A 130389-nucleotide genomic window follows, 5' to 3' on the forward strand; every position below is an offset into this window, starting at 1 on the left:
GGGTCACAGCTTTAAGTTAACCCAACACCAAGGCCCCTGCCCTCCACTCACAGCAATCCACTCCCCCAGGGCGCCCTTCTGCAGTTATTCCCAAGTCCTCCCGGGCTGCTTCTTCAATCTTGGTGGCCAGAAAATCAGGTCAGCCAGCCGAGTGTCACCACCATAACTTTAGGCATTTTGAGCCCCTGGAGTGATGGCGTCCTCTGGCCGATGGCTCCCTGCACCAGGGCCAGGTCAGGAGGGGCTGGCACTAGCCGTGCGCACGCCCAGCAGCAGCTCCCACCTCTGCCCAGTTGCTCCCAGTGACAGCACAGTTTTCTCCCTGGCTGCCCCAGGGTACAGCTAAAGGCATCTCCAGGGTCCAGAGTAGGCACTCATGATGATCCAAAGGACATTCCCCAACGTCTCTCTCAGCCATTCAGCTGCACAGAACCTGACATGCGGAGGGGCCACAGCCAGGGCCAAATCGTCCACCAGTACGGTGGGCCCAGTGCCTGGAGCCCACAATAACTTTAAGGCCCACAAAAATGTTTTCGTTTCTCTTAAAATTGGCAGGAAAAAAATGAATAGAATCCAAACTTGATTATACTAGTCTTTATACCCACACAGTCATAAAACATAAAGTTCTTAATATTTTTTGGTGGAGGAAGGGGCCCACAAAGGCAAAAGGGCCCAGTGACAGTCCAGATTCAAGCTTTCTCATGAGAACCAGATGACCAACAACAATAATAATAACAGCTAACATTTATATAGTGCTTGCCCTATGCCAGGCACTCCTCACAATAACCCTATGAAGCTGGTACCATTTTTTAATCTCCATTCTATAGATGAGGATGTGGAAGCACAGAGAGGTTGAGTCACTAGCGCAAGGTCACACAGCTAGGAAGTACCAGCTCTAAGTTTTCCGTCCTTTGGGAATATGGTCCAACACTAAGCAAAGCACTCAACATCCCATCTTCAGCATCTGAAACAGACTAAGGTGACCTCAGTTTTCTCCAAGTACAATTGCTGATGCTGTCTTACATAAAGGACTTCAACTGGTAAATGTCTCAAAACAATGAAGTTCCCCTAAAGCTGATGCTGTCTGCACCTTCCAGAGCAGCCAGCAACCTCCCTCTCCAAAAAGGTCAGTCTCTCTGTGAACATTCCAAAAGAAAAAATATGAATGACTTTTTATCTGGTACCTCACTACCTATGCGCCTGTGCACTTGTGGCTATTTCTATATCGGGGTACATTTTGAACGTGTGGCTTGGGGCTCTGAGAGTGACTGTATTTATAATGGAATGTTTTCTATGTATGACACTGGTGTGTGTGTGTCTGTCTGTCTGCCTGTCCCTGTATGCTTGTATATGCTTGTATATCCATGGGCTTGTACACGTGACTGAGATGGGAGCCTAGACCTTGCTGTGTGTGTAAATCAGCAAATTCCCATTCACAGAAGCCCAGCTAATCATTTTCCCAAGTTGTTCAAGAGAAACTGAGGCCACAGAAGTTGCCCAAGGTCCAGGGTCCAGCAAGCCACTGACTGCGACAGAAACCAGGAGTCTTGTCTCCTGCCCCCAGAACCCTGGCAACCCCCAATACCTCCCTAGCTCAGCCTGTATCTCTTTACAATGTCAGTCCCCAGCCCAGGGTGACCCTTTGCAGAGTTTGGTGACCAACAGCTCTGGGTCTGAGGTGTGGTGGGCAGTAGTCACTGACCAGCCTCTAGAAGGCAACAGAAAGTTCTCGCAGCCTGAGACCCCCCAGACACCCCAGTTCTGAGGCCTGAGGCCATCACCCCTACACACACTCCCTCACACTACCTCTCTGCTGTTGCTTTTTCAGTCAAAACTTTATTGATTTTTAATATGACCAAAGTAACACACACTTGTTTTTAATAAGGATTTAAGCTGTAAAAACATGTGAGTTAAGAGTCCTCCTCTACCCCCAGCTCACCACCATGACCGGCAGGGTGCGTAGCGTTCTGAACTTCTTTACTAGGAAATAAGTCCTAATGGGACCAGTGGGCCCAGCTCAGGAAACAACTTCCTAGGAGCTCGAGAATGAGTCAAAAGGGGACAAAGAGGAGAAGTCGGGCCTCAGGACAAGTGGGTTTAAACCAGATGCTCCGAGAGCCAGGCTGAGCCCAAACTGCTGGGGCTCTAGCTGGAACTTCTGGTCACACATCACAAATCCAGATCTGCCCTCGACCTTGACATCCAAGTCATGGAATTTTAGGACTGAAAGGAGCCTGAGAGTCCATCTGGTCCTACCTGCCCATTTTAGAGATGGGGAGACTGACGACCTTGCTGGGAGACAACTGAGCTGGCTCCACGTAGGAACTTAGCCCACCAAGCACCTCCCAGGATGTGCCAGCACCTCAGCCTCCATTCAAAGCCTGGGGAGGAGGTGCTGGAGAGCAGGGGGTACCCCAAGACCAGACAGTATTAGTTGAATAAGGGAGAAAGAAAAGGACAGGAAGCAAACAAAGAGCTATAAAGACAGAGAAGGAAGCAGTGCATCACAGGAATTTGCGGCCCCAGACTGACGTTAGAAGCGCTGACTTCAAATCTTGGGTCTGTTGTTGCCCAGCTGTGTGACCCCGGCTTGCCCCTGACCCTCTGAGTCTCAGCTTCGTGAAGTTTAATGAGTGGACAAGACTGTCTACCGCATGTTGTTGGGAGAATTAAGTGACTGCAAGAGGTATTGAGCACGGCACCCGGCACAATAAATGACAACTAAAAAAAATGAGTCAGGCCAAGCAGTGTGGCAGGGCCCCCAAAACCTGGAAACGTCAGCTTTGCTCGGTCTCAGGATATTTGGGAAACCCATGCCTCCAGGCCAGCTCCATCTCCTGCGCAAATTAAACAGTAACCAGCCAAGGTCAGGGAAAGGGCCTTGACAGAACAGGTTCCTTCCTCCCAAGGGGTGGCTCAGCCTTGACGAGGTGGGCCCACCCTCCTCCTGCTTATAAGTGCGGGCCTGGTCACCTCGACGACCACTCGATCCTGAGCACTCACAACATGCTGGGCGTCACAGTCTTCACAGTGCTCCTGGCCTACGGTAAGCTGTGGCTTGGGGACCAGCTGCAGCCAGTGGGCTGTGAGCTTGGGCTGGCCTCCCAGGGACAAGGATGGGGTCAGGGACCCTCTGCTCTCCAGGGCTTCAGGAAAGGAGCTTTGGGGTCCCATGTGGGTTCAGCTGCTACTGACCAGCTGTGTGGCAGATGAGCCACTTGCCTGCTTGGCAACTCTGCTTCCATATCTGCAAAATGGGATTGATGATCCTCACCCCAGGGAGAGGATGAGCCATGAGGGGTGGAAAGCACCAGGGATGCAGAAGATGCCTCATCCCGGGTTACCCCGGGGGCCATCAGGGCCTACCTTTCCCAGCATTGGCATTTCTCATTTGGGGATTCTTTGCTCCCCCCACCATGCTGGTGACCTCTCAGATTGGAAATCCAGGAACTTGGCTTGAATGTCACTCTCTCTTGGCAGGACCTGGACAAGACACTTCCCCTCTCTAAAGCTCACTGGCTCTTCTGAAAAGTGAGAGCACTTAATTAAGAGTCCACCAGCTAATAACAACAGTAATAATAATTAATAATAATAATAGCTGCTCCTGTGTACCCCATGTTTGCTATGTGTCAGGAACTGTGCTAAGCCTTTGACGTTCAGGAGCCAATTTGATCCTACAACAACCTTGAGAGGCAGGGTCTGTTAATATCCCCATTTTACAGATGAGGACACCGAGGCTCAGTGATGCTCAATATCTTGCTCAAGATCACACAGCTGGTTAGTGGTAGAGCCAGAATTTGAGTCTGGGTCTTTCTCACCGCACAGCACTTGCTCTTGACTGTTCCACACAGCTCCCCAGCTATGACAGTCTGGAATTCTGTAGATTCAGGGCTCACACACCCCCACTGTGCTGTGGCCTGAAGAGGGACAGCAGGGTAAGGATGAAGGACACAGGTGTACCTGGGCACTCACACACAAGCCAGCCACTTTGGGTTTCCTTCAATGATTAAACATTCACTCTATACCAGGTCTTTTGCCCAATTCTTTTTTTTTTTTTTTTTTTTTTTTTTTGGCTGTACGCGGGCCTCTCACTGCTGTGGCCTCTCCCGTTGCGGAGCACAGGCTCCGGACGCGCAGGCCCAGTGGCCATGGCTCACGGGCCCAGCCGCTCCGCGGCATGTGGGATCCTCCCGGACCGGGGCACGAACCCGTGTCCCCTGCACCGGCAGGCGGACCCCCAACCACTGCGCCACCAGGGAAGCCCTTGCCCAATTCTTTACCTGCATCATCTAATTTAGTTCTCAGGACAAACTTACCAGGTTAGTGCTAGTCTCCCCATTTCACAGAAAGGGAAGTTGAGGCCCAGCAAACTCGATGGCTTCCCCAAAGTCATGCAGGAAAAGTCAAACCCATGTCTGCCCAGCCCCCACATGTGTGCTCTTTCCACCTGCCCCCTTCCCCAAAGCGATGCCAGCCCGGCTCACCTGTGCTCTTCCTCTCCTGTATCCCCAGCCTCCAGCTGCGGGGTCCCCATCTTCCAGCCCAACCTATCAGCCCGGGTGGTGGGCGGAGACAGCGCCGTTCCCCACAGCTGGCCCTGGCAGGTAAGCGCACTGCAGCAGGTGGGGAAGGCAAGGTGGGGGTGGGGGGGTGGGGAGCAGGTCCCTGGGGGCTGACACGTGGTCCTTCCCCATCCTCCTCCAGATCTCCCTCCAGTACCTCAAGGATGGCACGTGGAGGCACACCTGCGGTGGCACCTTGATCACCCCCAATCACGTCCTCACAGCTGCCCACTGCATCAGGTGAATGGGATGCTGCCCAGACACCCCGCCCTCGCCCGGGAACGGGAGCCTGATAAGCTGCTTTTCTTGAGCACACACTCCAGACACTGGGCTAAATAAGCTACTCACATCCAGTAACTCAGTTGTTAATTTATTCAGTCCACAAGTATTTACTGTGCGCCTACTATACGCCAGGGAACACAGCAGTGAGGACACAGTCTGTGCTCTCGGGGAGCTTATATTCTAGTGGAAGACAGAGTGACAGACCATTCAACAAGTAAATATATAACAAAGCAAGTGGTAATGAAGAAAAATAAAGCAGAAAGAGAATAAAAAGTATGAGGAGTTCTATTTTAAATGACGTGGCCGGGGGAAGATCTCTCTTGAAAGGGGATGTTTGAGCAAAGACCTGAAGGAAATAAGGGAAGACGTCATTGGTCTGGGGGTAAGGTTTCCAGGTGGAGGGGACAGCTAATGCAAAGGCCCAGGGGAGGGTGCCCACTTGGTACGTTTGAGAAATAAAGTGGAAGCCGGTATGGCAGGGGCAGTTTGTGTGAGGGGAGAGGAAGAGGCGGTTAGAGAGGAATGCAGGAGAGAGAATGCAGGCCAGCAGCAGTGAGGACTAGCTCATCTTCACAGCAGCCCTGGCAGGTGAGTTCCAAGATTATCTCCACCTTACAGGTGAGAGAACTGAGGCCGAGCCTACCCACCTAGAAGTCAAAGTGGACTTGACTCCAAGACCAGGGTCCTTACCCCGTGCCCTGGGAAGGGTCAATGGGATGAACACTCCCTTCCCCCAAACAAGTCCCACGGTGGCCCCAAAGCTGGGTCACTAAAGACCCAACTTCCCCCTCTACCCCACCGGCCAGTGGGGACAGGAGGCCACCCTGACCCGGTCCCCTTGCTCTGTCCAGCAATACCCTGACTTACCGCGTGGCCCTGGGGAAGAACAACCTGGAGGAGGAGAATGAGAAAGGCTCCGTGTACATGGGCGTGGACACCATCTTTGTCCACGAGAAGTGGAACTCCTTCCTAATTCGGTGAGTGCCCAGCTGGCCATCTCACAGCCCCCTGGGAGCAGCTCAGAAGAAGGAAGCGTCCCTGAGATGCAGCCGGAGCCTGTCCCTGGACCCCATCCTTAGCCTAAACAGCCAACAGATGATGACTTTATGCAAAATGGCAAAATGCCAAGTGGAGGTGGACACCCCTCCAATACCCATCACTGGCCAAGGGTCTCTGGAAAGTACACAGGGAATAAGGACCCTGAGGCTCCCACAGTATATTACCTGAAGTCTCTCAGCCAGAGAATGAGCCAGCACTCACCTTTACTGATGCCTACTGCATGCTCGCATTGTAATAAGCAGCTGACATGCCATCTCTTATTTAATCCTCACAACAGCCCTAGACAAGGAACCGGGGATCAGAGAGGTTAAGGTCACACAGCCCAATTCATGGCAGAACTAGAAATCAAACCAGGCTCTCTCTAGGGTTGTCCATTTTCATTCTGGCAACACGAAAACATTAAAAATTGCATTCGCAAGTGTTTTTATCGTTATGATTTCCAATTTGCTTAGCTGAATTTCAGTTGATACATAACCTTGCAGTGGTTCAGAATGCTTCTGCTCTTGTCCCCCCTCTGTTAAGCCTTTCATGATGTGAAGACACAAGGTGGCGCGGTGGGGGGAAGAAGCTACACCTACAGGAGCGGGTGATGGGGTTAGAAGGCAGATCATTGGTCCTCCGGCATCTCTGTCTGCCAGTAGGAAGCTGGAGGTCCAGGCTGTTTATGGAGGACCCCTGCTCACCCTTGGCCCGACTCCCAACTCACAGCCTGGGCCTCTTGGCATTGGCTTGGGGGACCAGGCCCTCCTGCCATTCACCACCTCCACTTTGGATTCCAGCAATGACATTGCCCTTATCAAACTGGCGGAGCCCGTGGAACTGAGTGACACCATCCAGCTAGCCTGCCTGCCAGAGGAGGGTTCCTTGCTGCCTCAGGGCTACCCCTGCTACGTCACTGGCTGGGGCCGTCTCTGGAGTGAGTATAGCCCCTGGCCAAACACGAGTGTCTTATTGGAGGAAGCAGCTCCCATGATAAGCACACCACCCACATTTGCCCACCACTTTCCTTTTGCCTTAACATTTTCACATCTTTTTAAATTTTGTAATAATGGTTAATATTTATTAAGCATATACCATGTGGCAGACACTCTAACAAGTGCATATAAAGGGTGTTATAAGGATTAAATGGACTAGAATTTGTCAAGGGCTTAGAACAGGGCTAGGCACATACTAAGTGCCACGTAAGTGACTATTAAATAAATGAAACTAACCATTTTGGGGTGGGGGATTAGATCTTATGATCTTATGTTATACCACATGCCCAAGTAAATTCCAACTGAATTAAAAGGTTAAATGCAAATAAATGAAGCTACAGAATACTTAGATGAAAATGCAGATCCTCTAAAATTTGGAAAATTTGGGGGTGAGAAAGACCTTTCAATGTGTGACACCAAAGGCAGAGAACTACAGGGAAACCACTGGCAATTAAAACCCCAGAACCCAAATTAAAGATAACTCAGTGGTTATTTCTTAAGGGTTTTCTATGGGTTGGTTCTGCCTTCCCTGCCCTTAGAGTGGTCTCTAACCCAAACAGTTCAGGACCATTGGCTCAGAGTCTCGCCTCTCAATTAAGGGCCTGTGTGTGGGTCCCTCAAAGTCTATCCAGAACTCGCCCGGTCCTGTCCCAGCCCCATCCAGCCCTCTGTTCCCTGAAGACCTGGGCCTGGGCTGGGGCTGAGGCTGCCTGGGCTGACCGCCCGGTCACCACCCGTTCTCTCTCCAGCCAACGGCCCCATCGCTGACGAGCTGCAGCAGGGCCTGCAGCGCATCGTGGATCACGCCACATGCTCCCAGAGAGACTGGTGGGGCACCAAGGTGAAGAACACCATGGTCTGCGCCGGGGGCGATGGCGTCATCTCAGCCTGCAACGTGAGTGTCGAGGCTCTGCCCCACGTCCCTAGCGCAGGTGGCCAGATGGAAGGGGGCAGTGAGGAGGGCAAAGGAGTGAGAAGTGGGGAGACGCCACACCCTCTCCCTGGGAGGAGACTGAGCCCCGGCTGGGCCTAAGAGGCTTAGGAGAAACTTGTCACGGTCCCCCTTCCCCTCCCCCACCAGTACTGTGGCCAGAGCGCGAAAGTTGAATGTGAGTCTGAGTCCGAGTCCCAGTGCCCCCACTTCATAGCTGTGTAACCTTGGGCAGGCTGTTTGATTTACCTGAACCTCAGTTTTCCCATGCATAAAATGGAGCGATAGTAAGTACAGGGCTGCTATGAGGACTGGTTGAGTCTAACACAAGTAGAAGAGACTTCGGTGAAGTCCGGGCACACGTTCCTTCATACCATCAGCTCCATCGGTCCAGGGAGACAGAAGACTCAGGGAGTCTGACACAGAAGGAAGAAACATCTAGGACAATCAGGGACTGTCCCGTTTTCAAACACACGAGCCTCTCCCCACTTCCATTTTCTTCACTTTCCCGGGTCTCCTACATGGCTCCCAGCATCCTCATCCCTCTGGGCAGCTCAGAGTCTTAGGCATGGTGACCTGAACAGCTAGGGAAACCAAGGCACAGAGAGGGTTCTCAACATCTCAAGATCACACAGCAAACCAAGACCTAGTCTGACACCCCAGGGCCCCCCAGAATAAGGCCAAGTTACCCACAAACCACATTTTCTCTGCCTCCCTCACTATGGACACGCTGAGGCCAAAACAGGGGCCACCAAGGCTGAGAGGCCAACCCGTATGCCCCGCCCTGACCCTCACCTGCTTCCCGAGCTTCCCTCTGACACCCGCCCCGTCTGGTGCAGGGGGACTCGGGCGGCCCACTAAACTGCCAGGCCAAGAACGGCTCTTGGGAGGTGCGGGGCATTGTCAGCTTCGGCTCCGGGCTGAGCTGCAACACCTTCAAGAAGCCCACGGTCTTCACCCGCGTGTCGGCCTACATCAACTGGATCGAGGAGGTGGGTGCGCCGCCGCGGCCCCCTCCTCACTACCCGCCCCTCACCCTCCCTCGCCCTTCCTTCACTCACTCCATTTACTCACTCACTCCTTCGAGAAGTTTTGATCGAGTGCTTATCGCCTGCAGCCTCGAGTCAGGGGCAGTGAAGGAGACGGCCATTCACTTCCCCACCCTTTCATCCATTGGCTTCAGCAAATACTTCTATCCCAAGCCCAGGCTCCCCACCAGTGCTCCCAGATATGAAACGTGGCCCCAGCACAGGAGAGGGGGCAGCATGGATGGCCGTCTATATTTTGAGGGTGGGGGCACAGAGCGTCACCCTGGGCTGGGGGCTTCCACCCTGGGAGCAGGAGGTATCCTGAGCTCACCTGCACAGTGGTCTGAACTGCCCAAGAGGGCCAGACCCCTCGGGCAGAGGCAAGCCTGGTTTGTCAAGGCCCAGGGCTGCCGGCCATGTTCCTACCCTCCCGGCAGAGCCTCACACCCCCCAGAGTCCCTCACTCTGTTCTCTGCTTCTCCAGAAATTACAGCTGTGATGCATCTCTGGGAGCCAAGGCCGCAAATCCCGGCGACCACAATAAACCTCCTTCCCCCTCAAGCGACCTGCGTTCTTGATTTGCGCGTCCCCTGCGGGTTCCCGGGCTCTCTAGGGGCTACCCGTTTCCATACCAGGGGTGCAATGAGAGACCCCCCTCAGCCAGGCTGGTTAGGCCTTGGAGGGAGCTGCTGGGGATGCTGGTGGAGGGGGCACCCCCAGGAAGCCGCCTGGTGCCTGAGGGAATATGAGTTAAGGACACACCCGACACCTGCCCCATCCCCGCACATCTCATAAGCCGTGAACCACCGGGCCCTGATCAGACTGCAGTGGCTTCCACACATAGTCACAGCAGGTCAGAGGTGGGAAAGCTTGCACTGCACTAGACAGGCAGGGAAGCTCAGGCCCAGAAAAGGAAAAAGCTGGGCCGGATCACAGGAGCAGACGGCCAGTGACGCACAGGCAAGAGGCTCAGGGCAGGGCCCTCTGGTCCTGAGGCCGACTGGAGGGCAAGGGGATCCAGAAAAGAGAGGGACCCAGTGTCCAGTGAGGTACATCCAAGCGGGACCCCCGACCCCTGACCATAGGGTCTCTGGTCCAGGGCGCTCCAGTCCTCCTAGGAAAGCCGTCAACTACGGCTGCCTCTGGTTGGTCCATGAATTGTCCAGTTTCCCCATCAGACTTTGGTTCCTGGAGATGAGGACCATGGCCTCCCACGATGTCCAGCTCATTCTCAAAAAAGACTTTATTTTCTCAACCAGCAATGGGGCCTACAAGGAGTCCAGCACCAGCTCAGCCATAGGAATCCAGGGATGGTCCAGACAAGATCCCTGCTCTGCAGGAGACAGACCCATAAACAGATCACTGAGTTCCCTGGTATAAGTGTGAAGGTAGGAATACAGTCCAGGAGCACGGCAAAGGGACACTTAAACCAGTGAGAGTTGGCAGGAAGAGTCCAGGACGGCTTCCTAGAGGTGGTGATGCCCAGTGTAATGTATTCTTTACCTTTGAATAGAAGGTACCAAAATACAGAAGATGCTGCTGGTTGCTTGACTCAAGCTTCATTCCCAGCCTCCTCCTTTTGTAGTTGTCTCTATCCTGGAGGCTAAAAATGCTAAATTCTTGCTGTCCCCAGGTCCCTTGCAGTTATAATATCAAAGTAACAGCTAACACTTACTGAACACTTACTCTGTGCCAGGCACCGCTCTACAGGTTTTACATGTATTACCTCACTTAATCCCCCAAACAATCCTAAGACATAGGTTATTAACATCATCCCCATTTCACAAATGAGAAAACTGAGGCTAGAGATGGTTAGTGACTTCCCAAGGTGATTTACCTGGGAGGTGATGGAGCTGGGATCCAGACTTTGTTAATCTGGCCCCAGAGCCCATGCTCTTGACCACTATGCTCTACTGCCCTGTGATGAATATGAATATGGATATGATGCCTGGAACTAAGGCAGCCTTCTTGTGGCGAAGAGAATTACAGAGACATGAGCTCAGACATCATCGAGCTGCAGATCTGATGCCAGCAACCGTTCTCTGAATGTCTAGTTATGTAAAAAATAAATAAACCTGCATTTGTTTTAACCACTGTAGTCCAGTTTTCAGTTACTTGCAGCTCAGCACAGTCCTAACTGATACCCTGGGGGATAACATAAGGGGTCCCTTTCCTGACTGAGGGAAGGCCATAAGCAAAGTCATGGTAACTGCTTGGAAGAATCTCCAAGCAGAAGGTGTTGCTAGAGCATAAGGCACAGGGCAGGGATTGGGTGACCAGTGGTCCTGGCACTGAGTAATTTTCTAGGGAGTGGTACTTTCAGTGTTGTCCCAGGCAAACTGGGATGGTCAGTCACCCTGACAGGGAGGGGCAAGAGATGTGGCTAGAGGGTGAGAAAGGCCCTTCCTGGAAAGACTTGTAGCCATGGTAGAGGGTTGTTGGGACTTTATTCTGAGGGCAGTGGGGAGCCGTAGGGTGGTTTTAGATAGAGAAGTGATCTCTGCGGTCAGATGTACACACTAAAGCATTCATCTGACAGCTATAGGGAGGGTGATTTGGAGCAGGCAAGAATGGAGGGAGGGAGGCCAGTTAGGAGGCTGCTGCAATGTTCTAGGCCAGAATTAATGGGGCCCAACCATCAAGCTGCAGATGGAAAGAAGAGATAGGTTCAGTACTTCAGTAAGAATTCAGTAATTATTTAAGAGGCATATGTGTAGTGTTGGACAGCAGCATCGCCCCCAGTGCCAAATCTATATAACTTTTGGGAATGTGACTGGATTATCAAAGCTACTTTTTATTAGCTAATAAATGGTAAAACATAAGCCACAGTTCTGTCTGTTTAACAATAGTGTAAAATTCTCAGATTCAGGGACAAGATCCACTGTTATATACAAGGGTCAATGCCTATCTGTGGTAGACAAAATAATAGCCCTCCAAACATGTCCATGCCATAGATCCCAGAACATATGAATGCATCACCTTACGTGGCAAAGGGGATTTTGCAGATGTGCTTAATTTAAGGATCCTGGGATGGGGTGATTAGCCTGGATGATCCAGGCGGGCTCCGTGGAATCACAAGAGTCCTTATAAGAGGGATTAGTCACAAGGAGATATGAGGACAGAGCAGGGGGTCAGAGTCAGAGGGAGATCTGAAGATGCGATGCTGCTGACTTTGTAGATGTTGGGAGGGGCCACAAGCCAAGGAATACAGGCAGCCTCTAGATGCTGGAAAAGGCAAGGGAAGGGATTCTCCCCTAGAGTCTCCAGAAGGAACCAGCCCTGCTTTAGCCCAGTGACACCGATGGTGGACTTCTGACCTCCAGAGCTGTAAAAAAGTACACTTTTATGTTTTCAGCACCTTATTTGTGGTAATTTGTTAAAGCAGCAATAGGAGATAAATACACCATCACTCCTCCCTTCCGGCAAAATCTAAAGTACTAGGTGGGGAGTGTAAGAGGGAGGCAAAGGAAGGGTCAGGAAGGACTCCCTGGGATCTGGCTGGGATGAGAGCAAGGATCTGTAGACTTTGTCCAAGAGGTCACAAACCAGTGGTTGGGAGACAGGGAGAGTGGGCACTTAGGCAGTGACCCTCCACCTCCACCTTCTGCCTCGGCAGGAGTTCTCCTGGCCTGGGGGCCTGAGAGCCCTCATGGCAGTGACCCACTAGAGTGCCATTGTGCGTCTAATGCAGGCACCGTGGCTAGTGTGTACTGAGCACTTGGTAATCTGTGTGCCAGGTACCATCCAAGGGTTTTATATACTCAATCTCATTTAATAATCCTGGCAACCCTGATTATTATCCCCCTTTGCAGATGAGGAACCTGAGACCCAGAGGGGTTTAAAAACTCACCCAAGGGGCTTCCCCGGTGGCACAGTGGTTGAGAGTCCGCCTGCCGATGAAGCGGACCCGGGTTTGTGCCCCGGTTCAGGAAGATCCCACATGCCACGGAGCAGCTGGGCCCGTGAGCCATGGCCGCTGAGCCTGCGCATCCAGAACCTGTGCTCCGCAACGGGAGAGGCCACAAGAGTGAGAGGCCCGCGTACCGCAAAAAAAAAAAAAAAAAAAAAACCTCACCCAATAACAATTTGATACCTATCTCTGAGTTCTTTTACAGGAACTAAGGCCCCCACCCAGGTGGAGGATGGTAACTTCAGGCTGAGCCCAAGCACGTGGACCCCACACTGGTCAGAGCCAGAAGGCTCATGATGGAGATTCCTGGAACACCACCCTGTCACCTGACCACCAACCAATCAGAGGAAAGTTACACACCTTGGAGCCCTCCCCGCAAATTTTGCCTATAAAAACTCTTCCCAAAAACCTTTGGAGAGTTCAGGCTTTTTGAGCATGGGCTGCCCATTCTCCTTGCTTGGCCCTGCAATAAACCCTTCTCTGCTCAAAAACAAAACAAAAGAAAAAGAAACCCTCACCCAAGATTGCACAGCTAGTAATGGGGCACCAGGACTTAAACCCAGATAGTCTGACTCCAGAGCCTGTGTGACTAACAACCATGTTATTCTGCCATTAATCCCGAAATCTCAAGGCCCCCCTCACACACTGATTCCTCTAGTGGCCCTGCCAGGAAAGGGTGGAGGCTGCACGTGTGCTGACAAGCTTGAGCGAAGCTGGCAATGAGCCCACGTAGACAGAAACCTAAGAGGAGAATTGTTGCTCAAAGACATTCACAAAGGCTTTTACCCACTGTATCAGCTACTTCCAGCATAATTAATAATGTTGAGTAAAAACCAACCACAAATGCTCAGTGGCATCCAATGACAAGTATTTATTGCTCACACGCTTGGGGTCAGTTGGGGTCAGTTAGGTGGCCCTGCTGATTTTGGCTGGAATCACTCATATCTCTAGGGGTCAAGTCTGGGTCTGGCTGGGGCAGCTCAGCTCCACAGGGCTCTCATCCTCCTCCCAGGAGGCCACCGCAAAGTTACATAACAAAAGGCATGGATACAGGGAGAGGTGAAGGATCAGAGCCATCCTGGCACTCTCTCACACCCCTCCCCCGTTATCTTGGACACAAATTAATAGCATAAACTATGGCAGGGCAGAAGGGAAGGCGGTCACTATACTGGAGCTCTGAACTCTGACACTGATAGGCAATGACAGCAGCTGAGTCACTTAACCTCTCAGAGCCTCAGTTTTCTCATCTGTAAAATGGCATCTCTCCTCCATTCCCTCCCTCCCTCCCTTTGGGAGCCAAAAAAATAACAGTGGCTTGTGATCGGAGGCATCATTACTACTACTGACCTCACACCTGGACCCCTGTTAGGAAATCCTCCCTCTCCCTTTTATTCCTTAGGAGAGGGAGCTTCATTCCCAGCAGGCCGTGGGGGTCAGTCCTCTGAAGCTCACTCTCATCAGGTGGGGGGCACCTATCTGCAAAGCTTCACAAGGTGATGGGCTGGGGAGCAGGTAATGGCAGAGAATAAACACAGAGCATCTTCCCAAAGCACTGATTTCCTATGAAGATTATGTGGGAAGAAAAAAATGCACATTAAAATAAACCCAGCTGTGCTATGAAATAAGCTGCAAAATTCAGATCAAGCAAGCTTTCAAGATGAAGAATGAGACTCCGGAGACATTTTTCTCTTGTGGTGACTGCTACGTGCTAGACCCCACATCATTAATCTACTGAAAACCGGAGCCTGCAAACCAAATCTATTTTGTAAATAAAGCTTTATTGGAAAACAGCTATGCCTATCAGGCTACTTTTGCACTGTAACAGCAAGGTTGAGTAGTTGCAACAGAGACCGTATGACCCACAATCCTGAAATATTTATTATCTGGTCCTTTACAGAAACAGTTTGCCAACCCCTGATCTCCTAGGATTCTTTGATGGAAAAGTTTGAAGAATTCTGTGCTATTCTGATAGCTGAGGCCTACAGGTCTAAGACTTGAAGAGTGAACATTTTATTGCACATTTATGATTCTCAGTGTTTTAAGTGAATAAACCCGTTGCTTAATTCCAACAACAATCCTAAGAGATAGATGGGATTGTTATTGTTGCATTTGGTAGGTGAAGAAATTGAGTTAAAGAGATGAAACTTGTTCTAGCCCAGGTCATCTCAAATTTTAACGTGCAGAAGAATCACCTAGGTATCTTGTTAAACTGCAGATGCTGAATCAGTAGGCCTGGGTGGGAGAGTCTGCATTTTTTTTATACTTATATATACACATACACATATATATATTTGGCTGCCCCGGGTCTTAGTTGCAGCATACGGGATCTTCGTTGCGGCATGCGGGCTCTTAGTTGTGGCATGTGGGATCTAGTTCCCTGACCAGGAATGGAACCCGGGTCCCCTGCAACGGGAGTGCAGAGTCTTAACAACTGGACCACCAGGCAAGTCCTGAGTCTGCATTTCTTTTTTTTTTTTTTTTTTTTAAGATTTTTTTTTTGATGTGGACCGTTTTTAAAGTCTTTATTGAATTTGTTACAATATTGCTTCTGTTTTATGTTTTTTGGTCGCAAGTCATGTGGGATCTTAGCTCCCCAACCAGGGATCAAACACACAGCCTCTGCATTGGAAGACGAAGTCTTAGCCACTGGACCTCCAGGGAAGCCCCCCAGAGTCTCCATTTCTAACCAGATCCTGAGCAATGCTGGTCCAGACCACTCTGTGAGTAGCGATGATCCAGACCAGAGTCCCTACCGGGAGGCACAGGGGTGCAAACCCAAGCCTCTAACCACTAAGCATATGGCTTCTCAGAGGAACCCTTATGAATGAGTCATACGCCCCGTGAGAAATTCGCATCTGCATCTCCCTGGCCCCGCTGAGACCTCAAAGACCCAGCCAAGGCTAGAACTTTACAGATTGCCTTGTTGTTCCACAACAGATCAATGGGGGACTGAGCCCCAGAGGGGGAAGTGGGCTGTAACACCCACTCTGTCTCCCAGCCTCCATTCCCCCTCCAGAAGCCTCCATTGTTATCTGGTGCTGTCCCTCCCCCGCACCTCTTTCAGGAGCCTGGAGCCCAGATCTAGAGGTGGGACTTGTGCTCCAGGCCCGGCCAATCCACCCTAGCAGCCCCTCCTCCACCACAACAATTGGTTCAGGGATGGGCATGTGACCTGAGGCAGAGCCAATCAGAGAGAGTTGCAGGACTTCTGCGGGAACTACCAGGAAGCTCTCACTCATTCCCTGATGTGTTTGAGGATGAGGGATGCGAGGCTAGAACAGCAAAATGGGGGAAGGAGGAAGAGGGGATGGTTTTGCTCTCCAGGGTACATTCGGCAATGTGTAGAGATATTTCTGGTTGTCACAACTTAAGGGAGGAGGGAAGGGACTACTGGCATCTAGCAGGTGGGGACCAGGATTCCTGCTAAATATCCTACGATGCACAGGAGCGCTCTCATAGCCAAGAACCATCACCCAAAAGGTCAATACTGCCATGGCTGAGAAACCCTGGGTCAGAGATTCTGTAGCCCTCTTGTCCCCATAGGACAACCTGGAGCTTCTACAGGCCACTTAATGGAGCCTGAGAGTGGACTCTCACAGTGGAAAGCAGAGCCAGAAGATGGAGAGAAGCCGAGTCCTAGGGACATCACCAGAGCCCTGGATCCAGCTGTGCCTGAAGTGAGCCCTGCTCCTGGACTTTTCCATCTTGTGTCCCAATGAATGACTCTTTGGCTTAAGCCTGTCTGATGAAGTTTTCTGTCACTTTCAAACCCTCCCAGCCATGTGGTGAAATAGGCCAGGCATATGTCCCTCTCACTGTTTCATTCATGGGCAGCCCCAGGCCAGAGGACCTGTGTGACTTGCCCAGGATCACACGGCAAGCCCATGGCATGCACAAAACTGGTATTTGTCCAGTGACCTCATACAGGGAAAATCTTATTTTTATAGTAAAACAAACACAGATACATGGAACAGAATGGCATAGTCACATTAATTCAAGATAACATAGGAAACTTCAGAAATAGTTTGTTGTTGTAGTGACTACTACAGATTATAAACAAGAGCCCAAACTGTTAAAGGAGTTAGGGAATGCAGTTGGGACTAGAACCCAGATATTCTGACGTCTAGTGCAACGGGATTCTGTACCCCAGCCTCCTTCACCATCCCCATATTCTTTGGGAGATTACAACATTTTCTCACGCCCATTTTCTCACCCATACAATGATCCTGCACTCAGGCCTGGATTGTTATTTAAGAAACTCAGGCCCAGGAGAGAAGTGACGTGTCCCTCCAAGCTATAATGCTCAGATCTGACTCAGTGAGGGCTTGAACTCAGATCTTAACAGATGGAGTCCACTTTCTGCTCTGCTTTTCTAGCTGGGCAAAAGGTAGAATCTGTGGTCACAGAGCAGGACTGTCTCACTAGAGCCTGGCCTGCCTGGCACCGTGCTCAGACCACAAGCAATAAGAGTGAAGCTTTAAGGCAGAGCAAGAACATCCATCAGGAACCCTCGCTCATTTTCTCCACCCTTCCCCCCAACGCCGCCAAAAACAAGGGGCTTATTGCAGTGCTAGGAGGACATTCGGAAGGCCACCTTCAGCAGCATCAAGTAAAGGGGCTTGGAAATCAGACCAACCTATGCTGGAATCCCCATTCTGCCGCTTAGAAGCTGTGTGATCTTGGGCAAGTCACCTTACCTCTCTGAACCTCAGCTTCCTCCCTTGAACTATGGGACCCTTGAGCAAGGTTTTGTAAGGCTTAGATTAGGTAAGAGATGTGAGTGCATCTGATGTATATGTTTGGTGAGTGTCAGCTTCCCTTTCTAAGAAGTTCCTGCTCTGACCCCACTTGGCAGGTGAAGAAGTTTGTACTGGAGAAGTACAAACTGTTGTCGTCTTAGGAGGAGACAATAGATACAGCCCTCCTCGGCCAGCACTCCCTCCTCCCTGTTGCTGGGACTGCCAAACCCTACCTGTGTGGGTCTGTTTTGTGCTTCTCCTAGGTAAGCACGTTCATGTTTTTCATATCCTCACCACATTGTTGCAAAACAGACTGGGCACACGTTTCTCTGCCTGGTTCACAGAAGGGCAGGCCCCAGGCCTAGAGACTTCCATGGCTTGTCCAGGGTCACACAGCAAGCCATAGCGTGGCCTAGAACAGGCTTCCTCAACCTCGGCACCACTGACGTTTAGGGTGGAATAATTCCTTGTTGTGACAGGCTGCCCGGGGCCTTATAGGATGTTTAACAGCATCTCTAGACTCTCCCCACTACATACCAGTAATACCCCATCCCCAGCCAAAAATGTCTCTGGACATTGCCAAATGTCCCCTTGGTAGGCAATACCAGCTCCATTGAGAGCCACTGGCCTAGAATGCTGTTTGCTCAGAAGCCAACCTAATCTTTTCTATGAAAACACAACTCCAAGGACCAACAACAATATTTTTCTTCTTCCCCTAACACATAACATAATCTCTTAAAAGCAGATAGAACCCATATTTCAATATCCACCTTTGGCATTTTTTCAAAGTAGTGCCAGGGTGACAGGTGGGGGAAATGGAAAAAAAATATTTGGACACAGGCCATTTTTCCATTGGGCTTTGAGAAAATCCCCATCTTGCATATTCCTAGTGTATCTCTGGCCGATAAGCTTACTCGTAAAACCAGGGCCTTAGCCAGGGCCACACATATCGAACTCCTAAAGACACACCATGATCAGGGCCCTACTGTTGTCTACATTGGTGGCTGGAGGTAAGTCCTGTCACCCAGAGGCACTTTTTCAGTCTCCTGGTGGGACTGGGGATGGGACCTCCCTGTACCCACTGGACTCAGTCCTGTGGTTATAAGAAAGCTGGAGTGAAGTTCCAAATAAGTGGGGCAAAGGGCAGGACTCTACCACCTGTGGGGATCCTTCCAGAACAGGGATTCTCTATTTGGGATTTGGGAATTCAGCAAGTGTAGGTTACATCGTTTGGGTCATTGCTACCTGGGCTCACAACCCTTTCTCTTTTTACAGCTCTCAACTGTGGGCACCCCACTTACCTGCCCAACCTGCACAGGGTGGTTGGAGGTGAAGATGTGAGAGCCAACAGCAGTCCCTGGCAGGGGAGTCCCCCAACCCCTCCACTTCTGCCCCCCTGCCCTTACCTACCTCACATCACCCCTTTGCCCTCCACCACGGGGTCTACTGCACTGGCAAAGATGAGGATTGGTGGGGACTCAGAGGGCAGGATGGGAAAATTCGCCAATAAAAAATACATTTCTGGGGCTTCCCTGGTGGCGCAGTGGTTGGGAGTCCGCCTGCCGATGCAGGGGACACGGGTTCGTGCCCCGGTCCGGGAAGATCCCACATGCCGCGGAGCGGCTGGGCCCGTGAGCCATGGCCGCTGAGCCTGCGCGTCTGGAGCCTGTGCTCTGCAACGGGAGAGGCCACAACAGTGAGAGGCCCGCGTACCGAGGAAAAAAAAAAAACATTTCTGTGCCCTTGGTCAACCTTGGGGGTGGAGGGAGAGGTGCCTTCTCCAGCCTCGATAAAGACCTGCCCTACCCCACAACCCATACACACAAATGCACAAATAGTCTTGCTCTGTTAACCAATCAGATGCTTGCTTACACATGTACTGTTATCCTATGAACCGTTCATCACCCTCTATGCAAATATTCCTTGCTTTAAGGAACCAACCAGTGCAAATTAATTCTTTTTTAGTTTTTATTTTTTTAATTTTTGGCTGCGTTGGGTCTCATTGCACGGGCTTTCTCTAGTGGCGAGCAGGGACTACTCTTCATTGCGGTGCACGGGCTTCTCCTTGCGGTGGCAGAGCACGGGCTCTAGGCTCGTGGGCTCAGTAGTTGCGGTGCACGGGCTCAGTAGTTGTGGCTCGCGGGCTCTAGAGCGCAGGCTCAGTAGTTGTGGTGCACGGGCTTGGCTGCTCCACGGCATGTGGGATCTTTCCGGACCAGGGCTTGTCCCCGTGTCTCCTGCATTGGCAGTGGATTCTTAACCACTGCACCACCAGGGAAGTCCCGCAAATTAATTCTTAACTACAGGCAAGTAGATGTTACCAATGAAAGTAAATGCTTCCTTACCTTAAAATAATCCTAGTGATATGGAGACTAAAAATTCTGGTTGGGGCACGGGTATAAATTACCAGGACCTGTTAGTGGTAGGACTCCCGAAGAAAATACGTGAGGCTTACACTGACATAAATAAATATTGTAAAATCTCTCTCATCTGACGTGATTGGGACTGAGTAATTGAAAGGTTGGTTATAGTGAAATTATTAGAAACCACACATACATTTTTTAAACATTTTATTTTAATTTAAAACTTGTAAATATATATTTGTTCACCAGTCTGTCTCGTGTAAACCACCCCCCACAACACATCATCTATAATTCCGTTTCTTTAGAGTAGAGCAATGACTGTGAGACATTCAAGAAGCCACGGGAATGGGCTCTTCCAGATTTTTATGACCTATTTTCTCAATTTTTCCGTTTTCTCGTCGATGCCTAATTTCACAGCAATTTTTCAAAAGTCAGGGTTATCTGGTCTCTTCCAAGCATTTAACTTAGTTTCCATATAAATCACAACTCACTTTTTGAACTCATGTTTCATCGGTTACATGTCTAATCAATTTACATACTTACAATACAAGCACAACTGGCATACACAGGTTTGGGAACAAAAAGGTTGAATTGGGGTAAGTGCTAGTGGTGAGTGTTCATGGCGCCCCATACAGCCGATAGTATGTTTCATGGAGGGAATGGCAACAACCGTTCCTCTTCCCCTCAATTAAGAGAGCTTCAATCGTAGATGGTGACTGATAGTTCGCAATTTATACACTTGGCTCTGTGTATTTTGCCAATTCTTTTGGCACTTCTCTCATACTCCCATAATATATTTTTTCTGGAAAGTTGGAAGAGGGATCCTATACCTCCCCCTTAAGCAGAGGTCACCCTTGTGCTGAGAACCAATCAGTGCTGCCTACCAAAATATTTCCTCATCCTCTGGACCCGCTGACACTGCTGGTACAAAAGCATCCTTGCCTTGGGAACTGATTAATGTTGGTCTTGGAAGTGGCTCTCTACACCTCCTGCTTCTGCTTCCCTGGGAGATTTTTTTATTGGGGTTGGTGGGCAGGTCAAGCAGGGTGGAGACCAGGGTGAGGCAAGCAAGGCACTCACTTTGGGGGCAAAATCTAAGGAGGCACCACAAAACTCAGTAACCAAAATGAATATTTAAATGCAATATTTTTTAAAAATCAAACTTTTTCATAACGAACAAAATATCAAAATTTTAAACAAATATAATTTGCTCTGAGTTGCCTGAGAGGTCTCTTTTGTTCCACACTCACCCCAAGATTATGATCCTAGATCATAACCCACCAGACACTTGAAAATAAAGTGCTAGGTGATTCAAAATTAAAGTAAGATGTGTAAAGTTTCCAGACAGATTGTGGAGCCAGACGATCCCTGCTCTACCACATAGTAGCTGTATGAGTGGAGCAACTCAATTTACCTTTCTCGGTGGGTAATATTAAAAATGTATAACAGCCCTTATGGCGTGGACCACATTGTAGAAATTTCTGTCGGTTGCCTTAATTTACTCATCTGTAAAATGGGAATAATAATAGTGCCTCATGGGATTGCTGTGATTATGATGTGAGCTGATTCACACTCTGAGCTCAGAACAGTGTCTAGTATATAGTAAGTGTTCAAATTATTAGACATTTAAAGTGTTAGCTATTGTAATTGTTAATCATTCCAAGAGCCCCCAACAGGCATTATGGCATTATGATCCCCATTTTCTAGACAAGGTAACTGGGGCTCAGGAAAGTTACATAATTGCCCAAAGTCACCCCGTTATCCTGGCAGAAAGTGGAGATTCAAATTTGGTTCAACCTTTGCTCTTTTGGCCACACTTAGCTACCCACAAATTATATGTTTCCATATTATTTCAAATTTTCACATCTGTAGGATGGTTTCAGCCTATTTTCAGATTTTTGGGGTGGGGACATCCTTTTAGGTGTCTTTTTAAATTTTGTCTAATTTTAAGCATTGTTTAAAAAGCCAGTTCATCTAAGGCCCCTTAATGTCAAGCAAACAAGAAAATGCCACGTGGATAACCAGAAATGAGGATGTTTGGAGAAAAGCAGGCATCATTCCTGCTTTTCCTCCATGGGAACCCTGGTCAGAGCACACAATCCTCTGCTGTCACCTCCCTCCTCTCTGCTTGGCCTTGGCAAGGACTTGAAAGGAAGGGGAAGGAGATGGGACAGTTTTGGCAGAGAACCAAGCAGTGCCAAATGCAACCGCCTTAAAGTTCCAACCCACACCTATTAAACTATCAAATCTAAATAGAAACACGTCTTTGTTTAAAGAAACATGAGGGACTACCCTGGCGGCGCAAGGGCTAAGAATCCACCTGCCAATGCAGGGGACACGGGTTCGATCCCTGGTCCAGGAAGATCCCATATGTCACAGAGCAACAAAGCGTACGCGCCACAACTACTGAGCCCACATGCTGCAACTACTGAAGCCTGCGCACCTAGAGCCCATGGTCCGCAACAAGAGAAGCCACCGCAATGAGAAGCCCACGCACCGCAATGAAGAGTAGCCCCCACTTGCCAAAACTAGAGAAAGCCCGGGCGCAGCAACTAAGACCCAATGCAGTCAAAAATAAATAAAATAAAATACATTTTTTAAAAATACAAAAATATTTTTAAAAAGTTGAGGAGCTGTAGACACTTATGTATGTTCATATTCCTATCGGTGGGTTTAGTCTTGAGGGAAAAAACTAGAGAAACAGGTGACAAGTTCTGCAGGAAAGACCAGATCCTTGCCTGGTGAGTCTACTGTCATTCATTCACTCACTCATCCATTCATTCATTTGCTGATTCACTCACTTGTTCAATTCATTAAGGACCCACCATGAGACACGTACTGTTCTAGGCACCTGGAATACAGCAGTGGGAAAAAAAATTCACAGAGCTTATATTAAAGTGGGAGAGTGAGACAACAAACAATTGAATGGGTAAATTCATAACGTCAGGCGATGATAGATACTATGATGAAGAATAAAGCAGGACCAGAGGAAAAGAGACATGTGTGTTCATATGTGTGCATACGTGTGTAAGGATGTACATGTGCACATGAGTGTGCATACTCTGTTTTAGGTAAGGTCACAGAAGGCCTCACAGGGAAGAAAACCTTGAGCACAGACCTGTAGGAAGTGAAGGAGAAAGCTATGCTAATACATAAGAGAGGAATAGTCCAGGCAGAAGGAAGAGCAAGTGCAAAGGCCCTGAGGCAGAAGTGGGCTTGGTGTATTTCCAGAACCTCGTGGAGGTCAGTGTGGCTGGAGCAGAAGGGAGTGGGCGCCTATAAGGTCAGGGAGGTCATGTAGAGACTTGTAGAGCCTTGTTCAGTTTGGGGTTTCACACTGTGAAATAGGGGGAGCCACTGGCTGTTCGAGCAGAGAAGAGATATAATCATGCTTACATTTTAAAAGGATCATTCTGGCTGCTGTGTTGAGAAATGGGGTGAGGGAGGGGCCAGGGTGAGAGCAGGGAGAATACATAGGAAGCTACAATAATAATCCAGGTGAGAGTTAAAGATGGTTGGGACCAGCAGTTGAGGTGGTAAGAGGGATGCGTTCTGTCTACATATTCTGGAAGTAGAGCAGGCGGGATTTGCTGGTAGATTAGAATGAGGCATATGAGAGAAAGAGAAGCCTCAAATTCACTGCCTAGTGTTTTGGCCTGAGCAGCAGGTACAGTGGGGTTGCCATTTACCAACATGGGAAAGCACAGACTTGGGGCGGGGGTGGAAATCAAAATTTTGGTCTACACATATTAAATTGGAGGAATATGTCCTAAAGAAATAGCTCCCAAGAAGGGAAAAACCCCAACAAGTCATGTTGCCGAAAGATGTTCAAAACAATCACTTTTTATTTATTTTATTTTTGGCTGCGTTGGGTCTTCTTTGCTGCACGCGGGCTTTCTCTAGTTGCCGCGAGCGGGGGGCTACTCTCCCTTGCGGTGCGCGGGCTTCTCATTGTCGTGGCTTCTCTTGTTGCAGAGCTTGGGCTCTAGGCGCACGGGCTTCAGTAGTTGTGGCACACACAGGCTCAGTAGTTGTGGCGCACGGGCTTAGTTGCTCCGCGGCATGTGGGATCTTCCCGGACCAGGGCTCGAATCCGTGCCCCCTGCATGGGCAGGAGGATTCTTAACCACTGTGCCACCAGGGAAGCCCAACAATTACTTTTTAATAGTGTCTTTATTTAAATTTTTGACATTTTGTTCATCAGAGATTTTTTGTGCTAATTTTCTAAAAATTATTAAAATGTTATTTATCCTGATAACTGAGTTTCTTGGTGCCCCGTTAGATTTTGCAGCTGAGGTGAGTGCCTTGCTCACCTTACCCTGGCCCCGCTCTCAGGGCTGGGAAGCTGCAGAGCAGAGAAGCCTGGTCCTTTCAGTGACCAGAGCACCTGCACTTCTTCCCAGGTCTCCCTGCAGTACAGCTCCAATGGCCAGTGGCGCCGCACCTGCGGAGGGTCTCTGATAGACCAAAACTGGGTCCTGACAGCTGCCCACTACATCACGTAAATGCTCTTCCCCAGCCTCCCAGCCCACTCACCCCACTGGCCAGTGCTCACCTCTCAGAGTTGGAGCCCAGATGGCCTGAACCACCCTGGGTAAAGGAGCCTTGCACATAACCACTTCCTTAGCCAAGAAACAAGTTCTCATCAATGTATAGTTCAGTCTGTTGGTCAGTTGATGGGCCCATACATGACATGGATTAAGTATCCCTTGCGGGGCGCTGAGGGGGACTATGGAAAGGGAGGAGGCCCATTTCCTGTCCTCTTGGGGGAACTAGGTGTGGCCTCAGGATCTGGAACTGAGTTCCCTTGAGCAACTTGAACAACTACTCCAAGCCTCAATACCATCATCACCTGCTAAAAATCAGGTAACAGAATTTAGTGTGGATTAAATGTGATGATGCATTAAAGGGGCTGGCTCTTAGTAAGTGCTCAATAAAAGTGAACTGGCACCATTATAAAGGCCCACAAGGGACAGGAAAGGTTCTGTGACATTCGTTGTTCACCTGTCCTCTTCCCTCCCTACAGCCTCTGCTTATCTCACACTGGCGGGTGCTCACTGGAGTTTCCGCTGGGTCAATGTGATGCTTTCATAGCCAGGAGAGGTCCCTTCTCCTCAGCTGATTTACAAGTTCTATGAGGCGGGTGGGGGGAAATAATAGAAGCCTGGGCATCAGGAGTCCTGGTTCTAGCTCTGAACTGTCCCTAACGAGCTGCAAGACTCTGGACCATTTACTCCCCCCTGAGCCTCAGGTTCCCCATCTAAAAATGGGAGGTGAGGGGTTAAATTCAAAGATGCCCTTGGGGCTTCCCTGGTGGCGCGGTGGTTGAGAGTCCGCCTGCCGATGCAGGGGACACGGGTTCATGCCCCGGTCCGGGAAGATCCCACATGCCGCGAAGCAGCTGGGCCCGTGAGCCATGGCCGCTGAGCCTGCGCGTCCGGAGCCTGTGCTCCGCAACGGGAGAGGCCATAACCGTGAGAGGCCCGTGTACTGCAAAAAAAAAAAAAAGATGCCCTTGAGGGTAAATGACTGCTGTTATCTCTGTATCCATCTCACTTCCCCCATAGTAACACAGAGTTTATATTATTACAACTTTTATTTTATATCATAGTTTACAGTTGGTATAATACAGTTGCAATTACTGTTTGGTCTTAGTTATTATAACTAATCGATTGCCCAGAGGGAAGGAAAACTCCCAGCGTCAACTAGTAGCTCTTGGAGCAGGCAGTGACTTGGGCCCATCCCAGCATTGGCCAGAGCCAGGCCTCCAGACAGTGCATTGATTGGGGTGTGCCTGCCCATAGGGGCCCGGAGAGAGGAAAGGACAGCCCAGAGCTTACCTTCCCCGCTTGGTCCCCTCTCCTAATTCCCCCAGGACCCACAGCGTGGTGCTGGGCCAGCACTGCCTCACCACCTATGAGCCCGGCTCGCTGGCCGTCAAGGTCTCCAAGCTTGTGGTGCAAGAGGACTGGAACTCCAACCAGCTCTCCAAAGGGTGTGTTCTGTCTGGGTGCGCTTGGGGGGTGGGTTGGCAGGGGTGCAGAGCGGGGGTGGGGCGTCTCCCAGAAGGCCGTGTGTGCAGCCCTACCCCATCCTTTGCTCCTTCTGTAGGGAGTGGGGAGGAGCTCTCGGCCCCAAAGATGCCTGGGCTGGGGTGTGACTAGGGGAGGGAGAGGCAAAGACTGTCAGAGCGACCTGGATCTCCTGCCAGTTAAGCCTGCCGCTCCCCTGTCCACCATAGGCACTCAATGACCGTGTATTTATTCTGTGCCAAGTCCTGGGGACACAGGGGTAGGTCTGCAGGTCCCACTATAAGTGGAGTCTATGAGTGCAGTAGGACACAGTCCCTCTGCTGTCCCCTACTCTGTGCTCCCTCCCAACACGCCTTTGACATTTTTCAAAGATTCCCTGATACTCTGCTGGGACAGCCTGGGGTAACACACGCAGGAAGCTGGCAAGGGGCTCAGAGCTCTGCAAAGCCCCCCAGGGATTGTTCCCCGACCTGCAGGGAGATGGCAACTCTGCTTCCCCCAACTCCTCATAGACAAGCACATACCATCCTATGTTCACCTGCCATGTCCCACGTGCCGTGCTGGGTGCTGGACGCACAGAGATGCACAGGTCACCACACCAGCTCTCAAGGAGCCCAAGGCCAGAAGTGTGGCTGGGAGGCAGTGCGGGGTGGTGGTTAAGGGTCGAGCTTCTGGAACCTGGAGGCTTAGATACGAATACTGACCGCGTGGCCCAGCACGAGTTCCTTAGCCTTTCTGTGCCTCAGTTTCCTCTTTGGTAAAATAAGGACAGTAATAGTGTCTACCTCTAGGGTTTTTGTGAGGATTAAATGAGGTAATGTATGTAAAGCACTTAGAAAAAGTCCTGGCACATGATAGAAACCATATGTGTGGGCTATTAGCAGTAGTAGTACAATAATGGTGCAATAAAGAGGTGTAAGTGCTGGGATCCATGTCTGAGCCATCAAAGTAGAGGGGAGTGGTCCCAGGAAGTGGAAAAAAGGAGGGAGAGGAAGAAGAGGAAGGGAAGGTTCTCTGCCTGTCAGAAAACTGGCAGAATCAACCCCCTCCTCCCGCCCGGTCCGCTCTCAATGTGCATTAGAGATTAATCCACATCTAATTCCCCTTCTAGCCGGAAGTTTGCAAGGGCTGGGCCATGCCTGATTCACCCCTGAATCTCCACCCCCTATCCCAGGGAGCGGGCACATGTAGAGGCAGGGAATATTTGCTGGAACATCAGACTTCTTTCATCATTACTAATCCTGAGATCCAGGTGGTATTAAACAAAATTCAGAGCCATGGGGTCACTCACGCCTTCATTCCACTGGTATCTGTTGAGCACCTACTATATGCCAGGCCCTGTTCTAGGCACCAGGAAACAACAGTGAGTGAAGCACACAAGGCCCCCAGTCCTGTGGGGTTTAGGGGACCGCCTAAACCCAAGCATCTCACTGCAGCTCAGGGGACTCCCCCTTTCTGATCACACAAGCAAGCATAAGCACTCCAGTGACCAGCAGACACTGTGCCCAGCCAGCCTGGTCTTCCACTAGGACAGGCAGGAGTGGTGGAGGTCGCCAACCCTCCAGACCCTCACAGTCCAGCCCGCCTTCCCAGTGAGCTCTCTTCCACCCCCAGGAGTTAGTTTGCACAATCACACCAACTAACACTTAGTGCTTTCCTTGTGCCAGGCACTGTGCTAGGTGTTTCCTGAGTGTTATCATATTTATTCCTCACAACAGCCCCAGGCGGGAGGTACTGTTATTATCCCCAACTCACAGATGAGGAAACCACGACCTAGGAAGTGAAGGAACTTGCCTGAAGTTACAGATGCAGAAAGTAGCATTAAATCAGGTGTGATGTGCCCAGCAGAGGCCTGATCTGAGCACATCTTCAATACACTTTCATCATCATTGTCGTCATGATTGTCATCATTGTCCCCACTTTCTGGGGACAGAAAGTTGTCTTCCCTTTTCCTGCTTCCCCATCACCTTCCCGAAACGCAGAGGTATCCATCATCCTCTCCCAATCCCCAAGAGCAGATCTGCAGTTCCAGAAGGGCCTTTAGAAAGAAGAACCCCAGCCAGCTCTTCAAATCTGCATAATTTATCCACACGCAAGGGCTCTTCTGCAGCCCAAGATGCCACTCTTGAATGGCTGCCCAGAAAGTTCACTCTGCCAAATCTTCCAGAAGACTCTGCATCACAGCCCTGGGGAGAGCAGGAGGATGTCCCGTGGCCATAACACCCTGTGATCCTTCATCCAGGCAGCCTGCTGTGGTCCAGCACCGATGATGGTGCACAGAGGATGTGGGGTGTCTGTGAGTCATGAGTCAGTCTCTGCCCCCAAAGGGACTTGTCAACTAGATGAAATACACACAGACAAGACGCTGGAAAGCCGTAAAATGACACAGAATGCGTCCAGGGAAGCCTTAAGAGATGGGGAGGAGATGGGTGGGCAGAGAGTGGAGAAGGGCCTTTTCACATACACGTGGACCCTCTATGTGTCCTGGGCTTCTTCACGGCACGGAGGTTAGGATCCAAGAACAGGAATCCTGAAGGACCAGACAGAAGCTGCATTTTCTCATGCCCTAGTCTCAGAAGTCACATGGTGTCACTTCCTCTATATCACAGTCCCCCACCCTCCAACCAGAGGGAAGAAACCCAGACCCCTCCCCTCAAAGGACAGAGTGTCAACATCACATTGCAACAAGCACTGATGGGATGGGAGATCTCATTGCAGCCATCGTGGAAGATGTAATCTGCCAATCACTAAAGGTTTCCTAGACAAGGACGTGAGACTAATGGATAAATCTGGCAGCAGAACTCAAGGTGGAAGGGTGAGTAAAGGCAAAAAGGCCTTTCAGCCTGAACATCTACTGTTTTCTAAACCAAACATAGGAAGCATACGGCTGGGACAGACATTACCAAGCAGTCATGGATTTATTTCCTTGCTGACCCTGGACAGAGCCTCAGAATCCTTGTCAACACAGCCTGCCAGGCAGCCACAAACTAATCCATCAGAGTGGACATTGCAAGACAAACCTATTTGCCCTCCCTGTTCTGTACAGTCCCCTGAAAGGCCTCAGGGGAATTTAGGGCTCCAAGCTCCACCAGGGACAAAATGCAATCCTGGGGTTTAACCACAGCTGCTCCCCAATCCCTCGTAGCCCCAACAGAAGGAAGATTCACCATCAGGCTGGCCGAGGAGGGGGTTCAGTGGTCCCCGCTGGGGCTCTGCCTCTTTACAAACCCAGGAACGACACTGCCCTGCTCAGACTGGCCAACCCCATCGCCCTGACTGACAAGATCCAGCTATGCTGCCTACCGCCCGCTGGCACCATTCTACCCAACAACTACATCTGCTATGTCACGGGCGGGGGAAGGCTGCAGAGTAAGTGGGTGCCGGGAACCCCAAGGATCCCAAGGGAGGGAAGGGAGGCAATGTCACCCTTGTCCTGTCAGGGGCTCTCTCCCCGCTCATCATCCAGGGAGTCTGGAAAAAATGGCTGCTGCCTTGGAGAAGCAGGATAGCATACATGGATAATCAAGTGGGGTTTATTCCAGGAATGCAAGGATTCTTCAATATATGCAAATCAATCAACGTGATACACCATATTAACAAATTGAAGGAGAAAAACCAGCATGATCATCTCAATAGATGCAAAGAGAGCTTTCGACAAAATTCAACATCGATTTATGATAAAAACCCTCCAGAAAGTAGGCATAGAGGGAGCTTTCCTCAACATAATAAAGGCCATATATGACAAACCCACAGCCAACATTGTCCTCAATGGTGAAAAACTGAAATCATTTCCACTAAGATCAGGAACAAGACAAGGTTGCCCACTCTCACCACTATTATTCAACATAGTTTTGGAAGTTTTAGCCACCGCAATCAGAGAAGAAAAGGAAATAAAAGGAATCCATATCGGAAAAGAAGAAGTAAAGCTGTCACTATTTGCAGATGGCATGATACTATAAATAGAGAATCCTAAAGATGCTACCAGAAAACTACTAGAGCTAGAAGGCCAGAAACTATCAAACTGTTAGAGGAAAACATAGGCAGAACACTCTATGACATAAATCACAGCAAGATCCTTTTTGACCCACCTCCTAGAGAAATGGAAATAAAAACAAAAATAAACAAATGAGACCTAGTGAAACTTCAAAGCTTTTGCACAGCAAAGGAAACCATAAACAAGACCAAAAGACAACCCTCAGAATGGGAGAAAGTATTTGCAAATGAAGCAACTGACAAAGGATTAATCTCCAAAATTTATAAGCAGCTCATGCAGCTCAATAACAAAAAAAAAAAAACAACCCAATCCAAAAATGGGCAGAAGACCTAAATAGACATTTCTCCAAAGAAGATATATAGATTGCCAACAAACACGTGAAAGAATGCTCAACATCATTAATCATTAGAGAAATGCAAATCAAAACTACAATGAGATATCATCTCACACCGGTCAGAATGGCCATCATCAAAAAAATCTAGAAACAGGGCTTCCCTGGTGGCGCAGTGGTTGAGTCCGCCTGCCGATGCAGGGGACACGGGTTCGTGCCCCGGTCCAGGAAGATCCCACATGCCACGGAGCGGCTGGGCCCGTGAGCCATGGCCGCTGAGCCTGCACGTCCGGAGGCTGTGTTCCGCAACGGGAGAGGCCACAGCAGTGAGAGGCCCGCGTACCGCAAAGAAAAAAAAAAATCTAGAAACAATAAATGCTGGAGAGGGTGTGGAGAAAAAGGAACACTCTTGCACTGCTGGTAGGAATGTGAATTGGTACAGCCACTATGGAGAACAGTATGGAGGTTCCTTAAAAAACTACAAATAGAGCTACCATATGACCCAGCAATCCCACTACTGGGCATATACCCTGAGAAAACCATAATTCAAAAAGAGTCATGTACCAAAATGTTCATTGCAGCACTATTTACAAAAGCCAAGAGATGGAAGCAACCTAAGTGTCCATCACCGGATGAATGGATAAAGATAATGTGGCACATACATACAATGGAATATTACTCAGCCATAAAAAGAAACGAAATTGAGCTATTGGTAGTGAGGTGGATGGACCTAGAGTCTGTCATACAGAGTGAAGTAAGTCAGAAAGAGAAAGACAAATACCGTATGCTAACACATATATATGGAATCTAAGAAAAAAAAATGTCATGAAGAACCTAGGGGTAAGACGGGAATAAAGACACAGACCTACTAGAGAATGGACTTGAGGATATGGGGAGGGGGAGGGGTAAGCTGTGACAACGTGAGAGCGTGGCATGGACATATATACACTACCAAACGTAAAATAGATAGCTAGTGGGAAGCAGCCGCATAGCACAGGGAGATCAGCTCAGTGCTTTGTGAGCACCTAGAGGGGTGGGATAGGGAGGGTGGGAGGGAGGGAGATGCAAGAGGGAAGAGATATGGGAACATATGTATATGTATAACTGATTCATTTTGTTATAAAGCAGAAACTAATACACCATTGTAAAGCAATTATACTCCAATAAAGATGTAAAAAAAAAAAAAAGAATTCAGACTTGCCTGGGTTCAAATCCAGCTCCCTCACTTACTTGCTATGTGACCTTTGGCACGTTACTTAATTAGCTTTTCCACACTGAAGTTTCCTCATCTGTAAAATGGGGATAAGAACAGCACCTGTATCACAGAGTTGTCAATAATCCATGGGAAGCACTTAGCCCAGCGCCTGGCACATAGTAGGTGTTGTGTGTTAATTGTTGTCACTGTCACTATGCCAGAATGAGGGTTATATTGACTACGTGACTTCTGGCACAGAAATCCCTTTTCTCTTTCTCCCCGTTTTTTGGCCATGCCACGCAGCATGTGGGATGTGGGATCTTACTTCCCCAGCCAGGGATCGAACCCATGGCCCCTGCAGTGGAAGTGCAGAGTCCTAACCACTGGACCGCCAGGGAAGTCCCCAGAAGTCCCTTTTTTTTTTTTTTTTTTTTTTTTTTTTTTGCAGTACGCGGGCCTCTCACTGTTGGGGCTTCTCCCGTTGCGGAGCACAGGCTCCGGATGCGCAGGCTCAGCGGCCATGGCTCACGGGCCTAGCCACTCTGCGGCATGTGGGATCCTCCCAGATCGGGGCACGAACCCGTGTCCCCTGCATCAGCAGGCAGACTCTCAACCACTGCACCACCAGGGAAGCCCCCCAGAAGTCCCTTTTTATGGCCCAAAGCCAGAGTCCAAAATAGCATTCACTCTGTGACCTCAGGATTCCAGAGCTCCACAAAGGTCCCTGGGACCCTCATCAGACTCTCTGCTCCCCATCTCAAAACTCATCTGTCCCACGTGCCACCTGACCTTGCTGCTCAGACCCTGGCTACATGTGGGTCTCCTTTTGACATAAGCCCTAAGGGTCAGAAATCCAATGACAGTAGACCACCAAGAAGGAACACCAAGAAGGAACCTGCCCTCCCCTTGTAAAATCACCAGAGGTTTGGAAAATTCTAGGAAGGCTCATGCAGATAAGTGGTTTTTTTTTTTTTTTTTGTCATAATGACATATATCTATAAGTGACATTTTTTTACAGAGGAACATCAACACACATACACTCAAATTAGTATCACCCTCTTGCCTGGCTTATCTGCAAAAACATGGATACATGGAAACTCAGCAGAAGTAAGGAGTGGGAAATGTATCTCATGCTTACTGAGATACAAGCCCAACCACTGGTTCATTTATCAGAAAACACCCAGGCAGAAAGTATTTCACTGGAGGCAGCAAGAGCCAGGGAAGGGTCCAAATGCTTGGCTTTATTCCCAGCTCTGTGGTCACTAGCTGTGTAACCTTAGCTTCAGTTTTCTCTTCTGTAAAATGGAAATACGGTTGGCAAAGATTAAAAGAGATGACAAAAGAGATATGAAAATGCTTATACACTTGCAAAATATAATACAGGTTAGACTAGATTTAATTAGGATGGTCTTGGGAAAGCTGCTTAACTTCTCTTGGCTTCAATGTCCCATCTGTCCCAATGTCCAAAATAGGTATAAATACTTACTGTGAGGATTAGCTTAGTATTTTGAACAGCCTAATAAAATGCAAGTGAAGAATATTATTAGTCTTTGACATGAATAGCAGCGATGATAGTAATGAAAGTGATGGTGGCAGTGTCGTTGGGAGCCATTAGGAAAGCTCTACTTTCAATGCATTCAAGTATTTTTCCCAAGCTGGGTCTCCAGATGCCAGCAGGCTCACTGTCATATTTAAGGTAAGTGGTAGAACCCATGGAGCCAGCACAGCAAAATGGAGAGTTTGTTATAAGGATTTAAGAGACTCAGTCAAGGCCAGAGACAGCCAGGTTTCAGGAACAGGAGAGAATCAGGGGCTGAAAGACTATGAGAAACTCAGGAAACCCTCTCTCAGAATTTCTTTTCTTCGTGGATCTACTTCATCCTTCTCTCCCTAGAAGAAAATGGCAGCCACTACCAACAGCTCCCAGATTTATATCCTCTCTGGCTGGGATTTCTTAGTCCCACCCCCAAATTCCCAGGAGAGGGAGCTCATTGGCTTAGCTGGGGTCAGGTGTTCACCCCTGAACCAATCAGCAGTGGCCAGAACACTACCCAATCAACTGTGAGGATACATATAGTATGGGCAAACATGGCTGCTCCCATGGCAACCCTATGGATGGAGGGAAGTAAGAGGGACCAGAAAGAAAGGGGCTGGGCATCCCACTACTCGCTTTTTCTCTTTGTCCCTGTAACACCTTCTCTCTTGTCTCATGCAGCCAGCAGAGCTCTTCCTGACATCCTGCAGCAGGGCGAGCTGCTGGCTGTGGACTCTGCCACATGCTCCCAACCTGGTTGGTGGGGCAGCACTGTGAAGACCAATATGATCTGTGCGGGGGGTGATGGTGTGACCTCCAGCTGCAGTGTGAGTGCAGGAAGTCAGGTGACCCCACACACACACCGACAAAATGAGGCTGAGGATGGGGAGAGTCTCTCAGGGTCCTAGACTCCATCCTCCCAGCTGCTGGCAAAGCACTGGGAAACAGCTTCACACATTTGAACCCTGACCTTTGTCCTTGCAGTCTCCAGAAAAGAGGTTTTGAGATTCTCCTTGTAGTAGTGTCCACCCTCTCACTGCTGGGAAGTCCTTCCTTGGGTCTCACTGAGGTCTCTCATGACTGTCATCTCTCTTATTCTTTCCTCTGTGTAGTAAGCGAGCCAAGGGGCCGTATCTGCTGGGTTAGGACCTTTCTAAGGTGATTTCAAGTTTATCTGTTGAATTAGTCCCATTCATGACCCAACGTATCCCTTCATGGTAGCTGCCACAGAGCCTTTCGGATACAGTGTCTTAACCAAAAGGACTTGCTATGTGGTGGACTTTGAAGCAGAGTGGGGACAGAGCGGGAAGGAGCTTCACGTGTCCTTCGGATCACACTGGGCCCCTACACTCTCTGCCCAGGCAGACGGGCCCCCAGGAAACTCCGTCAACGGGAGGAAATGTCCGGTGGTGATTGAGCACGTGGCATTCTAACTCTGGGACATGTCTCAGCTCCTTCACTTACTGCTCGACAGCCTCAGTCTGAGGGCTTCTGTTTTCCTCTTTGATGAAATGGGGATACTGCAACACTTACCTCATAGGTTTTGGTAAAGATTAAATGAGATAAGGCCTATAAAGTGCTTCACACCATTCCAGGCACACAGAAAGAATACATGCTGGTTCCTGTTGGTATTAGGGTGCCATCTTGAGCTGTGAGCACAAGGGCTGGCCTCCGAGAACATGGCAACCCACCGTGGAACAATATAAATGCACTGCCAACATGTAAACCACGGGGCTCTGAAGGGTAGCCCCTTCCCCTCCCCTCCCATCGTCCCACCCAAGCTCAAAGGCCCCTCCTGACACAACTCTGGCCTTCCCCAGGGGGACTCCGGCGGACCACTGAACTGCCAGGTGGCTAATGGCCAGTGGCAAGTGCACGGCATGGTCAGCTTCAGGTCCTCCCTTGGTTGCAACTAATACCACAAGCCCTCCGTCTTCACGTGGGTCTCCAACTACATGGACTGGATCAATTCGGTAAGAACCGGAGCAGCCCAGTGCCCCCCAGGCCCTGCCCTGGCCCTGGCCCCATGAGGGCCATGCCCACCTGAGTTCTGAGGACCCCCTCCCTCCTCTTGAGAGCTAGGAGGCTGCAGACCTGGGCAACCCCTGCAGGATCCCCCATAGGCCCCAAAATTTCTGTGTGAGTTGAGTGAAAAGGCACATAGAGGGTGGTCTTGTCCAAAGAGGTTGAAAATAAAGGTTACTCCTCCAGCATTAACAGCAGGTTCCCTAGGATTCATGGGGTGTTTTGGTTTTGCTTATCTTATCTACGTGTAGGTCCAGACCCCACTGCCCAATGCTATATTTATCTGCAAAGCCCAAAACCTGGTCGTTTGAGATCCTCACAGCCTTTATTATTGGAAATTAGTCATTCTAAAGGGTTCCCCAGCTGTTCTGTAGGGTGACCAATCATCTCAGTTTGCGCTGGACTGGGAAGTTGCCTGGGATGCAGGACTTTCTGTTTCAGACCAAGGCAGTCCAGGTAAATGGGGCTGAGCTGATCCCACTATGACTGTGAATGTGTCCCCAGAGAGCTTTAGCCTGTGAGCTCAAAACCAGTGCCTCACAAACTTCCACACCAGGTCAATTCTTATTTTTAAAAAACAATGAATAAACATTCATTTATAATGAAAACCAGAAAAAAAATTTATTTAAAAAAAAACCCCAAAACTGGTACCAATCTTGGGAGAAGCCATGGATACAATCAGAGGTAGGTGGCAGCAGCCAGAACAGGGAGAGTTGTCACAGGAAGGGCAGGCCTTGGTGGGGGGGACCTGGGAGAGGGCGGAGGAGGCATCGTGCCTCGTAATGGATGCTGGAGGGGAAAAGGAGGACACCGTGCCGATCGGGGGCACTTTTTTACCCACCTCCCAGCAGTGCCACCACCTGGGTTTGCTCTTCTGTAAAATGGGACTTGAACCAGACCAGGAATCATCCACTTTTTTAGGACGCAGAACAAGTCGGGGTTGTGGTGTTTGTGACAGAGCCCCCAAAGAAGGGAAAGCTGGCATCTGGTTTCATTATTTCAAGTTGAATTTACAGAGAGCTGTTTAATTAAATCAAACCCACACTCCATTATAAAATCAAATATGATGTCACAGCCATGAGCTTGCAGTCCCAGGAGGAAAACAACACTGTCAAATGGGCACTGTCAAAATAAGCAGGTGGCTGCCTCCGAGTTTTCCCATTAATACTTGAGGGCTCCTTGTTCATTTGTCTGTCTGCTGGCATTTCTCTGCCAACAAGTGGTTACAGGCACCAGAAGTTCCAGAAAAGTTTGTTGGAGAAAAAGGTAAAATCAAGAAGAGAGTGGCCATTAACTTACAAGGTTTTTTCTGTCCATTGGGGGAAAGCTCTGGTCCCCTTTTGGCAGAGGAAAACCTGAGTCCAGCTTTGGAGGTGCCCCCAGCATTTCAAAAGAGCCTGGCCAGAGACGGATTAGATGGGAGGACGCTTAGGGCCTTTTCCCAGCCAAATCCAAGGATCCTTTCCAGCCCCAGCTGCCGCGTGAGTCACCAAGCGGCTGGCCCTGGCAGCACCTTGGAGGCCCCGAGCAGGGCCAGGAGCAATTGTCCTATCTTTTGGTCCCAGCATCAGCTGTTCCCAGCCACAGACACAAGCACAACAGAGCAGGCCTCAGCCGAAAGCCTGGCCAGATGTCAGAGGGGATCAATGGGGAAAGCAAGCCTTGCGAGGCAGCCGGGCAGAGGCCCTAGGTTCCCGGGACAGCAGCCAGGGCAGGCTCACGTGCCTGTGACAGGTTCCAGGAGCAGCAGAGCCAAGCTGCCAGCTGTCCTCTGGTAGAGGCCGCCCCGGCAACTGCAGAGGGGCCAGTGGAGCCTTGCAGTGGTCCCAGCCCAGGGGCACAGCTTGGAGTTCCAAACCCAGACAAGTGACGAGCCAAGGTCAGGGGCTGGGAAGCGATAGGAGACAGGTGGCCAAGGGCATTCATCCTTTCAACAGATGTTCGCTGAATGACAGCAACACATGAATCTTCAGCATTCACCAGCTTTATTTTTATTTTTATTTTAGAAGGTCATACATACTCTTGGTAAAAATATTAAAAGCATATCAAGTGTATTAAAAGTGTATCAAGTAAAAAAGTAGACATCCCCCTTGTATGACATCTGCAGGTCTACCCCCCCAGAGATAATCATAGCCAATGGCTTGGTGTGTGGTCTTCTGGATTTATTTTGGTGCATCTATAAAATATCTATATACGTACATATAAACATACTATCTTCTAACCAAAAATAGGGTTTTACTCTCCATTACTGTTCTGCAGCTTAGTCGTTTCACTTAACACCATATCATATCATACATGTGAGCCCATGTATCTATGTCATTCTTTTGAACAGCTAAATAAAATTCCATAGTATGAATATAATGAATGAAGCTTTCATCTGTTTCCTATTTTCCACTCTCACATGGCTGCAATGAACATCCTTGGACGTATATCCTTGCACACTGATGAGAGCATCTATGCTACAGAGATAACGCAGCATCACTGGATCACGGAGTCGGCACGTTAGGATGTTTAGGAGATGCCAAACCACCTCCGAAAACGGGTTACAGCCCCACTCGCAGCACGTGATGGTGCCTTGACAACGGCAGGGATTGTTAACAATTTAGGGGCTCTCAAACCTTTTGAGAAACAAATGAAATCTACAAACATGCCCGTCCATACATTCGGCGTATAATTTTTTGAGTTCCCAGGCCCCCCGCCCTGAAGCCCAAACTGAACTCCAGGCTAAGACTCCTTTTTACAGGAAGCCCAAACAGGTCAGTGTAAAGCTGTGATGACATCTTTTCTCTGGAGCGTCATTAGAGCCCCTAGGGAGAGCTGCTTCAACGCGGGCCGCCTGATTCACACGGGCAGCGCAGAGCGGGGAGGGAGAAAGCCGGGAACCTGCAAGCAAGGCTCCGCTCTGCTGGGTTAACCTGATTATTTTCTTGTGTGTGTCCTGAAGGTGATTGAAAATAAGAAAATAACTAACCACCAGAAGTCCCCGGGACTGTTTCGGACTTGGAAAGGTCACAGGAGGAAAATAATAATAAAGTGACAACTACATGAATCACATCTTGGTGAGAGTCTTATTAGCAAATCGTCCTCATATCTAGGGCCCTGAAAGCAAGAAATAGGCTGGGGTCGAGGCAGCTTAAAGGCCTTGGAGGCGGGGGTAAGGGTGCGGGTCCTGCAGCCAGGAAGGCACCTGGAGGGATGGGCTGGACTCAGGAAGACCTGGGCCTTGCCAGGTCTCTCCATTGGTTAATTGTGTTCCCTGGACAGGTGACTTAACCTCCCCCAACACACAGCTCCCACCCCAGTCACCTTCCTGTGATGGGGTAGGGGGGAAAGTCAAAAGAAATAAGAGCTGGGGAAATGTTTCCCAAAAATCCAAAGTCCCCTTTATATAAGGAAGAATAAAGAGTTAGTGCAAAATGAGGGGGGGTGGAAATAGGTGAAAGAGAGTCCATATTCACCTAAGGTTTTGGTTTGTTTTGTTTTTAAGAACACTGCAATATAGACAAAACTTGGTAATTTTTAAAACTTCATTTAGGATTCACAGATTCTAACTCTTCAAACTCTAGTAGCCCCAAACTGCTGATCTAAAAGAGATGCTGGTCTGCTTGTCACCAAAGTTTCCTGTAGCTCAGTGGTTCTCCAGTGGGGGCCCACCAGGGAGACTTGGCAATGTCTGAAGACAGTTTTGGTTGTCACGACTCGGGGAAGGGGTGCTGCTCGCATCTAGTGGAGAGAGGCCAGGGATGCTGCTAAATGTCCCACAGTGCACAGGACGGCCCCACAACTAAGGATTCTCTGGCCCCAAATGTCAGCTGTGCTGAGGCTGAGAAGCCCTGATGTGGAGAAAACACAGGGGTCACAGGCCACAGCCACTAGCCAGGAACGGGCCCCTGGCAAAGAGCCCTGTGGTGTCCACGGCCTTCTGCTCTCCTTCCTCCATCACCGGTCATTTGGCTCCAGTTTGAAAGCTGCTAGGAGCCTGTCTGCAGCCCGGGGGGGAAACAGCAGACCTCTACAGGCTACAGAATCCTTCAATGGGTGTCAGCCACAGTTGTAGGAAAGTCCAGGCCTCAGCTGCCACCAGGGCTGGAGCAGGAAGGTTTTGGGGTGAAAGGTAAGGCAGGGTGAGAGGCCCCAGCCTCATTACGTTTTAAAGAAAAGTTTTTTCCGGAGGAAATTAAAACAGCCAGGAATCTGTTTGTAAATTCCTTTCACTGAAACAGCATTAGCAACCTGTGAAAACAAGACCACAGGGAGGCCTGTGAGTTCTCTTGACTGAAGTAAGAATTCCAAAGAAGGGCTGGGGGAGCGTCCACCAAGTCAGAATTTTATTTTATTTATTTTTATTTATTTATTTGGCTGTGCAGGTCTTAATTGTGGAATGCGGGATCTAGGTCCCTGACCAGTGATCGAACCCAGGTCCACTGCATTGGGAGCACCAAGTCTTAACCATTGGACCACCAGGGAAGTCCCCACCGAGTCAGAACTTTAAAAACAACTCTAGGGACCTCCCTGGTGGCGCAGTGGTTAAGAATCCACCTGCCAATGCAGGGGACATGAGTTCGATCCCTCGTCCAGGAAGATCCCACATGCCGTGGAGCAACTAAGCCCGTGTACCACAGCTGAGCCTGTGCTCTAGAGCCCGTGCGCCAAAACTACTGAGCCCACGTGCCACAACTACTGAAGCCCATGCACCTAGAGCCCATGCTCCGCGACAAGAGAAGCCACCGCAATGAGAAGCCCGCGCACCGCAACGAAGAGTAGCCCCCGCTGGCCGCAACTAGAGAAAGCCCGCACGCAGCAACGAAGACCCAATGAAGCCATAAGTTAATTAATTAATTAAAAAAAAAAAAAACTCTAGCTGCAGCCTCCTTGTGTGTGTGTGTGTGTGTGTGTGTGTGTGCACGTGCACACTGGACAGGGGGATGGGGGAGGGGTTAGAGAACAAGCACCTCAACTGTAAGTTTAGAAAATTCAAAATTCAGAATTTCAAAACTCAGAAATTCACAAAGTTCGAATCAGACTGAAAGGTTTCCATGAAGGAAAGTTGAGAGAAGAGACTGGGCCCCAGGAGCCGAGTGCACTGCTTAGCCCTGATGGGCCCCCAGCTGCCTCTGAGACCTGCGCATCCGCGGCCATGGCTCATGGCGCCCCCTGGAGTCGTGCTGCGTGGTGGCACTGCACCTGCTTTTCTTCTCCCCTCTGCTCAGCAAAGCTCAGAGCTGGAGCCTCCTCAGGAGGAGGTCCCAGCCCATATAGCTCCTTCTCACGGCACAAAATACCTGAACAGAGCAGGAGGGGCCCATGCGTGCTCTGAGACACTTGGAGGAAGTAACTGCTCTGAGTGGGGCCCTATCCGGCTGGCCTTCCCTGTTCTCACTGAGGCCTTCCAGAAGGGGAGACACTAAAAGGATTCATGATTCTCAAGGGTCAAGAGCAGAAGGCCGTGCAGTGGGGAAAGGGTGCAGGCCCCGCGACCTGCCTTCAGGGCCACGCACAGGCACTGGGCCATCCCACCCTGGCACTGAGGACTGGCTCCATCAGTGGGCGGGGACTGAGGTGTCAGCCTGGGACCTCAGAGGCTGGGGAAAGCAGTCTTTTGCATGATGAGCAAATGTCACTGCAGGCAGTAATTTCTCGCATTAGGAGAAGCAAAAGCACCAACTCTCAGGGCAAGCCCGGTGCAGAAGAAACCTCTGGCTTGGGCTTGGGGCCCTGCTCAGCCCCACCACCTGCCCTGGGGAGGATGACACACTGGCCCTCCCACCAGCCTCACCCTGAGCAAGAGTGTCTGAAGGTCCTCGCAGTGAGCCCACTGCTCAAAAATGCTGTCCAGGGTCTCGATGTACCAGGAGCCGCTCTTGGTATCCCTCCAGGAGACAAAACCTGCCGAAGGAGAAAGGCTGAACTTCATTGGGAAGCTGCCCCTCCCCACGTATGCAGACGGGCCCACCTCCACACTTGGACTGATGTACACAGCCAGCAGCAGCCCACATCTCTGCTCTGTCCCATCGTGATCTTATTTCATCCTCACCACTACCCTGTGACTTTGGTCATGCTTCCCATTTTCCTAACAAGGCAACCAAGGCTCGGAGAAGTCAGGTGACTCTCCCGAGGGATAAGAAAGGAAAGAAACTAACACTTGTCACACCTGCTATGTGCCAGGCACTGTGCTCAGTGGGGGAGCAGCCTCCTTGTTAAACTCACCATGACGATCCCTAAGGTACAATGAATATACCCATTTTAAAGATGAGAAGACTGAGGCAGGGCCAGGACGAGGGTGAAGCGAGTGAGGCACACCAACGCAAGAATGCATGCCTCCTTACACTTTGCATTCTAGGCACCCTGACTGCCTCGCCCTGAGCTGAGGCTCAGGGAGGTGAAGTAACTTACTCAGGGTCACAAGAGGCAGCACGAAGTCTCACACGCAGGTCTTTTCTTCACAACACAGCTGCTTCTAGGGCAGATGGGGGGACCTGCTGGCTGGAAGGACAAGCTCTCACGATCCACTCACCTGGGAAGGTGGAGTAGGACACCAAGATGTCGCTAGGTGTGGGCAAACTAGACACGGCATCCGGCTGGTCGACGGTGACTGGGCCTTCCTGGAACGGGGTAGCATCGGGCTCAGGGTCGCTGTCAGGGGTCCTGTCTTCAGGGGAAGTGGAGGCCACCTCAAACCCCTGGTCTTTCTGCTCTGCAGGAAACAGAAACAGACAACACTTGCCAGTGTAAACACCCAGACCAGAGCTCCCACTTCTTGGTGCCACCAGCCTGAGAGGCCTGATTTCCTCTGGAGCCGGGGGCCTAGTGCTGGACAAACAGGAGCAGGAAACCGAAACAGGGGCTTTACTTTTACTGTAACAAGAGTTTTCCACATTCATTAAGTAAAGCTGGGGGTGAGGGCAAGAATGCAGAAATTTTTAAAACAGCTATAAAAATAAGTTACAAGGTATACACCCAAAAGAATGGGAACCAGGTGTTCGAGCAAGAACTTGTGCAGCAATGTTCATTACATTATTCACAACAGGCAAAAGCTAGAAACCACCCACGTGTCCAGGGACAGATGAACGGATAAACAAAATGTCTATAAACATCCAATGGAATATTGTTCAGGCTTAAAAAGGAATGAAGTACTGATAGAGAAAACAGTGTGGAGGGGCCTTGAAAACACGCTAAGTGAAAGAAGCCAGACACCAAAGGCCACAGAATATGATCCCATTTATATGAAATATCCAGAAGAGGCGAATCTAGAGAGGAGAAAGCAGATTAGTTGCCAGGGGCTGGGAATGGAGTGACTGCTAACGGGTATGGAGTTTCTTCTGGGGAAAGATGAAATGTTCTAGAATTAGATGGTGATGATGGTCACTCACATTGTGAATGTACTTAATGTCACTGAATTGTACGATTTTAAATAGTTAAAAATGCTAAATTTTATGTCATTAAAAAGTCACACTTCCCTAGTGGTGCAGTGGTTGGGAATCCGCCTGCCAATGCAGGGGACATGGGTTCAATCCCTGGTCCGGGAAGATCCCACATGCTGTGGAGCAACTGAGCCCATGCACTACAACTACTGAGCCCACGGGCCACAACTACTGAAGCCCACGCGCCTAGAGCCCGTGCTCCGCAACAAGAGAAGCCACCACAATGAGAAGCCCGCGCACCGCAATGAAGAGTAGCGGCCGCTCGCCGCAACTAGAGAAAGCCCGCGCGCAGCAACGAAGACCCAACGCAGCCATTAATTAATTAATTAATTAATTAAAACAGCATATGGATTTTTTTTAAAAGTCACGTTATACAGCCTTATAAAGGAAGGAAATTCTGACACATGTTACAACATGGATGAACCCTGAGGACATTATGCTGAGCGAAATAAGCCGGTCACAGAAAGACAAATACTGCATGATTCTGCTTACATGAGGTGCCTCGAGTAACCCAATTCATAGAAACAGAAAACAGAATACTGGTTACTAGGGGCTGGAGGAATGGGGAATGGGGATTAGTGCTTAATGGGTACAGAGTTTCAGTTTTGCAAAATGAAAAGAGTTTTGGACATGGATGGTGGTGATGGCTGCACAATAACGTGAACGTACTTAATACCACTCCAGAGCTATACACTTAAAACTGCTTACCATGGTAAATTTTATGTGTATTTTATCACAAAGTTTTTAGATTAGAAAAAATTACCCCCAAAAAGGTCACAGAACAGTATATAACGTATGACCTGTTTGGCATAGATATGATGGATAAATGGACAGGAGAGAAAGAGAAAAGTCTGGAAGGAAACACCAATTGTTAACAGTGGCTCTTCTGAAGAACAAGAATGGGAGTAGGGATGGGCCCAGGACTTTGACTTTTCACCTTTATACACCTCTGAGGGCTTTGATTTTGTTTCTGTTTGTTTTTTGGTTTTTGGTTTTTGCAGTACGTGGGCCTCTCACTGTTGTGGCCTCTCCCGTTGCAGAGCACAGGCTCTGGACGTGCAGGCTCAGCGGCCATGGCTCACGGGCCCAGCCGCTCCGCGGCATGTGGGATCTTCCTGGACCGGGGCACGAACCTGTGTCCCCTGCATCGGCAGGCAGACTCTCAACCACTGCGCCACCAGGGAAGCCCTGTTTGTTTTTTTGTTTTGTTTTGTTTTTTTTCCTGTTTGTTTTTTAATGAGGATGAACTTTTTTTTTAAATAAATTTTTTTTTTTTTGGCTGCGTTGGGTCTTCGTTGCTGCGCATGGGCTTTCTCTAGTTGCGGGGAGCGGGGGGCTACTCTTCGTTGCGCTGCACGGGCTTCTCATTGCGGTGGCTTCTCTTGTTGCAGAGCACGGGCTCTAGGCGCGCAGGCTTCAGTAGTTGTGGCACAGGGGCTCAGTAGTTGTGGCTTGCAGGCTGTAGAGCGCAGGCTCAGTAGTTGTGGCACACGGGCTTAGTTGCTACGTGGCATGTGGGGTCTTCCCAGACCAGGGCTCGAACCCATGTCCCTTGCACTGGCAGGCGGATTCTTAACCACTGCACCACCAGGGAAGCCCAGCATGAACTACTTTTGATCTCATGAGTTTACTGACCAATTATTATGCACTTTGATCATTTTGTCCTTGTTGATTTTTTTTTAACCATATTTGTGGCTTCTTCCCCAAACACACATTAAATCTCATCATTATGATTCAAAACAAAACAAAGCCTGGCCATGTTGGCAGCAGCCAGAGACAACCATGGCTAATGCTTTGCTGCACCTCCTTCCAATCTTTTGTGTTTTGTTTTTACCTGCTTATTTGCAGGTTCAACTAATCATGCTTTATTCCCTTATCAGGGCATCATGAGGATTTTCCTCAGGTTACGATAAAGGCCTCTTTAAAATCATGGTTTATGACACAGACGGCAGAGACACATACACACGGAGTACCCCTGGGGTACAGAGTCCCAACACGGGCACTGAGGAAGACAGAAAATAAGAAGATGGGGGAATTCCCTGGTGGACCAGTGGTTAGGACTCCGCACTTGCACTGGCGAGGGCCCAGGTTCAACCCCTGGTTGGGGAACTTGCAAGCCAAGCGGCGCAGCCAAAAGAAAAAAGAAGATGGGATCCTGTCTGGGGAGCTAAACACCCAGACTGAAAAAACTGCCTTCAATTTACATTGAAACTTGGATTTTTTTTTTTTTATTAAAAAAAAAGGACTTCCCTGGCATTCCAGTAGTTAAGACTCCGTGCTCCCAGTGCAGGGAACACGGGTTCGATCCCTGGCTGGGGAACTAAGATCCTGCATGCTGTGTGGAGCGGCCAGAGAGATAAAATTAAAAAAAAAAAAAAGATATAAAACTGATCTCTTTTATTTTTTTGGTAGGTATACAGTTGAGGCAAGTGTCCACTATCTTACAGTGTCCCCTATGAAGACAACCCAGGGGAGAAAAATTGCCATTCTTGGCAATCCTGTCTTATGAATCCCAAATAAGGTGGATCTTATAAGCGATTCTACCTCACCCGATCTTGCCTCAGCGCTGGGAAGCACAAAGCCGGTCTGCGGGCCACCTCTAGCAAGCACGCAGAGCCTCACCAGATGCACTTCTAGACGCCAAATTTCCTCCTCTTCTTGCCTCGCATTTCTATTTCCTCCTTATTTTCTCTTTCTCTGTATTTTGTTCTACTACATCCCTTGTACTTCCTTAAGTTACCTCAAACCCTTTTATGGAAACCAAAGAAGGCATTAAGTCATAGGTAACAGGATCCATGGAGATGTTTACACCCCTGACTCAGTAGTTTCCTAAGGAAATAATTCAAGTGAAGCCAAAAGCCCTCAATACAAAGACACTGGTGGTCATGTGAGCCAAAAATTGGATACCACCGAAATGGCCAACGCTAGGGAATGGTTTAGTAAGTGATTGCCTATCACTACAATGCAAGATTATAAGCCATTTGAACAGTGAAAATGGAGACTGTGGAGACGTGGGGTGATGCTTCAGGGAAAAGGTTCAATGAGAAACGCGGACTGTGCCCCTCGGCCAAGATCCAAAGGTAAAAGGCAAAATGAGACTCCCATGTCGGGCTCGTAGGATTCTGGATGTTTCTTTTTTTAAGTTGCCATATTTTCTGCCTTTTCTGTTTTAAAACCCAAGCTGCCCCAGAGCAGTGGCAGGCCTGGAAAACGGAGGGTTAGGAGTCAGGGCAGGACTCGGGCCACACACAGCTCAGCCACAGAGTCACTGGGGCGGTGACGCTGCAGGACATGTCCTGGGATGAGTTTCTCCAAAGCAGAGCTCACTGCAGAGTACAAAGTGTTACTTCAGAAAGGAAGCAGCTGAAAAGAGCCTCAGCAAAGACAGGCAGAGGGCCGAGGGGCCTGGGGTTCCACGGGGGAGGGTTTCTGGAGCAGGCAGTTGTGACCCAGGCTCCCATGTGAGAAGGCACAGCAGTCCTGGTGGGAGAAGCAGCACCTGTCGGGCAGGTCTCTGGGCAGGAGAGCTGGAGGGTTTGTGTGGCTTCATCCACGGTGGGTAATAGCAAGGAGGGAGGGAGGTCACAGTTCACCCAGGGAAGCTGGGGTCCCATCCACAGGGGACAGAGACAGGACAAAGACGGTCCTGGAAACCCCATAATAACAACCCCAACATCTACTGACCGGACTTCCCTGGCGGTCCAGCGGTTAAGATTCCGTGCTTCCGCTGCAGGGGGCACGGGTTCGATCCCTGGTCGAGGAACTAAGATCCCATATGCCGTGCAGCGTGGCCAAAAAATAAATAAATAAATAAAACCTTAAAAAAAAAAATCTATCAACCTCTCACCCCATACAACTAAAGCTCAGAAAACTCGGTAATTTGTCTGTGGTCTCACACCTAATGCGCAGGGGACCAGGACTCTGTGCCTCTCAACTACCCTGCTGCTTCCCAAGCCTGCCAAGGGGGTCTCTTAGATCTGTGAGAGCTGGACTATGGCATAGCTGTCTCAGGTCACTGCTTCCGGTTGTTTGCTTGGTCGAGATTCTGGAATCTGTCCTAGGGGAAGTCGGACAGGGGAGGAGACCTGAGAGGGGAACCTGGGGCTGCCGCTGGGTCTGCCCGGGGAAGCAGGGTACAGCAGGGGCGGGAGCGCTTCAGTGGGGGATGCTCTAGGAAGGGCCTAAGGAGACGGGTGGGGGCTGCCTGTGAAAATGGGACGATGGGGTCTGAGAGGGGAGGATGGGGGTCAGAGGAAGACGGGGTCAGACAGGGGATGCTGGCTGTGTCTCCATCCACGTGTCACCCTCCTACAAATCTGCTGGGAAGGCCTCGCCTGTGGGTTAGGCATTTAAGCCATTGCTTTCTTCTTAAGGAGCCTTATTGATTCAAAACTCCCTGCAAGGAAGAATAACATCCCATAAGAATTCACAGTGGGAAGAGGAGCCGTTCCCTCAGCACATAAAATCCACAACCACTGTCGTACATGATTCTTCCTTTCCAGCTTCTCGGCATGATCTCTAAAGTCCTGGAGGGGTCACCCCAACATTTAGGCCACTCAGCTCTGGCTGAGTTCATCATGCTAACACTGAAGTTTCACACCAAAGTTACTGACTTTGAGGCACGTTGTTCCGTGTTGGTGCCCGCACTACCTCTTAAAGAAGGGGCGCATGACATTTAGAAGATTTTTTAATTGATTTACATTGTAACAATAGTGAATCTTAAAATAGCAACACAAGAGTCACCAAAATCCAGGGCAGACATTCAGAGACCTGTAAACAACACGACACCAGTCACCAGACACCAAACAACAGCCACTGACATTTGGGTATTTCTGTCCTCAGCTGATGGTGGCGCCACCATGTGGCAACAGCGTTAAACACAAGATCCCGCAGCAGGGAGCTAAGCAGAGACCACCACTCCAAAAGTGGCACCTTAATCACTGCGTACCAGCTTTGGAGTCCTGCTGTTGTCAGTGGATTGTTTGGTTTTGTTTTTAATGGCAGGAGTCCACATTACGTCAAACCATATTTTTATATGGTTCTATTTCAAATTCAAACAATTAGAATGCACATAAGATGCAAGCATACTGCGGGCTTTGTGCCAGGCTGGGGACCCAGCTGCAGGGCGGATGAGATTGGCTCTGCCCTCAGAGAGCTGACCAGGGGACGAGGCCATCTGAATGTAAGGAGAAAGTGCTAAGACAAGGGAAGAACGGGGGCTGCAGGAGCACAACAGCCGGCACGAACACTGACTTTCTGCAAGGAAGGAGGTGTTCAGGGAAGGCTTCCTGGAAGCGGTGACAATAAGCTGTAACCAGAAGGATGGATGATTAAGAGGTGGCCAGGAGACAAGGCAGAGGAATGGCACATAGAAAGCCTGAGGAGTAAGCCAGACCCTGGTGTCCTGGGAAGGCTGAGCAGCGCTGGGGGGGGCACAGCATGCCAGGCGGGGGAGGCGAAGAGGTCGGGCCCAGATTAAGGGCCCAGCGGCCCCGCTAAGGAGTCCAAAGAGTAACACCACAAAGACCCTCCTTCGCTGCTGAGAATGGACAGTGGGGTGGGCCCTGGCCCAGAAGACCAGCTATCTTCCCCAGAAAGCTGGCACCCCAGCTCACCCTTCAATCTGTTTTTCCTTTGATTCACAGGAGAAAGAGGGACCACGCACTTCTGAGTAAGAACATCACTTGACCACACATTCTGGATCATAAGAAGAAAGACAAACAAAGGATTTCAACCCAAGAACAGCAGTCTCTCCATCTACCTGTCATCATCACTCTGAGATAACTGCACTGGTGACAGGGGTGGGGCTCTTATGTGACACTGAGTCCTCTGGGGTCAGCAGGAGGAGGGAGGCCAGGTTTCCAGTTAGGAGAATGAACCAGGCAATGTGTTAAGTGCGTTAAGAGACACACTAGGGCTTCCCTGGTGGTGCAGTGCTTAAGAATCCGCCTGCCAATGCAGAGGATACAGGTTCGTGCCCTGGTCCAGGAATATCCCACATGCTGCGGAGCAACTAAAGCCCGTGCACCCCAACTACTGCGCCTGAGCTCTAGAGCCCTCAAGCCACAACTACTGAGCCCGTGTGCCACGACTACTGAAGCCCACGTGCCTAGAGCCCGTGCTCCGCAACAAAAGAAACCACCACAATGAGAAGCCTGCACACTGCAAGGAAGAGTAGCCCCCTCTCGCCGCAACTAGAGAAAGCCCGTGCACAGCAACGAAGACCCAATGCAGCCAAAAACAAACAAACAAACAAATAAATAATAAATTAATTTTTTTTAAAAAAAAGAGCCACACCGATTAGTATGTGAGAGATAGTAACACTAAGAGCTAGGCTCTGTTACTATCCCTATTTGCCAAGCCTTCTAGAGATTAACTGGCCCGTGACTGTGCAGGGAGCAGCTCACCCAGGATTTGACCCAGTGTTCTCCATCACTCATGGCCAAGTTACAGGCCTGGGTCATGATAGTGACATAACACAGTTCCAGTCAAATTATAAGTTCCAGGGGACAGAGACCCCACCTCTGCATCTCTACAGCCTGGTGTATACAGCAGGTGGTCAATAAACTTACTGGATGAGTCATATGACCAGAGCCTGCCCTCCTAGACAATCTCTCCCATGACTCCCCCGCCAATGTGGAATAGTATGGGACAAATCACCGTGTGCAGAAGGATATGCCTCAGGTGCCCATGTTACAGGTCACTGGTGTGCATACTTGGCATACAAGCCGACAGCTCTACGGTGTAACAATGCCCGCTTCTCTGGCATATCAGGCCAAGGGACAAGGAAGTGATATGCCTTTCAGACATCCCTGCCCCTGGAGATGCCATCATGTCCCATAATCCAGGACACATAATGTTCTCTCTTCCCTCTTTTTTTATTTTATAAGAAAACCAGGTAACGTTGAAGTAGGGCTCAGGTTTAAAATCAGGACGTAGAGCAAAACTACAAACAATCTAAATAATCCTTAAAAATTACTGAATCCCCAGAACCTAAGCCTTTGGGAATTCCAGTAGTTAATTCAGCAATGGCCTCCCTTTCTCTGCGAAAGGGGGAAGGGAGTCTGGTTGATGGAGGTCAGGGGAATGATGATAAGGAAAATGAAAGAGGTTTTCTCTCTCCTCTGCATTGTTTGTTTTTGCCAAGTCTCTGGGGTTGAAGTGACCACAGCTGAATGACCCCCTGATGCTATGGCACTGGGAGACGGAAGACGCAAACCTCTAAAGGCTGGACAGAGCTGAAGCTACTCCAGCTAGATGGAGGTGCCACACTCGGAGAGCAGTGACCATGTTTGGGACGCCCCCGGCTGCCTGGATCAACCCCGGGACATCGCGAGGAGCGATGGAGAAGGAAGTAGGCAGTGGCTGCTTCCCCACTAGACTCACAGGGGCAAGGAGGCTGAGGACCGGCCTACCTCCGCCACAGGCCTGGATGAAGAAGAGCTTGGGCTTCCCTCCCAAGCTGGGGCAGCCAGTTCCATTGAAGATGTTCACAATTCTCTCGACAGACACGAGATATCCATCCACGCCATAAACAGCGCCCGGGAACTGGAGGTGGCTTGCCTAGAAAACCATGAATCCTGGTGACAAACCAAGGAAGTCAGGGTGGGAATCCAACAGCCTGTTCAGAGGCTTTGTGGGGGCCAAGCATTTAGAAGGTCCCACCCAGGGGCACAAGGCTGAGTTACAGCAGGTTGGTTCCGGGCAGCCCCTGGCCCACCTCTACTCCTGGGGTCTGAAACTCACATGCCTATAAGCACCAGATAGCCTAACTCGAGGACACTGGGCAGCTACCTCCAGATTGGCTGCTCTCAAAGTGTGGTCCCTGAAGCAGCAGCATCAACATCACCTGGGAACTTGTAAGACATACAAATTCCTGGGCCCCACCCAGACTTCCTAAATCAGAATCCCTTGTAGTGGGACCAGCAATCTGGTCCTTCAGGCACCTCTCTTGCAGTGAAATGCTGAGAACTGCTATTCTAGACGAATTCATCTCAAACTTTATGTGCACGGGCATCTCATTAAGGTGCAGGCTCTGAATGAGAGTCCTCATTCTCAAGAGCTGCCAGGTGATGCCCAGGCTGCCAGTCTAGGGGCCACACTGTGAATTAAAGAACCAAACGGGCAGCCCCTGCCCTGCCAAAGGCCAGAGCTTTGCTCCATGAGGATGCTGGCCTGATAAGGTCAGACCTTTGTGGCTTTTCAAGAGAAGCCGGAAATCCTGATTTTTGTGCTAAAGTTGCCAGTTTTGAAAACACTGTGCAACCCATGGGGTTGTTACCTCTGTTCTTTCCAACCCCTCAACTCAAAAGATGGGGAAACTGAGGCCCAGGAAAGGGGAGGGGCGTGGCCACAATGACCCAGCACATTAGCGGCCAAGCCCAGAGTGGGTTCCAGTGTCCCGACTCCCAGCCAGCAGCAAACGGCCCAGAACAACACCAAGCAGGACCGAGGCAGGAACTGGGAGCTCTTACGAGCTGAGCCCAACTCTGAACAAAATCCAGCTTGTCTTTTCCTGCCTCTCCCAGACAGCTTCTCCCAGGGACACCGTGCCACCCAGGAGGAGCATCGACTCCTCAGAGGGCAAATGGCTCCCGAGAAAACAACAGGAGGTGGACAGGGCCCCGCGGCTCTTCCTACAGGGCCAGGGTGTCTTGGACACAGGAGAGGACGGGGCTCTGCACAGCCTCTCAGGGCAGCCTTCCCAGGCACCTGCCCAAGGAGGTGAGGCCGCCTACCTGACAGCCATGAGAGAGGATGACCACCGCGCAGCAGTCCAGAGCACTGTGGTCCCGCCGCGCCAGCTCCACCAAAGCCTGGACCATTTGCTACAAGAGAGGGCTGAAGGTGAGCCAGACCGCTGACGGATCAGGTCCTTGTCCTGGGCCTGCCCCCTGCTCCCAGGGCCAATAGTGAAGTAATGACAGTCACAGCAATCACAATAGCCACCATGCTTGGGGAAGAGATGCTGGGCTAGGCACCCTTTATTTACTCCTACAATGACCCTCGGAGGTGAGCATGGTTCTCGCTGTCTAGACAAAGAAGCTAAGGCTTGGGAGTCACACAGGTAGTGGGAGAGCCAGTCCTCAACCCGGGTCTCTGAGCCTGAAGCTTGCACGGTAACCACTGAACCATACTGCCTCTCACAGTCCTACAGACCGAAGGGCTCGCCTTGGGGAGTCATTTGTTTCCAGCGTCCCTCGCAGGACACTACCCCGCCCATCCCCCATCTCTCTCTGTGCACAGGGACCATACCTTGGCAGTCAGGTCACACTTCACCTCCACCACGAAATGCAGCAAGCGGAAGCGTTGCTGCATCCTCTCACAGTCAATACCGGAGCCCGTGCGGGTCCTGAGCCCCGACTCGTGGCAGAAGTTCACGTTGTTGATAATGAGGCAGTGTCCACAGGGCTCTGCGTTCAGGACATATGCCTGCCCAAGCACGGGGACCAATGTAAACCGGGGTCTCGTTGCACTCCTCGGGAGAGAAGGCGACCCCCTGGGTTTCACTCGTGGGGTAGACAGTCTAGAGAGGTAGGACAGAGCAGGCAGTCTGCCTCCCTCTGAAGGAGGGGTCTGGGATCTACACCCAGCATTCCAGACTGCGCAGCAGACTAGGGTGCGTACCAGCTGTGTGACAGATGAACAGCTAAACTTGGGACCGAAGATTAGCTCCCATCGCAGTATTCAGGGATGAGAGCTGCTAGCTTAGAAATCCAACTCCCCTAGACATTCATCCCCAAAGGACCTAGAGGTCACCCAGTCCAGGGGAGCACCTGAGAATCGTGTGGTCAGCTCTGCCAGCAGACTCTCGCCCGGGCCACCCTGGAGAGTCTGAGGCCGCTTCCTCCAGAGGTTCAACATTCCCCTAGTAATTCTCTCTCACAGCAGCCTGTTCTTTTTGTTTATGGTACTTAACAGTATTTATACTTATATATTTCTTTGTGTGACTAGCCTCTGCTAGGCTGATGGCTCCATGAGGGCTAGAAACTCGAGTGGTCTGTTCCCAGGTGTCCTAGCACGAAGCCCAGGGCTGACACACAGGAGTCACACAATAAATGCTGTGACTAAGACAGAGACTGACTTGGTCGGGGGTGGCTGCTGCAGCCGATTCTGATGCCCACCCTCGTTAGATCTAAACTTCACACGCGAGGAAAGAGCAGAGTTAGACAATCTGCTGCAGGAAGAGCTGTACCAGGGCCAGGGTGCTGTAGGGGGCCTGGGACTGGGACCCTCCCTCCAGCTGGGCTGAGTTCCCTGGGCTCCTGACACAGCTGCAGGAAGGATCTGGGAAGTGGAGAGCAGAAGAACCCAAAGCCAACACAACTGGCCCCAAATCACATGATGACTTACCAAGTCGGCATTTCCCTTGGCTCTGTCCTGAGCACCTGGAAAGAGAGAAAGAAGGAAAATTTGAATGTCGGGGTCCAACAGGGGAAGGGCAAGGGACACTGTGAGGACAGCTCCCACAGAAACACAGAGAAGCAGAAACTCAGGAACCCTCAGGAACTGCTGGTGAGAGCCAAGTGGCACAGCCACCTTGGGGAACTGTTTAGAAGTTTCCAATAAAGTTAAACACACACCTACTCTCTGACCGGCAACTCCACTCCCAGGTACATACCCAAGAGAAATGAGCACAATGGGCACAAAAAGACTTGCCCATGAATGATCACCGAAGACTTATTCATAATCCCCAAACTAGAAACAACCCAAATGTCCATCAACAAGTTGATGGGGGGACTTCCCTGGTGGTCCAGTGGGTAAGACTCCATACTACCAATGCAGGGGGCCCGGGTTCAATCCCTGCTCGGGGAAGCAGATACTGCATGCATGCCACAACTAAGAAGTCCACATGCCGCAACTAAGAAGCCTGCATGCCACAACTAAAGATCCCACATGCCACAAGAAGATCCTGTGTGCCACAACTAAGACCCGGCACAGCCAAAATTAATTAACTAATTAAAAATGATAAGTAAGTACTAGGGATGTAATGTACAACATGATAAAGATGGTTAATGCTGCTGTATGTCACAAATAAAAGTTGTTAAAAGACTAAAAAATAAAAAAATAAAAACAAGTTGATGGGTAAGCAAACTGTGATACAGCCATACAAAGGGATACCACAGAGCCTAAAAAGGAATGAGTTACATGCGACACCACGGATAACCACAAAAACACCAGGCCAAGTAAAAAAAAAAGCCAGCAGAGTATATATGGTGTGATTCCATTTATGTGAAATTCTAGAACAGAAAGACATAAGGAAGCTCCAGGTCTCCTCCCTCTCTGTGGAATCCATGGAGCCCAGCACACAGTAGGTCCTCAGGAAATAGTTGAAGAATGAATAAATAAGTAAAGATGGTCATTTTTCCTTCAGTATCAAAAGAGTTTTCATTCCAACTAGCAAGAAGTCAACTGGCCACCAGCCTACAAGGTTACGGGACTTCTTTTTTAAACAAATAGAACACATTGACCATCTCCAAGTCACATTGGAGACTATTCTCATGATCCAACTATGGTGCCATTCATTGCTCAGAGTGGGCCTGGACCTTGTTGGGAACTATTCTTTTGCCAGTTTAAAAGTCATGCCAGAAATGCATTTACATTCCATCTTTTAAATTAGAAATGGTTTTACCTAGCCTGAAGACTCCTATTAGACCACAGACTTAATTCTTTAACAACTGCTCATTTCCAAAATTCCACTGCACCCCAAAAATATACCATTATCTACAACTGAAAAAATGTATTCATCTCCTGAATTAGCAGTAATGATCCCTAAAGTGAGAGAGTAACATCATCAAAATGGCAGAATAAGAGTTTTCTACCACCTTCCCCCTCCCAAAGAACACCAATTTTCACAATCACCCATGGACAAGAGTGCCTTTGTGGAAGTCCAAGAGTCCAGCAGAGAAGTTCCAGTACACGATTGGTGCAAAAATCCAATTATATAGGACACATTGAAGAGTAAAGACTGGAGGAGGTTACGCCTTCTTCAAATGCAAAGACAGCGAACTAAGACTTTGAGGAACATGAAAAATCAAGGAAACAAGATACCACCAAAAGAATACAATAGTTTCCCACAGTAACTGATCCCAAAGAAATGGAAATCTATGATTTGCCCAATAAAGAATTCAAAATTGTTTTAGGGAAGATCAGTGAGCTATAAGAAAAGACAGAAAGACAATTCAACAAAATCAAGAAACCTATACACAAACAAAATGAGGAGTTTAACAGAGAGATGGAAATCTTAAACACACACACACACAAAAACTGTAGCTCAGAAAAATACAATGAATGAAATGAACTATGCAATAGAAAGCATCAACATCAGACATGACCAAGCAGAAGAAAGAATCTGTGTAGAAGACAAGTCATTTGAAATTACCCATTCAGAAGAGGACATAGAAAAAAACAATGAAGAAGAACGAAGTAAGCCTATGTATGTAAAGCCTGTAGGATATCATTCAAAGAAACAATCTATGCATTATTGGAGTCTCAGAAGAAGAGAGGGACAAAGGGGCAGAAAGCTTATTTAAAGAAATAATGGCTTAGAACTTCCCAAATATGGGCAGGGATTTGGAAATCCAAGTTCAAGAAGCTCACAGATCCCCAAGCAATTTCAACCCAAAAAGATCTTCTCCAAGACACATTACAATAAAACTGTCTAAAATCAAAGACAAAGAGAGAATTTTAAAAGCAGCAAAAGAAAAAAATTCCTCACATATGAGGGAACCACCTTACAGCTATCAGCAGACTTCTCAGCAGAAACCTTACCGGCAAGAAGAGAATGGGATGATATATGCAATGTGCTCAAAGAAAAAAAATTGCCAGCCAAGAATACTTTATCCAGCCAAGCTGTCCTTCAGGAATGGAAAGACTTTTCCAGGCAAACAAAAGCTGAGGCAGTTCATCACTGCTAGACCTGCCTTACAAGAAATGCAGAAAGAAACTCTTCAGGCTGAAATGAAAGATGCTAATTAGTAACAGGAAGACACATGAAAATATAGAACACACTGGTACATAGTCAAAATCAGATACTCTAATACTGTGGTGGTGGAGTGTTAATCACTTAACTCTAGTATAAAGGTTCAAGGACAAAAATATTATATAAAACTATTGCTATAATAATTTGTTAATGGATACACAATATAAAAGATATAAATTGTGACATCAAAAACATAAAATTGGGATCGACAGATTCAATGCAACCCCTATCAAAATCCCAACAACATTTTTCACAGAAATAGAAAAAAATACTAAAATTTATATGGAACCACAAAAGACCCCAAATAGCTAAAGCAATCTTGAGAAAAAAGAGCAAAGCTGGAGGTATCACAGTCCCTGATTTAAAATTATACTACAAAGCTATAGTAATCAAAACAGCATGGTATTGACAGAAAAACACACAGATCAATGGACCAGAACTGAGAGCCCAGAAATAAACCCACGTATATATGGACAATTAATTTATGACAAAGGAGCAAAGAACATACAATTGAGAAAGGAGAGTCTCCTCAATAAATAGTGTTGGGAAAACTGGATATTCACATGCAAAAGAATAAAATTGGACCCCTACCTTACACCATTCACAAAAATCACTCAAAATGGATTAAAGACTTAAATGTGAGACCTGACACCATAAAACTCCTGGAAGAAAACACAAGACCTTAACACTAGTCTTGGCAACGATTTTTTGGGATATGACACCAAAAGTACAAGCAACAAAAGCAAAAATCAACAAGCGGAACTACATCAAACTACAAAGCTTCTACACAGCAGAAGAAAAGATCAACAAAATGAAAAGGCAACCTACAAAAGGGGAGAAAATATTTGCAAACCGTATATCTGATAAGGATTGATATCCAAAATATATTAAAAACTCATATAACTCAATAGCAAAAAACCCAAATAATCCAGTTAAAAAACAGGCAGAGGAACTGAATAGACATTTTTCCAAAGAAGACATACAAATGGCCAACAGGTACATGAAAGTTGCTCAACATCACTAATCAGAGAAATGCAAATCAAAACCACAATGAGGGGCTTCCCTGGTGGCACAGGGGTTGAGAGTCTGCCTGCCGATGCAGGGGACAGAGGTTCATGCCCCGGTCCAGGAAGATCCCACATGCTGCGGAGCGGCTGGGCCCGTGAGCCATGGCCGCTGAGCCTGCGCATCCAGAGCCTGTGCTCCGCAACGGGAGAGGCCACAACAGTGAGAGGCCCACATACTGCTAAAAAAAAAAAAAAAAACCAAAAAAACCACAATGAGATATACCTCATACCTGTTAGAATGGCTATGATTAAAAAGACAAGAGATATGGGGGCTTCTCTGGTGGCGCAGTGGTTGGGGGTCCGCCTGCCGATGCAGGGGGCGTGGGTTCGTGCCCCGGTCCGGGAGGGTCCCGCGTGTCATGGGGCGGCTGGGCCCGTGGGCCGTGGCCGCTGGGCCTGTGCGTCCAGAGCCTGTGCTCCGCGGCGGGAGAGGCCGCGGGAGTGAGAGGCCCACGTACCGCAAAAACAAAAAAACAAAAACAAAACAAAACAAAAAAAAGACAAGAGATAACAAATGTGAGCAAGGATGTGGAGAAAAGGGAACCCTTGTGCACTGTTAGTGGAAATGTATATTGGTACAGCCACTATGGAAAACAGTATGGAGGTTCCTCAGAAAATCAAAAATAGTAATACTATATGATCCAGCAATTCCACTTCTGAGTATATATCCAAAATAAATGAAACCAGGATCTTGAAGAGCTATCTGCACTCTCATGTTCACTGAAGCATTATTCACAATAGGCAAGACATGGAAACAACCCAAGTGTCCATGGAAGGATGAATGGATAAAAAATGTGGTATATATACAATGGAATATTATTAGGCCACAAAAAAGAAGGAAATTCTGCCTCTTGTGATAAAATGGATGGACCCTGAGGGCATTATGCTAAATGAAATAAGTCAAACAGAGAAAGACAAATACTATATGATCTCACTTACATGTGGAATCTAAAAAAGCCAAACTCATAGAAACAGAGAGTAGAATGGTGGTGGCTAGGGGCTGGGGAAATGGGGAGATGTTGGCCAAAGGGTACCAACTTCCAATTTTAAGATGAATACATTCTGAGGATCTAATGTAGAGCATAGTGACTATATTTAACAGTACTGTATTACATAGTTGGAAGTTACTAAGCAAGTAAATCTTAAATGTTCTCATGACACATACACAAAAAGTGTTAATTATGTGAGTTGATGGATGTGTTAACTAGCCTTATCATGGTAATCGTTCCATAATATATCCATGTATCAAATCATCACCTTAAGCTTACACAATGTTATACGTCAATTATACCTAAATAAAGCTTGAAAAAATTTTTTTACTTTTTAATTAAAAAGCGCGGGGGGGGGGGCTTCCCTGGCAGTTCAGTGGTTAAGACTCCACGCTTCCACTGCAGGGGGCAGGGGTTCGATCCCTGGTCGGGGAACTAAGATCCTGCGTGCTGCATGGCACGGCCAAAAAAAAAAAAAAAAGTAAAAAGTAAAAAAATAAAAATAAAAATAAAATAGAAATAAATAAAAAATTTTTAAAGGTACACAAAGCAAAATGGTTGCTCTTGAGAGGTCCATAGGCTACAGGGACATGTAGAAGGAGTAAACGGACAAAGGTACCAAAAGAAAGAGGTAGGGAAGGCTCCAGGCAGCAGTCACAGCACTAACAAAGGCAGGGAGGGGTACAAGAGCATGGCACGCTTGGGGACCCTCACGGAGGACGACATGGTCAGATGTACCATGCGTGAAAGCCGTTTTTCCCGAAATGACAGCTCCCGTGGGGACAAGAAGCACACATGGACAAGTGTGTGTGCAAAAGAATCAGTCATAGCCTGAGCGTCACTGGGCAAATGCCCATGTCTCCAGCACAAAGAGAAGCGGGGAAGCACATCCTCTCTGCTGCCCAAGGAAGGGTAGATGTCCTAGCACTGGCCCTTGCCAACTCAGAAATCACAGAAGGAAGCCAACCAGCCTGAGTGCTCGCCCGAGGCAAGGCCCCGTGTGAAGTCCTTTCCAAGAATGGCTTCACTGACTCCTCGGAGCAGGCCTTGCAGCTGCGAAGGACTGTCATTTATCCCCAGCTGCCAGAGGGGAACGGGAGACTCAGAGAGCTTGACTGTTAATAGAAGGTGAACACAGTCACCAGCTCCACGGTGAAGGGGCCAGGAGACCAGGTAGGGCTAAAAAGCCAACTTTCAAGAAAGTTTTAGCCCAGATAAGCAGACAGAGAAGGCACGATGGCCAATTTTATGTTTATGTGTCAGCTTGACTGGACTACAGGATGCCCAGATATTTGCTTAAACATTATTTCTGGGTGTGTCTGGGAGGATGTTTCTGGATGAGATGAGCATTTCAATCTCCAGAATGAGTAAACAGATGACCCTCCCCACGGTGGGTGGGCACCATCCAATCCACTGAGGGCCTGAATGGAACAAAAAGGTGGAGGAAGGGAGAATTCACTCACTCTCTGCCTGACTTTTTTTTTTTAACAGAAGACTTATTTTATGTATATGGTATTGAATATATTAGCTTACAAATCAGAGATTTTAAGTTGAACAGTTCCTAAAAAATTTCCATATATTCTAATGAGTTCATACCAATTCAACTAAATATAAGTGAAAATCTCTGTACTATTCTCACAAATCAATACCAGGAGTACATAATAACAAACCACTGGATCAAGACGGCTTGCCTTTCAAGGTTGAAGTTAAGAGCTGGTCATGGGTCTTCCGCCCCCAGAGTACAGCATCAGCTCTCTGGTTCTCAGGCTTCTGGACTTGGACCAGAAATATACCGTGGGCTTTCCTGGGTCTCTAGGAGAGCAGATTGTGGACCTTTCAGCCTCCACAATCACGTGAGCCAACTCCTTATAACAAATCTCTTTATACATCCCTATATCTATATTCTGTTTCTCTGGAGAACCCTGACTCATGCAGCCACCAACAGCTCTCCCAGCCCGCCCCCTGCAAGCGGTCCTGGCTGAGACAAGCAGTGACAAGGCATCATGTCCAAAACTAAGAAAGTTAATTCCATTCTGAAGGAAAAGGCATTTCCCACCGAACATCAAAAGACAAAGCCACCCACTCTGGTAAGTCCCCCAAAGCACTGTATTCAATTTCTTTGAGGCACTAACCACAGCGGTGATTAAAGACCCAACTATGCAGGCATGGATTGAATGCCTGACCCTCCCATGTGAAGGCATGGACTCTGCAGCTTTGTTTAATGCTGCATCCCCAACACCAGGCTGGCGCCTAGGTCTCAGCAAGTACTCAGTAAATATCTGAGTGAACTAATGAGTAAATGGCACAAAAACAGTATAAGAAAGAGAATGAGAGAATTCGTTCTTTATGAGGCAGTAGATGGAGTGGATCTGGACTTTGGAGCCAGAGTCCCTGGGTTCAAATCCCTACTCTACCACTTACCAGCTGCGTGACATTGGACAAGTTATTCAGTCTCGGGGGCTCTACGGTTCCCATCTGTGTTATGGGGTAAGAGGAGCAACTACCAACCTCATAGGGCTGCGGGGATGCCTCAGTTCATTAGTACATGTGAGGTACATAAAACCCGACACATTTGGACTTCCCTGGTGGCGCAGTGGCTGAGAGTCCGCCTGCCGATGCAGGGGACATGGGTTCATGCCCCGGTCCAGGAGGATCCCACATGCCGCGGAGCGGCTGGGCCTGTGAGCCATGGCCACTGAGCCTGCGCGTCCGGAGCCTGTGCTCCGCAACGGGAGAGGCCACAACAGTGAGAGGCCCGCGTACCGCAAAAAAAACAAAAACAAAAAATATATATATATATATATATATTTATATATATACATTTTAAAGTGATCTTATTATTGTTATTATCATTTACCCTTCAGATTTAAGCTCCCACTGGGAAAAAAATATTCACAACAAACAGGAAATAAAATAACTCACACAAGACCAGGAAGCTTTAAGTCAAGACTGTAGGCCCTAAATGACTCAAACTGACATTTCCCCGAACAAGATAGCAACAGTTGGACTTTGTATTTTGCCTCCCTCCCTAATGGTAGAATAATAATGCACATGAACAATTCCAGAACTGGTCTTCTTCCCCAGACCCTCAGTATGTATGTTTGTTTCTCTGCATTAACGAGTCATCCAAAATCATGCAGTTATTCAGCACAGAAAACAGATACCACTTTTTGCCCATCACACAGGAAAAAATGTTAATACTCATTGCTGGCAAGAGTGTGGGAAAATGGCCTACTTCACTCACGGTTGGTGTGATTATAAAATGGCATGGTTTTTGCGGTATGCGGGCCTCTGACTGTTGTGGCCTCTCCCGCTGCGGAGCACAGGCTCCGGACGCTCCGGACGTGCAGGCTCAGCGGCCATGGCTCACGGGCCCAGCCGCTCCGTGGCATGTGGGATCCTCCCGGACTGGGGCACGAACTCGTGTCCCCTGCATCGGCAGGCGGACTCTCAACCACTGCGCCACCAGGGAAGCCCAAAATGGCACGTTTTTGAAGTCCAAGTTGGCAGCATCTACCAGATGGGAACATGTACACTTTAACCCAGCAATTCCATTTCTAGAAACGTCTCCCCAGTCGGAGATAGATGAACATGCAAGGCCACTGCAGAAACAACACAAATGTCCGTTAACAGAGGTTGGATAAATGAAATACAGTGCAAAGTACATGTGAGACCATACAGCGGAGCAGACAGTGGGGAAACCTGGACTGCAGTCCTGTTTCCACATCTCACTAACTATGTGATTTGGGGCAAGTCGTTTCTCAATCTGTCACTCACTTTGCTCAACAGTGAACTGGGGAGTTCCCTGGCGGTCCAGTGCTAGGACTCTGCACTTTCACTGCCGTGGCCTGGGTTCAATCCCTGATGGGGGAACTAAGATCCTGCAAGCTGAGCGACGTGGCCAAAAAACATAAACAAAACAAAACAAAAAAACAAACAAACAGTAAATTGGGAAAACTGTAGCACCTACCTTACAAGAGAGTTGGTAAGATTAAATTAAATCATTTATTGAGGGGACTTCCCTGGTGGTGCAGTGGTTAAGAATCCGCCTGCCACTGCAGGTGACACGGGATCAAGTCCTGGTCCGGGAAGATCCCACATGCTGCGGAGCAACTAAGCCAGTGCTCCACAACTACTCAGTCTGCGCTCTAGAGCCCGCGAACCACAGTTACTGAGCCCACGTGCCACAACTACTGAAGCCCACGTACCACAACTACTGAAGCCCGCACGCCTAGAGCCTGTGCTCCCCATCACAGAGGAACCACCACAATGAGAAGCCCGAGCACCGCAACGAAGAGTAGTCCCCGCCCGCCGCAACTAGAGAAAGCCCATGTGCAGCAACGAAGATCCAACTCAGCCAAAAATAAATAAATAAATAGATATAATAAATCATTTATTGAGCACTCCAAACAGTGCCTTGCAAAAAGTAAGCACTCAGTAAGGTTAACCATTACTACTATTATTATTATTAGCATCGATGCAATGGCCCACTAGGCATCCATGAAAAGGGATGTGCTGGATCTCCATGTGCTGCCATGGAAACGAAGCCTTAACAAAAAACCACATGTCCATCAACAAGAGATGGTTAAATAAATTGTGGATGATTCAGAATAAGAACTACCTTGTAATGAAAAAGAACTAACTACTGATATGCACAACCACATGAATGAATTTCACAAACATAATGATGGCAAGAGAAGCCGGACTCAAAGAGTACATAGGATTTCATTTATATTGAAGTTCAAGGACAAGCAAAAGGGATCTATGACAACGGAGCTCAGAATAGTGATTCCCTTGGATGGGGTAAGAGTGGGAATAGACTGGAAAGAGGTTCAAGAGAGTGTTACGGGACACCAGCATGTTCTAGGTCTGTTTTTTGTTTTGTTTTGTTTAAATTCCTTAAGTAGAAAATGCAATTTTTTAAATTTAATTTTATTTTTTAAGACAGCAGGTTCTTATTAGTTATCTATTTTACACATATTAGTGTATATATGCCAATCCCAATCTCTCAATTCATCTCACCACCACAACCCCCCACCACCCCCATAGAATGTTCTATGTCTTCATGATCTGGGGTTTGATTATCTGTGTGTACACATAGGTAAAAATCATCCAGCTGCACTCTTTGGATTTCTGCATTTTACCGGATGCAGCTTCGTGACCTTGGGTGATGATTTAACCTCCCTGAGCCTCAGTTTCCCGTGCCTTGCAGGGTTGCTGTGAGGGAAGGAGGTACGGGTATGTACGGTGCCTGCTTGGGGCAGACTCTTAACAGGCAGCTGCCTCCTCCTGCCCCCAGGCCTGGGCTAGTCCACACCACCCACCTGGACCCAAAGGCAAATCCTAAACAACAGCTTGATCTGGAAATACTGATCAAAACCTGAACATCCAAAACAGACTTCAACACGTGCTTTTCAGAGCAGGGGCTCTCCTGAAGACCTACCAGAACAGTCCACCCATCCCCTACCAGTACTCAGAAAGACAACACCAAAATTAAATTAAACCTCACCCTACCCAGCTGTACCACTGGTCACTCCTCTATGACCGCTCGGTACACCCACCCACCACCCACTTTTGGTACTCACGGATTTCACTGAATCCTCCAGAACCAATGTCCACTGGCCTGGGTGCCTCTGGTCTGAGAATCTCGGGCCTGAGCTTGGCTGGCCAGAGCTCCTCAGGCCCCACCACCACTGGAGCGAGTTTTCCTTGGCTCGGCTTCAATGGATCCTGCTTCTCCCCTCTCAGCTCCTTTGGCTTGAGGCTCACTGGTCTGAGCACCACAGGCTTGAGGTCCAGGGGTCTGATGGCCTCTGGATCCTGCTTTGCTGCTTGTCTACTGGTTCTCAGTAACGAAGCCAGAGTGTCCTGGCCTGTGTCCTCTAAGCAGGAGATGAACAAAGGAAGGGCCTGACTCCCTCGGGTCTCTAGATCTATGATCAGCTGCCTGGCCTGATCTCGCCGAGACCCAGAGTCTGCCCGCTGTTTGGAAAGAAAGACATGGCACTATTATCCACGTGCCTTCCTGTGAATCTCACCCTGCCCCACCCCATTCCCCATCTACCTAAGTCTAAACAATCAGGCACCTCCGCAAACACTGAGCCTGTAGGTGCACTGAGCGTGTGCCACCTGCCAGTCTTTATCTCTTCAATCAGTACGTTGGAGGTGTCTGTGGTGTGCCCAGCACTGTGCCAAGTGCTGAAAATGCAGCAGCAAAGCGTCGCAGTCTTCAGGGACCAAACTTCTAGCGGGGGATGTGAACAGACACATCAACGACACAGCAAAGAGAAAAGTGAGAGAAGTGACAGAAGGGAAAGCACATGGGGCTGGAAGGGTACAGGGGCACTCGACTCAGCCTTGGGGCTCAGGGAAGCCTCCAGGAGGGGCTATCTTAGCTGAGACCCCAGGGAACATTAGGAAGTGAGTAGTGAATTCAGAGAAATTAGAGACACAAGGGGAGAGACAAAGTGAGAGAGGAGACCTTTGCACTGTTGTGTCAAGAAAGCTGTGGAAGCCACTGAAGAGTTTTAAGAAGGGAGTGACGGGGACTTCCCTGGTAGGCCAGTTGCTAAGGCTCCGCGCTCCCAATGCAGGGGGCCCAGGTTCAATCTCTGGTCAGGGAACTAGATCCCACATGCCGCAAGTAGGAGTTCGCATGCCGCAACTAAAAGTTCCCGCAAGCTGCAACGAAGATCCCAAGTGACGAAACTAAGACCCGGCACAGCCAAATAAATAAACAAATAAAAAGAAGGGAGTGACAGAGTCAGAAGCCTTTTAAAAAATCATCCTGGGACTTCCCTGGTGGCGCAGTGGTTAAGAATCCACCTGACCATGCAGGGGACCCGGGTTCAATCCCTGGTCCGGGAAGATCCCACATGCCGTGGAGCAACTAAGCCCAAGTGCCACAACTACTGAGCCTGCGCTCTAGAGCCCACGAGCAACAACTACTGAGCCCACGTGCCACAACTACTGAAGCCCGCATGCCTAGAGCCCATGCTCTGCAATGAGAGAAGCCACCGCAATGAGAAACCCATGCACTGCAATGAAGAGTAGCCCCCGCTCGCCGCAACTAGAGAAAGCCCACGTGCAGCAACAAAGACCTGTCACAGACAAAAAAAGTTTATTAAAAAATTAAAAATAAATAAATAATAAAAATTAAAAAATCATCCTGGGGGTAGGGTGGACAATGGCAGGGAGTGGGCCATAGCCAAGTCAGGTGGTGGCAGAGACTTTGCAGCTGGAATGGAGAAAAGCGAAAGGACATACCAGAGAAATAAGGAGTGGAAACTGACAACACTTGGGCATTGATTGGGTGGATTGTGAAGTTGCAGGAATGGTCCAGGTTGACAGGTGTCAGGATGGTGGTACCAGACGACGAGATGGGGATCTGGTTATCTGCTGGTTGTCCTTTGAGGCCCAGCTCTGGGCAAGTTCCACAGGGATAAGATATCACCCTGTCCTCAAATATCCTACAGCAGCGTGGTCCAAGAGAACCTTCCATGATAATGGAAATGTTATCTGTGCTGTCCAATATGGCAGCCATCAGCCACATGTGGCTACTGAGAACTTGGGTCATATGACTGAGGAGCTGCATTTTTTGTTCAGTCTTAATTACTTCATATTTACGTTTAAATAGCCACATGTGGTTAATGGCTCCTATATTGAATAGCACAGACCTGTACTATCATTGAGAAGGTAATTCTCATTAGCAAAATTAGCTGCATGCCTACTTCTCTGCAAGTAAATCGTGGTGTTTTGGTTTCTCTCAACATTTACTGAACACTCACAGACACTGTGTTAAATGCATCATTTCATTTAGTCCTCCTCAACAACCTTAAGGGGTTAAATTACAATTATCCCCACCTTATGGATGAGAGAAACTGAGTCTAAGAAAGGTGCTGCAACTTGCCAATATGTAACAAAGCCAGGATGACAGCCCAGATCCATGTGGTTCCGCCATACTAGGGGTGGCAAAATGGTGGCCCATCGTTCATAAGACATTCTTTAAAAATTCCGAATTTGTTGCTAACATTTTTTTTTATATATTGGAGTATAGTTGATTAACAATGTTGTTAGTTTCAGGTGTACAGCAAAGTGATTCTGCTATACGCATACAAGTATCTATTCTTTTTCAAATTCTTTTCCCCTTTAGGTTATTACAGAATATTGAGAAGAGTTCCCTGTGCTATTTTTGTTAACATTTAAAATCAGGGAACTAGACATCGAAATCAAGATTTCCAGCTTCTCGGGAATTCCCTGGTGGTCCAGTGGTTAAGACTCCGCACTTTCACTGCCAAGGGCCTGGGTTTGATCCCTGATCAGGGAACTAAGATTCCACAAGCCACACAGCGCAGCCAAAAAAAAAAAACCCTAACCTGGCAACACTGGGCCAGCATTCTGGTATGACCATACTCATCTGGAGCTGGGGGGCAGGGCAGAGGCTGCCCGCTCTAGTGCCCACCCATTGGGCCTCCAATGACATTCGAGTTTATGACTCCTGTGAATGTACCTGATGGCAAGGGTATGGCCTCAAATCATTTCCACTCCTCAGTACACAGCAGATGCTCATAAGACTTCTTTTAATATTATTATTCATTGGCAATTTTCCATATGATATTTATCCTATTAAAGACTTCCTCACTGGATCAGGCCAAGTTCCTGGATGATGCAGAAACTGGCCTGCAAGCAGCCCACAGGGCACTGTGCAAAGGCCTCTAGGAAGCCACACACTCCCACTGTATCTTGTGGTAAAAAAATACCTCCTGTGGGCTTCCCTGGTGGCGCAGTGGTTGAGAGTCCGCCTGCCGATGCAGGGGACATGGGTTCGTGCCCCCGTCCGGGAGGATCCCACATGCCGCGGAGCGGCTGGGCCCGTGAGCCATGGCCGCTGAGCCTGCGCGTCCGGAGCCTGTGCTCCGCAACGGGAGAGGCCACAACAGTGAGAGGCCCGCGTACTGCGAAAAAAAAAAAAAAACTCCTGTTCCCTCCTGACCTCACAGGCCTGTGGGGAGAGTCAAATAAGACAAAGACATGACAGTGCTTTTAAGAGAACCTCAAATGTTTGACTTTATTGTTCTCTTCATTACCTGCAGTAGGCCCCTCATCTCCAAACCCCTTACAAAACATAATCGTAACTCATGAGGGGCTGGCCAAGGAGGACAGGGCACAGCCAGCTACCATATGATGTGCCCTCACTCTGTGCCTGAAACTTTACTGTTTCACACCCGTTATCTCTTTCAGCCCTCAGGACAATACTGCTGTTGTCCCCACTTCACAGCCCAGGACACTGCGGATGGAAGAGGATACAGTGTCAGGCAGTCTGACCGCCCAAATGGGTTTCCTGAACCTCCACGTTAGAAGAGGGAAAAACAGTACACCGCTGCAGCAGCTAACGGTGTACTCTGATGGTGCAGGGCGTGGAATCGCTTTAGCAAGCCCTCGAAAAGGCGTTTGGGGTTGTTTGGCTCCTCTGGGCAATTTAGTGGGCTCGACGCCCTGCGGGAAAACGGGGTTCCCTGACAATGGTTCCCCAAAGGGAACGGGTACTGCGTGGCACAGACGCGAGAAGAGAGGGCGGGAGCTCGGCCATTAAGTCACGGTGTGGCTTCAGCAACCCTCTCCGCGCGGTCTCGCTGTCCCCATCTATGACCTGAAGTGTGCGCGGTGCGGGAACCTGGGGGCGCCGGCTGGGAGGGGGGTGGGCCGCACCTGGATGTCCTCGATCATGTCGGGGGTGAAGAGCTCGCGATTCAGCAGAGCGTCCCAGAGCGCGGCCACCTGCAGCTCGCCGACCAGCCGCACCCGGCACCGCCGCAGGACCCACCGGTCAGCCTCGTCCATGTCGGGCAGACGTCAGAGACCCCGGCCGCCTCTGACCGCTTCCGGGTTTCGGCCGCCGAGCCCCGCCCTCTCCCCAGGACCTGCCCCGGGACCTGCCACCGCGTTCCGCCCCGCCCCCATCTCCCCACGCCCCTGGGTCCCGCCCCCAGGCCCCGCCCCCGAAGCCCACCCCCGCGTTACTGCACCGCCCCCAAGCCCCGCCACCTCACTACCTCTAGCCCATAGGCTCCGCCCCGCGCCCTGCCACGCCCGCAGGGCGCGACCCGCCCCCAGGGCACACCCGCGCAGCTCCGTCAAGGGCCCCTGCCGGAATTCATTACCACTTCGCTTTCGCAGAGACGCGGAGTGGGTTACTCGTCTAGTAAGAGAGACTGTCATGCCTGGAGCCTTGGTCTGTCCCGCCCCATTCGACCCCGTCCTGGGCATGATTCCCCTCTAGAGCCCCCTGCCCTGCCCCCAATGAAACCATAAGTCTCCGCCTTGTTCCCAGATATCCTGGTTTACTTTGCCAAACTTGTGTCATTCAACCAAGCCCACCTTATAGGTCTCCCATTCCCCTCTTCCCTCCTTCCCACCCTAGCACCTCCCACAAAGAAAAAAAAACGGGCAGAAATCTTGTCCTCTGAACAATCAGTTTGTACGGCTCATTTCCGCATTTCAAAAATTGCTCCTATGTCAACTATATTTCAATTAAAAAAAACATTGTGCTAGCCACTTTACATTGTATTACCTCATTTCTCCCTGACTACAATCATACCAGGGTGATAGTCTTTTCCTCCATTTCCCAGTTGTGGACGCTGGGGCTATAGGAAGTGGAGTCACTGTTCAAGATCACAGGGGTAGTAAGTGGCAGAGGCGGGTAGGATTTAAACCCGAGTCCAACTCAAGGTCCGCACACAACTGGGAATCCACTTTAGAATGTATTCTCCTTATGGGGAGGGGGAAGGGTAAGCTGTGACAAAGCGAAAGAGAGGCATGGACATATATACACTACCAAACGTAGGGTAGATAGATAGTGGGAAGCAGTCGCAGAGCACAGGGAGATCAGCTCGGTGCTTTGTGACCGCCTGGAGGGGTGGGAAGGGGAGGGTGGGAGGGAGGGAGATGCATGAGGGAAGGGATGTGGGAACAGATGTATATGTATGACTGATTCACTTTGTTATAAAGCAGAAACTAATAAAAAAAATTAAAAAAAAAAGAATGTATTCTCTTGAGCAGTGAAACCTCAGCCCCATTCATTCATTTATTCCCAAATATTTATTGAGATCCTATCTGTGCCAAGGTCTGTAGAGGCACCAAGAATATAGAGACGAACAAAACAGACTTTAAAAGGCCTGCTTTTATTTATTTATTTTAGGCTGTGTCGGGTCTTCGTTGCTGCACGCGGGCTTTCTCTAGTTGCAGCAAGCAGGGGCTACTCTTTGTTGCAGTGCGCAGACTTCTCTTGTTGCGGAGCACAGGCTCTAGGCGTGCGGGCTCTAGGGCTCATGGGCTTCAGCAGTTGTAGCGCGTGGGCTCAGTAGTTGTGGCTCACGGGCTCTAGCGCGCAGACTCAGTAGTTGTGGCGCATGGACTTAGTTCTTCCGCGTCGTGTGGGATCTTCCCACACCAGGGATCAAACCTGTGTCCCCTGCATTGGCAGGTGGATTCTTAACCACTGCGCCACCAGGGAAGTCCAAAAAGCCCTGCTTTTAGGTGCTTACATTCCAGTGGGAGGAGACAGATTATAAACAATATAAATAAATAAAAGATACAGTATGTTAGATAGTGATAAATGCAAAGGAGATAAAGACTAAATAAGCAGAGCAGGAGGACATGAAATCTCTTTCTTTATATCCCCAAGGAACCTATGTCATTGGCTCAATGAAAGTTTACCTCACTCACTTGTTCCTCTCCTCCACCGCCCCCACCAGCATCACCATACACATATCCGTTTCCTGTGCCTAGGACAGGACCTGGTACATTCTAGAATGGAGATCGCTTTTGGGTATATAGGATTAGGAGTCCTGGATTCTAAGCCTTGGGCAAGTCCCTGCCCGTCTCTGGGTCTCAATCTCCCCCATCAGTATACGGTGGAGTTGGACTAGGAACGATCCCTAAGGTCCCTTCCAACTCTGACGCTCTAGGATTCTATGAATAGGGTTAAAGAGAATATAGGGACCAGCGACTGCTTCCCCACCCCAGCAACTGTTGCTAGACAAGGGCCATCTCCTGGTAGAAGTGGAAACTCCTCGCTGGATAGGGGAGGTGTTTTGGCATCCCATCATGCATCGCGACTTCGCCTCGCTAGGAGGTACGTTTTAGCCTCTTTGGTCGCCACCATCCTTTTGGATCCAGCCGGAGCGCGAGCCTCGTTCCTATGACAACCGCGCCTGGTCCACGCGCAGACGGCGGGTGGCAAGGGTCAAAACAGATTCTCAAAGTTGAAGCCCTAGAACTGTTCAGTCCGCGCCTTTGGTGCGCCGGGCCTTTAAGTATCACGTGACTGCCCTCCGGCTCGTCCCTCCTCTTTCCTCTCCCCAGGCCCCGGCGAGCCCTGGTGTCGACCGGAGCCTCTCGGCCCCGCAGAGTAACTGGAGCACGGACGTTGCAGCCGGTTAGGACGGTGCCCTTTCCAGGTAACTACTTCCCGGCGTGACGCGCGGAGCCGCAGGCGCGGCGGGGCCGGGCGGGCTCAGGGATCTCCCTTCAGTTCCTCCTCATTCCCGGTCCCCGCTGGGCCCGGGGGGAACCCGGAGCCGATAGGGCCTGGCCCAGGGTTCCCGGGGGCGGCGAGGGATGCGGCTGTCTCCTGGAGGGTTGCGACCTCCGGCGGGAGCTCGAGGCGGGGCTCAGAGCTAACCATGTCTCTGGGACCGGCTGCCTGGTCCGGGGTATACTGCCCGAGGGCGATAGCCTACCTGTTGGGCAGGTTGTTTCCTGCCTTGAGGCCGGCACCGTCGAGCTGTCAGCAAAAGAACACAGCCCCCCGGCACTTGCGCCCTCTAAGTGGAGGCGACTGACACAGTTGAATAAGGCACTGGTTGCACTGCATGGTAGAAAAAATAATGGCAGTAAATACCGCTTATTGGCTGCTGACCCCGTAGTCAGTAAATCCTTTACAGACGTTTAACTCCCATTTTGATCCTTTCAAGGTGGTATTATTTACCCCCATTTTATGAAGGAGGACATGAGGCTTAGCAAGTTTTAAGTAATTTGTCCAAGGGCATAAAGTGGTAGAGGATAGATCCCAATGTTAGTCTGATTCCAGAGTCCATGTGCTTAATTAGTAGCTACATCACCTTCTCAATTTTTAGCGTGCTGTATGTGTTTTGTAAGAGAAGAGGTTATAGATTGCCTTTACAGAAAAAGAAACTGGTTTGTTTTCGGATTTTATTCAGCATGCTTGCAGTCCTAAACTGTGGCCATCAGATTAGTCAGTTTCTTGAGGATTTAGACTCCCACTTGTCAAAATCCACAATGTTACAGCTTTGCCTCCCTTAAGTAAGATGTCATATTAGATACTTGATCCTTAAAATTTTAGTGATTTGTGAGAAACCAAGATATGGCCCTTGAAAAATCATTGTGTGATATCACAAAGAGCATACTCCTGGAGTGTAAATGTCCCTGCAGTACAGCACTACCTTGTTCATTTACCAGCCAGGATTACTTCCAAAATCCACAGTGAATTCAGTCACTACACTCACCAGAGTTGGAGCTTTAACATTTGAAGACCATGCCCGGTCTACGATCTTTGCCATTAATCCCCCTTCACGTGGCAAACTAAAATTTTTCTCACCACTTTTTTTCATCTGAGGCCTCCATTTGTAATGACAGTATTGCTAGTGATTAAAGAACAGCTTCTTATTTTCTTGTCTGAACGGGCGTGGTGAGAAAGAATAGAATTGGGGCACACAAAGTTGTAACTGCAGTTTTTGTAGAGTATTTCACTTTCATTCTTATACTTATTTAACTCCCAAGAACATCACAACGATCTCATTTTGTAGTTTTGCACATGGTAAATCTTAAGATGTCATGAATGTGTTTAGCATGTGCTCAGTGAGGTATTCTCTAACACATATTTTAAGTTTAAACTATTATTGTCAGAATAAGTGAAATAGTGTATTTGAGATGTAGTTGCCTTGATTTCCCTGTGTATGTTTTCCCACGTTTGCTTATTATTTCTTCTTCTCATTCGTTTTCAGTCATTTCTGAAGCTTTTCTAATACAAGGATTTTTGAAGAGTTGCTATTCTTATTGCTCATCTCTTCATCTATAATCGTTCTTATTTGTGATATTCAAAAACAGTAGGAAGATTGTTCATTTAAGAAGATGTGGTCAAACAGCTTGGCACTTTTCCTGCAAAATATCTTTTGTTTTGTTTTTCATCTGTATATCTTATACCTTTACCTAGAAAGCAAGACTCTCCAGATTTCTACCACTAAAACGTACTGCCTCTTCAATCATTTCAGCTCTGGAAAGGAAGAGAAATGGAAGTGAAAAAGTTGAGCATTTCCTGGCAGTTCTTGATAGTTCTGGTTCTGATCCTGCAAATTCTGTCTGCGTTGGATTTTGACCCATACAGAGTCCTAGGGGTCAGCCGAACAGCCAGTCAGGCTGATATTAAAAAGGCTTATAAGAAGCTCGCCCGGGAATGGTAGGTGAAACAAAGAAATAGCAGTTTAAAATAAGCTAAGCAGTTTTAGCAGGAGAATGAAGCCTAAATTATGGTTAGCTTTTATTTGTCTCTGTTTCTGTGTTCATTAAATATATAATACATATTTGTCTAACGTATTTTATGTGGGAGGACTTGTATTCGTATGATTCTAGAATTTTTAGTGATGAGATCCAAAGCCTCTGTTACTATGAAACCCCCTGTTAGGAATTCTTTGGCTTAAAGAATTGCCTTGATACTGTTCACTTATTTAATGTTAAAGTAAGTAGGAGGAAACTTTAATAAATATATATTTTAATATATATTATATAAATTATATATATATATATAACATATGTAGTTAAGAGTGGATAAGCTGTCCTTCCCGTGATTCATAAAGTAACTCTTTTTTTTTTTGTGATACGCGGGCCTCTCACTGTTGTGGCCTCTCCCGTTGTGGAGCACAGGCTCCGGACGTGCAGGCCCAGTGGCCATTGGCTCACGGGCCCAGCCGCTCCGCGGCATGTGGGATCTTCCCAGACCGGGGCACGAACCCGTGTCCCCTGCATCGGCAGGCGGACTCTCAACCACTGCACCACCAGGGAAGCCCCATAAAGTAACTCTTTACAATGCCATTGCTAAAGGGAACACTATCCAGTCCTATTGTCTAGGTTATTAATTTTTAAGCTTTCAAAAAAATTTTATAGTAAGAGCTTTTCGCCCTCAATTTAGTAAGAATATTCAGGAACTGAGTAAATTACTTTAAAAAATTATCACATAGAAAAATCTTAATTTTACCTGTAGGCATTGTATATGCTAGGGAATAAGCAAGTGTTTGTGATTTAGCAGGATAGCAATAAATTTAAACCTTATCTTGGACAAACATCATCTGTTTCTTCCACCAGTGCCTTGGACACGACACAGTAGAAGCGCTAGATTATATAGCTGGAGGGGATCAGCAGGAGGAGGAAGGGATGGTGAGGACACAGGCGGCTAAAGCTGGGTGGACCAACCAGAAGTAAGGAAAGGAGGTTTGGGATGGGAGCCATCATCGAGTACCTACTGCATGCTAGGCTTCAAGTTCTATGCTGTTTATCTCATTTAAACCTTATAATTACCCTTTGAAGGCAGATATTGCTGTCCCTGTTTTTCGGGTGAGGAACTAGGCTCACAGTTGGTGAGTCTGTATTACCTGTGGGTTCCATAGGTTGGCCTTCTGCATCTGTACCAGCAGGTAGTTTATTGCTGTTTTCTTTTTTTTTTTTTTTTTTTTTGCGGTACGCGGGCCTCCCACTGCTGTGGCCTCTCCCGTTGCGGAGCACAGACTCCAGACGCGCAGGCTCAGTGGCCATGGCTCACGGGCCCAGCCACTCCGCGGCATGTGGGATCTTCCCGGACCGGGGCACGAACCCATGTCCCCTGCATCGGCAGGCGGACTCTCAACCACTGCGCCACCAGGGAAGCCCTGCTGTTTTCTTTTTTAATCACTTACCCATCTGGGCAGAAGCGAGAGTGAGTGGGTTAGTGTCTGGGTGGGTAGGAAGTTACGCAGGAGCAAAGCTGCCACGTGCAGATGACACCGCAGGCTGTGCATGACTCTTCCTGACACCATTTTTCTTCAGTGAGAGATGCATCTGAGTATTCAGTTGGTTGCAGTAAAGGTGAAAGATAGTTTAAAATATACTTTTGAATGTTTTGAATATGTAACTATCTTAGACCATATTCATATCATGAGGAACCCAGAATTGGATACGAAAAACACAATCTCTGATTATGCATGGCCTCTTTCCAGGGACTCTGCAGCAAAGTTGCTTTCTTTTCTACATCATTTCAGACTCTTGCTTCTTTGTATTTAAAGCAAAATACATAAATCTGCAATTCATAAGGTAACAACATTCTTTTAGACACAGTGTGGCCTTTGAATTACTTCACAAGGTAGCAATATTCTTTTGGACAGGATATGGCCTTTGACAAAATTTGAAAGCAGAAATGATAGCTTGGTTATGTGGGATCTATTAAAATGTACAGCTTTGACTTTTCTATCTTCCAGAGCTCAAAAGGGTGTTATGATATTAATTAAATAAATCATGTGCTTCTCCTCCTTAATTAGAGTCTCTCTAGGCATAATATATCACCATAGAAATAAACTATGATCCAATGAAAGTCTAAAATTTTACTTTACCTTTGTATTTTCACTGTACTATTATTTTCTGCTGTTTTGGCTATGGCAGCATTTTATCAATGAAACAGTTTGTTTCATTTCATAATGGTTTCATGTACGGTTGGCCCTTGAACAACATGGGTTTGGACTGTGCAGTTCAGTTGAGCCCCATGTTGTTCACGGGTCAGCTGTACACTGACAATAGCAGTTTCCCAGTTTGACTTTTCAGAATGAGCTATCACAGTGGGGAATGGTTAATTATTGAATCGGATTTGTAACCTTCCTCTGCTGTTTCACCACTTAATAGTATTTCTTACGTTGCTCAAGAGCTTTCCCTTTGCTTGGTGAAACCTCTTTTTTTTTTTTTCTTTGAGAGTTTTATTTGGCAAGAATTTTTAGGACTTCGAGCCCGAGAGGCAGCATCTCAAGTAATCCTGGGAGAACCGCTCCGAGGAGGTGACGGGGGGAGCTAGGATACATGCAAAGGGCAGGTAGTCCAGAAACCGTATCCAACTACTTTTTCTCTCAGAAAACTGTTTCTCTCCCAATAATTAAGTTTTATTATAGGTACTTTTCTTTTGTCATCCACACCGGCAGAATAACTCCTCCCACCCCAAGACAAAGGCATCATAAAATTTGATCTGAAGCAAATGGGTATAATGTAGTCATTCACCTCAACAGTAATTGATTTGTCTGATACTTTCCTATATTACTTTTTCTACCTTCGTTTTTTTCCCCTTAAAGGTAGCGCTAGACAGCCAGTAGATACCAAGTACAGTGTTTTCTTCACTTTGAAATATAAAGGGTGTGTATGATACTGTGGTCTGTGAAATGTTTCACGGACACTGGGTGGTACTTTCCTAGAGCTGAATTTATCCTTTTCTAAATGCTTTCAACTTTGTGGTATCTTCCTATAATAAGGAAAATATTCCTTCTAAGCTAAAACCGTCTTACAGTATAATCCTCCTTGTTCTTGGGCCTTGGTTTCCTCTGTTTCAGGATCTGTGGTTTTAACCCAGCTCTCAATAGTCTGTCTTTGGTTCAGCCTCCTTAAAAGCTCCTTCCTACCCTTCCCTTCTCCCCCTACAGAGTTCTGTATGTTAAATCTTCATTTGTGCAATTGCATAATTTTTATCTTCTCAGCCTTTGGCCTAAGTTTGAACATTGAAAGCACTTTTTTTTTTTCCAGTCATCTAGAAACATACTTTGGAACCACCATCTTGTTTCCTTAAGTCATTATTTTCATTGACATCTAGCTGAGATTTTTTTTCCCTACTAATATTTGTAACATCTACGAAACGTAAGGTAGATAGATAGTGGGAAGCAGCCGCAGAACACAGGGAGATCAGCTCGGTGCTTTGTGACCGCCTGGAGGGGTGGGATGGGGAGGGTGGGAGGGAGGGAGATGCATGAGGGAAGGGATGTGGGAACAGATATATATGTATGACTGATTCACTTTGTTATAAAGCAGAAACTAATAAAAAAATTTAAAAAAATTAAAAAAATAAAAAAAAAATAATATTTGTAACAGGATTAAATATTTAAGGGAGGAATGATGTCTAAATTCAACAGCCAATAATTTGAAGGTTTTTTATTTTTAGAGAAGTCAGAATATTGGTATAATTCATTCAGACATGTTCCTGCTAGAATAAGTTGGTCAAGTTGTAAATTTTTTTTATTCCGATGTACTTGGTGCTGTTTTTAGTGGCCATTTGCTTCCCAGTGGATTGTTTCTTTCCAGAACCTTTGCTAGAGGAAATGTACTAGAAGTTAGCAGGAGTGATTACAAAAAAATAAGCTCTGTAATAGAATCTCTTAATGAAATGAACATTGAAAAATCAGTTGGTATAAAACACTGATTTAGGTTTTAAGCGGTTCTAAGGAAATAAAACCCAGCCCCTACTTTCCAAAACTTTAGAATCCCCAAAGCTGAAATTGGTACCAATACAAGAAGATTACAGAATAATATATGGCAGCAAGATGGATACAGTTAATTGCCAGCTGTGTATAATAGCAAATATTAGTTCTAATATTAGTTGAAATCACTTTGTATAAACTAGATTTTTCTCACATTTTAAAACATGTGGCCTTGTAATTATTATCCATTTGTAAGTAGGCAGTCAGGCAGATGGGATAACCAGGGGAAGAGTGAAAACTAAAATGTTCTAATTTGAACATCAGCAGCAAGATACCATTTGGAACATGGTCGTTACTCAACAAATTCATGGAATATCCTAAAAACTGTTTGCTTTGTCTACCTGAGTTGTCAGAAGAAATACCTACATTGATATCATTCTAACATTGGGATGAAATGCTGCCATCCTGGGAAAAGAAGTTGGTTCTTACGGATAAGTGACTTTAACCTTGAGCTCCAGCCGTGTTTGGGAGCAGTGTAAACACAGATACATATCCCACCCTTCCTCAGTGGGAGCCTGGAGCGCTATCTGGTGCTTTGAAAATGTGCCCAGCTGAAGCGCTTTGGGAAGAAATTGCCTGTTTCACAGTTTATTTACTATAGTCACGTGAAGCAACTAATTGCTCCTCCCATCTTTAAGAAACTGTCCTAACAAAATGCCCTTCCATTTGCCTCTGTGTATACAAAGATGTTAATTGACCATGTATAGAACATTAAATCCAGCCTCACTGCCTGCCCGTTTGTGTTTCAGGCATCCTGACAAAAACAAAGATCCTGGAGCAGAAGACAAGTTCATTCAAATTAGCAAGGCTTACGAGGTATCGTGTCAAACTTTGTGATATATCTTTTAGCTCTTATAAAATATATCTTAGGTGATCAGTTTTGTAAAGTCCTCTCGGAGAGGGCATGTTCCCCATGCCCTTGACCCCGTGTCTAGGTGATGGTAGAGACAACATATTTGGCCACATCCAATATGTTGAAACTAGTACCTGAACACTCAGCTCTTAGAAAAAGTGGCCTATTTTAAAGGCTTTAATTGGAATTTTAGGGTCACCCTGAATGTATGTCTCTATTTCCTTATATTACATGCTCACTTTGGCAGCATATATACTAGAAACTTATATTAAAGAATCACAGAACAATTTGCCTATATTTATTAAAGTGAGTTAAGGTTACAAATACCTTTAAACACAAGGTTTTTAACAGTTTTCCAACATAGCAGGTTAAGTAAGTTGGTCTGGAATATGCAAGAAAGATAAGTCCATGGCTTCCTGATTTGTGTAGGGTAATGTTCTTCCGCAGACAGTGCTTAGCTTATAGAATGATGCTTCATCCTAAAACAGGTTCTTGAATTTTAGACTTCAAAGTTACTTCTAAGTAAAACAAAGTCAGCTAACATACAGTCACAGAATTCAGTCCTGTGGCTATTTTTTGGTGTTCACAGCTTTCCATACCTTCGTTTGAATTACTCCAACCTAGATGGTATGACTGAGTCAACGTTCTCGAAGTTGAGCCCTAGCGATCAAAGTTATGTTAAGTTTTCTTTGCTTTATTGACGTGTTTAGTAGTGTGATAGCTCAGAATCTTTAAAGCCAAGATGATCATGAGTAGCGACACAACTGAAGTATTTTGTTTCTGAAATACTTAATTTTTTAAGAGAAGTGTTTCATGGTATATTGAGTGATTGCATTTAAAACATCTACTTGTGTTGTATCTTTACATTTATCTTTTTCCTATGTCTTCCAAGCTGCTTACAGGAAAGTCCTTTAGATGATCTCTTTTTTTTCCTTCGTTTCCCGGATTTCTTATTTTTTTTTTCTCTTTCTTTATAGATTCTTTCCAACGAAGAAAAGAGATCACATTATGACCACTATGGAGATGCCGGGGAGAACCAGGGCCACCAGAAGCAGCAGCGAGAGTATCGCTTCCGCCATTTCCATGAGAATTTTTATTTTGATGAACCATTTTTTCACTTCCCTTTTAATTCTGAACGGCGAGACTCAATTGATGAAAAGTATTTATTGCACTTTTCACATTATGTGAACGAAGTGGTTCCAGATAGCTTCAAGAAACCCTACCTCATTAAGATCACCTCAGATTGGTGCTTTAGCTGTATCCATATTGAGCCTGTTTGGAAGGAAGTAGTTCAAGAACTGGAAGGGTTGGGTAAGATCATTTTATTCCTTGGAAGATGTTGGTATAGGAGAAGGTGACTTTGACATCTCTTGAATTTTATGGGATATTTGGGCGAAGGAACAGTTAATGTGACTTCTCTTCACAAATTCATGGTGACTGGTGTTTTCCGGGGACACATTTTCAGAGAGGGGAAATGTGTAAGCCACTTTCATCCTGCATTACTAACTTGAAGCTTTATCTATATAGTCTCCTAACATCTAGCTGAGGGCCTAATATAGAGGAAAAACTTAAAAATTATTGGTTGAACAAAGCAGCCCTCGAGCACCAGTTTTAATGCTGGTGGGATCTGCAGGTTATCCTTATGGTGTTTGTGATTTCACTCTGTGTATTAATTTGCTAGGGTGGCCATAACAAAATACCACAGACAGGGTGGCTTAAACAGCAGAAATTTATTTTCTCATAGTTCTCAAGGTTAGAAGTCCAAGATCAAGGTGTTGACAGGTTTGGTTTCTTGTGAAGCTTCTCTTCTTGGCTTGCAGACGGCCACCTTCTCCCTGTGTGTTCACATGGTCGTCTCTATGTATGTGTCTGGGTCTGCTGTATCACACTCTTTCTGTGACCCTAACAACCCCATTTTAACTTAATTACCTCTTTAAAGGCCCTATCTCCAAATATAATCTGAAGTACTAGGGATTAGAGCTTCAACCTATGCATTTTGGGGGCATACAATTCAACCTATAACCCATAGTATTCTAATGGTCATAGGTTACCACCCTCAATCACAGATTAGCCTTTCCTTTGTTCATAGGCACCACTTAGCGCCAGGAAAATTTTAGTGATCCAGGAAGGATATTTATTTTAATGACTTCTAAAAGTTGGAATTACTGAATTAAATGTGTGTGCGTGTGTATGTATGTGTTTTATAGGCATTAGCAGACCTATTGAGTAACTAAAAAGGGACAAACTCAACCATGGGGGCTGAGGGGCCTGGATTTCTCTGGAGAGCGTGCACCACTGAAAGCCATCGGTTCATTTATTCTAAAACAGAAATTTCAACCTGTTGTCCAGAAGCACTCAGGTACTCAGATTTGCCAGAATGCTTTCCTAAGACTGAATCAAGTTCTTGCAAGACAAGGGAGTAAGTTTAGCTCATTGTCTCACGTGTGGCAGGCGGTCAGCAGATGCTTTCTGTGGCGCCTGATGAACGAATGAGAGGCCGAGGTCAGGCGGAAGCCGCCGGATCGGACAGCTTCTTCATCACACAGCACAGCTGCACTTTGTGCCATGCCAGGTGGTGTGCTGAAAATCATTTAACCTCTTCAGTCTAGGAGCTGACATTAAAACCCCAGAGCAGAACGTAAACATTGTCCCAGTGCATAATTTAGAACAGTAATGCATTTACACCAAGGTCAGATCAGAGCCAACAGGCAAGCATACATGACGTGAGGCAACATAGCACAGTGGTCAGCTGTTATGAACACATGCCTTGGAGTCAGATAGACCAGTTTTCAGATCTCAGCTGTATCATTTACTACTTTATGTCCTTGGACAAATTACTTAGCCTGAGTTTCTTCAGCTCTAAAATGGGCTTATAATGTCAAACCAACAGGATTGTTACGAATATTAAATGAGAAAAAATGTGTTTTAAGTGCCTGATATATACAAAGTACTTAATAAATGAACCTTAGAGAATTTCTGGTTAACGGGGTTTTCTGGTTTACCAAACTAAAATTTTTGAAAGCACCTATTTTGTAAATTCCTTTTAAAAATCTTTCTCAAATGTTAGTTTTCTTCAGCTCATAGACTGTCAAGCACTGACTTTTGCCTTGTTTTTAGCTAAAGATGATTAGATGATTAGAAGCCGGCTGGACAGGAAATGGAGGAGTAACATTCAGGCAAGAGGGAACAGTGCAGGCCGGGCAGCAAAGAGCATCCTCAGAAGAGCCAGCAGCAAGGTGTGACTTGAGTGCAGGTGAGAGTGGAGGAAGCAGGCAGAGCATGCTGGGAGCCAGGTGATAAGGATCCTTAAAGTCCTGACTAAGGAAGCTGGACTTTATTGTATAGTATGTAGTAAAGCCAAGAGTGATCTAATCAGGTCTGTGCTTTAGAAAGCTAACTCTTCAGGCTGCGTGAAGGACAAATTAAAGAAGGTGAGAATAGAGACAGGGCGGTTACCTCTCCTGGCAAGACAGCAACCATTGGCCTGAGCTTGGGCAGTAGGAACAGAGGGGACAAGTGTCGGATATTTCAGGGGTAGGATCATGAAGGGACCTGGCACCTGAGGACCATTTAAATGTAAGAAATGAGGAAAAGAGGGAGTCGAGATTGACTCTGCGTTCTGACCTGAGCAACTGGATGGGCAGGAAATACAGAGAAGAGTTGAACTGGGGAGAAGTGATTCTAAGTAATGACTGTGGTTTGGACATGCCAAGTGCAATGACATGACAATAATAATATAAGCATAATAATAATAGCTTATATTTATTGACAGTTTACCGTATGCCAAGCACTAGTGTGAGTATCAACTCATAAGCAGCTCCTTGAGGCAGGTGCTGCTCTCTTCCCGCCTTTATAGAGACTTGGCACATATTGGTACCTTGTCCAAGGTCCCACAGTTGGTATTTGGCAGAGCTGGGATTCAAACCCAGGGAGTCTGGCTCTCTAATCCCCGTGGAGAACACGATGCCCTGCTGCCTTTCAGGGTCCTTAAATCTGTGGTGATTGAAGGTCTTGCCATCCTTTGGGGTTGTTGTGCTGCATGATCCTAATAAGTCAGGACTCCAAATGACAAGGGTGGAAGAAGATGGATTTAGATCCATAGAAGCAATGTTTATAGGAATTTAGTCTGTTCCCCCACCTCACCCCCCAAGTCTCCTAGAAAGCAGGTTTTGACTAAATGTATTAAATTAGTTTGGTTTTCCTCTTTGGAACATTTGGATTTGTTGAAGATTCCTGACAGTCAAGTTCCACTTGGAATGTTAGATGACACTGAGATGAGATATCCATGTATCCATGTATCCATGGCCAGTATCCATGGCCGCTCCCTGTCCGAGCAAGGCAACATTATCCTTTAAGACAGTTACTGCAGAAAATGTTTCCATTCTGAGTTGACGGAAAGAGCGGACAATCTTCAAGATTAGCTGGATGGTCTGGGGAAGCCTGGATATTATCTCAGAATAACATAAAATGCTGACTTGCAGTAAATGAAGGAAATGGAACAGTTCCACCCAGAGAAGAAATGTTGTAGCTATTTAGATGGAATCTACGGTCTTGCAGTTTGGGTAATAACTAGTGTGCAAAAGCATCCAGCATTTATAGAAAACCATGCTGTGGAGGAGGGTCCAGAAATAGCACTGCCCCTGGCCTTGAGGAGCTTACTGTTAATTGAAGAGAAAATAGGTACCCGGAAAATTCACACCAACCTCCCATTCGCAAGTACAGAATAATATAGTACTACAGGAATAAGTAGAAGATGATAAGGAATTCATTGCATGTTCTCATTTAAAACTTTTTTCTTGGGAGTTCCCTGGCGGTCCAGTGGTTAGGACTCAGTGCTTTCACTCCCATGGCCTGGGTTCAATGTCTGGTCTGGGAACTAAGATCCCGCAAGCTGCGTGGCATGGCCAAAAAAAAAAAAAGAACTTTTTTCTTAATGGACCAAGTACTATATTAAACACTAAAGTAAATATTATAACTTTTTTTAGCATTTTACTTATTTTTCATTGTGCTAAATGCTTTGTATGGATTGTCTTTATCCCCAAAGTAATCCAACGAGGGAGAGACTATTATTATCCCTATTTTACAGATGAGGAAACTGAGGCCCAGGAAGGTTAAGGAACAACTGAGGTCACACTGTTTATAAGCAGCAGTGTTGGGGTGTGGACCCAGAAGTCTGACTCCAGAGTTCAGTCTTAACCACTGTGCTGCACTGCTCAGAAATAAGTAAAACCTGGTCCTCGCACCCAGGAAACTCAACTAAGAGACACACCTGAATCATCACAGCACGCTCAGTGCTCGCTGGGAGCTGCAGACAGTCTCCAGGGCGTCAGGGAGGTTGCATGTCTTGAAATCAGATATCATTTTAGGGAAACCCAATTTGGATGATCATGTAGTGTTTATCCACCACGACTTCTTATTTTAAAAGAAAGAATAATTCCTCTCTTTCAAGGAATTATTCCTAAAAATAGCTAAGTGTATAACAACTTCATACTGTGTAGGAAAACGGTCTGCCTAGATACTGGTTAAAGTATTTTTTTTTTCCTCCTGAAGCTCCGTGTTCTTGATTTTTGTTGTTTCACATCATTTTGCCTCTTAGTAGTTTGGTTATTAACAGGTTTGTATTTAGCCAGATTTGACAGTGCCATGTTCTTTCAGTTGGCTCTGTACCGTCCCTTAAGGCGTATGGAAAAGGTGAAAGAAAGATGAGTATGTGTATGCGACAGAGGGGAAAATGAAAGAATTTCCCTAAAAGGCGTGATACACGTTTAGGATTGCATAATGAAAGCAAATATAATTTGACACCTCAAAAGAGAGATCTTTAGTACTTTACAGAAAGAACATCCTCTTACAAACTCAAAAATAGGAGAAGATATTGTATTTTTAATTCCCCAGGATCTGCAAATTAGCCCAAAACATTGATCCGTAGAAAAATCAAATGTTTCTGCAAACGGTAACACACTTTGCCTTTCTTTTAAATTTGCTACTCAAGTTCGTGTGGTTGCTGGTGTGTCCTTGTTATCCAGCCAGGTTATGCTGAATCAGGATAAGAATAGGAGAACTGTACTTGCTGAGCTCACTTTATGAACCCGGAACTTTGGAGTGTAGAGAGTTTGAAGGCAGAGGAGGAGACGATAGAAATTGTGTTGTCCACTGTGACTCAGAGACCCTAAGTCACCACCAGTCATAGTGGTCATTTCCCAGCCTGAGTCTTAGGGAGAAAACAGTGCTGTCGACTTTTCTGACTCTTCCTTCCCAGCTTGGATGGAGGGAGAGGAAGGGATTAGTTAGGTCTGGACTTTAAGGAATTTCAGTATTCTTGTTATAATCTTAAGTATCTTTTCAAGAGGAAAAATACCACAAATTTAAACACCAAATGTGTATCATTCTTTATGCTATTCTAATTCGTGTGATAGTCAATCTATAGGAAAGAAGTAACATTCCTTCAGAGTTTAGAAATCGGATTATAATATTAAGAATCAAAGTCCTTTGTAGAAATGATCCAAGGAATAGCCTTTTATAGACTGAGAAATGTTTATGTTTGTTGAAGGTGATGTAGGTAATTCCAAGGACTCAATGGTGATTTTAAGTAAAATAAATGAAACCAATCACTTGTATTCTGTTTTAACTAGAAAAAAGCTATATTGATGGGAGCATAGGAGAGGTGGGGGGAGGATGACATAAAGAGTGAGAGTGTAACATTGTTTATCCCACTCCACACAAGGAAGGGAGAGAGTCTCATGGAGGTGAAAATTCCACTCACACAAGAGACAAGTCTCTAGATCAGACTTCACACGGTCTGGATGAAATAATACTTAATAATAAGAGTTGTAATTAATTAGGCGCCCACTATATTCCAGGCTCTGGGCTAGGCTCATTTTTATATTATGTCATTTAGTCCTCACAATAATTTATCTCCATTTTACAAATAAGGAAACGGAGGCTCAGAGAGGTTAAATGACTTGCCTAAGGTTGCACAGCTAATGGGTAGCAGAGCTGGAATTTGAATCTGGATCTGACTTTGAATACTTTATTCATTTACTTGTTTTTAAAAAACTGAGTGCCAGGAACTATTCTAGAGATTAAGGATACAGCAGTAAACAGAATAGCCCAAAACCCCTACGTTCATAGAGCTCCTATATTCTAGTGAAGAGAGACAAACAAACAAATAAAATATACAGCCCGCCAGATGGTGGTAGAGTGTGATAAAAAAGACCGGGTGCTAGGGAATGCCGGGGTGAGAGGCTTCAGTTTTAAATCAGGCAGATGAGGAAGGGCTCACTGAGCAGGTGGCCCTTAGGGGGCGAGAGAATGAGCTTCCGGAATATCTGAGGGAAGAGTGGGGAGGAACAGCAAGCGCAAAAGATCTCTTCAGTTTCCTTTGCTCTCCCAAGACTCCTGCATCCCTTGTCCCGATTCTGGGCCCACCAGCCACCATTCTAATTACTGATTCTAGTCCCAAAGTCTGGTAGAGGGCACCGCTGAATCATGCAATTACTGGAAAGGCATATTCCCCAGGATCAGTTAAATACGGTGGCTCTGGCCTATGCAGCAGTCCCTGGTAAGGTCATGGATGGTGGGTCCGTCTCTAAGAAATTTATCCCTCCAGCGTTCAGAACCGAGGGTGGAAGAGGGTACTGGAGACAGGAAGGAGCCAGGCTTTACAGTCGGCTGGGCCTGGGTTCAAATCTTGGTCCTACTGCACACTAACTGATGCCGGCTAGGTTGGCTCGGCCTCTCCAAGCACCAGCTTCCTCATCCATGAAAATGACAATACTTAACCACTCAGGGGGTTTGTGGGTGTGAAAAGTGATAACGGATATAAAGCTGTAGGCATGCTGCCTGTCTTAGAAAGGTCTCAAGACACGTTGATTCCCCCCTTGGACCTTTGCTGTGTGGCCACTTGACCTTGCTAGGTGACGTCTCTTCTCGCTTTACATGAGACTGCGTCTCTCAGGTATGTGCCTGCTATGTTCTTGTTCTTTCTCCTGCTCACACAATCTTAGGTGCACTTTCATTTACTGACATTGTTCTGTGGTTATTTTTAATGCCTCTAGTGTGATAGACTGATGTACTAGACTTGACTCTAGAACATCAAGTTGGGATTCTTTTTCTGCAATTTTATCACCTCTGCAAACTGGGATAAGTCAGTTCACCTCTCCGAGTCTCTTTATCTGTAAAATGAGGGGAGTGGACTATGTGATGTCTGAGGTGCCTCCTTTCCTGCCCTTGAGATACTCACAGTCAGATGGCCAGCAGATAGATTTGTTTAGCCTACTCAGCAATTTTAAAGTATTAAGTTTGCAGTCGCTGCCATTTACTCAGCAATTCCATTTGGGGGATTTATCAATTTATCAATTAAGAAGTTATCACACAGGTACACAAAGATGTGTATACAGAGATGTACAAGGATGTCTATCGAAACATGCCTTATAATAGTGAAAGCCAGAAGCCATTTCAATGTGCAGCAATAAAGAATGGGTTAAATAGATTGATAGTGCAGTTTCAGTGATGAGCTCCTACTGTGTGCCAAGCTCTGTTCTGGTGCTTGGGGTACATCAGAGAACTAAACAAAGACCCCTGCCTTCAAACGGCTTACATTCTAACAGGGGAAGACAGACAATAAAAAATCCACAGAATGAGGAGCTTGGGCGGGGTGTTAGAAGATGGTAAGTGCTATGGAAAAGGGAAAGTGAGAGGCTTGAAGGGGATCCTGAGTGTGGGGAGGGCAGTTTTAAATCTAGGAGTCGGGTCGTCCTCATTGAGAAGGACCTGCAGTTGGTGAAGGAGCCAGCTACACAGATGTCAGGAGATGCACCAGCCAGCACCGAGGCCCGAAGACAGGAACGAACGTGCCAGTGTGTTTAAAGAAGAACAGGGATGCTGGGGGCTAGAGCAAGTGAGCATGAGGAATGGGAGAGGAAGGGGGCCAGGGGGCCAGGGGCCAAATCACAGAGGTCTTGTCGGCCTTTGTGAAGATTGTGGTTTTATTCTGAGTTGAAATGGGGAGGCTTTGCCGGATTTGGGCAGAGGAGCGACATGATCCGTTGTTTATGTTTTAGAAGGAACAGTCTGGCTACCGTGTTGAGGACAGACAGTAGGGGGACAAGGAGAAACACGACACCATTGAGGAGGTTATTGCAGCAACTCGGGAGAGAGATAAAGATGCATAGGAGATGGGGTACAATGGAAGTGGAGAAAAACAGTTGGATTCCTGCTGTATTTTGAAGACAGGACCAATAGGACTTGCTGACGGATCGGATGGGGGGTGTGAGAGACGAGAGGGGTCAAAGGTCACTCTTAAGACTTTCGTCCTGAGTAACGTGAAGGAGGGAGCCGCCATCAATGGAAATGGTGAAAGCCAGGGTAGAACAGGTTTGAGGGAGGAGATCAGGAGTTTGTTTTTGAAAACTTTATACTTAGAGGTCTGTTAGACACCCAAGAGAAAAAGCATATTTACTGGTTATTAACATTTACTGAGTCTCCAGTGTTTAGCAGAGGAACTAGCCCTCCAAATATATTGGTTGAATGAAAGACAAGAAAAGTTATTCAAATACTAAGTGAAATAAGTGTCAGATGATCCCATTTTATTTTATTTATACCTGTGTGTATACATACACACACACACATATTTGCGTAAGAAAAGGCACAGATAGATACCAAAATATTAACAGTAGTTATGTGGGATATGACCAAGTGATTTTAACCTAATCTCTTTCTCTTTTTGAGAATCTGTACAAAATCTCTATAAAATAGTTTATGTACAAGGGAGACACGCTCTGAAAGGTGAGAAGACTATGATTCTAGCCCGTCGTTAGATTCTAGGTTTTTTCAACCACTGCAGAGTTGATGAACCCTTGAATTGTTTACAGGTGGTGTTCTTTATGAATAGGAATACTGTGGACAGATTGTTCTTTTCTTTTGAAGTATTTCTTCACAATCTACTCCCAAAATTAGAAACAACGGACTGAAAGAAAGATTTGTAGCCCTTCTTAAACATTGCTAGATGGCTCTGCAGAAAAACTGAACCAATTTAGCATTCCAGCAGTGATAGAATGCTAGACAGTCTATCAGGAAAGATATCCCCTCCAACTAAGTCGGGATTTCAGTTTCACACCAAAAAATTACTTAGCAGCATTTCTTCACCTGCCGTGAGGGCATAAAAAGTCTTCATGGAGGTTTTCCATATTTTTCAGGCGTAGGAATCGGCGTGGTCCACGCTGGCTACGAGAGACGCCTGGCCCATCACCTGGGAGCACACAGCACACCAGCCATCCTAGGAATCATCAATGGGAAAATCTCCTTCTTCCATAATGCAGTTGTCCGTGAGAACCTGCGACAGTTTGTAGAGAGTCTTCTTCCAGGGAACTTGGTGGAGAAAGTAAGTACCTGGCTGAGAAGTAGTTTAAGAGGCTCCTGGGACTACTGGCTGCCCTGAACTCTACCTGTGGTCATCCTCAGACCTGAGTTTCATTTGGGGCGGGGCAAGACACACATTAATTAATTAATTACTCTAACTAAATCATTTAAATGAAGTCTGCCAGAGACTGAAAATTGAAACAGACGAAGTAGAGAGACTGAAAGAATCATCCTTGTCAAAACCGCTGGGAAGATTTACACTGTCATAGGAATCTGAGCCTAAAATGAGAGTGCCTCTTATTTTCTCAACAAAAAATTAGATCACAACATGGAATGAAGGAGGTCTTTCCAACTCGTGCATTTGTTCATTTAAAGATACTTTTCTTATGAGAGTACTCAAATTAAGTTATATTTGGTTATATATTTAACGATCATATCTATTGAAAACACCAGATTCCATGAAATCAGATATTATTTTTGGAACTTTAAAAACATATAGCGATGCAACAGTGTGAATAAATTTCACAAACAAAAGATTGAGCTAGAGAAACCAGGCACAGAAATTCCCACAAACTATAAACTATGATTTTTATATTTAAGAAGCACTTTTCCCTCAGTATCTGAGGTTAGAGCTCACAGGAGCTAGAAGAAGATTCTTACGTTGCTTTAAATGAAAATAATTCATTCCTTTAATAATACCAAGGAGAGTGAACATACAAATACTTCCATCCTATTTCTACACAGCCTTTCCCACCAGGATCATTACCCACAGAAGAAATATTTGTTGGACTTAACTTGAAATTGTCAGAGAGCATTGCAGCCTCCTAAAATGATGATAGGTTGTCCTGACAGGTCCTCAAACCTTTTTAAAATGCCTGTTGTATGTCAGACATTATGATAAATGCTGAGGACTCTTTCCAAGGAGCTCGCAGTCTAGTAGGTGATTGTTTCCCTCCGATATGTAGAGTGCCCATCCTGGAGATTTGAGAAAGGCTTCATGGCAGAAATGACCCATGTACTGAGTTTGCCAGGTGAGGAGAGAGAAGTAGGGAATGAGTTCCAGGCATACAGAGGTAGCCTGCTTTGTATGAAATAGTCATTAGTGAGTGGGAGAAGACAAGATTAAAGGGGTTAACGGGAATCTCACTGTGAGGGTCTCCTTTAAGGAACTTGGACTTGGCCTGCAGGTGATGGAGCCATTGAAAAGGGCTGAGCAGTGGGGTGAAATGATGAGATTGAGGTTTTATATAGATCATTCTGGAAGCAAAGTGGAAAGATAAACTTTTTTGAACTACTATGAACATATTTTCTAGATAGAAATTTAATTTATTCAAGTTTTTAATTTGTTTTCTTGGGATTATTTTAAGGCATAAACAGGGAAACACAAAAGTAGCAATTCAAATGGCAGTGAATGAACTTATGTAATGTATAGGTGGGGGTGGGCCCACTTATTTTTATTTAAGCCATTTTAAAAGAGCAGTTGGTGCATTATCTTCTAATAGATTAAAAAGTGCAGTCTGTAACTGAGCAAGAGCCAACTTTGAAAGCTCATTTTTTTTATAATATGGTCAGTAATTGTTTCAGAAAAGATTATGATTTCAGTCTGTAAGGGTTGGATCACATGAAAATATGAAACCAATATCTCTTTAATTAATTTTAGTCAAAGGCAAAAAATTAGTTGTCTGCATTTTTTACAAAACAATCTTTTACACATATTTGATTTTGTTTAATTATCTCCTGACTGGATTATAATGCAGTTGTTAAGAATTAAATGTTGAAACTAATATCCTTTATTCAATTTAAGGTTACAAATAAAAATTATGTCAGATTCCTCTCTGGCTGGCAGCAAGAGAATAAACCGCATGTCCTTCTGTTTGACCAAATGCCCGTTGTACCACTGATCTACAAGGTACTTTAGGTGCTGGGGTAATGTTTTCTCTTATTTTGGTGATTTTCTTTTTTGTGAATAATAACTCATCCCAAGGGAAATGCTTGAAGACCAGAAATTTGCTTTAACCACCATACATTGAGGACCTACTGATGCTATTACTGTGCTAGTACTTTCCACACACATAATAGCATTTAATCTTCAGAAGAACCCAGTGATACAGATTATTATCCCTACTTTTACTGAAGCTTAGAGCAGTTGTATAACCTGCCCAAGGTCTCCCATGTTGAATATCGATTCCCTTGTAGCCTGTCTGATTCCAAACCTGCCCTCTGAATATATACTATACTTCTATCTAGCACCCCTCTGGTTATCACCGTGATATGAGATGGGAGAGGAAAGTGCTAAACTGTTGGCGTGGTCACTGCCATCTTACATAATTAGGGTACAGGTCATTCCTCAAACCTCCCACACAGTACAGATCGCAGTAAGATGAATATCTTGCTCTGTCTGAAAAAAAGAATTAGTTGTTGTTTAGCTTTGTTGGTACGGTTTTTGTTCATGGAGCACCATAGAATTCCTACAAGGGTACGAGGGTGTAGCAGCCCGAGTGGGGCTGTATAAGCTAGCGTTCGTCTCCACCCACTGATGAGGACAGGTCACACTTAATTTAGATGCTGTGCTATCAATTTCATTTCTTCCTCTCTGTTATGCCCTAACAGTTGACTGCTTTCGCATATAAAGATTATTTGTCATTTGGATACGTGTATGTCGGTTTGAGAGGGGCGGAAGAGATGACGAGGCAATACAACGTCAATGTCTATGCCCCCACCATCCTGATCTTTAAAGAACACATACACAAGCCTGCAGATGCTATCCAGGTATGTGAGTGTCACCTTGTTTCAAGATGGCCCTCCCATTTTATCTCAGGGTGTCATATAAATAAACAGCAAAATCGAGCACAGCAGGAGAGGAGAAGAAACTAGTTTTACTCTCTTCCTTTAGGGACTTCCCTGGCGGTGCAGTGGTTAAGACTCCGCACTTCCACTGCAGGGGGTGCGGATTTGATCCCTGGTCAGGAACTAAGATCCCACATGCCTTGCAGCACAGCCAAAAAATTAATTAATTAATTAATTAATTAACTAAATAACATCACTGGGAAAAAACCCATAAACTAAGTTAAAGAACATACACTGGGCTTCCCTGGTGGCGCAGTGGTTGAGAGTCCGCCTGCCGATGCAGGGGACACGGGTTCGTGCCCTGGTCCGGGAAGATCCCACATGCCGCGGAGCGGCTAGGCCCGTGAGCCATGGCCACTGAGCCTGCGCGTCCGGAGCCTGTGCTCCACAACAGGAGAGGCCACAACAGTGAGAGGCCCGTGTACCGCAAATAAATAAATCTCACTAATAATCAGAGGAAAGCAAAACATTTTCTTCTCTCATCAAATTGTTAAAGATTTTTGAAGGAAAAATACTCAGTAGAGTTGAGACTACAGAGAAACAGGGACTTCTCTTTCTTGCCTTGCTGGAAGAAGCCTCAGAAGTTTTCAGAAAAGCGATTGGGTGATAAAACATCAACTGCCTAGCAGAAGAGCATTTCTGAGTGCACACAGTAGGTGAGCACACCTACTGTGTGCCAAACACTGCTTTCTGTGCTGAGGGTGCAGCCCTGGACAAGACTGACAGAATTCCCCATCCTGTGTTCTAGTGGGGACGACAGAGAATCAGCATAAAATACTCTATCGTGGTATGTTATATAGTGATACGTGCCAAGGAGAAAAATAAAACAGGGAAGAGGAACGTAGGGTATTAGGGGAGAGGGCTCACATTTTTAAGGTGGAGCAGCCAAGAAGGGCCTCATTAAGGAGACACGAGTAAAGACCTGAGGGAGATGACATTACCTTTTAGGACTCTATCCTAAAGGAATAGGAACTCGGGCAAAGAATTACATACAGAGATGTTAAATATCATTTTTAATACCAAAAATGAGGGGGAAATATAAACATCCAACGTCAGGATAATTATTGGTACATCCCAGAGACTATTATATAGCCATTTAAAGTGGCAACTCGAGAATACTTAATGATGGGGATAATTTTCCTAACATAATGTTACAGCGCAAGCAGGATGCAGAATTGTATATGCAGATGATTCACTGACCTCAGTTTTGTAAAGTGAGTGCATGTGTGCATGTGTACGCACAGGAAGAAACTAGAAATAAATACATCAAAACATTAATGGTTATCTTTTGATGGCAGAATTATATATTATTTCAATATTTAGGTTTTCAAAAATCCCTATAATAAACATGTATTTTTTAATATTTTTAATGTTATTTTTTTTAAATCACCTTTGATACTTTCTCTTATAAGAGGCTAGAAAGAGAAGAAAGAGAAGTTCTCTAAAATCCTTTATCTCATTCATTCAATACATTCATTGCCTGCCTGCTGAGCACTAATTACAGAACAGCTCCGACATCCAGTGTTAGTGTTTGTCCTCCTCTGACTCACAGTCAGGAGAGGAGAGAGACCGTCCACTGTAGTAGGTGTCTCACTAAGATGTAGGGCTCCTCCGGGTGCCATGTGGACGTAGAAGGGGTCCTGAGACTATGGGACTAGGGTAGGGGTGGTGTGTGTGACAGAACCAGACGGGGAAAGTGGACAGTAAGGAAGGGAGAGCAGGTTTAAGAAGAAGGGAATGAGTTCAGTTGTGGACATAAGAATTAGAACTGCCTTCAGGAGACCCAAGGAGAGATGCCCATCAGGCAGGGCTCTAGATCCAAGGAAAGGCGGAGGGGCTGGAATAGAGATTTGTGAATTGTCAGTGACTGGTGAGAGGGTGAAGTCTTTAGTGTGGGGAGATCTCCCAGGCATCGTATGTAAAGTATGGAGAGAAGGCAGCCAAGGACAAAGCTCTGGACAATCACCAGCAAATAAAAAGAGGGGATGCCTGATGGCGACTAAGAAGGAGCCAAGAGAGGGTCAGGAAGCAAACAAATGCCAGTTGTGGAAGAGAGGAAAGAAGGTCATCTCAATCCAAGATGAATCTGTAAGATTTCCTAAATTGCTTTTTAGTGATAGCTTGTACTCTTGGGAATTGTTACTTACTTATTCCCTGGGGAAAATCGTTCATCAGCTACATTAACAAAATTACTGGTACAATGGATGCTTTACCAGTTTGCTCTTTATGAATATAAAACTACATTTTTTTTTTCTTTGTGGTACGCAGGCCTCTCACTGTTGTGGCCTCTCCCGTTGCGGAGCACAGGCTCCGGACGCGCAGGCTCAGCAGCCATGGCTCACGGGCCCAGCCGCTCCGTGGCGTGTGGGATCTTCCCGGACCGGGGCCCGAACCCGTGTCCCCTGCATCGGCAGGCGGACTCTTAACCACTGCGCCACCACAGAAGCCCTAAAACTGCATTCTTAACATAAACTGAGTCTTCCCAATGGCAAGGGGCTTAGTATAACACTAGTAGCACTAGTGGTTTCTCTTAGCTCTAGTTAATTTGTTTTCATCTGCTGTACAGTGGTTATGGCCACATGATAATGGGTTTATTCATTCTTCTGTTGATGGACATTTTGGGGCTTTAGGACCAGTGATGCCGTGGACATCACATGTATCCCAGTGTACCCAATCACAAGTTTCTACAGAACGGCAGTTTTAAAAATGTGGTTCACAGACCCCTGGGGGTGGGGCGATCCAAAAGACCCTTTAAGAGAGTCTGTGAGATCAAAGCTGTCTTTACAGGAACCACTAAGACATAATTTGTCTTTTCTCTGTGTTGACGCTTGCACCGATGGTGCAAAAGCAATGGTGGGTAAACTTTCCAGTGCATAACCACCAAGTGCACACACCAAGGCCTGGGCACCAGGCTGCCGGTGGCCGTGGGTTCTTCACTCCTAAGCACTCACCGTAACAACACAGAGGATCAACGCTCATTTCACTGAATAGCCTTGAAGAAGCAGTAAGAAGTATGAATTTTATTAATAGGTAAATTGACACTCAAGTCCACGTCTTTCTGGTATCTTTAATGTTCTCTGTGACAAAATAGGAAGTGTGCAGAAAGCTCTGCTGCAGGCCAAGTTGCGGAGGGTGTCCTGGGGACAAATATTTGTGTGGTTGCCTAACTCAGGAGTTTTGAACTAGCCACTTTTCTTTTTTTTTTTTTTTTTTTTTTTTTTGATGGAACATCATTTTTTACTTGAAAGAATAATTGACGGACAACTATGGTTACTCAGAGTTAGGCAGACATTTTCTTTAAAATGAATGAAGTGAGCCTGGCACTTTAAGGGAAACAACTCATAGTATCTGTTGCTGACTATAGAATCCAGGCTTCCAAGGAAATTATAATTTTGAAAAATTTGTGTCAGTCATCATGACCTTGATAGCTTCTCAAACTTTCTTATGAGATTGGTTCATCGATGTGATGCATTTTTTCATATGAATAAGAAAATTTGTCAGCATCTGGGAGATCAGTGAACCAATATTTTTCGAATGACCATGCATGATAAAAGATCCATTCTAAGTGCAAGGTGATCAGTGAATTTTACCTTCTTTATTTTTGATCAGTGAATTTTAATTTAACAGAGTACTAAAAGTTCATTGATGGGAATTCCCCCGCGGTCCAGTGGTTAGGACTCTGCGCTTCCACTGCAGGGGCACAGGTTCGATCACTGGTTGGGGAACTAAGATCCCCCATGCAGCGCAGCCAAAAAAAAAAAAAGAAGTTCATTGAATCCACATAGCAACTAACCTTTAAGAAACTACCATTTGTCCAGTTTCGGTGTAGTGGCAAAGAAGAATATCCATAGTTATCTGAAAAGCTATTAAAATAAACCTCCCTTTTCTAACCATGTATCTGTGTGAGGCTGGATTTTCAACCAAAACAATATATGACCCCCGATTGTATATAGAAGCAGATAGGAGAATCCACCTACCTCTTCTATGAAACCAGACATTAAAAAGATTTGTAAAAATGTAAAGCAGTGTTAATCTTCTCACTAAACATTTTTTGGTTTTGGAAATTATTGTGTTTGGGGTTTTTTTAATGTTTAAAAAAAGTTATTTATGTTATCATATATGGCTTTATTTTTTTTAATGATTAAATATATATATATATCTTTAACTTTATTAGCTAATGTGTTTTCCTGAGTACATGTCCACCAATCATGTGTGAATGTTCCATTGCTCCATATCCTTGCCGACACTAGACCAATTTAATTTTTCTGACATGAATGGTGTTGATTTTTATCAAATACTTTTTACACATCCATTACGATTATCCAGAGTTTTCTTCTTTCATGTTCTGTAATATGCTAAATCATATTAATCATTTTCTAGTGTTAAACCTAACTTGCATTCATGAGATAAATCCAACGGGATCATTATTTATATTTTGCTTTCAGTATATTGCCATATTCAGTTTGCTAACATTTTGTTTAGGACTTTCACATTTATGTTCAGAAATGAGATTGACTTCTAACTTCTCTTTCTCAAGATGCCCATGTGAGGATTTGAATCATGAAACGAGATGGGGTGTGTTCTCCCTTTTTCTCTTCTCGGGAAGACTTTGTATAAGATTAGATTGTCCTCCTTGAAAGTTTGGTCAAAACCACCTATGTACAGCCATCTCAGCCTGAGTTTGTGTTTAAGGAAAAATTTTTGACTACTGACTCATCTTCTTTAATGGTTATAGAACTATTTAACTCTTCTCTTTTTCAGATGTTGTTTTATTTTTCTAGAAATTTTTCTGTTTCATCCAAATTTTCAAATTTAAATGTATACGTATATATATATATGTATATGTATATATTTTTAGTTTCTACAACATAGGGAGTGATTCCTACTTGTCATCCTTTTTTTAAAAATATTTATTTATTTTTTGGTTGCTCCAGGTCTTAGTTGCAGTAGGCTCCTTAGTTGCAGCACTCAGGCTCCTTAGTTGTGGCATGCGAACTCTTAGTTTCGGCACGCATGCGGGATCTAGTTCCCTGACCAGGGATCGAACCCTCATTGGGAGCATGGAGTCTTATCCACTGCGCCAGCAAGGAGGTCCCTTTTTTTCCTTTTTTAATATTTACTTATTTGGCTGCGCCGGGTCTTAGTTGCAGCACTTGGGATCTTCTTTGTCACGTGCAGGATCTTCATTGTGGCATGCAGAATCTTTAGTAGCGGCGTGCAAACTCTTAGTTGTGGCATGTGGGATCTAGTTCCCTGACCAGGGATCAAACTGGGTCCCCCTGCATTGGGAGCGCAGAGCCTTAGCCACTGGACCACCAGAGAAGTCCTTCGTCATCCTTGATAATGGTTATTTGTGCCTTCTCTCTTATTTTCATGATTGGTTTTACCAGAGGTTTGTCAATTTTATTAGCTCTTCCAAAGAACCAATTTTGGTTTTGTTAATTCTTCTTCTCATATATTTATTTTGTTTTATTGATTTCTATATTCATCTTTACTATTTCCTTTTTTCTACAGTTGTATTTTTGCTGTAACTTCTTGATATGGATGTCTAGTTCATTAATTTCTTTTCTATTATATTCATTTTAACATTACTCTCCAAGTACTACTGATACTTTATCTGAGTCCCAAAGTTTTGATAAATAGTATTTTCATTAATCACTTCAAATTCAAAATATTTTCTTATATCTGATATGCTTTCTTCTTAGGTCAGTAAGTTATTCAGAGTTTCTTAATTTCTAAACAAAAAGGGATTTTCTGGTTTCTATCTTATATTGATTTCTTGTTTAAATGTGGTCAGAGAAGCTACTATATATATAATTTCAGTCCTTTGAAATATATGAAATTTAGTAATAACAAAGTGGTCATATTACAGTTTAGTTGTCCACCTTTTATACTCAGTAACATTGTTACTTTGGAGTTTTGTGGGGGGTTTTGTTTGTTTGGTTTTGCTTTTTTGGCCACACGCAGCGAGACATGCGGGAGCTTAGTTCCCCAGGGATTGAACCCGTGCCCTCTGCAGTGGAAGCACAGAGTCTTAACCATCAGACTGCCAGGAAGTCCCTGGGAGTTTATTTTCAATTGTTCAGTTTCCTATAAATCTTGAAGTAAGTTTGCCTAAAAATTCCAAATTATTGACTTTTTAAATCTGCTAGCGTAAAACAGTATACAAAAGTTGTCCAGTGAAAAGAGCACTTGATTTTTCCTTTGACCTGAAATGGCTACGTCATTGCTCTCAGCCCTGCTTTTTTTTTTTTCTTTTTTCTTTTTTCTTTTTTTTTTTTTTGTCTGCGTTGGATCTTTGTTGCCGCCTGCAGGCTTTCTGCAGTTGTGGCGAGAGGGGGCTACTCTTCGTTGCGGTGCGCGGGCTTCTCATTGCAGCGGCTTCTCTTGTTGAAGAGCATGGACTCTAAGCACGTGGGCTTCAGTAGTTGTGGCATGCAGGCTCAGTAGTTCTGGCTCATGGGCTCTAGAGCGCAGGCTCAGTAGTTGTGGCGCACGGGCTTAGTTGCTCCGCGGCCTGTGGGATCTTCCTGGACCAGGGCTAGAACCTGGTTCCCTGCATTGGCAGACGGATTCTTAACCACTGCACCACCAGGGAAGTCCCAGCCCTGCATTTTTTAAAAAGATCACCATATGTTTATCTGCTCAAATGAGTCTGACGTACGTGGTTTTATTATTTTAGCCAGGATCAGGCACTTCTTTTTTTGGTGTTTTTTTTTTTGGCTGAGCTGCACGGCATGTGGGATCCCAGTTCCCTGACCAGAGATCGAACCTGTGCCCCCCGCATTGGGAACACGGAGTCTTAACAACTGGACCACCAGGGACGTCCCTCAGCTACATGTTTATTAAGCTGTAAGTAAAGCCCATTTTCAGTGAGAAAACTGAATCAGAACCCACTGTCTCTTGGTTTTTCTCCAGGCCCGAGGTATGAAGAAACAGGTCATTGATGACTTTATCACCCAACACAAGTATCTATTGGCAGCCAGGCTCACCAGCCAGAAGTTGTTCCATGAACTCTGCCCCGTGAAACGGTCTCACCGACAGAGGAAGTAAGGACTGAAGGCTTTGCCCCTGCTCAGCAGTGCAGCAGAGGGGCATGTTGCATTCTACTACAGGGCACTTAAACGTCGACCCTGAGACAGTCAGAATTTATTCTTCATGTAACAAATATTGATGAACAACTATGACAGTGAGGGGTATAACAGTCCAGGGCACCTTAGGACCAAATTATTGGGTGTGCCAGAGAAGATCCCCCTAAGAGGTAACACTTTAGCTGAGCCCTAAAGGATGAGTAGGTTTTGCCGGGTGTCAGGGAGAGCCTGGGTCACTGTAGAGCAGCATGAAGTAGGAGAGAGTTACTGTTCCTACCAGAGTATTCCACACAGGCTGAGCCTCTGGGGGTCTTGGAGAAGGTCTTGGAGAGGAGCCAGGTTAATGACTAAACAGTAGAGAAGTGAGGGTACTGAGGAAATGGTAAAATAATTAAATGGGAATAGCAAGGCTGAGGCATACTTATTCATACAGAGTGTCTAAAGTCTGGAAATACAGGGAAAATACTTATTATACCTCTTTCAGATTAATGAATCAGTACCTTTAAATTTAGGGCTGTTTCATCTGTGAAAGCTCTCTGGATTTGAGTGAAAGCTGTCTGGATATGACAGGAAAACATTTTGATCATGTTATGTGAAAATACAACTAAAATATTGTTTAAAATAGGAAAAATTCCCTGTGTTTCCAGACTTTTCAGTTTCCTTTATAGACTAAGAGAAGAAAGACTTTAATTAAATGTAAGGCAGGTGATCCTGGGCTTTAAGGATTGTTGTTTATACCGCCTTCAGAAAGTATCCCCAGTCCACGCGCTCCTACCCTTTGTTAGCACCGCCACCCTCGCCAGGTCACTGCCACCTCTCATCGAGGCCACCGTGTTAGCCTCCTAACCTCCTCTGCCTCTGCTGCACTCTCCCACCCTCAGTCAGTTCATGTCAGCCAGCGATCCTCCTAACACTGAATTGGATCGAGTCCCCCAGTCTCAGGGTCTTTGCACTTGCGGTGCTCTCTGCCTGGAGTGCTCAGACCCCGCTTCCTCTTATGGCACCTCCTTCACGTCTCTGCTCAGCCAGTCTGATGGATCGTGACTCCCAGCCCGCCCTTGACTCTCTCCCCTTCACTTCTTTTTTTTTTTCATAACCCTTGTCACTACTTGTCATGATCTATCCATCTATCTGTTTGTTATCTGCCTTCCACACTGGAATATCAGCTCCATGAGGGCAAGAACGTTGTCTGTCTTACCTGGCATCTGTTGAGTGCTCAGTAGTATTTGAAAGAACGAATGCATGAATGAATGATTAGATGAACTTTCCCTTGGCACCACTACAAAGGAAGCCCTTCAGAATGAGGCCCACTGGCCCTGGCCTCAGATAGGCTCAACCAGCCCTGCCTGCGGTGGGAGAACTAGCACAGGTGCCTTCTGCAAGGCCCTTCTGCATCAAGGGCCCAGTGACCATTGCCTTCAAAGGCATCTCTAAATGTCGTGAAGTTTGGTTTGGGGAGAGCATCACCAGTCAAGAAAGAAGCAGGTCCTCAATGCCTTGGACATTTTCTCTCATTAGAGGCTCCCCCGTGAAGCTTTCATTCCTAAAACATGCTCGTTCACTTTGTAAATGTGAACCTTCACTTGCCATTCAGGTTCTAGCCGTGGCCTCGGGGATTAAAGTCTTCTCTTTTGTTGACATGCAGGTACTGTGTGGTTTTACTGACCGCTGAGGCTACCAAGTTGAGTAAACCCTTCGAGGCTTTCCTGTCCTTTGCTCTGGCAAACACACAGGACACGGTGAGGTTCGTGCACGTCTACAGCAGTCGGCAGCAGGAGTTCGCCAACACCTTACTGCCAGACAGCGACGCGTTTCAAGGAAAATCAGCGGTGAGTCGTGGATGCTGTCCTGGTCTTGAGCGCTTCACACGCACGTGACACTTAATTCTGTGTCCTCCTTCCTCGGGAGTTTGCAGTATAGATTCCAGGAAGTCCAGGAATCTCTGAAGCTTGTTTGTTCTGTTTTGTTTTGCCTATGTTTTCCAAGTGCTTGGAAACCATTTGACTTTTTTTTTTTTTAATTAAAGTATAGTTGATTTACAATGTTGTGTTAATTTCTGCTGTACAGCAGATTGATTCAGTTATATATACATTCTTTTTTATATTCTCTTCCATTATGGTTTATCACAGGATATTGAGTATAGTTCGCTGTGCTTGTCCAAAGCCTGTTTTGAAAGCACTCCTAAACTAGTCTTTTACCATGCTGATTTCACCTCCTAGATTTTCAGCCTTGGACCTTCACAGAAAGCATCTTCCCTCTGGGTAAAGATTAAAGAGCATCAGCCCTTTTCACCAGTCTTTCCCCTTGGCAGGTCTAGTCTTACAGTACCTAGTTTGTAGAATCTTCCTTAGGCTACCAGTAATAGGCTTTCCAAATGCCTCCCTTCTGTGCTTCTGCCTCTTTTACTTCATCCTAATTGATTTCACCTTCCTTTCCCCTCCTTCATCATCACTCTCTGCAGAAGCATGAAATTCTTCTCTGTCTTTTTCATCATCTTGGTAATTATGGAAAAATCTCTCGGAAAAACAAAGGTTTCCTTCTTTATGACATTAAGTCAGAAGTTATAGAAAAAAGTCTATTGAGAAGAAAGAGCTTTAACTTTAGCAAAAGCCCTGGAAAGTCACCACAAAACTAATTTCTTTTGTTAGAGAAATGTAAATCTCTTGCAGGTACTGTATACTCTTCCACACCTGTGTTTGAGCTTCACTAGACCCGTTTTTTCCATCCTCCCTGAAAAAAACCCAAGCAACAGGGGCTTCCCTGGTGGCGCAGTGGTTGAGAGTCTGCTTGCCGATGCAGGGGACACGGGTTCATGCCCCGGTCCGGGAGGATCCCACATGCCGCGGAGCGGCTGGGCCCGTGAGCCATGGCCGCTGAGCCTGCGCGTCCGGAGCCTGTGCTCCGCAACGGGAGAAGCCACAACAGTGAGAGGCCCGCGTACAGCAAAAAACAAACAAACAAACAAAAAAACCCAAGCAACAGTAACTTCGCATTCTTTTGAGAAATCTCATGGTTTTTCCTCTCTTTTTCTCCCAGGTGTCTATCTTAGAAAGGCGCAACACAGCAGGGAGGGTGGTGTATAAAACCCTGGAGGATCCCTGGACCGGGAGTGAGAGCGATAAATTCATCCTTTTGGGTTATCTTGACCAACTGCGGAAAGACCCAGCTCTTCTGTCCTCGGAAGCTGTGCTCCCCGACTTGACCGATGAACTTGCCCCTGTAAGCACGTAGCCCAGGACAGCGGGCACCGGGCAGGGCTCCTGAGCCCCCAGAGCAACAGTGCCATGTTGGAGGCAGGGGACTTCTCCCTCCGGGGCTCAGGGGTCCAGGCCTGACCGTCTCCCCTTTTCTCCCTCAACAGATTTTTCTCCTTCGGTGGCTCTATTCTGCTTCTGACTACATCTCAGACTCTTGGGACAGCATATTTCACAGCAACTGGTAGGAGTATTGCCAAGTTTGAATTTCTTTCTCTCTGTTACCTACCAGGACCGCTGTTTTTCTTTTGAGAAGAGTCCACTCTTCTTTGATTTCAGTGTGGACTCCACAGGCAGGTGGAAGAGTGTTTACATATTTTCAACAACTGTTCCCCTTTTTCTTTCTTTCAGTGACTTCCCTTTTTTTGTATTTGCTGATTGACCCTTTCCCACTGGTGGGGAAAGAAAGGATCACCCCTGGCTGCCCCTCCGGCTAGCAGAGCCTGGGACCATCCTCTTCATCAGAGCACCTCTGGTGTCCAGCACAGGGCCTGACACACATGGAGTCCAGTGAATAGATGCACAAATGAATCAGTGAATTAATCGGAGAAGGGAGGGCTATACCACTCCCACCCCAATGAGACCATGAGCTCCTGAGGACAGGCCATGTCCCACTCATGTTCGTGCTTCCTGGCCCCCAACCCAGCTCCTGAAAAACAGCAGGCCTTTGATGGGTGTTTGTACGTGAACAAAATTTCAGAACACCTAGTGGAGATCTTGAGAAGTCAACTTTTTCCTCCCTTCTCCTCCCCTCTGGGCCACATCTGAATTATTCTGGCCAGAAAAGAAATAATAATCAAAATAAAGGAAATAATTCCACAGACCTTTTAGTCACCTGATACTACCCTTGACATTAGAATGTTCCTCCATGTTTACAACTTAAATTGTTTGTTACCCCTCTTATTGTTTCCTCTGCAGAATTTATTCAGCACAGCCTGAGACACAAAAACTTTTTGAATAAGTGATCTGTGCATTAGAACAGTGAGGGAAAAATCTCTGCTGTCACCACCACCACCACCCAAAAAAACCTCTGTTTGTATGAGATTAGAAAGTGTCAGACTTCCCTGGCGGTCCAGTGGTTAAGACTCTGCACTCCCAACGCAGGGGTTACGGGTTCAATCCCTGATTGGGTAACTAAGATCCCACAAGCTGCATGGCGCAGCCAAAAAAAAAGGTGTTTGTTGATGTGAAAGCTTTTTGGTTTGGGGTTGTTTAGGGGTTTTTTGAGCCAGAGAGAAGAAACCTAAAACCATTCATTGACACGTCACAGCAGCCCACGTAGAGCTGACCAGAACTTGTGAACTTCATTTTAGGCGGGAAATGATGCCCCTTCTGTCCCTGGTCTTCTCTGCCCTCTTCATCCTCTTCGGCACTGTCATCGTTCAGGCTTTCAGGTAAGAGCCTCCATGTCTGCTCAGTGCCGTGTCTGAAGGTGAGCCCCAGACCTCACAGACCTTCTGTAATACTCCTTTTTCTTACTTCAGTGACTCAAATGAGGAGCGAGAGTCAAGCCCTCCAGACAAAGAGGAAGCCCAGGAGAAGACCGGGAGGACAGAACCAAGCTTCCCCAAGGAGCCCAGCAGGTTGCCCTAAGCAAACGCCAGCACCTCGCCCTCGGCAGCAGCCCCGCACACCGCGGGGTCTGATAAGCGGCGTCCGAGGGTCTAGTTCAGCTGAGAACCCTGGCTCCCCTCCTTGTGTGAGATGTGGATTTAGGCAAGAGTCGCAGCTGAGGGGCGTTGACTGAGACTGCCTAGGCGTTCAGACACAGGACTAGTTATCTTCTCCTCAGTACCCTGAGTTTCTCAATCCCAGATTTAATAATGAAGGCGGGAAGGAAGCAAAGAAGCATGTCAGGGAGATGCTAGATGAGCCAGAAGCAGAGAACGGTGCGTCACCATAACTGTGTTGACGGCCTTCGTCCCGTCCTAAAGCCGCTCCTGCACCAGCTGAACGGCAGCACCGGCGAGGCTCCTTATGGGCCCGGGATAACCAAATCGGGGTCAGTCCCGCCCTGCTCTTGTGTCAGGCTCGAGACGATTAAATAACATATCTAGTCTGGTTAGAACATATCATTTTCTTCCACTTGTTCCTTTTAAAAGTCATGGCATTCCCTTACCCTACAAGCTCTTAATTCCTCAGTTTTTCTCCACAGCAAGATTCCTAAAAAAGGCTTTGTGGAGGTGACCGAGCTCACAGATGTGACGTACGCCAGTAACCTGGTGCGCCTGAGGCCAGGCCACGTGAATGTGGTCCTCATCCTGTCAAACTCCACCAAGACCAGCCTGCTGCAGAAATTCGCCTTGGAGGTCTACACGTTCACTGGGTGAGCTCCTGTGTGCCCATGAGAGGGGGCAGGGGCTGTGGGAGCAGGAGTGGGGGAGCCTGCACACTTGGGTAAGGAGGGAGCTGGAGGGGCTTGATCCGTGCAGCATGATGTTGGCTGTGACCTTCCCAACCCAGACCTCTAAGCCAGCACGTGGGGACCTTTCTTCCCCTTGACTGTTGGTTCTGAACAGAAGAGCTTGAACTCAGTCTTCCCTGAGCCCTTTCAGGAAACTCTCTTCTCCAGCTCTCGTGCCTTTTCCTAAAGCCAGACAGTGAGAGTGATGTGAGTGACACCCAGCAAGGGACAGGAAATGGACGAGGGGCTCCTGCCGCCATTGTAGAAGCCCTCCGGGTCCCGCAGAAATCCTTCGTTTCTCCTATGTTCAGGCCCCACCCAACACAAAGCCTTTTCCTATTATTTAAAATCTGACTGAGGTACTTGTGTTCCCTGCGACTAAATGTGTCGGGAAACACCCTGAGTCCTCCCTCTGTCCTTCCTACAGGAGCAGCTGCCTGCACTTTTCCTTCCTGAGTCTAGATAAACACAGAGAATGGCTGGAATACTTACTAGAATTTGCTCAAGATGTGGCCCCGATCCCAAACCAATACGACAAGCATTTCCTGGAACGGGACTACACGGGCTACGTCCTGGCTCTGAACGGCCACAAGAAATACTTCTGCCTCTTCAAGCCCCAGAAAACAGTCGAAGAGGAGGAAGCCATGGGGTCGTGCAGTGACCTTGACTCTTCCCTCCACCTGGGCGAACCTCGAGGGAAATCTTCTGGCCTTGGATCCAGGCCCATCAAAGGAAAATTGAGCAAGTTGTCCTTATGGATGGAACGGCTGCTGGAAGGCTCCTTACAGAGGTTTTATATCCCGTCATGGCCTGAACTAGACTGAGAATTTCAAAAAGAGGCTCGAACTCTTCAGACTTTTTAACAGGCCCCTGTGAACAGGTATTTTCAGGACTCAAACTATCACAATGGACAGAGTATAGATTTTAGATTATGCTTCCAGAACAGTGGCTAGAAGAATCTTTCCTTTGTCCTGTTCTAACCTAGGAGTGAAAAACGCCACACGCTGAATTCCCCAGATGAGAATACTTTCCTTTGGGTCTTTTTTCCTCATTTGAATGCCACGCTGTTTAAAATAGACTGCTCATTCCCTCTTCCTTTGTCGCCCCGCCCCGTGCTCGCCCCCCGCCATCCCCTGTCCTGTCTCTGTGCTGTGGGACAAGCACAGGGCTGGACCCTGCAGCAGAGCCTGGGGGGACCTCGCGAGCCTGCTGTGCCATCTGTCCCCCGCCCAGCCTCGGCCGTGCTTCTGCCGCGGTGCATGCTGTAACGGTGGGACAACCCACCGCAGCTTCTGGGCCCTGTGTCTCAAAAGAGGCCTAGTTCCAAGCGATCTTACATTAATGGTTTTTTGGGTAGTAAATAGCTAAAAGTATATTTGGGGGGTATCCTCCTACAACAGCTTGTCAGCCACGGTTTTAAAAGGTTGGGACTGAGTGGGGTTTCTGCACGTACGTTTGGTTTTCTTCCCAAGACGAGAGAAGGGAGGGCTGGGCAGTGCCTGAGCGATGCCTTCGTGAGCATCCCATCAGCCCCCTCCCGAGCACTAAGGGTAGCCGGGGAGGGATCCGCGTGGCAAGAAGTACTGTAATGACCTTGAGCCATTTACCTGTATGTTTTCAGATGCCTTTCTGCCTCTGTCAGTTTTAGGGTACGGATATTAGGAGCCATAACTTGTAATCTTGCTCTCTGAACGTAGAGGTAAGCTGCTATAAGCCAGTAGATGTTAAACTGACGACACGTTATTCCTGCCGTGAGTCAGGCTCAAGGAACCTATTCCCTACAGTGATGTCTCTTTAGTAAAATATCAGACATATCTTTGTATCAAGGAACTTAAAATTTCTCAGCAATTGTATTTTGAATACTGTTACCCCAAAAGTGCTGTATCTTCAAGTCCTCTTTGGTGACAAGTGAGCCAAGACACGTTCTAGACTCCTGTTTTGCTCACTTTGAGCTTCTGGCCTATATTTTGATGTCTCTTCTTAACTGTTTCCACTCTTAAGTTACAACTGCTTCACCAGTAACAGGGTCAGACCTGTCATCAGCACCCCAGCTCGCTGAGCTCCAGTGAACGATGGACCCCAGGCAGGGCCCTACCAGCCAGTTAGAGAGCTTACCTTTTCTTTTTAGAGCACACCACCAGTGGAGTTTGGACAACCTCAAAGAGTTCAAATGTCAAAACAAGTTGCCTTTTTGTAAAGTGAAGGGTCAAAATCAGTGATGGGACAAAATAGGTTAATATTTTCTTTAATCATAATTGCTTTAAACTAAGCCATTTGGATTGAGCTACAGTGGCAAGTAACAAATTATTTGAGCCCAGAAATTCCTAGTTTTCATGGAATCTACAGCTTTATTTAAGAAAATAAATCACTGCCAGGCTTTATTTTTCCACATGATCCTCTAAAAGTGGATGTTTATTCTGATTGCCGAATCTCATGGCACCTGGCCTAGGTAGAGCTGATCAGGGAGTTCATTTTTGGCTCTGTGAGGCACCAAGTCCTCAAAATTACTTTCTGCCTCTCTTATGGCCAAGTTGCTTATATGAGTAGGGTTTTGGTTCAGTGGTAGGTTTTTATTTTTTTAATTTCTGGTACTAATGGGATTCCTGACCTTAATTTCTGAAAACCAAAAACACCCCAGAATCGTTCACTTTAAAAAATTGTATCATTAAAATAGAAGGCACCTTCAGACAGCTGCACCTTTCATTTGTATAAAGAAAGGAAAGTGATAATAGTGAAAACATTCCTAGGAAAGATTTCAATCCAAAAAAATCATCTACAGATCCATTTGGGGGCTGGTAGCTATGTCCTCCAAGAGGAAACTGGGAAGCTTTTAAACTGACCTTTACCCTTGACCACCCAAGCCTTTCCTCCTGAATGTCATTTCCATGAATTTGTTTACTTTTGTGTCAAATGTATGAGCCACTGTCCTGGTCAGCCAATGCTACCATTCCTCTTACATATGTAATCACACAGACCCAATTTTGGTTTTAAGTTAACTTCCTAGTCTTCGAGTGTCTTGAAACTGACAACGTTGATGTTTTCAGAGGTAGGTTTTTCTGATTGATACAGACTATGCATCATGTTTAGCAGAGGGGGACAACAACTGGCCTAAAACAAGCCTTTGTAGATATATGCACCCATTTAAAAAAATTTTTTTTATTAGCCCAGGTGTCGGTGGCACAATCTGTGTAACACCGAGTTCATCACCTCCAACTAGGCAACGTGTCAGCGAGCAAGGCTGCCCTAACTCCCATTGGGCACCACAGGCTTGCTGCCATCGCTTATTGACCATGAAAACTTGGTTGTGGTTTCAAATAATAGGTTGATTCCCTCCTTACTCAGTACGTAAATGTCTTCCTGCTATATAAAGAAGTGGGATCTGAATGTGTTTTAAGTGATTTGCATTGTTTGGGGAAAGGGATTAGGAGCAAACACTCAAACATTTTTTTCTAAGTAAAATTCTTGAAAAGCTGATGCAGAACATTCTTTACAGCTGAAACGTTGGTCATGTCCACATACCTGACATTGTCCCTTGAAACAAACGCAGACTGTTCAGTTTGTCAAGGAGGATGATTATACTTTCGAGACAGACCTGAAAAGAAGGTGAATATTTTGCACTTTTGATACTCTTAGGAACAAATAACTTATTTGGCAAATGGTGTCTTTTTTATGTTGTTTTTGTTTTGTATTGTGAACAGGCACTGAAGCTGATGTTATTTTAAGAATATTACAGACTGGAAACAGAAATAAACTATTTTAATGTGTGATGATTATGGGTAGCTCTTATGTCACGAGATGATGATTTAACCATGGACACATTATCAACAAAATTGAATTCGCATGTAACTCAACACATGCTTAAGGTCATCACGCCTCCACTGCAGATTTCGGGAATTGCTGTCATAGAGGGTGGGTCAGCTTGAAGAGAAGATAATGCAAAACTGAGGCTCAGAGGGAGCGGGTTAAGGAAAGGTCACTAAGGGCCAGCTGATGTCACCTGGTTTTGAAGACATTCGTGCATCTTCCTGGGCTTTTGAGTGGGAAGTTTCTTTATTAGGATCTGCATGTTATTTTTTCTTTCTTTGTTCACGATGGTCCTAAAACCAAGATGCTCCTCAGCGTAGGGGCTGTATTTGAAAGGAAGATACTATAGAAATATGGAATGTTTTTCTACAGTATTATTTCATACGGTTTTTTCATTTCATTCCTCCAGATTTTAGATAATCTTAAACTAAAGTCTCCATCCCTTTCCCCTTTATCCCCCATCACCATTCATCAAAGGAAAAAAGAAACAGCACAAGCACATTTTTTTTTAAGTTAATTCAAACACCTTAGGAATATTAGCCGTTTGGATTAGAGTTCTACTGTAAGCCCCGATTATAGAGCCACCAATGACACTTTTAGCAGAACGTTTTATTGGCATAAACTCTTTAGTACTCAGATTGCTTGCACATAAGTTCTTCTGGAGAATTCGTCATCCAGGCAAGCTCTTGTTTTATCTTGAACATCGTAGCACAAGATTCAGGCGACTGTCACTTTGGGGAGAACACACAGCATCTCAAACAGCAGGTTAGCCGCCACGAGGGCTGTGTTTCCTACAAAGCAGTGAAAAACCCAAACGTGAACACCACACAGACCGCCTCCTGAGGCCAAGCCTCTCGGGCTCCTCAGCCTTTGTCCCTTTGTGCTTCCAGAGTCCTGCCTTGCGCACTCCTCTGCGGTTCCCCACCGCCCTGTGGACGTGATTTCCCCGGCGTTCTCTCCATCAAGCATCATTCAGAAATGGTATTTTAAAATTCAGAAGCCTCTCTGTTTACTCTGAGAACAGATTTCCCCCAAAGGAAAACCTATCACATTGGTGTGTATCGTATTTACTATCTATCCTCTAAGGCTAATGGGCCTAACCCTGTAAGCTTTTCTAGATTAAAATTATTGGGATGGCATCGGCTTTGAATCTCTCTCCTAAACCAGCTAACTCCCCCACTTTATCAATATTAATAAATATCATTTATGCCTTGAGAATTCACTTTTCAATGAAATATCCAAGGCAAATGGCACTGGGCAGCCCTATCGCTGAACTGCACGCTGGTTTCTCTCCCTTCTGCTGATGGGTGGGCCAGCTAACAATCCTTAGCCGCCTCCCAGGGGTTTTGTTAGGGTTCATTAGCTCACATCTGTACAGTGTACAGTAATAGGTTTATTTTCTTCACTGTAGGACATACTCAGCCGGTTCCTGAGTTATATAAAGGGACCCGTCCATCTACTTATTAACTAGATTAATACAATTTAAACTAGCCGCCAGGACTTCCCTGGTGGTGTAGTGGTTAAGAATCCGCCTGCCAATGCAAGGGACACGGGTTCGAGCCCTGGTCCGGGAAGATCCCACATGCCGCGGAGCAACTAAGCCCGTGCGCCACAACTACTGAGCCTGCGCTCTAGAGCCCGTGAGCCACAACTACTGAGCCCATGTGCTGCAACTACTGAAGCCCGCGTGCCTAGAGCCAGTGCTCCATAACAAGAGAAGCCACTGCAATGAGAAGCCCGCGCACCGCAATTAAGAGTAGCCCCCGCTCGGGCTTCCCTGGTGGCGCAGTGGTTGAGAGTCCGCCTGCCGATGCAGGGGACGCGGGTTCGTGACCCGGTCTGGGAAGATCCCACATGCCGCGGAGCAGCTGGGCCCGTGAGCCATGGCCGCTGAGCCTGCGCGTCCGGAGCCTGTGCTCCGCAACGGGAGAGGCCACAACAGTGAGAGGCTTGCGTACCGCAAAAAAAAAAAAAAAGAGTAGCACCCACTCGCCGCAACTAGAGAAAGGCCGCACACAACAAAGACCCAACGCAGCCAAAAATAAAAAATATAAAATAATTAAAAATAAACTAGCCACTGCCTACGGATCACATTTGTCTCCCTTACTCACCAGAAGGATCGTACGGCGGTGAAACCTCCACAAGATCACAACCCACCACGTTCAGGCCTTGACAACCCCGGATGATCTCCAGAGCCTGTCCAAGATGAAGCTTGAGTTGTCCAGAGAGGTAATCATTGACAACAGAAAGCAACCAGTAGAGGCCTCCATGGATTTCTCCCAACACGGGCCCTTCGACTTGGAACTGTCGCTTTCCCTCAATAAACATTCATTGACCACCAGGCACCCTGGTGGGATCACAGAGACAAACAAACCCAATCGCTCCAATGCCAGCACGAAGGGCTTCAGGAATAGTATGAGCACGTGTCGCAGCCTGAAGAGGCTGGGGAAGGCTCCCCCAAGGTGGAAACACTTAGCTCAACGAACTGACCAAGCAGAGGCGTAGGGGGAGGGCAGCCCAGAGAGAGGGAAAGACACATGCAAAGGCGCCATGACGCAAGAAGTACTAGTAGTCAGACGTGGCCAGAGATAGGATGAGTGAGGGGTGGTGGCAGGAAGAGCGTCACTTAGCTTCCGTTCTGCAGGTGAAAAGCAGGAAGGATGCGAAGCCGAGGAATGAGGAGTGTGTTCTAGAAAACTGACGGGAACTGGGAAAGGCTTTAGAGAGGCTGTTATCACCATCCTCCTTTCTGAGAGGATAGAAGATAGTTGATTAGTTCAAGCAGTCTTCATTCATTCACTCCAGTATCTGTGAATATCTCCTACTTATATGTCAGACACTCTCCTCGGCTCGGAGAGTAGTGAACAGAACAAAGGTCCACCCCTGGAGCTTTCCTTCTAGGTAGAGCCACACTCCAGTTCTGCCTCCCTGTGCTATGCTCAGCTTACCATGGGAGCTTTCTTTGGGGGTTTCTAAAACTCTTGAACTACCCTGGGAAGTGTTAATCCCACTGTGCATACCTTTAAAATTTAACCCCAAAAAGGTAAGTTTGGTGTCTGAACAGGGGACACTATAATATTGTCCCCATGAACAGGTGGACCAGAGGCAGAAAGGCCAAATAACGGACTATTATATCCCAGATAAGAAATGAGGGCCCTTGCCATAATCAGTCACTCATCAATAAGGGAGACTCCAAACCTGTGATCAGCCCTGAGCACAATAAAGGTCCAGGTGCTCTGATTTTAAAAGCCCATCCTGATTTCTAAAGACTCAGTTCAGGTCCCAGGAAAGTGGGGAGCTAAGTATCCTCACCCACAGGAAGTGTCACTGGGGGAGCCTCCTTACCTGACTAGGGGTGAGACCAGCAATTTCGGGTGTCCCTGTCCCTGGGGCATAGGCAGGGTCCAAGCCGTCGATATCAAAGCTGATATAAATGGGTCTGACTCCCATCTGCTGCCTCACTTTTCCCATCAGAGGAACCAATGACTTCATCCAGCAGTCTTCAGCCAGGACCACCCGGAAGCCCTGCGAAAGAATTGAAGAGCAGAAAGTTGACACTTGGGCCTGGCAGCATTTACTGGGCATTTCCTATAGGCCTACCCCGTACTCAGCTTATGTGCACCTCAAAGTTAACCCCCGATATCCATGAGGAGGGAACTACCATCCCCATATCAGACCCATCGCCTAGGGTCTGGACCTCCTTCACTCTTTTCCAAGCCAGCAGCATCCAAGGGCTTGGTTTGTTTCTGCTTGTCTCCCCTCCCCAGCAATAAGAGGCCTCCTCTGCCTCGTGAATTATCATCCCCGCCCTTATCTGCTCCACACGACGCAAACTCACCTTTCTGTCCCCATTTTGAGCTTGATTAGCAAAGTCCCTTTCAACCCATAGCCTCCACTGAGTGGGCAATGGAGAGGAAGGCACTTTGGGGCCGGGGACAGAGGGAGGGGCTTTCAGCCTGTCACCTGGCTCCGGCTGTATCTGTAGGTATCCAAAGTCATGGAAGAGCCCCGGATGCCGATCTGTACCACGCGCTTACAGTCCAGGAGTCCCTCATCCACGCACCGGCGGAAGGGCGTCCCATGATAGAGCTTCTCACCCAGGGCCTTGTCCGCCACGTCCATGTGTGCATCCACATGCACCAGCCCCATAGGCCCATGCCTGAGGACAACAGGGCAGCTCAGAGGCCAGGCCTCCCAGTGGGGCCTGAACACCACCACCCTCCAGGCCACCAAAACTTGATGACAATTCATAGCCATGGAGGGGGGACCTGGCATCAGTTACCAGCCTTGCAACTGGTTTCTGTCTTCAAACCACTTAGCTTCTCAGAAGGACAATAAGCTCAGAGAAGTCAGGCAGAACATAGTCATCTGCTTTAGCTGACACTCCCTACCTATCACCCAGAATTGTCTTCACTTACAGATGGAGAGGGCTGGGAGGATGAAAGTAAAGGGTGGCGGCTCAGGTGAGCCCGTCTGAAGGCTCACCTAATCAGCACCACCCTTTCTCCAACTGCGGTACCAAGATGTAGCTTCCACTCAGCTCTCTCTCTATAATCCCCATCAACCCTGCCAGCCGCCCAAGAAAAACAGACAATCCAAATCAGTGCCAGGCAAACACAGCTTCCAGAAAAGCCTTGTACCCACCCACCCACCTCCAACCAGAATGCCACCCACATAGCTTTCCTCTATATGAATTCTGGAGCTCACCACCTTGGCCCATCTGTCTATTTCTCTAACAAACCAAAATTAGTCAATCCCTGGTAGGTTTTCACTACTGGAAAAATCCATCTTCTCATCCTCTGGGAAAGGGGCCCTTTCAGGAAAAAAACAGGGCCTCTCCTCAGCAAGCAACACCATTGTGCCTGTCAGTATTCGTATTTGGCCTTTGAAGCAAAACAGAAACTGAAGTTAACTGGGGTTGTGTATTTCACTAGGGGCTCATCTTCCAAAAACAGAGGCAAACGCTGAGCGTGCATACCAGAGCAGATCTAGGGCGAGGGCGGGTGGCCAGGGTGTTAATAATAAATTGTCTTGGCTCCCATCTGGTGACTGACAGACACACCTGGAGCTTGACCTTAATTTTGATCCATAGAAGCAACTCAGTGGGGAATTCCCTATCATCCCCAATAACCTGAGCCAGCAGAGGTCACCTGACGCCATCTAGCAGAAAACAACTCATTCCCCAGCTCCCGCCTTTGGGACTTACTTTTCTGCCATCGCTTGCAATATAGGATAGGTGATTGTGTGATCTCCACCTTCAAGGAGAAAAAAAAGAAGAAAACATCTGGAACGTGGATAAGATTCGAGGACCATGTATCACCTAGAACGATCTTTAATCTGCCCAATTCTGCCACCCTTTCGATTAGACTGGAAGAATTATAACCCCAGCTAAAATATGATCTTGTTCAGTGGTGGAGAAATGGCCACTAAATGTCTGACATTACATTGTCATTTAAAAGAGGAAATGAGGGCTTCCCTGGTGGCGCAGCGGTTGGGAGTCCGCCTGCCGATGCAGGGGACACGGATTCGTGTCCTGGTCTAGGAAGACCCTGCATGCTGCGGGGCGGCTGGGCCTGTGAGCCATGGCCGCTGAGCCTGCGCGTCCGGAGCCTGTGCTCCACAGCGGGAGGGGCCGCAACAGTGAGGGGTCCGCGCACCGCAAAAAAAAAAAAAAAAAAAAAAAAAGAGGAAATTAAATTAAGGCTTATAGGGAAAATGCTTGGACCAGCTCTGTCCAGTTGAACTTCCTGCAGTGACACGCATGTTCTGTATCTGCACTGGCCAACGTGGTGGTCACTAGCCATTGGCTATTGAAATGTGGCTCATGCAACTGAAGAATTGAATTTTTTATTTTATTTTATTGTAATTCATTTAAATAGCCACATGTGGCTAGGGGCTACCATAATGGACAGCACAGGCCTAGAAAAGTATTACCATTGATAATTATTAATAACAACAATAGCTATATTTATGGAAGCCTAAAACATGCCAGTCACAAGGCTGGGCGCTTTATATGCACTTTTATTATATGCCCCTGACACAATATAAGAAGGTAGGTGGTGGTATTTTTATTCCCATATTACAGATAAGGAAATGAAGCACGAAGAGCTAGTGAGAGGTGGAGCTGAGATTTCAAACCACGTCAGCCAGAAACCCCACTCCTTACCCCTATGCTCTGCAGGCTAGGCCCTCTCATTTGGCAAAAATAAATTTGGATATTTAGAAAAAGGTACTATTTTGACTATTGGTGAACAGGAAGAGGAAGAACTGCTACAGTGAGAGTGGGGCAGGGTGGGGGAGGGTAAGAGGAAAGCTGCTCTATAGATTGACATAGACCCTGACGAGAGGAAAAGACTCCCTTGCAGTTCTCTCAAATAAAGTCATTGAAACGACGTCCTTGAAATAGTTAAGAAGTCACAACTAAGCCCCTGCTGGCAGCCTCCTCAGGCCTGGCTGGCATCAACGGCTGGGACAAGGTGAGGTGGATGGAGGCACTTGCCGGATGCAAAATTGAAGGGACACCAAAAAAAAAAAAAAAAACCAAAACCTCAGTAATTGGGGAATTCCCTGGCGGTCCAGCGATTAGGACTCTGCGCTTACGCTGCAGGGGACCTGGATCCCATCCCCGGCCAGGGGACGAACAAAGATCCTGCAAGCTGTGTGGCCAAAAAAAAAAAAAAAAAAAACCTAAGTAATCAAGATAAATACTATTTTAATGTAATATTTTAAAAAATCAAAATCAATGCAAAAAAAAAAAAAAAAAGAATCCATGATACGGACTTCCCTGGTGGCGCAGTGGTTAAGAATCCGCCTGCCAATGCAGGGGACACAGGTTCGAGCCCTGGTCTGGGAAGATCCCACATGCCGCAGAGCAACTAAGCCCGAGAGCCACAACTACTGAAGCCCGTGTGCCTCAGAGCCCGCATGCTGCAACTACTGAGCCCACGTGCCTAGAGTCCATGCTCCACAACAAGAGAAGCCACCGCAATGAGAATCCCGTGCTACTTTATTTTATTTATTTATTTTTCTTTTTTTATAAATTTATTTATTTTATTTTATTTTTGGCTGCGTTGGGTCTTTGTTGCTGCCTGCGGGCTTTCTCTAGTTGCAGTGAGTAGGGGCTACTCTCCGTTGCAGTGCACGGGCTTCTCATTGCGGTGGCTTCTCTTGTTGCAGAGCACAGGCTCTAGGTGCACAGGCTGCAGTAGTTGCAGCATGTGGGCTCAGTAGATGTGGTACGCGGGCTCTAGAGAGCAGGCTCAGTAGTTGTGGCGCACGGGCTTAGTTGCTCCGTGGCATGTGGGATCTTCCCAGACCAGGGCTCGAACCCGTGTCCCCTGCATTGGCAGGCGGATTCTTAACCACTGTGCTACCAGGGAAGTCCCCCATGATAAACTTTAAATAAAGATAGTACCAGCAACTGTGCTGTTCTGAGCCATACTGGAACCTGAGGCAAAAAGGGAAACCAGTAACGTGTATTGCTGACTTTTTGGCACCCCTTAAATTTTGCACCAAGGTGAATGCCTCACTTGCTTCACCCTGGTCCATCCCTGTCAGTCACATTCGTCCAAAAATGTAAATATCCTCTCCCCAGGGGTTAAAATAAATGAATTAACAATGTTCCCTTTCCTACTGTCTCCATATTGACAGTGGCTCACCCTGGAGAAGTAACCGTACTCCAGCTCATGATAAATAGACCCTGAGCTCAGAGAACTACCCTCTCCCTTGCAGATGCCATTACCCAAGGTCAGAGGAATACAGCCAGCTGCTACAATTTTCTGATAGGCCTCTCGAATTAGGCGGCAGCTGTCCTGAAGGTTGTAAAGATTGACATTCACATCGCCTAGGTCTGCAACCATGAGGGACTGGAAGGGGAGGGCTCCTGTGCTAGGGTTGGCTGTCCGAAGCAGCACTGATTCTTCGCGGATCCGTCGGGGTCCAAATCTGGAGGAGAAAGAATCAGCCTGTGAGCCATCCCTAAAGGTTTAGAGGCTCTGCCTAGGCCGAGGCTTCCCAGGCTCTGTGCTGGGGCTGGCTGAATCTTTGCTGCAGGGGGTAGGGGTCATCCTATACATTGCAGGATGTTTAGCAGCAACCCTGGTCTTTACCCACTAGATGCCAGTAGCAGCCCTTCCCCCATGTTGTGATAACCAAAAATGCTTCCAGACTCTGCCAAATGTCCCCTGGGGGGAAAAAGTCACACACACGTTGAGGACCACTGATCTAGCCTATATAGTGAAGAGATAAAAGGTACAGACTTAGAAGCCCACCCATCACCAATTTACTAAATGGCATTAGATAATTTCTTAATCTCCCTGAGCCTCAATTTCCTAAACTGTTGCTGCGGAATCGTAAATAGCTGATGTTCAATAATTAGAAAAATCGATTTTACTTCCTCTAACTTGATCTTAGGAAAACTGCCTTATTTAGGGGACCTCCCTGGCGGTTTAGTGGTTAAGACTCCGCATTTCCACTGCAGCGGGCATGCGGTGATCCCTGGTGGGGGAACTAAGATCCTGCAGGCTGCGCGACCAAAAAAAGAAGAAAAAGTTGCCTTATTTGGAGCAAATTCGTGAGTCAGGTGACATCTAGAGGTTTGGGGAAGGGGCAACCAGCTTCTGTTCTCACACTTAATGTCCCCTGCTTCTGTAAACCGGGGTACCCACAGCCACCATCCAGCTAGGCCAGGGAATGGGGCAGGGAGAAGGCTCAGTCCTTGAACCCCCTTTCTTTACCAATGGATGACGCGGCTGAGCCCTCGGGGTTGCTTGAGGGAAACCAGCTGTCTCTCAAAGGATTAGGGGCACTTTGGAGCCAGGCACTGGCTTCCAACTCGACCCTGGGTGAGGGAAAGTGCCTCTCCATGAGTTTTGTGTGCGCAGTGGCTGCCAGGCTGTCCCAACACGTGTCCCCGAGTCCTTCGGGGCTTACCTCGCCCCGGGCCGGTTGGAGGTCCCAATGTCCAACGGCACCCCGATGAAGGCGGCATCCAGCCCCTCGGGGGAGGCCTGCACGGGCAGCCGCATCATGGAGCAGATGCCCACCGACCGGGCCACGAACTCGGAGCTGGGAGGTTGGTTCCGGGGGGCGTCGGAGGCCTGGCGGCTCTGGCTGCTGCCGCGGTCGCAGAGCCCCGCCGCAGGACGCGCTCGGCCCCCGGGAACCAGACCCCGCGCGCCCCCGCCGCCCCCCAGGCCCCGGGCGCAGCCGGACGCCAGCAGCCGCAGCATCCCGCCCGCCCCGCTGGTCCCCGCTGGTCCCCGCAGCGGCCGGGGCGAGTGTGCCAGCGCCCGAGACGCCCCGGGCTCAAAGGGCAGGGGCGCCTGGAGATCAAAGGCGGGGGAGGGGCCCAGGGACCGCGCCGCTCTCTCCCTGCACACCTTCCTGGACTTCGGCCTCTAGTTCCTTTCATAAATAGAGCCAGCCCCGCGGTTCCCTACTGACGTCCACCGCACTGCCCCAGGTGGGTCCCTCCCCACCAAAATCAGGCCCTTGGCAGCTTCTTCTCCCAGAGTAACACCTAATGCAACTTCCCTGGCAGTCCAGTGGTTAAGACTTCAGGCTTCCACTGCAGGGGACACGTGTTTGATCCCTGGTTGGGGAACTAAGATCCCACAACAAACCTGAAAGATTTGAAGAGGAAAGACCTTTCTCTAAGCGAGAGAAATTGGAGCATTTTTTAAAAAATAATGTACCAAGAAATGTCTGGGTGGGAGTCCCAGGAAGCAGAGTCTTTCTAAATTAACCTTTTTTAAAAAGGACTTAGAGGCGAGCCCACCTGTGCAGTCCTCTTTATCCCTAAGGGGAGGGGGGAAAGAAGTGATCTGTAATGCAGTTATGGGAGCCATTTTGTGGTATTATATATTTTTTAATCTCTAGAACTTTAGATTGAATGGGAAAGGCCCGAGTTTGCATTAAATTTGTCCCTTTATATAAAATCACACATTAAATCACACCACCCTGCAGGGTGAGGCAAAGTCTCCTAAAGATCAATAACAGGTATTCAGTGTGGCAATCGGCTGCCGAGCAGGTCCCTGCCATTTTCTGGAGCAAATGCAACAATCTCTTGGTTATTCCCTTAACACCTTTTTATTTTTTTATTTTTTATTTATTTATTTTTTTGCGGTATGCGGGCCTCTCACTGTTGCGGCCTCTCCCGTTGCGGAGCACAGGCTCCGGATGCGCAGGCTCAGCGGCCATGGCTCACGGGTCCAGCCGCTCCGCGACATGTGGGATCTTCCTGGACCGGGGCATGAACCCGTGTCCCCTGCATCGGCAGGCGGACTCCCAACGACTGTGCCACCAGGGAACCCCACCTTTTTATTTTTTAATTAATTTTTATTGGAGTATAGTTAATTTACAACGTTGTGTTAATTTCAGGTGTACAGCAAAGTGAATCAGTTATACATATACATATATCCACTCTTTTTTAGATTCTTTTCCCATATAGATCATTACAGACTAGTGAGTAGAGTTTTCTGTGTTATACAGTAGGTCCTTACTAGTTTAATACCCTTATGCCTAGATTCTACCACTATTTCTTTCATATGGTTTGTCCTGAATGTATCATTTTCTGTCTTTTTTTTCTTTCATTCTTCTCACAAATATTTGCGTGCCTATTATGTGCCAGGCACTATGTGACAGCAGCTCCAACCTTCCTCTTCATCATTGGCTACTGCTGAACACGCCCTTCCTTCAAATTTTCCGCAGGTGGCTTCTTTGACCAGGTGTGCCCCTGCTCTCCGATGGCTCCTTCTCTGATGGCAGTCTCTTCCCATATCAAGGTAACCATTTTCACCTAGAGGCAGATAACTCGCAACCCATATCCCAGGCCTGGGCTCCAGTCACCCATTTGCTAACTCCCTACCTGGGTGTTTTGACAACACCTCAGGTGGGCTACAAGTTCAGCCAGCAACTTCCCACGTCCCTCTCTTTGATCCTGCCCCTCTCCCCCACCATCCTTTGGTAAGTCGTGATGGTTTCCCATGTGAAAGCTCTCCACGGCTACTCTGGTTCAGGCCTTCCCACCTCTAGCTTTCCAATTGGTCCCACCACTGCTAGTATCACATAGACTTTCCTGCCAGATAAAGCTTCCTGAAGCCAGTCCACCTTTCTAATCATATTTCCTATTATGCATCTTCACGCCCTTATCTCTCCAGCCATTGTTCCCCTTACACAGCCCCACTTTCTCGCCTCCTTTCCTTTGCTGGAATGCTCTCTCCCTAGCTCCCATCTCCACGTGCCCAATGTTCAGCTGAAACCGGTGCTTACATGACCCTCTCCATACCTCTCATAAAACCTTAACGCTTTTCTACCTGGGATAAGTTGGCATCTAGAATCAGAAACAACTTAAATCTTGGGACTTCCCTGGTGGTCCAGTGGGTAAGACTCCACGCTCCCAGTGCAGGAGGCCCGGGCTCGATCCCTGGTTGGGGAACTAGATCCCGCATGCATGACACAACTAAGAAGTCTGCATGCTGCAACAAAGATCCAGTGTGTGGCAACTAAGATGCGGCACAGCCAAAATTAATAAAGAATAAATAAATAAATATTTTTTTTAAAAAAAGAAACAACTTAAATCTTTGGTCCACTGTCAGTGAATCTCAATCAGAATTTCCAAACATTTTATATTATTTACCAGTTAAGGGATTCCCTGGTGGTCCGGTGGTTAGGACTCCAAGCTTCCACTACAGGGGGCATGGGTTCAATCCCTGGTCGGGGAACTGAGATCCCGCATCCCGTGCAGCGCCGGCCAAAACAAAACAAAACAAGACAAAAACAAACAAAGAAACACCTATATAATTTACCAGTTAAAATTTCCCTAGGGAGTTCCCTGGTGGCTTAGTAGTCAGGGAACTGAGATCCTGTAAGCTGCGCGGCACAGCCAAAAAAAAAAAAAAAAAAGCTTCCCCCAAAACTTTCAAGTAAATCTGTCACTCCAATAACTCATCATTTAACCTAGCCCACCAATGTGTACATCCTTAAGGCACCCCAGTCAGGGAAGGGTAGACTTAACATGTCAATCTGAGCAACTCACCCTTTTGAACCTATTTCCTACTCTGTAAAATGGGATGATAATCTTTACTGGTGGTTCTTATGAGGGTTAAATGAGGTCCACTGTGAAAGCATTGTAAACCGTCCATTGATAAATAATAGGTAGTGTTATCATTGCCTGTTTTATTTCCTCTACTGCAGAGTTTCCTCACCATGGTCATAATACACTGGTATATTGCAATTGGGTTACAGGTTGGATACAACATAAAGATCCCATGGCCCTTGGGGCTGCCAGCTAGACCAAACACCTCTGGGTGCATGCAGCCCATGGGGAGCTCCTGCAGATATGATCCAAGCAGAACAGAGTCTGTTATGCTGCCTTCCAATCTCTACAAGTAGGCAAAAGGACCAGCAGCATTTGCTGCTTGCCATGTGTTACCACCTGGCCATCAACTTCAGAGGCCAGCTGCAGAGTGCACCGCTGCACGTTACAGACAAGGGGCCAGGGCCCTGCTAGAGAAAGTGAGTTCCAGGGGCCAAGGAGGAGCAGCAGCAACCCAAGATGCAGCTGGTCAGGGTTGGAGGGTCGAGGAGACTGGTTGGAGGGCTCTGGCCAGAGCAGCCCCAGATGGCTGACCCAAATCTGTCTTCAAATAGTATCAGATATTTCTGTCCATTTTTGGCTGGTGTCCAAGCAGTGTCCAAGCTAACTTCAGGGTGACTGCTTTAACAATGCTTATGGGCAGGGTGACATTAAAAATATTTAACGTCTGAGATGGAACAGATATTGACCAATCAGAACAGATGCCAGGGGCTTCCCTGGTGGCACAGTGGTTAAGAGTCTGCCTGCCAGCACAGGGCACACAGGTTCGAGCCCTGGTCTGGGAAGATGCCACATGCTGCAGAGCAACTAAGCCCGTGCACCACAACTGCTGAGCCTGCGCTCTAGAGCCCGTGAGCCACAACTACTGAGCCTGCATGCCACAACTACCGAAGCCCACATGCCTAGAGCCCGTGCTCTGCAACAAGAGAAGCCACCACAATGAGAAGCCCGCGCACTGTAACGAAGGGTAGCCTCTACTCACCACAGCTAGAGAAAGCCCTTGTGCAGCAACGAAGACCCAATGCAGCCAAAAAAAAAAAAAAGAACATATGCCAGCTAGCCATTAACAGTAAATACCAGTACATACCAGGTGGATATCACCCCTGAAGGAATGTGCTTTAAATCAGAGCTGTCATTATTTTTGTTGTTGTTGTTTGTTTGTTTGTTTATTTATTTATTTATTTATGGCTGCTGTGCGTGGGCTTCCTCTAGTTGTGGCGAGCGGGGGTTACTCTTCATTGTAGTGCGTGGGCTTCTCATTGCAGTGGCTTCTCTTGTTGTGGAGCACAGGCTCTAGGCGTGCGGGCTCAGTAGTTGTGGCTTGGAGGCTCTAGAGCGCAGGCTCAGTAGTTGTGGCGCACGGGCTTAGTTGCTCCGCAGCATGTGGGATCTTCCCGGACCAGGGCTCAAACCCATGTCCCCCTGCATTGGCAGGCGGACTCTTAACCACTGCGCCACCAGGGAAGTCCCGTGTCATTATTTTTAAATGCTTGACACAAAAGAGTTTGATTGGATTCAAGATCCATTAATGTTATCACAAGAAATTTCAATTGTACAATTGTTAATGAAAGAAAATAAGACATTTCTTTAAATATTTTAACTTTTGTGTTTTTTAATGTTAAAATTTTAAATTTGTATTATCTATTTGAGTTTCTAATTGTTCATGGCTATCAAGAACTTGAAGAGAGGGACTTCCCTGGTGGTCCAGTGGTAAAGAATCCACCTGCCAATGCAGGGAACGTGGGTTCGATCCCTGGTCAAGGAACTAAGATCCCACATGCTGCGGGGCAACTAAGCTCATGGGCCACAACTACTGAGCTCGTGCGCCTCAATGGGAGAGCCCGCATGCCACAAAACTACAGAGCCCATGTTCCCAGGAGCCCACGTGCCACAACTAGAGAGAGAAAACCTGCATGCCACAACTAGAGAGAAGCCCAAGCACCACAACGAAGAGACCCCACGCCTCAACGAAGATCCTGAGTTTCACAGCTAAGACCTGATGCAGCCAAATAAATAAATAAATAAAATAAAAAACAAAAACAAAAACAAAAAAAAGAACTTGAAGAGATCCTTCTTGAAAAGTTCTGGTCAACTGTGGTTCAGACACAGAGTAGCCTAATGCAGCATGACTGCCTCCATGGTAATCATGGAGATATAGTGATAGGGAAGCAATTTCCAAAACAGCAAGGGGGCTAACGGAGGGGTGGCCAAGCTACATGCAAGTGAAATAATAATGTGTCCCCTACACATCCCTCCTGAAGTAGACATTTAAATCAACTGAAAGCTCCTAGCTCACAGAGTCCAAAGCCCTCAACTGTGGCTAGAAGCCTTACCATCTGGCCCCTGACCTCTGTTCTATCTGCCCTGGGGGCACACTCACTCTCCCGCACTGAGCTGTAGTCACTGCATCTCTACAATGACAAAGTTCCTTCTCACTTCAAGGTCTTCACATAAAGAAAAAAAAAAAAAAGAAAAGTTCTGGTCATTATTGCATGTAACCATTTTAAGCATAAAACATGATATTTAAAAGTTACATTCAAAAGAAAATTTTAAAATAAAATTGAAAAAATAGTTACATTCACAGAAGAAAGTGAAAATTTGGAAAATATTTTATTTGGATACTTTATGTAAGCTCAATATTTAATGCTGTCTCCAATATTTTCATTTTATTTTTCAAATCATGATAAAATATGTAGAAAATGGAATTTTTTTTTTACCAAATCCCGTATAGATGCCCCTAAATCCCTCCTCCCCCTCCTTCACCTTTACCTCAGCGGGACATACAAATTGTGTAATTTAAAAAAAATTTTATTTTATATTGGAATATAGTTGATTAACAATGTTGTGTTAGTTTCAGGTGTACAGCAAAGTGCTTCAGTTATATATATACGTGTATCTATCCTTTTTCAAATTCTTTTCCCATTTACGTTCTTAAAATTGTGTAATTTTCTATGTGTGCCATGACAGGAAAAAGGTTCCGAAGCTCTGTTCTAGTAAATTTTAAGTTCCAATATCTGCTTCTTCCTTTTGGCTGACCTCCAAGGGCAGTGCTTTGTTAAAGAAAAACGAATATAATAAATGTTTAGTAGGTGAGTGAATGATTGAACAGTTCTTCCGGCCCCTCTGTCTCTCTGTAGTTCAAAATGAGCCTTCGAACGCAAGAGGAAGGGGAGGGAGAGCGAGAATTTACTGAAGAAAAGCCCCACCCAATGAAGTTTAAAGATCCCTGTTATGCAGTTTCAAAGTCAAACCAGGAGAGGGCACAGAAAACTTCTGCTTGATCATCTAACAAAGAAAGGAGAATTCAGAAAATGGACAGAGCTCTCATTCAATCACTCAATCAGGTGACATACAGTTTAGATGGTTTAGTCCATCAGATTTCATCCTGACACCTCAACAATTTGATAATATAATGGGCTATCTTAATGTAATCTTTGCACCATTTGATTTTTTTCTTGAGGAATACGTTTAGATTTTTCAAAGCCCCGGCCAGTCTCCGATGCATTCCTTTTCTTTTCTTTTTTTAAATATTTATTTATTTAGGCTGCTCGGGGTCTTCATTGCGACACGTGGGATCTTCGTTGTGGCACCCGGACTCTTAGTTGCAGCATGCGAACTCTTAGCTGCGGCATGCATGTGGGATCTAGTTCTCCGACCCGGGACGGAACCCGGGCCCCCTGCATTGGGAGCGCGGAGTCTTACCCACTGGACCAGCAGGGAAGTCCCAGAACATCTTCATATACGTGTTTGGAGGATAAAGATCAATGCTTGAGTACAGATAGAGATCTCACACAAATAAAGCATGCGTGATACAATATTTCCTGTAGTATAATAAAATCAGTGGTATGATAAAGTATTTGTCCTGTTTCATGATGACTTGTTTTTACATTCCAATTTCCTTCTGAATTCAACACTTGCTGTATTTTATCTCATTTGTCCTTCCAGTTATCCTATAAAATAAATATGACATATTATTTATATTTAACAAGGAAACTGAAGTGCTAAGCCAGTGATGTTACTGCATATTACAAAGCAACTTCCTCCCTAGAATCCCCAATTAGAGATTATTTTACCTGTCAAAGGTTCTGGTCAGAGTGGTTGGGAGGGAGGGAATCTCATAATTTATTGGATAGCTAAGAGGATAAAAGGATTCCCCTGCATTGACATTATTCCCATAGCTACTTTCAAACTCATTTCAGAGCTCCACTTTTGACACTTAAGATCCAGACTCCAAATATGCACTTCATTACTTAAACCTGGTTTCTGGAACAATAGCCAGCAGCTAAATAATCTGTCCTAGCTTGGAGTTCAAAAACAGAACAAGAATTATTATCAGGCTTTCTGATTTCTAATCTAACAGCCTGCCTACTACCTTGTGGATGGGTCAAATACACATTTTTTTTCTTGCCTTTTACTTGATTTTCTCTCTCCTTTAATGAAAAAATACAATCTTCCTTTTAAAATCTTTATTTTTTTCTGATTAGAAAACTAATACATGTATATGGTACAAAGTGAAAGTCCACCATAGTCTATCCCTACCTGCTCAAGGTTACATTTCAATGCGTATGAGGCTTTTGAAAATATCAAAACTGGGAGTTCCCTGGTAGTCTAGCAGTTAAGACTCTTAGCTCCCAATGCAGGGGGCGTGGGTTCCATCCTTGGTCAGGGAACTAGATCCCGCATGCCACAACTAAAGATCCCACGCACCTCAATGAAGATCCCAAGTGCCACAACTAAGACCCAGTGCAGCCAAATAAATAAATAAATATTTTTTAAAAGATAATATCAAAACTAGGTTTAGCCTATATAAAATGGTTGGCAACTTCCTTTTTTCACCTTAAAATGCCTTGGGAATCTTCAAGATAAGCGTTTTTTTTTTTTAACTGCTTTATTTAGGTGTAACTTATATGCCACAAAAATCACCTCGTTTTAAGTGTACGATTCAATGATTTCTTTTTTTTATTAGTTTCTGCTTTATAACAAAGTGAATCAGTCATACATATACATCTGTTCCCACATCAATGATTTCTTTTATAAACTTGTGCAACCATTCCACCACAACCCAGTTCTAGAACACATCCATCACCCCCAAAAACTTCCCTCATGCCTGTTAATAAACTTTTTTAAAGGGTGCATTTTTGTGGATAATTACAATCATGAATAAAAAGTCCCAGAAATTTCCACTTTGCCTAGCTTTCATTTGCTGCTGGCAGGCAAGAAGAAAATTGCAAAAGCCCATCAACAAATGTTGGAAGAAAACACCACAAGCTGATCGACAGCTGTTAGCTCAAAATAGTTTATTCATCCACTCCAGCTTTTACTGAGTGTCAGCCAAATGCCAGGCTATTGGTTAAGTCTGGAGGAATATAAAAACGAGAATAGCTGTCTTCTGGAATCAACTGGATGTGAGTTCTACAGTATGCAACCTAACTTAAGAGTTTCAATATTCAATGGGTTTGAGTAATAAAAGTGGTAAAATTGGTGTGCTATTTGGACTTCCATTTACAGAAGTCACGATAGAGAAACAGGGACCAGACTTACTGTTCCACCTAAAACAACCAAAGGAGGAACAAAAAATTATGAAACAATGGTCTTTATACATTGGGCATCAGACCACAAAGGACAGTAATCCTTGAGAAAGAAGCAAATGAGACGAGCCCTGGTACTGCCCCAGAACTGCCTGAGTTTCCAGGCTACAGTGCAAGGATGGAAAAGTGAGGCAGAGGTCACTGGAGTCCCTGAGTCCGGCATACAGAGCTGAGTCCAGGGAGACCAAAGCAGCTAGAGTTCATAAGACGGAGTGACAGAGATGGGGGAGCAGTTCAGAGAAAGAAAAAAGCCCAGAGATTTCTTCTAGTATTCACCAAGGTACTGCTTAGCACCTGTGCACAAGAAAACTTCCCCAGGCTGGGGAAAGAACCACTTGAAAGGATTGGAGGGAAAGGTTCTTGACTCATACCCGTCTGGGAATAGTGCCTATTCCCACTAGCCAGATTAGAAAAAAATTCATAGTTTGGGAATTCCCCGGCAGTCCAGTGGTTAGGACTTGGTGCTTTCATTGCAGGGTCCTGGGTTCAATCCCTGGTTGGGGAATTAAGATCCCACAAGCTGTGTGGCGTGGCCAAAAAAAAAAAAAAGAAAAATTCATAATTTATGGAGCATTGGGAAGAGTACTCATAGGGGTCTTGCCTCAGGGGGAATAATCAGTGCTAGAGTCAGCACTGCTCTCATCCTATTTAACAAATCTTTAAAAAAGCAAGACGCAAAAAAATCAAGCTAATTCCAAAGTAAGTTAACAACACCCCAGAACAAAGCTCAAGTTTTATAGGAATACAAATATATACAGCACTGGGAATTCCCTGGCGGTCCAGTGGTTAGGACTCCAAGCTCCTAATGCAGGGGGCCAGCGTTCGATCCCTGGTCAGGGAACTAGATCCCTCATGCTACAACTAGTGGATTGCAGCATGAGGGATCAGTTAAATCCCAAATAGATAAATAAATATTTTTTAAGATTTCCAAATTTAATGAAAACCGTAGATCAATAAACCCCAAGCACAAGAAACATTAAGAAAACCACAGCACAGGCGCTTCCCTGGTGGCGCAGTGGTTGAGAGTCCGCCTGCCGATGCAGGGGACACGGGTTCGTGCCCCGGTCTGGGAAGATCCCACATGCCGCGGAGCGGCTGGGCCCGTGAGCCATGGCCGTTGAGCCTGCGCGTCCGGAGCCTGTGCTCCGCAACGGGAGAGGCCACAACAGTGAGAGGCCCACATACCGCAAAAAAAAAAAAAAAAAAAAAAAGCAAAGCAAAAAAAGAAAAGAAAACCACAGCACCGTACCTGAGTCAAAGAGCCTACTTGGGACATTCAAATCTTTCATTAATGACAACATAATGATTTTCATTAATTTTTACATATATGAAGCACCATCAATTCTATAAATCATTGTGGGGACTTCCCTGGTGGCACAGTGGTTAAGAATCTGCCTGCCAATGCAGGGGACATGGGTTTGAGCCCTGGTCCAGGAAGATCCCACATGCCACGGAGCAACTAAGCCCGCATGCCACAACTACTGAAGCCTGCAAGCCTAGAGCCCATGGTCCGCAACAAGAGAAGCCACTGCAATGAGAAGCCCACGCACCGCAATGAAGAGTAGCCCCGCTCGCCGCAACTAGAGAAAGTCCACACGCAGCAACGAAGACCCAACACAGCCATAAATAAATAGATTAATTAATTAATTAATTTTTAAAATCATTGTGCTAGGTTCCTGGATATCTAATTTTTCTTATTCCATTTAAAATTTCTTCTCTTTTAACCAGAGGATAAATTGGCTAGTCTTCACTGCTTAGTCTTTGTGTTTAGAACTGCACGTGTGTTCTAATTTGATGAAGCTTTTTTTTTTTTTTTTTGGTGGTACGCGGGCCTCTCACTGTTGTGGCCTCTCCCGTTGCGGAGCACAGGCTCCGGACGCGCAGGCTCAGCGGCCATGGCTCACGGGCCCAGCTGCTCCGCGGCATGTGGGATCCTCCCGGACCCGGGCACAAACCCGTGTCCCCTGCATCGGCAGGCGGACTCTCAACCACTGCGCCACCAGGGAAGCCCTGATGAAGCTTTTAAAAGAAACAAAGGACTGGGAATGCGTGGTGAGTCAGTGGGAGTCAACTCTGGATATGGGTCCTCCTAGTTAAATATGTCCTTCAATGCCAGGGGAAATTTCACCTTCTCTATTTAAAAGCCTTTTTAACAACAAAAAGGTTGATAGTTTTAAGCCCTTTCTCTCAAATATTTTAAATCCTCAGAAGATCAAACTAACAAAATAACTGAAATGAGTACTGAATAGAAATTCTATGTAGACTATCTGCTGTTTGTCATTTCCATCCTATGATTTTCCCTTCATATGTACTGAAAGTTCACAGATGTTAAGAAATTGTTGTTTTGGCATAAAATCAGATACAGAAAGGAGGCAGTTGTGCCATTAACTAGGAATAGCAGTTACCTAGGACGACTGCTATTCGAGCAATGCATCAGGCCAACAGCTTCTTCTGCACTTGGGAGCTTCCTGGACATGCAGAAACTCTCAGGCCCTGCTCCAGACCTGAAGACTCATAATATGCATTTTAACAAGATCCCCAAGTGGCTGCTATACACATTCAACTTTGAGAAGCACTGGTGTCTGGCAAATAGTTTCTCTGATCACATTTCCTTATGCATGGAAAAAAAAAAGTGAAACCTGCCCACCTTATTTCACAAGTTGATGATTAGAATGAAATAAGTGAAACCCAATCCAAATATAACTTAGGAACAGATGAAATATCAAACTTTCTAACAAGCAGTACACACAAATCCCAGGCACACCACAGCATTTCTGGATTAAAAATGCTGAACAGCAAAAAGACTGCCAATGTTACTAGATATCCCAAAGACAAGGCTTTTAAAAAAAATGTTAAATATATAAAAAAAATTTTAAAGTATTTGACTCTTTTGACTTCTGGGAGTATCTTTTCTTTTTTTTTTTTTTTTTTTTTTTGTGGTACGCGGGCCTCTCACTGTTGTGGCCTCTCCCGTTGCGGAGCACAGGCTCCGGATGCGCAGGCTCAGCAGCCATGGCTCACGGGCCCAGCCGCTCCGCGGCATATGGGATCCTCCCAGACCGGGGCACGAACCCGTATCCCCTGCATCGGCAGGCGGACTCTCAATCACTGCGCCACCAGGGAGGCCCCTCTTTTTTTTTTTTTTTAATCGAAATCTGTTATCCTTCAGTCTACAAGTACTCAAGACAGAGTCGTTTCAGGAAAGCACAGCACACAGAGTTCCTATTTCTCTTTTCTGGCCAAAGCAACAAGCCTAAGTCTTCACATAAGCCGCAAGGAAGGAAACTACAGGAAGCCACGCCAGGGACTACTAACAGGCACTTGTCTCTCAGCCAGCCACTGCCTCAGTCACATCCTTGCCGGAACTAGAGTCTGAGCCGGTTCTCTAGGCTGAGGTGGCCAAGGCAGTGTGGACCGGGTCCACCCAGTGCGGCCCTGCCGCACCCCAGCCGCCGGGTTAGTCCCAGAGGAACCGGAGCCCGCCTGATCGTGGATGCCCGGAAGCCCAGGTTCAAGCCTTGAAGGCGCGAGGGTGTGGGGGCCACCATCGGGGATTCCGCCAGAGAGAAGGCAGCAGCCGCAAAAGACCCTCCACTGGCGTGTCCAAGAGCCTAGGCCGGGTCTGGACCTTCCACCACTACCTCCCGGGATAAAGCCAAGCAGCGCAAACTAGCGGGAGCTGGGGTCACTTAGCAACCAGGAGCCCAGAGCGCGGACGCAAGGCATTGGTCACGCGCGTCACGTGATCAGACGCCACTGCCCACTGGGAGATTACAAAGCAGGCACGTGATGCGGCTCAGGCGCGTTTCCGCAAGGCTCTGGGACGGCGGGCGTGGTGATGGGGCTGGAGGGGCGTTTCTTGGGGTTTCCGCCCTGGCGTCGTAAGAAGTCCTGGCTTTGGCTGGCGTGACCGAAGAGAAACACAACCGGCAGTTGAGGCATTTCTGCGCCGGCTATAGCGAAGCGATGAAACGGTGCTGAATTGGGCTCAAGAGTCTAGTTTGGTCGTGCGGGAGCATTTCCTGAGAATAAGACTGAAATTTGCTGAAATTTGCCTTCCGAAACAGAGACAGTTCTGACCAACCAGTTTAACACGAGCAAATGTTAGGATGCCAAGAAGTTTCGTGACAAATAAGGGGTGAAAATTAGGGATATAAAGGATACTGAATTGGGCAGTATATTCAGCGCTGGCTAAAAGAGAGATACTGCATCTGGGGCAAGAGGAGTTTTTTTGGGGGAGGGGCGGGTAGAGGGACTGTCTTGCTGAAGTAGTTGTTGAAAAGGTAGAACTTACATTGTGAATTTAGAGAACTAATTCAGCTTCTCGTGAGTGAGGCGGCGGAGCCTAGTTATCCACACGTCAGTTCATGAAGTCGAGGTCCCAGCGTGCAGACCAGGATGTGTGGGCACCCTGCAACAGGCCTGTGAAACCTGGCCAAAAAGAAAAAAAAAAAAATCTAATTTGAAAGGGATTTGAAGAGAGAACTTAGGATGGCCCAGCTCTTCTTTTTACAAACTGCCCAGGAGGTTGTTGGCAATCCTTTCATTCTAACAAATTTCCCTCTAGCAGCAGAGGGGTTTGAAGTACTATTGGCAGGACTTCTTGGTGGTCCAATGGTTAAGACTCTGTGCTTCCACTGCAGGGGACAGGTTCGATCCCTAGTCGGGGCAGTTCTGCATGCCAAAAAAATAAAGTACTACTGGCATATGCCTTGCAGCTGTCCTTGGGTCTTCTTTCACACCCCATATCCAATGTATCAACGAGTCCTATTGGCTCTACCTTCAAAATGAGTTCACAATCTGACTATCTCCACTTTTCTCTACCTGCACAGCTACCACACTGGTTAGATTCCCCCATGATCTTTCACCTGAGTTATTGTAATAGCCTTCCAACTAGTCCACTTTTGCCTTCCTCCACAAGTTAGTCAAAGTGATTTTTTTCATGTCACTTCTCTGCACAACACGCTAAAGTGGCTTTTTATTTCAGTCAGTAAAAGCCAAGGTCCTTTCAATTACTCATCACATAATCTGGTCTGATGGGCTCCTATCCACTTCTCCTCATTCATTAATCTCCAGAAGTTCTGTTCTTCACGGTGTTTCTTCAACAGGGCCAGTAACCTTCCATATTTAGTTCTTTGCACTTGCTGTTACCTGTGCTGAGTGTTCTCCCCAGATGTCCACATGATTCATGCCTTCACTTCATTCATTTGCTCAGGTGTCACCTTGTAATATAGGCTTTCTCTGACCACCATGTGTAAAATAGCAACCACTGTGTGCCCTAATTCCCCACCCCTCCCGAGCACTTGGCTTGCTGCTTGTTTTTTTTTTTTAATATATATATAGCACTTATCACCACCTAAAACATTTTGTATGTTCTTTGTCTGCCACCCCCTACTAGAACATAAACTCCATGGGGATAGGCACTTTGCCTTGTTTCCTGCTGTACAATTAGTACCTAGAACAATGTCTGGCATGCAGTAGGTGTTAATAATTGTTTGTTGAATAAATAAATAAATGATCTATGCCCCATATGGTTCTACTGCTGATTATGGTGAGTGGACCAAAGTTGCTCCAAGTGGCTAAAGGACTTTGAACATATCCACAGTATTGTAATGATTCTGACATTGGCAGTGCCCACTCTCAGAATGCTTTGTATCCACTTTGTATCTTAAAAGCTTGTTCTGTACTTTTAGCCATGACACCTGAGATTCCTCCACAATGGTGATGTGGTATCCCAAAAAGAAAGACACTCAAGTTTTTCATGTAAAACCAGGAGTTTCTTTTTCTTTTTTTTTTTTTTTGTGGAGCGCAGGCTCCGGATGCGCAGGCTCAGCAGCCATGGCTCACGGGCCCAGCCGCTCCACGGCATATGGGATGTTCTCGGACCGGGGCACGAACCCATGTCCCCTGCATCGGCGGGCGGACTCTCAACCACTGCGCCACCAGGGAAGCCCTGCCAGGAGTTTCTTGAAGAAGAAGAAGAAGAAGAATAGAAAAGAGCAGTTTAACTGCCAGGGTGAGCATTGAACTAGATACATCAAGGATAGATCAGCAAAGCCCAGCTCAGCTGTCAGCAGAGTAGGTGAAGCAGGTTTGTGTCAATCCAGAAGGTTCTTGAGAAAAACC

General features: G+C 46.9%; 5 protein-coding genes across 7 annotated transcripts in view; 3 read left to right on the forward strand and 2 right to left on the reverse strand.

Moving 5' to 3' along the window:
- Nucleotides 1-346, forward strand: part of EFHD2 (EF-hand domain family member D2) — a gene marked incomplete at its 3' end in the record, with an annotated part of 18978 nt that extends 18632 nt beyond the window's left edge. The window contains exon 7 of the mRNA XM_079719932.1: nucleotides 228-346. Coding sequence (XP_079576058.1) covers nucleotides 228-346 — 119 coding nt within the window. The remainder of the gene's footprint in view (nucleotides 1-227) is intronic.
- A 2660-nt stretch (nucleotides 347-3006) lies between these two features.
- LOC307063691 (chymotrypsin-C-like) lies at nucleotides 3007-34964 on the forward strand (the record flags this gene model as incomplete). Its single annotated transcript, XM_079719945.1, is given in 14 exon segments — nucleotides 3007-3046; nucleotides 4513-4604; nucleotides 4705-4802; nucleotides 5696-5821; nucleotides 6683-6819; nucleotides 7627-7772; nucleotides 8648-8800; nucleotides 9321-9332; nucleotides 24252-24349; nucleotides 25724-25843; nucleotides 29113-29249; nucleotides 33616-33761; nucleotides 34755-34847; nucleotides 34851-34964. Coding segments are annotated over 14 exon segments (1512 nt in total).
- A 4108-nt stretch (nucleotides 34965-39072) lies between these two features.
- On the reverse strand, nucleotides 39073-67258 carry CASP9 (caspase 9; the record flags this gene model as incomplete). Of its 3 annotated transcripts, XM_079725438.1 has the most annotated exons (9): nucleotides 39073-39192; nucleotides 40736-40845; nucleotides 41474-41653; nucleotides 49796-49943; nucleotides 51119-51208; nucleotides 51636-51812; nucleotides 52734-52768; nucleotides 63004-63400; nucleotides 67127-67258. In XM_079725438.1, 9 exons carry the CDS (start codon nucleotides 67256-67258, stop codon nucleotides 39103-39105), a joined length of 1359 nt encoding a protein of 452 aa, XP_079581564.1. In that variant the 3' UTR covers nucleotides 39073-39102. The 3 variants fall into 3 exon arrangements, with proteins under 3 accessions (XP_079581564.1, XP_079581563.1, XP_079581565.1); XM_079725437.1 differs by lacking the exon at nucleotides 52734-52768 and having other exon boundaries at nucleotides 62987-63400; XM_079725439.1 differs by lacking the exons at nucleotides 49796-49943; nucleotides 51119-51208; nucleotides 51636-51812; nucleotides 52734-52768.
- A 4457-nt stretch (nucleotides 67259-71715) lies between these two features.
- Nucleotides 71716-103598, forward strand: DNAJC16 (DnaJ heat shock protein family (Hsp40) member C16; the record flags this gene model as incomplete). Its single annotated transcript, XM_079698037.1, has 14 exons — nucleotides 71716-71894; nucleotides 76719-76785; nucleotides 77800-78133; nucleotides 87016-87200; nucleotides 88983-89087; nucleotides 89789-89947; nucleotides 96944-97074; nucleotides 98762-98945; nucleotides 100153-100335; nucleotides 100478-100554; nucleotides 101684-101764; nucleotides 101855-101953; nucleotides 102526-102696; nucleotides 103202-103598. The coding sequence occupies exons 1-14, from the start codon at nucleotides 71728-71730 to the stop codon at nucleotides 103596-103598; spliced, it is 2340 nt and encodes a 779-aa protein (XP_079554163.1). The 5' UTR covers nucleotides 71716-71727.
- Nucleotides 103599-107295: 3697 nt separating this feature from the next.
- On the reverse strand, nucleotides 107296-115808 carry AGMAT (agmatinase (putative); the record flags this gene model as incomplete). Its single annotated transcript, XM_079697670.1, has 7 exons — nucleotides 107296-107369; nucleotides 108690-108774; nucleotides 109924-110103; nucleotides 110542-110737; nucleotides 111785-111833; nucleotides 114320-114522; nucleotides 115510-115808. The coding sequence occupies 7 exons, from the start codon at nucleotides 115806-115808 to the stop codon at nucleotides 107296-107298; spliced, it is 1086 nt and encodes a 361-aa protein (XP_079553796.1).
- Between the last annotated feature and the right edge of the window lie 14581 nt (nucleotides 115809-130389).

This window comes from Hyperoodon ampullatus (genome assembly GCF_949752795.1).
Source record: "Hyperoodon ampullatus genome assembly, chromosome: 2".
NCBI classification, from domain to species: domain Eukaryota; kingdom Metazoa; phylum Chordata; class Mammalia; order Artiodactyla; family Ziphiidae; genus Hyperoodon; species Hyperoodon ampullatus.